The 144,179-nt window shown below is 30.3% G+C and overlaps 3 protein-coding genes across 4 annotated transcripts; 1 reads left to right on the forward strand and 2 right to left on the reverse strand.

Annotated features, from left to right (window-relative positions):
* Positions 1-6,686: 6,686 nt before the first annotated feature.
* LOC142323340 (excitatory amino acid transporter 1-like) lies at positions 6,687-79,533 on the reverse strand. Its single transcript, XM_075362838.1, has 11 exons — positions 79,455-79,533; positions 75,762-75,950; positions 57,727-57,882; positions 55,998-56,306; positions 53,704-53,746; positions 36,927-36,972; positions 35,539-35,722; positions 27,859-28,092; positions 18,837-19,031; positions 10,512-10,646; positions 6,687-7,637 (listed from the first exon to the last, which is right to left on the reverse strand). Exons 2-11 carry the CDS (start codon positions 75,788-75,790, stop codon positions 7,418-7,420), a joined length of 1,551 nt encoding a protein of 516 aa, XP_075218953.1. The 5' UTR covers positions 75,791-75,950; positions 79,455-79,533; the 3' UTR covers positions 6,687-7,417.
* Positions 39,523-62,017, forward strand: LOC142323341 (uncharacterized). Of its 2 annotated transcripts, XM_075362840.1 has the most exons (4): positions 39,523-39,926; positions 41,234-41,395; positions 53,472-53,537; positions 61,551-62,017. In XM_075362840.1, the coding sequence occupies exons 1-3, from the start codon at positions 39,887-39,889 to the stop codon at positions 53,495-53,497; spliced, it is 228 nt and encodes a 75-aa protein (XP_075218955.1). In that variant the 5' UTR covers positions 39,523-39,886; the 3' UTR covers positions 53,498-53,537; positions 61,551-62,017. The 2 variants fall into 2 exon arrangements, with proteins under 2 accessions (XP_075218955.1, XP_075218954.1); XM_075362839.1 differs by lacking the exons at positions 53,472-53,537; positions 61,551-62,017 and adding an exon at positions 43,566-43,888.
* A 5,124-nt stretch (positions 79,534-84,657) lies between the features above and the next one.
* Positions 84,658-111,757, reverse strand: LOC142322604 (uncharacterized). The gene is made up of 4 exons (XM_075361680.1): positions 111,509-111,757; positions 96,880-97,612; positions 92,468-92,555; positions 84,658-84,840 (listed from the first exon to the last, which is right to left on the reverse strand). Exons 1-4 carry the CDS (start codon positions 111,755-111,757, stop codon positions 84,762-84,764), a joined length of 1,149 nt encoding a protein of 382 aa, XP_075217795.1. The 3' UTR covers positions 84,658-84,761.
* Between the last annotated feature and the right edge of the window lie 32,422 nt (positions 111,758-144,179).

Below are 144,179 nucleotides of genomic sequence, written 5' to 3' on the forward strand. Positions count from 1 at the left end.
GTTATCTCCACATCACTGTGTGTTAATAGTTGCCTGTGGCACCAGGAAGTCTGATTCTTTTCTAAGTATGTGCAATATTTGTTACAACACAAGTAAACCACTAGGAGTAAGAGTATTTGTCAGAGTAAGAAACAGCAGCATCCGCACCTGATGATGGTCACAAAAGTGACTGCAAGCATTATGATGATATTTTTTAAATATTTTATTTAAAGAATTTAGTTAAGTTATTAAAAAATTTATTGTTTTTACATATGGTAAATGTTCTTTCAAAGAAACTTACAAAACTAAGTACACAATTTCCTTTCCACTGGAATTCCTGGTGGTAAGTATTTCTAAATTTGCTGTTGCCATTAACATCTCACTGCTGGTAAGTGTTTTAATGGCATCCATCTTAAAAATATTAGAAAACTTCTTTAGTATATACTTGAAAAAAAACATAAATAGAATGTACTATTCAACACCATACCAAAGAAATTTTCTAATTTGTTTAAGACAGGTACTATTAATGTACTTCAACTGTCCACCAGTAACAATGTTGAAGGAGGAATTACATGATTAGTTCTAAAAGGTACTTTGGAAGAATAGTTTAAGCAGTAGATAGTTCAGCAGACTTAGCAAATTGCATTCTGGCAACAGAATATATTATTTAAAAAATGAAAATTTTCCACGTACTGCTTTGTTATATTCTTCCATATTTAGTATTTTTTCAGAGATCTATGTCTCATCAGAACATTTTATGTAGAAATCAAATAAAAAAATATTAAAAATATAGAGAGTGAAATATTATGTTCAAGGAGTTAATGAATGAGTTTTCATCTGATAGATGGTATCAATTTTCTGTAATGAAGTATCCTATTCTAGTTGTTTTATACATCTTTTTATGTTTGCTACCTCAGTTAATCAAATAAAAAAAAGATATTGTATATGTGAAAGTACCAAAATGGGAGAAACAAACAAAGCAGTAAATGAAAAAATGAATTTTTATTGCAATTTATGGCTAATTTGAAACTGGACTGATTTTAATTTTTAACAGTTTAAAATGGTACTATATTTTGTCTTATTGTTACACAAACAAAAAAAAATCTTATTCTAAAAAAATTCCACATACCAAGGGATTCAAACTTCAATAAAATTTCAGAGAAAAATTAAATTATTAGCTAATAGACTAAAAAAAATAATTGTGTATATTATTGACTGTTGCAAAACTCTATCTTTTGTATAAAAGTAATGAAATAAATTACTGTTAATATGAATTGTCTCGTACAACTAATGAAATATTATGTTGAAGGAGTTAATGAACCAGTTTTCATCTGATATAGATGGTATCAATTTTCTGTAATGAAGTATCCTATTTTAGTTGTTTTATACATCTTTTTATGTTTCTTTTATTGTGGTTCACATCTTTTAAAATTGCATCAATACAACCTTTTGTTTTAAAAAAAGTGTTGATGCCATAGATAATTTATATTATACTTTCCTTTTTGTTATCAACAATTTTAAAAATATTAGAAAAATGACCAGCTACTCTAATTTTTAATTGCTTCTGGAATGATAATGTGATTTCTTTCTACCATATGGTATTTAGATTCATTCAGATAGAGATTATTTGGTTTGTTTTAGTAACACTGTTCTGGGAGGTTACAGATATAAGGCAATATATTTATTACATGATCTACATAAAGCATTTACTTTTTATAAAGATTAATTCACCATATAAGCTGGAAGCTTGTGCATGGGAACATGAAATGGGAATTTTTTAGCATATAAAAATCCCATGCCTGACCAGGACGTCCAGATGAAAGGTTGAGATGCTACCACTCCACCACAGAGATCGATATGATAACCTTTATTATCGAATTTTTGTGGATAAATTGCTTTCTTGCAGTGTTGAGGGGGGTTTTGCTTAAATTGGACCATTCTTATATAAACAATTATTAACCAGTTGATAAACATTAATAGTTTTTCATTCAGTAGAAAATTATAATTTTAAATGTGGTTTTAAGTTTGTATTTAGAGGGGTCTAATATTTCAATTTTGTGGCCATTATTTTTTTTTGTTATTATTAATGAAGTCCCTGACATGACCAAACAAATTTTGGATGCTGCTAATCTCCTGATTATATCAGATAATAATGGAAATCTAGGCTCTAATTGTGACATGTTTAAAAAATGTCTAACTTGCTTAATTCTACTTATACTTTATTTAATTAACATGTTTAAAATAATATTTCATAATCTTCATGTTAAGACAAATGTTTCTTCTTTTAATGTATTCTAAAATTTTAATCTTAGCATTATTGAGTGTTGAGGTGGATTCTTAATACTCAAATCTGATTATTGAAAATGTCTCACAAGGTAATTAATTAAATTTTACTGTAAGTTTATTTGTTAAATGGCATCTTCATTTTGACCTGAAAGGAAGAAGGTATTCTAAAATCATGTATGTTTCAGTCAAAGAAATTAAAAAATAAGTAAAATAACAAACAAATGTTCAAAAACCATTCTTGAGAATTCTTTCTATTATTTTGTTTGTAATACTTCTGAATGTTTGAGTTTGATTAACGTTTTGTTTCAATAGTATTTATTTAATTTCTTAATTGTTTATTACCTGGATAACAGGTTTTGGTAATCTACAATTTTCATTGCCGACTTTTGTTTTTTTTGTCTTCATCTCATCTGACTGGTTTGATGCAGCTCTCCATGATTCCCTATCTAGTGCTAGTCGTTTCATTTCAGTATACCCTCTACATCCTACATCCCTAACAATTTGTTTTACATATTCCAAAGTGGCCTGCCTACATAATTTTTTCCTTCTACCTGTCCTTCCAATATTAAAGTGACTATTCCAGAATGCCTTAGTATGTGGCCTATAAGTCTGTCTCTTCTTTTAACTATATTTTTCCAAATGCTTCTTTCTTCATCTATTTGCTGCAATACCTCTTCATTTGTCACTTTATCCACCCATCTGATTTTTAACATTCTCCTATAGCACCACATTTCAAAAGCTTCTAATCTTTTCTTCTCAGATACTCCGATTGTCCAAGTTTCACTTCCATATAAAGCGACACTCCAAACATACACTTTCAAAAATCTTTTCCTGACATTAAAATTAATTTTTGATGTAAACAAATTATATTTCTTACTGAAGGCTCGTTTAGCTTGTGCTATTCGGCATTTTATATCGCTCCTGCTTCGTCCATCTTTAGTAATTCTACTTCCCAAATAACAAAATTCTTCTACCTCCATAATCTTTTCTCCTCCTATTTTCACATTCAGTGGTCCATCTTTGTTATTTCTACTACATTTCATTACTTTTGTTTTGTTCTTGTTTATTTTCATGCGATAGTTCTTGCGTAGGACTTCATCTATGCCGTTCATTGTTTCTTCTAAACCCTTTTTACTCTCGGCTAGAATTACTATATCATCAGCAAATCGTAGCATCTTTATCTTTTCACCTTGTACGGTTACTCCGAATCTAAATTGTTCTTTAACATCATTAACTGCTAGTTCCATGTAAAGATTAAAAAGTAACAGAGATAGGGTACATCCTTGTTAGACTCCCTTTCTTATTACGGCTTCTTTCTTATGTTCTTCAAGTGTTACTGTTGCTGTTTGGTTCCTGTACATGTTAGCAATTGTTCTTCTATCTCTGTATTTGAACCCTAATTTTTTTAAAATGCTGAACATTTTATTCCAGTCTACGTTATCGAATGTCTTTTCTAGGTCTATAAACGCCAAGTATGTTGGTTTGTTTTTCTTTAATCTTCCTTCTACTATTAATCTGAGGCCTAAAATTGCTTCCCTTGTCCCTATACTTTTCCTGAAACCAAATTGGTCTTCTCCTAACACTTCCTCCACCCTCCTCTCAATTCTTTTGTATAGAATTCTAGTTAAGATTTTTGATGCATGACTAGTTAAACTAATTGTTCTGTATTCTTCACATTTATCTGCCCCTGCTTTCTTTGGTATCATTACTATAACACTTTTTTTGAAGTCTGACGGAAATTCCTCTTTTTCATAAATATTACACACCAGTTTGTATAATCTATCAATCACTTCCTCACCTGCACTGCGCAGTAATTCTACAGGTATTCCGTCTATTCCAGGAGCCTTTCTGCCATTTAAATCTTTTAATGCTCTCTTAAATTCAGATCTCAGTATTGTTTCTCCCATTTCATCCTCCTCATCTTCCTCTTCTTCCTCTATAATACCATTTTCTAATTCATTTCCTCCATATAACTCTTCAATATATTCCACCCATCTATCGACTTTACCTTTCGTATTATATATTGGTGTACCATCTTTGTTTAACATATTATTAGATTTTAATTTATGTACCCCAAAATTTTCCTTAACTTTACTGTATGCTCCGTCTATTTTACCAATGTTCATTTCTCTTTCCACTTCTGAACACTTTTCTTTAATCCATTCTCCTTTCGCCAGTTTGCACTTCCTGTTTATAGCATTTCTTAATTGCCGATAGTTCCTTTTACTTTCTTCATCCCTAGCATTCTTATATTTTCTACGTTCATCTATCAGCTGCAATATATCGTCTGAAATCCAAGGTTTTCTACCAGTTCTCTTTATTCCGCCTAAGTTTGCTTCTGCTGATTTAAGAATTTTCTTTTTAATATTCTCCCATTCTTCATCTACATTTTCTACCTTATCTTTTTTACTCAGACCTCTTGCAATGTCCTCCTCAAAAATCTTCTTTACCTAAATAAGCTTCTCTAAATTCCACCGACTCATCTGACACCTTTTCTTTGGTTTTTAAACCCCAATCTACATTTCATTATCACCAAATTATGGTCGCTATCAATGTCTGCTCCAGGGTAAGTTTTGCAGTCAACGAGTTGATTTCTAAATCTTTGCTTAACCATGATATAATCTATCTGATACCTTGCAGTATCGCCTGGCTTTTTCCAAGTGTATATTCTTCTATTATGATTTTTAAATTGGGTGTTGGCAATTACTAAATTATACTTCGTGCAAAACTCTGTAAGTCAGTCCCCCCTTTCATTCCTTTTGCCCAGCCCGTATTCACCCACTATATTTCCTTCCTTGCCTTTTCCAATGCTTGCATTCCAATCTCCAACTATTATTAAATTTTCATCTCCTTTTATGTGTTTAATTGCTTCATCAATCTCTTCGTATACACACTCTACCTCATCATCATCATGGGCGCTTGTAGGCATATAAACGTTAACAATTGTTGTCGGTTTAGGTTTTGATTTTATCCTTATTACAATGATTCTATCACTATGCGTTTTGAAATACTCTACTCTTTTCCCTATCCATTTCCCATATCCATTTCCCTTTTTAAATTTTCTAGCCTACCAACCTTTTTTAAGCTTCTAACATTCCACGCTCCAACTCGTAGAATGTTATTTTTTAATTTTCTGGTGATCCCTTCCTTAGTAGTCCCCACCCGGAGATCCGAACGGGGGACTAGTTTACCTCCGGAATATTTTACCAAGGAAGGCGCCTCCATCATTGCTATATGAAAATGCGGAGAGCCACATTTTCTTGGAAAAAAAGCAGCTGTAGTTTTCCATTGCCGACAACAAGAAATAAAAGAAGAAAGTCAGACAACAGTTATAAAAATAGTAAATGAAACTGAAGACTATAGGCTAAAAGTAATCAACAGTCTATATTCCTTCAGTATGAAATCTTAGTTTCACAGTCGATATGAATATTAACATAATAAATTGTTTAAAATCTGCTTTTGTCAATTTTCTCATAGAAGCAACAGATAAAACTTTCTTTGTTTTGAATATGAATAGAACACACCTCCAAGTGCATGCACAAATTGAGGGAGTTTTATAAGACTACATAACAATTCAGTTGTATATTACAAGCATACATATATTAAAATAACCCTCAGTTGCATGCTGTAATCAGGTAAAAATAACATTCATTTTTATAGATTTTTTAGGGGAGTACTCAGATTTTGTGGCTGAAATCTGACTACATTGTTAGTTAATCAAAGTTAAATTTGTTGCGACAAATTCTTTTTAGCAAAACTTGCAGTGATTATATTGAATATTTGTTCAACTATTCAAGTTTTTTCTTATAGAATGACATCACACTTATCGTTGTCAGAGCTAATGATTATATAATGCACAATTTTAAAAATAAATAAAAATTGAAAAACCATATGATGGCTACTTTTGTAAGTCATTAATTTGATACATAAAGCTGAATTTTATTATAATTTACTATAAATACAAAGGTTTTATTTACTATTTAATGCAAATAATTCGCTAATTTGCAAGATTTAATTCTGGAATTTAGGCCGTATTTGCAGTTACTGTACTGGACTAAGAAAAAACAAAGTGTTATTTTTAAAATAAATATAGTTATATTTTAGATAAACTCACAAAATTGTAAATATGTTTTAACTATAAATAAATCTAACAAATATTTTAAAATTATTTTAATGTATATATACTAAGGTGATAAAATAATATGTATAACTGCAGTATATACATACATCTTCATATTAATAATAAATAGAATTTTATTATAGTTTATAGTAAATGAATATAATAATAATAATAATAATAATAATAATAATAATAATAATAATAATAATAATAATAATAATAATAATAATAATAATAATAATACTAAATAACAATAAGATTAAGCTAAATGTAACACTTAAAAACTTTTTGTTATGCTACAAAATTCATCCCTGTATATAAAGTTTGCATTAGCAATAATTAAGTTATCCTAACAGAATCAGTATGTTCCACATCACTTTGTGAGGCCACATGATTAGTAGTGCTTAACCATTATGTCAAATAAATATTTTTTCTTGTATTAAAGAAAAGAAATAAAACAACGAACATCCTCCTATACAAAAATCTACATCAGTCATTCATAATCTCAAAGTTTTCGAGAACTGAAATCATTATAAATGATAAGAACTATAATTTCATTAATTGAATGTAATAATTGTTTACTCATTATGTATTTAATATAATTTAAGAGGTAGGTACCATACTAGTGTTAAAGTTTTAATTTTAATTATAGCACTGAAGTAAGTACCAATATTTTTTATATTATAAAAAGAAATTTGTAAAGATGTATGTTAAATAGGTACCTATGTAAGTTCAATAATGTAAATACAATTGTAAAATGTATTATGTAATTTTTATAAAGTGTATTCCAAGAACAGTCGTTAAAATTAATTATCATTTTTGTAGAGAATAATATGAAAACTTTCAATTTATTGCTTTCAATAAAACCATTGTTACGACTGTTAAAATGAGGTATTATTATTCATTGACTAAGTGTAAAAATAACATATGAGTAAAATACTAAAAATCTGAGTAGTAATCGTAAATTAATATCAGGTATTTTTAATATTAAAGTCTAAATAAATAAGTTAATTCTTAACTGCTTTCTTTTTTTTAAACAGTAGTTGATTTCCATTCATTACCATTATTTACAGCAGAAGTTGTTGCTTGATTAGAATTAAGTGCTTTGTTTTGGTTTTCATTTGTTTCTTCCATAAATTCATTTTTCTCTTTTATAACAATTTTACCTTTAAGTTCCCCTTTGCTTAGATGATCTACTATTCCAGCTCCTAATGAGTCGCCCAGAACATTTACTGTTGTTCGAAATCTATCCCTGAAAATATATAAAAGTTTTATAAATTTATTCTTAACTGGTGTTTTATATAATATATATTTGATTAAATTTGTTATATAGCAACTGGACAGGAGATAGAGACCTTAGTCACATTATAGGAAGCACCATTTCACACACCAACGATACACTTACTGGCTTTACAAGTCCTAGGATCTTTAGTGTGGACCAAGGAGGTTCTGACTACATCCAAAGAACCCAAAATAGGAAATAAATGTAGATAAGGGGTGGATGGTGAGAAAGGATTCTACCTCAGAAGAGCTGCAACATGGAACTAAATACTTTATCTAGAGGGTAGCTCCCTCAAGCAGTTAATACCAATCACTAACAACTTTATTGGAGATGGGCTGTTTTTACCCAGAGTAGAAGAAGCAGTGTTATTTAACAGATTTCTGTTGATTAGCACACGTTTTGGAAAGTTTGAAAAAAATGTTAATTAAAGAGCGAGTGTAATTTGTTTTGAAATTGTGTGTTTAATAATTTTCTGACAATTTTAGTGAGTTTACAGATCCTGTATAGTTCCAGTATGTTGAGGTTGTGGCTTTTGTGGGCTATTCACTTGATCAAAGTATCTGGTATGTAAGGGTAATATATTTACTGTTGTGAGATGTCTTAAAGTTTAAAATAAACGATTACTTTGCACTATAGATGACTTACATAAATCTAATTATATGTTAAGACCATTTTGGACAGTTACTGAGATGCAGTCATGAGCTGGAATTATCTACACAAAAGAGTCTACACAAAAGTTCTGTTGCAGATATCATATTTGTTAAAATTTAATGACTTAAAACAGTTCAAAAGATGGAACATACTTAAAACTATTAAAACTTCTTATAAATGTATATACAAGGTGTGTTCAAAAAGTAACAAGAATTTTTGTTTTTTGGAAAGAATTTTATTTTTTTGTCTACATTAATGTTATTCCTTTCAAAATAGTCCACATTAGATATTATACACTTATGCCAGCGCTTTTTCCAATCCCAGAAACACTTTGGTAACTCGATCTTTGGAATAGTGTTTAGCTCTTTCAGCTATTCGCTTTTAATCTCATCTATGCTTGTAAACCGACGGTCCTTTAAGGTTCTCTTTATTTTTGGGAGTAGAAAAAAGTCACATGGGGCCATGTCTGGCGAATATGGCGGCTGGAGTATCATTACAATGCTGTTTTTGGATAAAAATTGACGAACAAGCAATGAAGTATGAGCAGATGCATTATGGTGGTGCAAAAGCCATGAATTGTTTCGCCACAAATCCGGGGATTTTTTCGGATTGCTTCACGCAAACGGCGTTGAACTTGTAGGTAATACTCCTTATTGACCGTTTGATCTATTGGCAAGAACTCATGATACACTATACCGTTAAAATTGAAGAACATGGTGAGCATAACCTTCATATCGACCGTACATGTCGAGCTTTTATCGGTCTTAGTGATCCAGAATGCCTCCACTGGGACGATTGGGCCTTAGTTTCGACATCATATCCGCAAACCAATGTTTCATCACCTGTTATGACACGTTTCAGTAGTTCTGCATTATTGTTGACTTCATTTAGCGACTCCTGAGCAACTTTCATTACACGCTGTTTTTCTTCGAAATTCAACAATTTTGGAATGAATTTTGTTGTCACACGTTTCATACCCAAAACATTTCATGGCATGAGCCAATTGATATCCCAACATTATCAGCGACTTCTCTGATTGTGATTCGCCGATCATTCATAATCATTTCTTTTACTTTTTCCACGTTTTCATCGGTTGTTGATGTGCTGGGATGTCCGGGGCGCTCACCATCTTCAACGTCTTCACGACCTTCTTGGAAACGCTTATACCCCTCGTAAACCATCGTTTTACTCATAGCAGACTCACCAAAACCAATATTTAACATTTTTAAAACATTGCTACCTTTTATTCCATTCTTATAGCAAAATTTATTACAAATTCTGTGATCCATTATTTATACAAATAAAGAATCGCCGATCGTACCAAAACACATGTTATCCTTTTGACAGCTGACAACAGACTAAACATGCAATACGTAATAATATAATAATATAAAAATGTACAGATACTTTTCAGACATGTTTACCAATACAACAACAAAAAAATCCCGAGAATCGGACTAATTCAACCCGTGAAATTTTTTAATTCTCGTTACTTTTTGAACACTCCTTGTATAATGAAAATACAGATATATATTTTAATAAAAGTTTAATCCCTCATCACAAATTACAAAAAAAACATCTTCGTATCTCAAATGAATATATGAATTCCTAAAATGAATTAATGAACTAAATGTGGGTTCATGAAATTATTAAGTAAAATTTTCTGTATATAAAGAAAAAAAAATTTAGTTTAGCTAATCTAATCACATTTTTACTGCAGATAAAAATCTGAAAGAAAAGTGTATTTATCACAATATTTCTAAAATTTGGGAAATTTGATACAATAACTTATTCATTTCGAGGAAGAATAATTTAAAATCATTTTGTTTAATAATATTAATCCACAGAAACAAATTCTAAGTTATAGGCCATAATAAATGAACATCCATTTACATTTAGGACAATTTCATTGAATCCATTTTTACATATTTGATCCATTATCCATATTACTTGTATTAGTATTTTGCATGCACCTTGATTTATTCTATTATCAATATTTTTATTTACGTAAATTTCCTTCTGAAACTTTTCACAGCTTTCAGACCATTCAGATTTGACTGAGTTCAAATGAAAAAGGTAAAAAATGATATTAGAACAGGTAAGAAGGATGAAGTTTTTGAAGTATAGTTTTATACTTTAAAGTTTTCTACATAACATTGTAACTCTGTATGTGGTATTTGAATACAAACTTACAGCAACCAGTCAACAGCAATAATGAGTGTAACATCTTCAGCAGGTAATCCAACTGTGTCAAGAACCATTACCATTGTAACTAAGCCAGCTTGTGGTATTCCTGCTGCACCAATGCTTGCCATTGTAGCTGTAACACTACAAATATAAAAATAATGAACTAAATTATTTTTTATATACACGTGAAATCAATCTTATTAAAAAACAGTTTTAAAAATTGTTAACTAAGGATTTACCAGCATATATGTGGTGTCCCTTTATTATAATTTTATAATTTTGACAGATATCCACTTACAACATCATAAGTAGCAGATGTATGCAGTTGAGATAAGTATGATATCTTGAGGACATTTCCAAAAATGAGCAAGTCCCTATGGCATACATTATTGTCATTTAATAGTAACATTTTGGTACTAATCATCAACATTAAGGTAAGTGTGACCACCCTATGCCTGTAATGCTAAATTGGCAATATTTATGTTCCTGTTTCTTCTAAATGGTTTGACTGATTTCCCTGAAATTTTTACCCCTGAATCTATTTAGTTTTATACCAGTTCTCTACCATATTTACTAAGTTTGGAGAAATATTTACACATTTAACATTTTTTGTTAAAGTTCTATGAAAATTTTAATTTTTTAAGTGAAAAACAATTTTTTTTTTTTTAATGAATATATATTTATGAATTGGTACTAGACAAATAAAATAGCCTCTGTAAAGTCCTGGAAATTTTCAGTTACTTTTTGAAAAATTACTTTCCTGTAAAAATTTCAGCTGTGATAGCTTTTGAAAAAAAGGAACATAAGTAAAAAAATCACATTTCTGGTAAATGCAGCTTAAAAGTAAATAAAAGTACTTACTCTGTTAAAAAGGTTTTGGGCCATAATCTGGATCCAACTCTGCCTCTTTTGAGTTGGCTGTTTTTTTCTGTGTTCTCCTTACTATTCTTTTGATATTTATAGGCTCCATCATTGAAACCTCAGCTTTCTTTACTCATGCCGCATCTAGATTCCATAGCACCAAAATGACATTTTTTCACTATATTTCAAATTTAGTTTTTGTAAAACTTTTAGTTGGCCGCAAAATCCATCATTAAACACCAATACTGAATCATAAACCCCTATTTTAAAATATCTAACCTATTAAAAACAGTTTTTGGAATTTTTGACCACACTATATGATTAAAACTCTCATTCAGATTTTGTGTGAGGTGGTGTAAGCATTTCTTTAGCAACTCTGGTTTTGACAGTAAATAAATTGGCTGGTTTATAAATTGGCTTAATTCTTTTCACTCTGAGTGGTATTGTATGCTTATATCTTTCACCTAAAGCAACTGCTTTGTTATACTTGCACCATGAATTGGCAAAAATGTTGTGGTCTCTGTCAGTTGACGTCTCATGGAAATATGATCTCCAAATAGTCTTTCTCATTTCCTCAATGATGTCACCCTCCCTGATAGGTGTGAATGAATTCTACCTATTTTGGAAAAGGTAAACCTGTTCTTACCACCAATGGGCTTTCCATCTGCCAGAGGCTGCCGTTTCATATATTTTTTTTTAATTTGTGCAGCGGAGAGCCCATACGCTTTTGTATGTGCTTGACAGATTCAAGTTTTTCTATGATTACATCATTCTCATAAGAGTTATATCTTCTACCAACTTTTGGAAACCCTTACTAACCTCCATTTCCCAGATACTCAACATACATGACATTTCTTTCTATACTCCTAAAAACTTCAACAGCCCTGACAGTCTCTATGCCTTCACTTGTCCATTCATAATTTTTGATGCAGTTATGTTCCTGTGTATTCAGAGTTACACATTCCTGACAGTAATTGCTCAACAAACTAACATCAAGAATTTTACTAGTATAAAAACTAGTTACACTCACAAATCAATTAAGTGAAGTGTGACCTCTCTTCTGCCACGAGCTGTCAAGAGCCACGCTTAGATTTCTTGAGATATTGTTTACAAATACAGCTTCCTCAGTGGCTCCTATCATACACTATTCTGCACATCACTGAACAGCACTCCCAATCAGTTACAAATTTGTGTAAACATGAAATTTTGTCGGTGGTGAGTCCATCAGGGAACAAAATACCTTACAAGGATTCAGCCCCTTGCCAATAGTTCTCATAGCATACACAAAACGCAAGTTTATATCATATTTACCACTCTTTGTTTTATCTGAATTTATAAATTCATTTGATTAATTACACTTATCACAAAATAATAAAATATTTTGGTCAAACCAAATCCTTTCTAATCAGAATAAATTAAATTTACACAGTCATTTTCACAACAATATTTACAAGTGTTACTCAAATGTTTTTAAAAACTTACTCAATGAATTAACATCAAATATGCAATATCCAACACCTGACCCTTTAAAACGTCTGTAACAATCTAAATTCAGTTTCTTTTTTGAAAAACTACTAGGGCTATTTACATCTGGTGGTAGCTGATTCGGTTAACAGGTAGATCTTTTACAGGAACACTTTGTTTTATTACTAGTTTCCTCTAAACTTATGTTTTTGTAAGCCTTTCAGATCTTGGCATTTTGTACAAACACTTGTTATATAAAACTTCATGATACACAACAACAATTTCATTGAATACAAAGTTGCCACATAAAGGAATGAAAACAAAACAGAAATTTACAACATAACCTTATAAAAATAGCAATGTATAAGTAAATAAACACAGCAACAGATATCATGTATTGTTAACAATGTTTAAAACAAAACTGTAGTGTATAAAAAATAAAAGTATATATATATATATATATATATATATATATATATATATATTATTTGAATAGAATTCTATTTTTTTTTTTAATAAAGGGTTTTTATAAAGTCCATGTAGATTCTTCTTCAACAGTCATGTTATTAATAATTATTACACCAACTTGTTGATACTGTATTACATTCTTAATTCGTAGCAGTATATACTTATACTTAATCTTATTTAACCCTGGAATGCACAGAGGGGTTCTGGAGCACTCCAGTAATTATTTTATTGGGCACTGCTAGCGCTCTTTGCAAGTTTGTCACATAATGCTTTGGTTATTTTCAGTTCATGAGGTTATGTTTGCACTAGTACATTCAGTGTTTTATTATCCCATTATTTTGTTGAATTGTATGTGAGTGAGGTGCTATGGAACCCCATCTGTGTCTTATTAGTTGTAAACATTTAATCATTTTACAACTGGTTTTGTGTTTTTTAGTATTTATTTTGCTTTTTTTTATAATGAATTCATCAAGCAGTATTAATGAATTTTATAAGGAACAATGTTTGATGAAGATGTGAGTGATTGTGACTATAATATTGAAGTGCATACTGAAACCAGTGATGATATAAGTTCGTTAGATATGACTGAAAGAGAAGATGTAAATAATGATAGAAGTGCCTTTATCACTGGAAAGAATAGCCATAGATGGAACAAAGAGCCCGCCACCCATGGATGAACAGCTAAAAGAAATATGTTGATTCAAATTCCGGGAAATAGAGGTGAGGCCAAAAATATAAATACTATTTTAGATGCTTGGAAAATTTCTATAATGAAGCTAAAACAGGAGTTGATACATTTGACCAGCTAAACCATTTATACAGTGTCAGCAAGAAACCCTGAAGATGGTCTCTATGGTACCTATACGATATGGTAGATAAAGCTGGTATCAATGCATATGTTCTGTATAAAAATAAATATCCTGACAAAAAGGTAGTAAGAAAAAACATTTTTGAAGAAACTGGTTTTGCAGTTAGCTATGCCATACACAGAGGAGTGGCTAAAAAACCTATCCCAAAGAGCTATCTGATGGCATAAAAAATGTCCTTGGTTTTGAGGTAGCATCAGTGACCAATAAAAATAAAAAAGAACATCCAAAACAAACAAGATGTAGTGAATGTCCCAGGAGTAATGACAGGAACATTAAACCATTTTGTAACAAATGTAACAATCCAGTTTGTAATGAACGTAAAGTAGATGCCTGCCAATCGTGTTTTGAATAATTTATATTTTTTTATAATTTTTTATATTGTACAGTTTGTTCCAAGTGTTTTTAATTCAGTTCTAAGTAAAGTATATCAATAAAATTAATTTTTATAAGTATATAAGTGTACTTTTTCTTGGAGTGCTGTAGCACCCCATCTGTGAATTCAAGTATGTATTTTTTCCTGTGCATTCTAGTGTTAAAATGCTGTTGATGCATTTTTGAATATTATTTTATTTATAATCATATGGTTTTACCAGCAAACACCTGAACTATCTTTTCCTGCTAATTTGTAACCTTCCTTTTGATACATATGTGAATCTGTTGTACTGTATTTATTTTTGTTGATGTATAATTTTTTTTTTAAGTTGTTCTATTTTCTTCTTATTATTATTTTTTGTCTCAGAGATTCACATCTGGAATTTCAGTATGAGGAGCCATTGGGGCATACCTCATTCAGTGCTATGGTGCATCTAACACAGTACGTACAATCCTGCACATCTCCAGAATTATCAGTTTTTGGGCTTTTGGAATTATGACTTTAGGATCCAGGCCAACCTTTTCTATGTATTTCTTTTAATTTTTGTTAATTAATCCATTTACTGTTATCACAATGGGAATAACTTCTATTGAGTTCAGTCTGTAAATTTCTTTATATTCTATTGCCAGAGGGCTGTATTTGATTATTTTATCTGTTTCAGCTTTATTAATATTGTGATCTGATGGGTGAGTGACATCAATGAGAAGAGCAGTTTTTTCTCTAATGTTGTGTAGAACCATGTCTGGCCTATTTGCAGCAACAAATTTGTCAGTGTGTATGGGGAGATCACAATACAGTCTATAATGCTCATTTTCCAATGTAAGTTTGGCCTTATGTTCATAATAAGGACAATGCTCCCTGTCATCTACAAGTCCTAATTTTAATGGCAATGCCTGATGAACAATGCTTACTGTAAGATTGTGGCAATGCAGATATTCCGTGTTAGCCAAGTTGGAGCACCCACTTATCAATTGATCAATTGTTTCTGATGGTTGATGGCATATTCTGCACTCATCACTGATGTCCTAATTTTCTATGAACTTTTTGTAACTGTTTGTCGCAATGACCTGGTCTTGGATGGCATGGCTAAACCCTTCAGTTTCTCCAAATAGAGACCCATCCTTTACCCAACGTGTAGATGCTTCCTTATCAGCATTTTTGAGAGAATGGGGAAATCTACTGTGGAGTGCCTTAGATTTCCATGCTTGGATCCTATCACTGGTTGTAATGATATTGGAGTAGAAATTGTCATCATTCAGTTTTAGAGGGGAGTAGCAATGACAATGTTTCAGACCTGGAGAGAAAATATCTCTTCATTGATGCAATCTGCCTGTTACAAAGCGACTTCAGATCGAGGAGGCCTCTACCATCTTCTTTACGAGAGATATACAAACATTCTACTGCGGATTTAGGGTGATGCATCCTGTATTTTGTTAATGTTGTGCGTACCAAGATGTTCAAGTTTTCAAGATCTGTCTGGGACCAATGAACGACTCCAAATGAGTATGTGAGAACTGGCACACACCAAGAGTTAATGGCTTTGATTTTGTTTTTTGCGTTGAGTTCTGTCTCCAAGATTTTGCAGAGTCTTTCTCTGAATACTTTCTCTAACTGCTGTTTGCTTAATTTATTGTTTATGATGAGGGTCTGTTTGAAACCAAGATATTTGTAAGTGTCCTCTGCATCTAGTGGCCATATTTCTCCATTTCCTGGCAAACTGTAGATTTTTGGAACATCCTCAATTTCTCCCTTTATAACCTTCAGAGTGGCACATTTCTTGACAGCAACGTGCATCTGGATGTCATTGCTAAATATGGCTGTAATATTCAGCAAACTTGTTAGCTCTATATCATTGCTAGCATAAAATTTGAGATTGTCCATGTACATTAGGTGGTTGATAGTGTATACACTTTTCCCTTTGTCAGTCATTTTGAAACCACATCTTGATTGGTGCAACATACTTGGGAGATTGTTCACAGCTAAGCAGAACCACAGGGGGCTCAAAGTATCGCCCTGAAAAATACAGCACTATTGGGATTGGTTTTGACTTATTTCCTTCTCCAAGAAGTACCAATTCATGAACTCATTAGCTTCTTAAGGAGATCAATAATACTTCGATGAATGCTGTATTTTTAAAAAAATATGTAACAGACAACTATGAGGTACTGAGTCATAGGCCTTCTGATAATCTATTCATGCAACTGACAGATTTCTTTTCCTTCTATTTGCCCCCCTCCCACCATTATCGCATCTATGATCAACTGCTCCTTGCAACCTTTAGCGTTCTTCCGGCAACCCTTTTGTTCCTCAGCAAGAATGTTTTCAGATGTTACATAAGTAGTGATCTTACGAGCCAATATTGAGGAAATAATTTTATACACTGTATTCAAACATGTAATTGACCTGTAGTTTTTTGGATCCTGGGTTTCCTTAGTTTTTGGTTTCAGGTATGTGACATACATACCTATTGTTGTTATTATTATTATTACTCATTTTTAGTACTTTATATTATTTTTTCCATAAAGTTAATTGAATGTTATTATTTATTAAACATTTAACTATATATGATGTATATTTTTGTTTTTACATACTCTTACATATTATACATACTTTACTTTAATTAATTGATTTTTAAAATTTTTTATCATTATATTTGTCACATCTTATTTCATACATACTATTCAAAATATACTTCTCCTAGTTACTGACATGTTAATTTTATAATGCATTTACTAAGTATACATCTTTGTAATAAATGTTAGTATACTGTATTAAAACATTCAAATTATAACAATAAAATTGAAGTTGATCTGATGATTAAAAATGTATCAAGATTGGTGAGAATTCTGTTCTATTATTGTATTGTGTTTTCATTAATATTACTTACTGGAAAAAATACAATACATTTATATATATAATCATGTGTATGATATTTACCTACATTTTATTGATGAATCTGCTACCTTTGCTAAGGAGAGTAATAATTTGTTTTCTAAAAAATAACATCATTTGTTTCTCAACCAGACAACCAAAAAATTTTTTTTTGGCATAAGGAACATAATATTTTAATCCATAAGAAAGCCTAATTGTGCTCATTAATAGATTATCTTATGAACTAAAAGGTCCAACAATAAATTTTTTTTTAATGAATTTCCTTTTAAATAATAAACATTATTTTATCAGTTAAGTCATAAAAACTGTAAATCGTAGTATTTTAATATAATTATTGTTTTATTCTTATAAATATGTCCCATTTATTCTGAAATTACGGATAAGGAGTGCTTTGTGTTCAAATCATGATATTAATTAATAATTGTTACTGTAAGTGTTCAATAAATTTACTTACAATCTTCATATAACTTTATCTGCAATATCTCATATAATACTATTTAGTATTAGAATTAATTATTTGCTACTTCTCTTTATTATTGTTTTTGTATTTTGTTAACAGTGGTTTAATAACGGTTTACCTTGTTTCTTCCACCCAAAGGCAGAATTATTTTTGTTATTTGTGGAACAGAATACCCACCAGATCCTGATATAATCAGTAGAATATTTTTGATAACAGAAGGTTTTGGTGTGAATGAAATATCTATTTATGATAAATGTACAAGTATCTAGTTAATGTATTACAGTATACATAACAGAAAGAAGAGTAAATTTATCAAATATGATTAAAATGAGTAAATTGTAAAATATTTAAGAGTGCGAAACCACTATCTTAATTATAACATTTTCTTAAAGGAATAAAACAATGTTAGTGAAATAATAATACTGGCCTCGCATTTTACATCTCTTATGTTAAAAAATTCCATTTCTATTTTATTATGGAATATTTAGACAAAATCAACTATTAGTGAACTGTTATTTGTCAAGATTAGGAAATAAATTATAAAAACTGTAATTATGTATATTTTTATACATTATTACAGTTTTAAATTTTAGCTTCTACATTTAATAATATAATAAAATAACTGCTCTGAACTTGCTCCTGTGCAAGTTGGGTTATATTATCTCTCAGATAAACTTTTGTTTGGCTAATATCAATATCATTATAATTAGTCGACGCTGCATGCTACTGGAAAGGAAAGGTACCAGTTGTAACCTTATAACATCATACATTATTTTAGTTATCTAGGCTTTTCATAGCAGTTGATTGTAGCAATGCTGAAGGTCGAACTAGCCTTTAATAATTTATATGTACATCTATATATATATATATATATGTATGTATGTATGATGTATGTATATATACATATTTTTATTACGCTTATTTTTTTACATATAATTAATTACCTTACAGCTACTATCTGTCCCAGGGTAAGAGTAATTCCTCGAACTTGTGCTATGAAAATTGCTGCTACAGCTTCATATAGTGCAGTTCCATCCATATTTATTGTTGCCCCAATTGGCATAACAAATCGAGCAACTCTGCTGTCTACATCATTATAATCTTCTAGACAAGCCATAGACACTGGTAATGATGCTGAGCTATAACAATATCATACAAATATAACTTTGCAATAACCAAAATTTATCAGAAAATAAAATACATTCATTTAACACTTAAATTCTAACTTTTTTAAAAAATCAGAATGAGTAAAAAAATTACAGAAAACAGTGTAGTATAGATGCAAAGCTTCTATATAAGTTGCGTAAACAGCACTTAAAATTTGTAAATATTCATATAACCTAAAAAAAAATACAGTGATCATAACTGTTCAGTGCATTTTTGATATTAATTAATAAAAAAAATAACAAAGCAATGCAGTTACATGCATGTTTTATTGTTGAACAGGGCATTTCAAACAGTTTTGTTTACAATACTTATTAACTTCAAAAAAGTTCCATATAAGTACCTTTTTTGTGGCGCACATAATGTCTAGACAATATTCAATTTCATGCCCCACATTATGAAATATATCTGGAGTTATTCCATTAATTTCACCTTTAATTCTTCTTTTTAGTTCATTGTTGTTGACAACTTTCTTGCGTACACCCTGTCTTTAAGAAACCCCAAAAAAAAGAAATCAAGCACCATAATGTCAGGGGATCATCGAGGTGGCAAAGGAATTGGTACACCACAGTCAGTCCTATTTTGAGGAAATTGTCCATGTCCCTAACATGTCCCCTGGGACATGTTTAGTCCCTAACATGTAAACCCCAGTATGGTGGTGTGCCATCTTGTTGGAAGTAAATGTTGGGTTGCTGATGTGCAATTTGTGGTACTACATTCTTCTGTAACACGTCTAGATAACTAGTACTAGTAACTGTTGGCTTGGAAAAGAAGAATGATCCAATCACTTCATAAGTAGTCAATGCACACCAAATGTTAATTTTTGAGCTATCATGTTGTATTCGTCGAACAACATGAGGGTTCTTACTACCACAAAACTGCAATTATGCCAGTAAACATGTCCAGAAACACAGAAGGTAGCTTCATCAGAGAAGATTACTTTTTCTAAAAATGCATTATCTTTCTTCATTTTATCAAGAACTAGCTGACTTGGCAATGCTTCACTATTGCTAGATTTGAGTAAATATATAGATTAAATTAACACAATTGAAAGTTTGATAAAATATTAAAAAACTGATCATTACGGGACTTCACAAAATTTAACCTTCACTTTTAGCCTTTTTCTCTTTTTCTGTTCCCTATTTATTTTCCAACTCCCCCTTTCCCTTTCACCATTTTCCTCTCCTTTCCGTTTCCTTTTTTCCTTTTTCAATTTTCCCTTTCTCCTCTTTCCCCTTGCGTGTCCCCGTTACCTTTTTCCTATTTTCCCGCGTGTCAATCGGTCCAGTAGTTTTTTAGTTTACAGCGGACACACATACGAACATTCCCTTTTATATATATATATAGAAGAAGAAGGTCTGTTTGTATGTATATTTGTTTGTTTGTTTCATAAATTTCTCGACACAGATGGCCACCTAGCGGGTATAGTTTTTGCAAAAATTTTCCTTTTCACGTAACTATATATATTCTGAATATGAGCCAAATAAATGCAATTTTTTCAAACATCCCGACATCTAGCGCCATCTAGCGGGTCTATTTTTTGAAGAGGTATTTTTTTCCATGTAAGTAACACATATTCTGAATATGAGCCAAATCGAATTATAAATACAATTTTTCGAAATATCTCGACCCCAGCGCCAGCTAACGGATCCAAACTAATTCAGAAACCTATGCGGGCGTACGCACAACACGCTAAAGTTTCATCGCAATCGGATGAAAGGTATAGGAACGCATACGGGACAAACAAACAAATATTCATTTATATATATATACTTACGGACCTGGCAATGCTTTGCTATAGCTAAATTTGAATATATATAGCGCGTAAATCGGTCCAGTAATTTTTTAGTCTATAACGGAGACACATACGAACATTGCCTTTTGTATATATTTATATAGAAGTATAAACTCTGTTTATAGATTTGTTTATTTCGTAATTATCTCGACACCGGCGCCACCTAGTGAGTATAGTTTTTTGCAAAAATTTTTCTTTTCACATAAATAATATATATTCTGAATATAAGTCAAATCAGTTCATAAATACAATTTTTTGAAATATCTCGACCCCAGGCGTCACCTAGTGGGTCCAAACTAATTCAGAAACCTTCGCGGGCGTGCGCACAATTCAGCAAAGTTTCATCACAATCGGATGAATGGTATAGGAACACATACGGGACAAACAGACAAATGTTTGTTTGCATTCATTAATATATATATATATATATATATATATATATATATATATATATATAAAATGTCCATGGCAAAATTGTAACTGCATTGTTTATTGTTATTTTCAATTGTATGCACCGACTGAATTTTGTATATATGACTTTTAGGCGGTTATGTAGAACCTTAATGATTTTCGATTGTGGTATTCCAGTTTTAACTTTGCATGATTTACCCAGGCTTCTCTTACTTGATCGACAACTTCTTCAGAGACTGGAGGTCTGCCAGCACCTTTTTTGAGTACTGCACTTTGTATTCTTAAACTGCTGATATAAATGTTTAATCATGGCCAATGTTTAGGATCATGGCCATGATCCAATGTTGGTAGATATTTTAAACAAAAATGTCTACCAACAGTAATAACAGATCCAATTTCATGAAATCATAGTACACACATTGCTTTCTTCTGCACGGTAGCGCTCAACTGATGATCCCCTATCATTGCATTGCACTGGCGTGTTTATTCAAGGTCATGAGTATTTCTAATATGTACAATGATATTTGAAAAAATCAACACATGCTACATTGCTTTATCAATTTTTTAATAACCACTAAAATGCGCTGAATAATATAATTTACTCTGAAATTTTATATTTTAATGATTTTGTAAATTTATAATTTAAAATTGTAAAGATTAGTTAATATCAGCATAATTTTGTAATAATTTAGAAAGAGAAAAGAAAAAATGAATCTCAACATCCTCACAACCTCACTGAAAATCAGTGACAAGTGAATTCAGTGAAGGCTTTTCTGTATTTCCTATAAGAGGTGTGTGAATAAAATCACCTTTATAAAGATAGGTTATTTCTTGAGGAGAACATAGCTGCCAGTTTTCAATTTTCCTACTCTTTTTAATATCTGCATCCAATTTTAATGTGTATGTAACCACTCAGGAATAATTTATCTAAACAAGTCCATTTCTTTTGTTAGATTCCAAATTAGAAATAACTATGCCAAACCTTTATATCAGCTTTATATATTAATGAGAAATTATTTACAGATGAGTCAAAAAGGGCTTCATTTTTTATATAAATGTAGATAAGTAAATATCATGTTACACCCTCTCCTACACACACACACTCACACAACATAATCAACCTTACAATTTATATATTTCCTAATCAAAACTGGACACATATACAAACATATTAGATACAAAATGAAAATTTAACCCACAGAACATAAGCTATGGCTTTAAAAACTTGAAACATATTCCATATTCATTTTGGCAAAAGGATTTTTGACTTATTCGCTCAGTGTACAGTTCAACAATAAAAATTTGAGGAACAAAAAGAAATGAAGATCTTTAACATCTTATGTAGGAAACATATTTTTGAATTTTGAACCAGGTGTTACCTCCTGGTTTTATTGTAGATAAACTGTAAACAGAGGAATAACAGTTAATTCATTTAGCTGTCATGCATTATTACAACTTGAGTTTTAGTAGTCATTTTATAGAAAACTGATGGATTTGAGAATCGTCAAGTTATAAATCGAGTAAGTTATATATCCATGAAAATATGCAAGAAGCTACAAGTAATCATTATTATTGATTTTTGTAATAATAAATTAGAAATTTAAGAGTATAAAGTAAATTATGTTGGTATTTAGTTTGATATTTAGTATGTATTTTCCTTAATGTTTTACCAAAAACTGGACCACAAACACTGAGTTTTTATGGTCGTGAATAACGGAAGATATTCAAAATAAATCTAGACAGGAAATTCAACCTTTACAGTAATCTTATCAATTTTTTTTTTAATAAATTTTATTTTAAAAAGTGACAAATATCATCTGATTTTGTGTGTATTAGCAAAAGCATAATGCAAAAATATTTAAATCAACTTTAAAACCTTCAGTATGAATTTTTCTTAACATTGATTAACATTTTAAGTCAAAAGTCAACTTTCAACTTAAAGTGTTATTGATGTTTAAGTGCATATTTTAAGGAAAGTATTATTGGTAAGGTAGTAATAATCTTTCTGAAAAGAAGTTAATTAATGTTACTTTATTGGGATAAAAGAAAAGTAATGCAACAATTTCTATGGCAAACAACTTTTTTTATTTAAAATTAGGAGGTACCAATTTTAAGGTGGATTTTTGCAAAACTGTCATGATGAATTTTAACAAAAATCTCATAGGAAAAAATACTGGAAATATTTTTTTGAAATTTAACTAAAAGTATTTTTCTGAATATAATAAAAAGTTAAAATTAATATTTTGATTTGATTTGATCCAACGCAATTATTTCTAGAAACTATACGAAGTTCTAATATACTACAAAATAATAGTATTTCTTTTCAAATTGTTAAAAAATATACAGAATGAAATGTTATTAGTAAAAGTGGCTAACTTAATCTCTTCCAAATGGTTACATAATTACTTTTATAATATTGTGTACTTAAAGAAACTAATAACAATCCAATTATTCAAGTCATTATGCACATGCTTCTTGTATGGTCTTCAAACAAATGAATTTACAGAGATCTGAATGGTTAATCTACTTAGTTTTTTTTATTTTTAAACCGTTAAAATTTTAGCAATTTAATTAGAAAAATATATTAATTATTCTGCAACATAAAATTAAAAACAAACAAGTGAAAATTAACACAAGTAAATATTTTATAGTGTTTCATTTTAATCGCCCCAGGCAATTTTCTCGTAAACTACGCACAATACAAAAAAATAACTTAACAAAAATTACTCAGATTGGAGGGGGACACCTCATGGTGACCTTGGATTTGATCTTGACAACAGTCAAGCCTTGAAATAATTATTTCAAGGTTAACACGATTTTTTCAAATACAGAAACCTATTTTTGACGCTACCAATGAAAAGAGCAGAAAATCTCGCATTGAAATATGTGGTCACACATATAACCTTCGAACCTTTTCGAAGCTCATACGGCTAATCATCAGAGATAGTGTTATATGGGTGCTAGATGTTTTCGCCGATATTTACAGTCATTGGTTTCTAAGTTGTGAGAAGAGGATTGCTATCTGGTACTGTCTTGAATCAGCAAATTGTGTTAATTAGATACCGTATGTGATTAATTCCGAAACCATGAACTTCAGAAACTGAAACGTAATCATAAAACATCATGACTAAATTCAAGTATGACGACGTGACATTTTTTCGCTTTTTCCATTGGTGCTATCGAAAAAGGTAATTCCATTTGAAAAATCTCAATGACCTTGGGACTACATCCAAAGGTGACCTCAAGGTCACCATCGGATATCCCTCTCCCATCCACATACGAGGGACGATCAGAAAGTAAGTTACACTCCGTTTATGAAACAAACACATATTTATAAGACAATTTTTTTTTATTTAACAACTACATGTTTTTGTCTATTTTTCTACATAATCACTAAGTTTTTCTTAACACTTTTCATACCTTGTGACAAGTTTTTCAATTCCACTCTCATAAAAATTTCGTCCAATTTCCTTCAACCATTTAAGAACCGCTTCCTTATGTTCATCATTATTAGCGAAACGCTCCCCTCCAGGTCTCGCTTGAGAGGACCAAACAGGTGGTAGTCACAGGGTGCTAGGTCAGGGCTGTAAGGCGGATGAGACCAAACTTACCATTTGAATTTTTGCAGTAATCCCTTCGTCACAAGAGGCTGAGTGAGGATTAGCGTTGTCGTGAAGAAAAACGACCACATCGCTCCATCTTCCGGGTCTTCGATCTTTAATGGCTTACGAAATTTTTTTAAAGTCTCACAGTAAGATTTGGCAGTGATTGTTGCTCCTTGGGGCATAAATTCAGTGTAAACAACTCCTTCAGATTCGAAAAAGACTGTTAGTATAACCTGTCAAACATGTGGGGATGTTTTCACTTTTTTTGGCTGCGGCGAATTTTTATTTCTCTATTCATGTGATGCTCGTTTAGTCTCAGGAGTCTAATGAAGCACCCAGCTCTCATTCCCTATGATGATTTGTTTAAAAAATTGTGGACTAGTCCTGGAATAACGCTGAAGAAAAGAAAGATCAGACGCAGAAAGTTGATATTTGTGGTTGACAGTCAACAGATGTGGTGCCCATCGTGCACACATCTTACGGTAATCAAGCTGATCGTGAATAATCGCAAACACACTACCATAACTGATGTTAATTTCACTTGCAATATCTCTAATTTTAATGAGCCGGTTACTCAAGATCATTTCTTTCATGCGTTCCGTGTTACCCGTCGTGTTTGCAGTTGAAAGACGCCCAGCACACAGTTCGTCACTCACATTTTTTTCTTTCTTTTTCCTGTTTAGCCTCCGGTAACTACCGTTTAGATAATTCTTCAGAGGATGACTGAGGATGATATGTATGAGTGTAAATGAAGTGTAGTCTTGTACATTCTCAGTTCGACCATTCCTGAGATGTGTGGTTAATTGAAACCCAACCACCAAAGAACACCGGTATCCACGATCTAGTATTCAAATCCGTGTAAAAATAACTGGCTTTACTAGGACTTGAACGCTGTAACTCTCGACTTCCAAATCAGCTGATTTGGAAAGACGCGTTAACCACAAGACCAACCCGGTGGGTTAACGTCACTCACATTTGTTCTTCCGTTTCTGAACGTTTGGCACCATTTTGTGATCATCAGGCGTGACATTGCATTCTCACCGTATACCTCAACAATTTTGCGAAGAATTTCACAACAATTGTAATTTTTTGCCCACAAAAATCGGACTACTGAACTCACTTCTATGCTGGACGAAACCTGTAGAGAACACGCCATATAAAAAAGATACTACACACGTATTGAATGTCGTACAGAATTGCTGCTGGGGAAGCGTGAAGACAACAACGCAACCAGTGCTGCCACCACAAGACATTAATATATCTCTTTCAGTTCATGAACATTTTTAATCTACCTCTCGTAACTTCTGTAAAGTCATTTCTATGTTCTTTTCCATAGTTTGCAAGATAAATGGCCTGGAACGTAAATATTTCAAGAATATTGTCTGACCTTCAAAAACGTGTGACTCGTATAACACTATCTCTGTACAGCACTATCTCTGATGGTTAGCTAGCTGTATGACCTTCAAATATTCTAAGGTTATATGTGTGACCACTTATTCCAATATAAAATTTTCTGCTCTTTTCATTGATGGGGTCAAAAATAAGTCATTCGATTTGAAAAAAATCGTGTTAATCTTAAAATAACAGCCAAGATCAAATACTAGGTCACCATGAGGTGGTCTCCGATCTGAGAGACTTGTTTCTGTCACTTTTTTTTATTGTACATAGTTTACAAGAAAATTGCCTGGGGCAACTAAAATGAAATGCCCTGATATATATATATATATAAAAAATGTAACACATAGGACATATTATCTGCTAACATATATATATCTTAATGGTTATTTATCATTAAGTAATTAAATTTCACTCAAGGTAATTATTATGATTTTTTAAAGATAACAAGAAAAATATTCTAAAAACCTTTTTTTAGTGTGTATTTATGCTAATTTATGATATTTTATGCAGGTAAAATAGACAGATAGATTTATGTAAAGACAGATTTACTTGAAGTACCAACTACAAATTAAAAAAAATATGAGTATATACTTCCTGTTTAGGAAATGGATATTGTTATTACATAATGATTTAAATCATTTAGGCTTTAAATCATATGAACAACAAAATTTTAAAAATTGTTGTGTATGTTCATTTTACTAATTAGAAATATTTCAAGGTGTGAAGTTTTTAATAGGAAATTTCATTTATTTGTTATAATCATTGTATATATATTTTCTAGCTCTCTTTTATAATTGAAACATGAATTTCTTTGTTCACAAAATTAAAAAAAAGCTTTTTCTTTCATGCTCTTATATAATTTGACGTTATTAAGCACAATGTAAATACTGTATATGCATTGTTAATATTAAGATAAACCTTTAATAAAAGTATTAAAATTGTGGTTAAATTAAGCTCTTTTTAGATTTTAATTGTTTTGTGGAAAAATAAATTACAGGATAAATAAAAATAATTAAGATAGCACTTAATTCTTGGAAGTATAAGCATTTATGTATAAAATATAACATTGTATAAGTATTTGATTATAAAAAATAGCTGAGCTAAAACAAAGTTTTTTACACTTAGCAAAAAATGTGGATCTAATTCTGAATAAGGGTGAATAAACTTAATATGTGGCTAGACACAAAGACATTAAAAGAAATTTAGATACTTATAATGATAACATAAAAAATGAAAAAAGCAGGTTACTGGAGGTCCATACATTAATTGAATGCAAATTGCATTTTGTAGGGCTGAAGTTAATGGAGGAATTACCAAGTGAAATGGGTACCTGTGATAGAAATTTTTTTTATGAAAAGGCTAAAACAGCTTTTTATTGAGAAATTTTTTATCTTCCTGAATAATTCCTTCCATTTGACAGTAATAAGTTATGTAGTCATATATTTAGGAAATTAGAGGATTAATTTAAGTTTAACTTTTGAACAATTTGCTCATTACTAAGTTATCAGGTATGATACAAACAAGACTTATGTATAGATGATATGGGCAATTTGTGTACTATCAAATTCTCAAATTTATAGTAGCAGTTCTTACCTTGAAGCAGTACCAAATGCAGTTATAACTGCCTGACTCATATTTAGTATGAACCGAAATGGTAATCTGTGGGTGGCTACTACAAACATTATAGGTAGTACAATAAAACCATGAATAAACAATCCTATCATTACCGTCATAAAATATAAACCAAGCTGGCCTACCAATATACCAAAACTTTCCATTTCTAATATTTTTGAAGAGACCAGAAACATCACACCAACTGGAGAAAACCTGAAACATCATAAGTAGTTATGAATCACATCTAAAATAATAACATAAGTAAATCTATAACTACAAGAATACATGTTTTTTGTCATCTGTCATTTATCTACTAAGTCAATAAAGAATTATATAAAAAAAATTAATAAATAATATCAAAAAGATTAATGTTTCAGCTTATTATTTACTTATTTCAATGTTTTAACTTTATATAACATGTCTTTTATTAATACACCTATAATCTAAAATTTATCTTTAAAATCTATTATCACCAACCTTATAACTATTATCACTTATTAATATTACTTAGTGGCTACAATTCAACTATTACCAATGGAAATTGCTTTCCTGATATTAACTGCAGCCTGGGCTCAGGAAAGAATCATGTTAGGAATTCCATGTCACTACCTAACTATGGAAAATATTAAAAAGTATAAAAAAACTATACTGAAAACAATAAAGTCTTTATTTACAAAGAATAAACATATTTCATTAAAATTTACAATCCAATAAATGCCCATATAAACTTACTGACTGATTGAAACAATGAGAGAAGACATATGGATGAATACTCTATCTATATTACCCTTCTATAAGGTTTAAAAATGTTTTTTAAAGCAGATTTAATCTAACCCAATCTGTAAATAAGCTTAGAAAATTACATAATAACAAAATAAATTTTTGATAAAATTAGTTAATTATTACTAATTACTGTGTTTTTCTTATGATTTCAAGATTGTTAAAAAATTCTATTTAGGAATGACAAAAAACATTTCAGCAAGATTTATGTATGTTAATGTTACTGAAGTTTTTTTTTATTATTTAAAAGTGAAAATAAATATTTCATGAAATAATATCAGGAAATCTATTTCTAATAATAAATTTAACAAAAGTGGTGAATATAAATTAATAAGAGAGAATAATTGTAAAAAAAATTACACAGGAATGACAGATAGAAATTAAAAAAAAATAATCATTCAGGAATACTTACAAGCAAATAAATACCAAAATAAAACCTATTTATAGTGATCACATTAAGGAAAATATACGTACATTTTCAAATATTGAAATAATGTTGAAATTAGAAATCAATAATAACAAATTTAAATCCCTTACTCTTGAAAAAGATATAAAAAAAAGACATAATAAAGACAATAATGAAAATACAATTAATGAACAAGAGAAATTCAAAAACATTGATTGGCTTGAACGAATAATACATTTATCTTCATTTAATTTAAAATCATTTAAATATTTGTATTTACATTTAAATATGGTTTAAAAAATTAGTTTAATTGTCTACCAATAGATTTTTAATATACCAATAGATCATGGTGTCTAAGGTGGGAGGTGGTTATTGACCTATATCTGTGATTGATTCTATTGGAAAGGTCTTTGAGGCTCTCCTGACTAGGAGACTTGGCCTGGAATTGGAGCAGCTTGGTGGACTGTCCAAGAGACAATATGGTTTCAGGAAGGGGCAGTCCACTATGGAAGCAATAGGTAGAGTTTTGGAGATTGCTAAAGTGGCTGCATCAGGATTAGACACATTCGGGAGATATCGGTGTAGATTATGGTAGATATTGAAAATGCTTTCAATACTATTGGTTGAATTCTATTTTGGACTCACTGGTGGATAGGAAGATTTCTCCCTACCCGATCAGAATGATTCAAGAGTACTTGACAGGTAGGGAGATGCTGATCACCTGCAAAGAGGATGAGGAGGTGCTCATGAACATGGAGAAAGGGATGCCCCAGGGGTCAATTCTCCCAGGTGTCTGATGTGTGGCATGGAGGGACACTGAACTGCTGCTACTGTATGTCCTAGAAGGGACAGCAAGAAGACTGATGTTGCGAGCCGGGGGAGGACTGGCCGTACTGCAGCCCGTAGATGAGGATACTACAAGTTAATCTCAATCATTCGGCATTGGCCCATGATCTGATGGGCAGGTATGTTACAGAGATGAACGCGGACATCGCGCTCATTTCTGAGCCTTATGCTTCTCGCACACGCACCGGATGGGAGGTGTCGGAAGACGGGAGAACATCCATGTGGTCGTGCATGCGTACACCCCTGTGTGACGTTCATCGGAGAAGGGGTTTTGTGAGAGCGAGGGTTAGTGGAATCTAAGCGTGCCTGTCTTCCACGAAAATACAAAAGGAAGGGGCATCCTCCGACTTATTGGTGGTCCCCTGAGATTACTAAATCAAGACGGGAGTGCCTTGCGGTTAGAAGGATGATGACTAGGGCGCATCTCCACTCCCTGAGACTAATATATACGGACCCGTACAGGGAATGTAAGAGGAAGCTCTCCAGGCAGATTCAGGATGCGAAGAAAAATTGTTGGAAGCAATTGATCGCCGAAGTGGATGCGAACCCGTTGGGGCGGCCATAAGACATACCTGTGAAGAGAGCAGTAGGACCACGAGCCCCAATTACACGGGAAGAGCAGGAGGTAAGAAACATTATAGAGGGCCTCTTTTCCCATGGGGAAGAATTGGTGGACAATAACAATAATAACAGCTGTGAAGTGGAGCTCCCGCTCCTCTTCACCCAAGAAGAGCTTGGCGCTGCAGCATCGAAAATACCGCCGGGCAAGGCACCGAGTCCGGATTTGCTGTCAGGTGTGGTGATTAGGCTGGTGATAAGGACTGATCCGGCGACGATATTGGAGGTTTTAAAAACCTGTTTGGTAGAGGGCATTTTCCCGGCTAGATGGGACGTCAGTGACTGGTACTGGTCCCCAAACATCGGAGGGATCCAGCTCTTCCATGCTCCGGCCGTTGGTGATGATAGACGTCTTAGACAAGGTGCTAGAGCGCATTTTACAACAGAATAACAGGAGCAGTGGAGGAGGAGGGCCGGTGTCAATATAAATTCCCTGTCAATATGAATTTCGCAAAGGTAGGTCTGTCTTGGATGCCGTGGCCGATGTTTGCGAGGCGGTGAGGAGGGTGGTAAGTGTCCTGGAAGAAGGATATGCGTCCTAGTAACGCTAGACGTTAAGAACACATTTAATTGCACAACCTATGCTGCTATAATTGACTCATTGGAGAGATAAAGAGTTCCGCGGTATTTACGGGAGATGGTGCGCTCGTATTTTGTTGGGCGCAGATTGGAGTGCCATGTACAGGATAGATTGGTGGAAGGGACAGGGTGGTTCCCCAGGGATCGGTCCTTCGACCGACCCTTTGGAACCTTGCCTATGACGATGTATTTCGGGTGGTTCTACCGCCACAGGTTAAAATAATGGGCTATGCTGAAGACTTGGCCCTGGTCGTCCAAGCGGGAACACGACGTGAGGCCATGGAAAAGATTGCCAACTCCTACGGCGATAAGGGAATGGATGGCTGGAGGAGGGTTGACGCTGGCCCCAGAAAAGACAGAGGCGGTGGTGATCTCCGCCGCCAAACGAAAGCGGACGATCACGCTTGTGATAGAAGGTAGAAGGATTGCCTCCAAGCCGGCAATCAAATACCTTGGAGTCTGGAGAGACTCCAGGTTCAGATTCGGTGTACACACTATAGAAGCTTGGACTGAGAAGATGATAAGATTGATCGCCTGCCTACTTCCAAACACTGGCTGGCCGACCAGCAGCGGAGGAAGCTACTGGCCGGGGTGGCGTACTCCACCCTGCTGTATGGTGTGGAGACGTTTCACAGGATGAAATTGGCATACCGAACAGTATCTAAAGAGGCTGCAGAGGTTTTAGTGGGTCACCTCCCAATTGACCTTACGATATCGTTGCGGAGGAGATTGAGGAAACAGGGGATTTTTCCACCTCTGGATAAAAACTGCTAGCAGGACATAGAAGAAGAACTAATCTTTTTCTAGACATAGAAGAAGAGCTAATGGATGACTGGCAGGGGCGATGGAACCGGTCCACGTAGGGATGATGGACGCACCGACTCATCGGAGACGTCAAGGTTTGGTACAGGAGATCGCATGGCTCGCTGGATTACAGTCTCACTCAGTTTCTGGCGGGCCATGGCGGATTTAGGGCATACCTGTTCCGATTCGGTCTAGACCACACCAACCTCTGTCCGGAGTGTGTAGAGAAGGAAAGCCCCCTGCACGCCTACTTCAGATGTCCACGTTTCAGGGAAGAGCGAAAGGAGTTATTAGATACCCTGGGCTATGGAAATATGTTTCAGGTGGAAGACACTCAGCGAATATTAATGATCGGAGGGGAAGAGTGGACTGCGGTGGATCGATATGCTAGGAAGGTGACAGACAAGCTCCATCTATGAGAGGAGTTCCGGCAGAGAAGAAGACATCGGGGGTGCCGGGCCGGACAGGTCAGTCGCTTTGTGCCTGTGGGGCTCCTGCAAGTGTGCGGAGGTCGCCTTGTTGCGTTAAGGTCATGGACACTCTGTTGCCAGTGCCTGAGCATGTTGTCATCATCACTGAAACAACGACTGATGGCTGTTATGGGTAAGTATGCGAGTTGAGTGTGTGTTTTGCTAGGCATGTGTGAGTTTGTGTGCGTGGCAAGTGCATGTGTGGTTGACGGGCGTCTCTTTCGAGAGTGCCTTTTGAGCTTGGTGTTTCTCTCCACTTGAGTTCATGTGATGTCTGTGTCTGTGTGTTGGCAGGGTCTGTACTCGTGTGTGTGGGCATGTGGTGTGTGTGTTTGAAGAGGTCTCATGTGCCTGTGGGAGTGTTTGTGCTTGGTTGGAACTTTGATTGATATCCTTTTGTGATGTACTGTGTTTTGTGATGCGCGTGATGATATGGCTTTGCTGTTTCCTTGTAGTGACTAATTGTGTGTGGGGGTGCTAACCCCCTTGAAGTAATGCACTACTAGCTGTTCCAGTGGAGAGGGTTGCCAGGGGTGGAGGTTTAGTCAGTAGTGTGCAGGTATACAAGGCACTTAATAACATCCTGCGGAACCTGTTAGCGAGCTCGACACTGCTTAGGCGCCCGTAAATGAGGTTCCTCCACCTCTAAAAAAAAGAAAAAAAGGGGCCAATTCTTGGAATGTGGCATATGACGGCTTCCTGGGTATTGAGGTTATGGCAGGGGTGCAGTTACTTGCCTATGTGAATGACCTCGCCATTGTGGTGACGAGAAGGAATGCTAGTGAAGTTAAGCTCCGGGCCAACCGAGCCTTGGTGGTGGTGGACTGGGTAAAGGCTAGAGGGCTCAAGGTTGCACCTCATAGTACTAAAATGATCCAGAGGACAGGAAGAAGGAGGATCCCGAGGATCTTTGTTGGATTGGAAGGAATGGAAGTGACCCCCTCGGAGAGAACGAGGTATCCTGGTGTCTGGATGGATCGTACAAGGGAGTTCAAGGTGCATTTTGATGAGATATGCAAGAAAGCGGAGAAGGTGTCATTGGTAGTCTCTAGGTTGATGAGGAACGTTGGTGGCCAGGAGAAGACTGATAACGTCCACACTGGTCTCAGTCATCTTATATGCAGCTCCAGGTATAGTTTCAAGATTTGAAGGTTAAGCATGATTGAACTAAGATACACAGCACTTATAAGACTAGCATTGCGTGTGGCCATGGCATACCGATCGGTGTTGCTTGAGGCTGTCCTTGTGTTATTCGGTATGGCTTCAATTTATATGCTGGCAGAGGAGCGAGCAGATGGATACCGGAGTATGAAGGTCTCCATGAAGGATGCCAGGAGCAGGATGTTTGATCAATGGCAGGAGAGGTGGGGCGTGGCCACCACTGGCAGGTGGACGCATCAGCTAATACTGTCTGTCAGGACCTGGCTTAACAGGATTCACGGGGAGGTGGATTTTTGGATGACCACTGGGTCATGCCTGTAAGCCACTGGGCTTACAGGGCATGGGTCGTTCAATGTCTAACTCCATGTTACAGGGAGGTGGGAGACACCGACATGTGTGTACTGTCATGAAAGAGATGATGTAGAAAACACATTTTTAATATGTCCAAGATGGGCTACAGAGTAGCTGTTTGATGGACTGGTTTCCTCAGAGGAGGTCATGAAATATATGTTGGCTTCGCGTGAAAAATGGAACATTTGTGTGGCACGGTTTAAAGATGTACTTTCTAGGAAGCTTGCAGAAGAGAAGAGGTAGTTGGGTGGTTTTCGGGCAGAGAGTCACAGTGGAAGGCCAGCCTTTGTGGGTGGGCAGTGGGGGTCCAACTGAACCGCCACTGCTGGGTGCCTCCAGGGGATTCTGGAAGCCGTTGCTTGACGTTGGCACTGATGTGCCCGTGGACATGCGCGATGATGATGCAACACCCTTTAGGTGGCTGTATCACCGCATTTTGTGTTGGGGAGGGTTTTTAGTGTTGGGGGTGTTTTTAGGGTCCCTCTCTCGGCAGGAAACCCTACACACCCAACAGTACAGGCTGCTGGGTGTCTAGTTGCAGATTTTCCCTCCTTTCATGAAAAAAAAAAAAAATATATATATATATATATATTAATAGTTGAAAAATAATTTATTTTACTGCAATGATTATTGTTATGTTGATTATAATAGTTAAATTACTTCTTAAAGAACTGAAATTATACATATGTATAAAATATCAGATTATGATAATGGTTTACATAAATAATCACTGTACTATACAACAGCTTAAAGGAAATATTCAAGCTGAAATTTGGGGAAAAAGCACTGAAACATAAGGAAAAGTCCATTCAGATTGTTCTCTAAAGAGTTCAAATTTATTATTATACTCAATTGTACAATTTACAACATATTATTTTAAAGCTGAGGTAAAAATTTCTGAAACAGTAAAATTTTTTGTCATTGTCAAAATCTGTCTGCTTTTTTAAAAGTTTTTCTGTATATTTCCTTTTTGCAAAAACAACTTATGAAGAGGCTTGTGGATCACTTTGTAAATTATGGTACTTTCATTTCTTTACTTTTCTGCTTCTTTTAACCTGTTAAGGTTTCTGTCTGAATGGCTTATAAATTAATTTTTTTCTCGTTAAATGAAATTGCATAGGTTTCAATAAACCTAGTTAAAACAATTTTTTTATAAAAGTAAGAAAATACAGAAATTTAGTTTTTACACACACACACACACACACACACACACACACACACACACACACACACACACACACACACACACACACACACACACACACACACATATATATATATATATATATATATATATATATATTTAAATTTGTTTACTAAGAACACATACGTATATAAATTAAATTATTGTCTTAACATACATTTTCATAGGAATTACCTACATGTTTCGCCACATAAATTTGTTCACCTTTAAACTCAATACTCAATACAGATATTAAAGAGTTAATGTGGAAAAAATTGTAACAAAAATTATATGATTTTACTGTAGAATATTTGTTTCTTAATATTATGAATTATTGAGGCTGAAAGACAGAAAAATGGAAATCATCTATTTACTTACTTTTAAGTACATACAAACAGACCAAAGAGATGTATAAATATTTTTACATAATAATAAATATAATACTTGTAATTATTACAAACCATATGACCCAGTTGGTGATAATCATCATGGCATCTCCAAGTGCCTTGAATATGTGAAGTAATGGAGCACCCTGTTTTCCCATTCGCCCAATTGCAATACCCATTGTAACAGCAAATACTACTAAGCCCAAGACATTTGATCCTTCTGTATATTCATGTGTTATTTCCCACTGCAGTAAGTTACCTTTAATTAAATAAATTATTATTATTAATTATATTACATTGCAGAAAAAAAGAAAAGAAATATCACAGTAAATAAGTTCAAAGAATTCTTGAAACATGCCCATTTAGTCTCTGGTGATTCTAAAATGTAATATATTTAAAATTAAAAAAATAAAAATTGATGAACTTATATGTTGGCATATTATTCATAATTTACAAAGGCTAATATATAATATATCAGGTAAAACAATTCAATTCTGAAAATAAAACAGTTCAGCTAGAGTGAAAAACAGTCCAGCTGAGATTGTATGATATTAAAGAATCAGTGCTGAACTCAACCAAACTGTTCTGTCCATGTAACGCCATCATTTGATCATTTAAAAAAAAATTCCATCAACGTCATAGCAAAGCTCCTTCTACTCACTTATTTTTTCTTTGTGTAATTTAGTATTTCATCCTACTGCCAAATTCAAGTGGGGTTAAGTGGTTGAAGAATAGGGATTGAGTAAGAAGGTGGCACATAGATTATTTTGCATGGACTACCAGTCAAGCAAAGCTCAGTGAGAAAAGAATTCAAAGAGAAATTAACACGGTTTTCCTTTGCTCTTTAATCTTGATTACTTTAAGCTTAAACACATGATACTATGTCCAGGAAAGTCCAGATATTTTATTATAGTTCATACAGTGATTATTACTGGCAGTATACATAATCATTATACAATTTAATTACAGGTAATATTAATAACAAGAGCAGACCCTGCTGAGGCATGTTCATAATATTTGATAAAAAATATTGCTGCTCTAAAAATAACAGGAAACTTATATTAGTTAAAAATATAACACTGGTTCTAGAAGTGTGGGTGGTACATGTTGAACGGAAAACTATTATTGAGGTACTTGCACAATATTTTAAAAGTAAATTTTTTTTTAATAAAATTTTTCTTGATTTCTTCCCTGAGATGGGTTTCTGTGTTTGCCACAGATAAAACCTAGATCATGAAACTTTCAGTCACTGTTATGTGAAGAATATACAAGTCTTTATAGTTGTGGTATTCTCAATACCTTTCACCTATTTCTAGAATTGTGTGGAGTGTAGAATTGTCAAACTTTATAAACCTTTCAGCCAGATATTCACTAGAGCTTAAGGACTTTAAAATATGGTCATCCAATCTACAGACTAAAAAAAATTTAAATTGGCTTAGTTAATAAAAGAATATCAAACTTACGGGTGTAGTTTTTTCCCGCCTTTGGTGGTACCAAAACTGTGCGATACTGTAACAACAGAAATGTAAATGTATCAATAAAAAATATATAAAATTATTTTAAAATAACCCAATCTTAAAACAAAAAAATGATATTTTCTGGTAAAAATTACTGCATACTAAATCCTACACTACATTTCTAATTTTATTCTATGCAATTTACATTCTTATACAAGTCTAATTAACCTGTCCTTTCATAATTCCATAAATATCTGTTGATTATTTTTTTACTGTTATCAAACAACTTTTCTAGGTTGTAAGTGGGTTAAGATTTTAAAATTAAAAAACATTTTAGTTAATTCTATGGATGGGTTTTCAGAACTTGGGTTCGGTGACCACAATGGTCTACAAAAAAAAGTCCTCTACTTTTCTTTTTACTATAAAAAAATTGAGGTTTTTTAATAAAGTTATTCTTTCTTTTAGTGAGGGAATCATTGTTTTTTTTAAATAAAACATTTAATTTTGACCTTTGTAAGAAAATTTGTTCTACAATACTAGATTTTGCCAATCATTACACCTCCCACTTTCCATGATGACTTCAGAAATAGTTTATAATTTACACTTAAAAGTAAAAAATGATAAATAAGATTATCATCATTTTTTTTCTCTGCATTTGGCAGATCCTCTTTAGTGACTACCCCATGATTCCCTGATCTGCAACTCCAAAAAATAATTTGATAAATTTAAATAGTAAAAAATATATACATCAATGTGAGTAACATATCTTTGGCAGCATATTCAAACTGCTGTAATAGATACGATTCTCAAACATGGGATGATTACACATTGTTCTTGGTATTCTTATACCTGTTTTTACATATCTGTCTTCTGATCTTATGTTCTAGACCTATCTTTGTCTACTGGACCAAAAGTAAATGAAGAAATAGAAACCCTTGTGGAAAACCTTGTTAGTTTCTTAACAAGGGGGGTTTATAATAATAAACCCTTGTTAGTCTTTGTCAAAATCTAGATGTCCAGTGTAGTCCATTTATATAAATAAACCAATCTATTCATGTACTCTGTCTAAATATCAACAGACCTCTCTCTATTCAACCCTTTGTACTTCCAGAATCTTTTCTCTGACAATTACAAAAAAAAAAACTATGTTTTACAGTCTGAAAGGTATGATCTTTTCAGATGAACTTATTTTGGATTCAGTTTGTTTTTTCTGTATTTATTATGAAGAAAAATAATTTTTTTTTGAAGAGTTGCAGTATTTTGAATAGTAATAATTTAATTCATTGGCTAACTAACACAAGAAACAAAACTAGGTTATATTGTGCTGTTCCTTTTTTATTTAAAGTTTTAACTTGATAAGAGATGTTTAAATTTAAAAAAACAAACAAAACAGAGTAGCAAATTAATACATTAAAAAGTTTATCAAATAGTTATCACTCCACCGATCTCCATGGTGGAGTGGTAGTGGTAGTGTCTTGACCTTTCATCTGGAGGTCACAGGTTTGAATTCTGACCAGGCGTGGCATTTTTCACACACTATAAAAATTTCCATTATATTCCCTTGTACAAGTTTTGAGTCTGGAGGATTAATTTATCAAGCAAAAAAAAAAAAAAAAAATCCATCATAAAACCAAAATGTATTCAATTTAATTACAAGATGAATCTGAAAGAGGAAACATATTGAAAAATTATGAATGGAAGAGTTTAAAATGAGGTAAAATAACACAATTTCTTAACCGATCCATGTATGGCCTTGATTACATTTATCTATAGATTGTATTTTTTTCTATCACTTGCCTTTCTTCAAATCTTTTATTTTCAATAATTTATTACCAGGATATATAGATGTACAATCATCAGATTATAAAGTTTTGTAGTTGATTTGACAATGTTTTCGTTTATTTAAAGTATTTTATCAAATTTTATGAAGCTCCCAACTTTCCAACTTTGTTATTTTATTAGATTGGAAGCATAATGAACTATTGGAATAATAGCAAGTAACTATAAAATTGATGCTGTAAGCCTGGTAAGGGATAGGAATAAGTGTTTTGCTCAAAATCAATTGCTTTTTAAGAGGAAACCAGACTTTTTTAAAAGAATTAAATAAAAAGTATTTTTAAGTTTCTTTTACAAATATAGGTATGAAAAGGGTTTTATTTTTATAAATTTGTTAAAATCAGTCAGGAGAAAAAAACGTCAGTCAACACAAGAAAAAAATGTTTTTTAAAAAGATTTACATTTATGGATTTATAATGAAAAAATAGTAATAATAAAAAAAGACTAAAAATTTTAACACGTAACGAAATTGATTTTAAATTTGTAATTTATTGTTTAACAATAAAAATTCATTTGAGGCAACTATATCAGGCTATTACTTTATTGATAAAGAAAATAAAATTTATATTTTCAGAATAATATTTTATTAGGATAGCAATTTTCAGGATTAGTGAAAAGCTATCACTAGAATAAGATGTTATGGTTTAATGAAAAGAAGGAACAGGGAAACAATAATGATAAAATAGTGGGTTTTACTTCCTGTAGAATAGATAACTAAATTGTTAAAATATTTAAATGATATAAAGAATTATAGTAGTATTATGCATACAGGCTTTTTGATAATAAATGCCAACTCTCAAAAATAATTTATCCTCACTATTACAAAAGTTGTTTAAATTTTATAAATAGAAAACAGGTCGCGGTTGTATAGTATGAGAACTTCTTAGTTTTGTATTTCACGCAAATTCTGTGTTATAAACAAACAACATAATGCAATAACCAATGATGACTACATACAGTTTTGTATTCCATTTATAGAACATAGTAACAAATTAAGCATATGCATATGTTTGAGAACTTGTGTATGTATGATTCAGAGATTTGTTTATTCATGGTCTTTTTTTACAGAAGTGGATTAGTTAAATGACTGCTTCCAAAATTACTTGTATCTTTGATTTAAATAAAAGAAAATGATTCTGTATATCATTTTATTTATGATAATTCGTTCAGGTAAATATTTATTATTATTCATTTACTTAAAATTTCAATTTATTTCACTAAATTCCACATGTTAAATTTTGTTTCAGCTTTACTTATATTCATGCTCTAGACCAATATATATTTTATACTTACATATAAATTTAAAAATAATATATAGCTTTATAGTTAAATTATATGTTAATAAATGCTAATTTATATTATTTATAATATATAGAACAAAAAAAGTAATTAAAAATTGAAATTATAAAAACTAAGACTTTTAAGAAATAAAATCAATTATAAATAATAAAATAAAAATAAAAAAAAGTAATAAATCCAAAAATTACTGTTTGCAAATAATTAAAAAAATATTAAACGCCAGGCCAAAACGTTTTCTCTATGAACAGTAATTAAAAATAAACTGTAATTACAAAAATATTGCAGTTTTTTCTTCCTGTTAATATCTGCAATAGTGATCTCAGAAAATTATGTGCACTTTTCTCTGATTATTTATTCTCCTATGTAAATTTCATATTATAATAATTTTTAGTTATGAAAGTAGTTGAAAATTGTTGAACAATGTTTTTATTAAAATTTATAAAAAACAGAAGTATAATTAAGAATGACATTTTTATGTGATGGGGGAGGGGTACATAAAGAATATGAATTTTTAGTCGCACAAAAAAATAATTAAATTAACCTTTAAAGAGGTTGCAGCTACTTGTGCCTCTTATGTTTTAGAATGACTATGAAATTTAATTTTAATAAGTGATAATTTACAATGAGGTATTTCCACATTAGGGATATAATAATAAAAACAAAGATTTTCTCATTACTTAAGCATTTACTAAGGGTTAATGATTAATGATACTTGGCAGCCAATTTTGAAATAGTTATTGTATAATTTTAATAAAAAAAAAAGAAGACTTTAAAGCTGTCCTCCATTATAGCTTTGGTTGTTAGCTTGAAATTAAAGAACAACTATGTAGAAGCTTTTGTTCAAATGATAAACTGAATTATAAATTCTGGTAAGTTCCATCATTACTTTTTTAATTTATAAATTGTTTAAGTTGGCATTACATGCAAATTATTGTTTGATTAAAATATGGATAGCTGTGTTGTACTGCTTTTATTTGTTCTCAGTAGATTGTCAACATTATTAATATGCTAATAGGTAGATGGCAGTAGTTAAAGCATATGATTTTTTATCTGTTAATTAAAAGTTCAATGTATAAATTAATACAAAAATGAAAGCTGCACAAATTAACAAAAAAATATTTTATTTAATTCCTAGGTCTATTAAAATTGTATTAAAACAATTTTCTTTTTAATTTCAGCAATCTGTAAGCAAATAAGTCATAAATCTCTTCAATGCTACCATTGTGGTAGTGAAACAGACACTGGTCTTGACTTTCCATGCGAAGAATTTACACCTGGATTTTTATTTGAAGGATCATGTTTTAAAGACAGTTACTGTGTGAAGACAATTACTCGTAATGGTATACATTTATTTATATATACATTTATGCTTATGATAAATTAATTTATTTGTGATAATTAATATTTCATCATGTTTAACATAAAACAGCAAAATACAAATAAAGAACTTTGCTAAATGATTATTGAAATAGAATGGAAACAAGATTAACTTAAAAAACCCATTCACAAACATTGTTTTCCTTAAAATCACAAACTTGATGGTCATTTTAGTTGCTAAACAGTCATCAATAGATACTGAAGATAAAGTGTATATTAAAAGAGAAGTAAATAAATTTAAAAAGAAGCAATATAAAAACATAATATTAGTTAAGTAAACAGTATTTATGAAACATTATAAAATGAGTATTTTTAGAATATGAGTAAAAATAAAAAAAGTTATTCTTCTTTTTTTAATCCCAACAGAAATAATAAATTTAGCCTAAAAATACTGAAACAATTTTAAACTTCATTAATTCATATTGCCCCCTGTACTCGATGCATGCCTCTTATTAAGGCTTTCTTTCTTTTTCCTGTTAAGCCTTCGGTAACTACCGTTTAGATAATTCTTCAGAGGATGAATGAGGATGATATGTATGAGTGTAAATGAAGTGTAGTCTTGTACATTCTCAGTTCGACCATTCCTGAGATGTGTGGTTAATTGAAATCCAACCACCAAAGAACATCGGTATCCACGATCTAGTATTCAAGTCCGTGTAAAAATAACTGGCTTTACTAGGACTTGAACGCTGTAACTCTCGACTTCCAAATCAGCTGATTTGGGAAGACGCGTTAACCACTAGACCAACCCAGTGGCTCTTATTAAGGCTGGGCAGATAAAACTTATCTCAAGAAAGATTAAAATAGCATAAAGCTTGAACTAGTCAAAGAGCCATTCCTCTCAATGAATGAAATTTAAGGGAAGGGATAAGCTTTCATTGCCTTAATACTCCTGTGATTAAAAAAAGCTTTCACAAAAAGATTTTATAAATTTAAAATTTCAAACAACAGTAATCTTATATCTAAAAATATGAAAAAAAAAACAAAAAAAAACAGTCACCCTATTATCGCTCAACAAGGAAGTTTCTGCATAAAGAATTTCTCACATTTAGTTTCTGCATAAAGTATTTCTCACGTCTAATTTTTGTTTATTATGTAGATTTTTAGAACTATCATTTCTAAAAACCTAATTTATTAATCAGTTTATATGAAGTGATGGGACTAGTCAACTTCTTTGTTATTCTATATTTATTATAAGCCAAATGCTATTTTATACTAGTTTGTCTTTTTTTTTTTAGTTTTCCCTACCTCTTCTAAACTATAATTATTGTCTTTAGAAATCAATTTATAAAATCCTGCACTTTCAATAGGTCTAGTTTTATAATTAGCATTTCTGAGGATAGAGGCCGAGTTTCTAGACATAGCTAGAGCAATGTCTACTGATGATAGTTGATTAGCAATTGAAATGTCCATTTGGTTTCAGATTTTAAGTAAATAATTTATAAAATATTTTGGATTTATATACATTTGTAATTTTGTAGATTATTATTATTATTATAATTAAAACTATCAATCAATGTTAAATGTGTTTTCACACCAGTACAATGAATGACTCTAGTCTTATGTTCAATATCTTAAAATGGTTCTTATATGGAAACAAACTCCTAATATTTTATTAATAATGCAGTTTAAATATTTTATAAAATTGAGGAAATACTGCACAGATGTAAGAGCATTTTTAACACTGAAGTAAGTAACTGTTTAATTAATTGGTAGTTTTATCAGTAAATTATTTAAATAATTATTAAACTTAGCAGTTGGTAACTTTTCAGTAAGATTAAGGTTTGATAGTTAATATGAAGTAATTAATTTGTCTAGAGCAAAATGAGATGAGATAATGAGTTGTAACTACATCTTTTACAACACCTGAATGTCTCAAAGAATATTAGTCGTTTTTTTTTTTTTTTTTATAAAAAACAATTTTTGTTTAAGAATAGCATTCTATTGAATGTTAAATTCCACTTTCTGTTTGGCGTAGTTGTTAACTATATTTATATATTATATATTTCATTGTTATGGATAAAAAAAGCTGAATGTAATATATCCTCCATAATGCCATATAGTTATCTATACTTATGTTTTATTCCATCATCTTATGTTGTTATTAAATGTAAATAATAATTCTATGTTTAGGTCATACCGTTCGGGGATGTGCTTTAAGAAGAACAGCGTACAATTACTACGTTCATAGACCAGGGTGTTATTATTCAACTAACCGCAAATTTACAGACATTGAAATAACCTGTTTCTGTGACACGCATTTATGCAATCAAGCTTCTGCTTTAATATCCCATAAAATACTTTTATTTACATATATTTTATTTTTTATTATAAATTATTATTTACATTATTATAATTAATAATTGTTCAGCTTCAAACTTCATCAGAACTAATACATTTTTGATAACATGCAAGTTTAGATAACTCATTGAAATAAATGTGTGTAACTACATGAATGCTTGTAGCATTTTGTATACTTTTTTTATGGTACATGTAAATATCCACATTATTAGGGAGAGTACCTGTAGATACTTAAGTTGTTTAGTCATTGCGGGGATGTTCATAAATTATGTCACATTATTTAAATTACATTACATTACTTAATTCCCCTGCCACCATGTTGGACAAAACCCAGCCTCACATTATGTCATGACTTCTCCAAAATCTTAAAATGAAAACTAATAAAGTAACAAATTAAATGATCTGATTATGTTATATTATCCTCAACTGATTGTAAACTCAGATACCACACTATAATGCAATAGCATACTTGATGGTTCCACAATATTTGCAGTGTTTTCAGAGAGAAGTATTCAGGAAATTAAAGGGTAAAGAATACTTATTTCAAACCTTCCATTTTAAAAAAAAATTTTTTAAAGTTTGTTTCTTAAAAAGATAAAATGCCATCAACAGAAGCCATATTTAATTAACTGCCACCTGTACAACATCAACTTTACACAATCCAGATTACAGTTTCATTGCATGCTGTTGGTGTATATATTAGTGGCTAACAGCCATACTACTGCGCCTTTTACATTCAGACTACTCCAAAAAAAAAAAAAATAAAAAAAAATAAAAACAAATGTGTAATGTATAAAGGATTTTTTTTTGCAGAATGTATTAAAAATATAATTAAAATATCCTGTTTTCAAGCAAAAAACAAAAACCATTACTATAGTAGCAGTGATTAATATAATAGATATTATTCCTAATATTACAGATTACTACTAATAGACATTACTAAAATAATCATTAACAATAAAAAAAAATCAGCAAAAATAATTTACTTGCACTACTCCTAGATTTTAAATACAGTATAAACCAAAATTGATAATGGTTATGTCCATAATTTTCATTGTCATTATTAATTGGAATGAACAGTCAGAGTGACATTGATAAACATGCAAAATAAGATCCTGTTTCACCTTTCAGTCTTATTTTTCTTCAAATTATTCTAATATAATTGTTCATATATTTGTCAAACCTTTCCACCTCATAGTTATACTGTCATAAACTTCATAACAATTTTTCTTCCTAATTATGTAACATAAAATTTATGGATGGCCCTATGAATTATAATTATTGTTATGTTGCCTACTTAGTTGTAGATCAGTATTAAAAAAAATATTTAATATAACGATGCACTTTTGTATTATTTTGTAGAGGAATATTATGTAAATTTGATTGTCCAGTTAATAAAAAAGTTCTAATATGTATTAATATAATGAATAGTGTGTGTGTGTGTGTGTGTGTGTGTGTGTGTGTGTGTGTGTGTGTGTGTGTGTGTATGTGCATGCATGTGTGCATCATATGTGGTGTAGATTGTTGGGTATATAGGGAGAACTTATTAAGTTACTATTAGCTCTCCTCCGCCAGCTTGTTCCACCAGAAAAGTCTGCAATTCTTTAATCCTACTTCAATAGCTGAAAGCTTTCAGCTATTGAAGTAGGATTAACTTTTTTTAATAGATCCATGCCCAATAAAACCTTTTAAAGCGTAATGTATGCTATGCTATTCACATTAGTCTTCTTAGTAATTCCCATTGATCTATACCCATCTATTCCAGGAAAAAAATATCTACCAAAAGCAACCGGTATTAAGTGATATCTGATTTCATCTATGTTATTTTAATCCTAAAACCATCAATTATTTTGCTCATAAGAAATTTCAGCATAGCAGACACGTATAATCAAGGGATAAAGAATGAACTGAGAATTAATTCCAGTTAACTTGAAACTTACAAAAAATTTAGTAGTACATAGAATCCCTTTATACTCTTTATTTTCTGTTTAGCCTCTGGAACCACCATAAGGTATTACTTCAGAGGATGAGTAAGGATGATATATGAATGTAAATGAAGTGCAGTCTTGTACAGTCTCAGGTCGGCCATTCCTGAGATGTGTGGTTAATTGAAACCCAACCACCAGAGAAGACCGCTATCCATGGTCTAGTGTTCAAATCCATATAAAAGTAACTGAATTTACTAGGATATGAACCTTAGAACTCTCAACTTCAAAATCAGCTGATTTGTGATGACAAATTTACCCACTAGACCAACCCGGTGGGTACATAGAATCCATGTTAAATACAATTTCAATTATCTAGGTAAAAATTAAAACCTGATTACTTTATATTCAGCTATCATTCAGTTGATAACTTATTATAGCCGAGCAGTTATAGCAAGGTGCTTGCAGAGAGGAGTAGATGTACAGCTGTAAGTAGAGGAGAAAGCACCTTGCTAGAACAGCTCTGCTATACTTATATCAAATAATGTAAGGGTTGAAAATTTAATAGAAGGGAGTAATTGGTTATGGAAAATTTTTGTGTAAGATACAAAGTAGCTGAAATCAGTTTTCATTTCTAACCTTTGCATTTATGTTTTATAAAGTAACTGAAAATAATTTGTTTGTTGACATTACAGTAATGTCAAGGAAACCTAAAAATTCTTACCTGATATCAATAATTCTTTGGCTTTAAAACCATGGGGATGTTGTTAAGTTATAAACACTTGGCAAAAAATAAAGGTGGAAAAGGTTTTAATTGATAACTAGTTCATTAAAAGAGAATATAACATGTAAGAGTGAATATTTAAACAATTGATTTCAAATTTGTAGTCAAGATTTTTTGGAACAGTTGGGCAAGGAAGAGGTATGGTTGCTTACAGCCTGTGTTTTCTATATAGCCAGATATTACTGGCATATTCATGCACTAGTGGATAAAAATATATTTCAGAAGTCACATAACAGAGCCAGTAATGAAAGAAGTACAATTTTAATATATATATTAACTCAGGGATTATTTGTTTTTACTGTATTTGTTATTATTCAAGATAATTTATTCAGAAATAAAAGCTTTTGGAATGTACTTTTAATTCTTTCTTCCATTACATTTTATAATATTCTTGAATTAATATTAATTTAACCACCCAAATAATCTTAAATTTATCAAATCTGGTTCACTATGCAAGCTTCTTTTTATTAAATGATGTTTAATTTTTTATTAAATTCACAGATGTTTACACTTCTGTGAATTTCACTAATTACATACTCGGCAAGAATCCTTTAGTTACATTAGGAAGTAGATATTTTTTATGTGATAATGTAAAATATAAATTTACAAACTCCTATTGTTTATATAAAATGAATTTCTAATCTTGCTTGTGATATTTTAATAACAGTAAGATTTGTATCCCTTCAAATATGTCATTAATTATAAAAATTTGAGGAAGAGGTAATTTATAAATTAGAATTAGAACTATCATTCCTTTAAAAATTCAAGTTACATTACAAGAAATAAAATGAGATACTCTGCATAAAAATTCCTTTTTAATATTACTGTAAATGCACAATTATGAAAATTATGTAAACTATAATAAAAGATATAATAGATTTTTAATTTCATAGTCAAAATACAAGAATTAACACAAATCAATATGCCATCAAATCTCTAAAACTGACAAACAAAAATTAGTAAATTTGTCGCTTTCAAAACTTGGAATGAAAAAATTTATAATTCATGAGAGCTGATTATTTTATATCAAGAAAAAGGCCTCCCTTTTAAACTTGTATCAGGAAAAGAGATTTCAATGACAGAAAAAACGGAGAGTAAAACTTCAGTTACTTGTTTACACAAATTGCATAAAATTTTCTATTTCTCTAATAAGAAATAAAGACTTTTTAAATGAAGTATTAATATTATATATTTTTATACTCTTAATTAACTTAATTGTGACCCAAAGGATTTGACCCATTAAGATACAAATAAGTAAACAAAAATAGTTTATTTTATCTTGTTTGAGTTAGGGATTTCCATCTATACATGCTGAAATAACAATCTTAAATCCTATTTAACTGTTAATAATTGAATAATATTTATAAACCTCTTTTAACTAAACCGTTTTACTTGCACAATTGACAATCCAAAATTTCAAGTAAAATAGGGTTCAGTGGAGTAATTCCAGCTAGACATGATAAACTAGAATAAAACAAAGTAATTAATAAAATAAATTTAAATACAACAGAATAAATAATCTTAAAAATAAGAAGAATAAACTTAAATTAGGGTATTTGTTTCATAAATAAAAGGTAAGTGAATACTTTGTATCACTTTTACTGTTTACACATCAATAAATCTGGAAAAATGTATTCTGGAATAGGTTAATTGAGTTGATTTCATATTGTTTAGAATCAGCAGATGAAATAACCTGGGTAAATACAACATCTAAAAGAGGTTAAAAACAGGAAAAGAGGTTTAGATTATGTGAATTTTCCTAAAACTGGGTTCACAGAAAAACAATATTATTATCTGCAATAGATTATCAAAGGAATATATTAGTAGTTAGTTACTAAAATGAGAAAAAACAATACAAATAGATTGAGATTACCAGATGTAAACTTAGTACATACTGTTTTTACACAAGCAAGAATAAAAAAAAATCACTAAAAGATTTTGAAGAAAATAAAGTACTGTGTCAGAATATTCAATATATTTATAATAAATAGGGTTTACAAATTTTATTTTACTTATTTTAATGGTAACCTTACCTAACGTTGTGGCTTTTATCAAACATGAGTTAAAACAGAAATAAATAAATTTAATATTGTAGATTATATTAGCTGATTATTATTGTACAAAGTCACATGAAAATAGCTGTGTAGTTATCTATTCTAAATATACTTCAGAAGTAAAATGTATTAACTTTAAAAGTAAGAAATGAAATCAAACTTGCGGGAACTTGTTCTCACAATTGTTGTTTAACAATAATAATATGGAATTATTAGGGGTAGAAAATTCTTCAGTTAGAAATTGAAATAAATAAATTTTCTGAAAATGTTTCATGTTTAGAGAGTTTAAGGGAAAATAAAATTATAGTTTTAGGGTACCATCATAGATAATAACAAATTTAAATTAACAGTAAGATCTATGAAGAAAATAATAAATTTTCCGATCATGGATATAAAGTAATAAAATTTTTAATAAAGCTGAGTAAGTGATGAAATATTAAGATTTCTCAGAAATCTAGCATAATTAAAAATTGAACTTAACAGAAATTTATTTATAAATCAAATCAATGTGGCATTAGGACAAATGAATTCAAAAATAAAAACCCATCAAGAAATGAATGCATATCCAAAGATTTACTGGTTTTAAGAGAAAGACTTAGGGAAAAGAATGACTGGTGAAAAGAAACAAGATCAAATCAGGATAAACAAATATATAACAAAAAAAAAGAAGAAATTCTTCTTAAGTCATTAGATAGCTAATCATTGTCTGACAATTATGAAAAGGAATTATAAATGGCTAAAAACCAGAAAGTTTTTGAAAAAACGTTTTTCCTGTCTGGTATGTAGAAATGATCCCAACCATTTGCATTTGGTGAGGTGTAAAACTTATTTATTTGCAATTTTGTTTTTCTGTTTGTGATTTGAGTATGCTTTATCATAATTTATTTGAACCTGTTCAGAACAAAAAAAAATTGCTAGGAGCTGATTAATAGTATTTGAAAATAATTCTTTTTAATAACAGGTTATTATACTGGTTACTAGGGAACATTTATTATGATAAAAATCAGGCATCTGTTAATAATAATTTAAATAAAGTTAATGAATTTCTTTTTCTTAGGGGACTATTGATTTTAATTACTATTTTCTTCAAATTATTTAAAAATAAGAAATAATGATTAAGGAAAGAAATACTGACCAAGGGTAAGTGCAAGTTCCATATTTTATAATATTTGGTTCCCAAAATAATTTTAAATTTTTAATTGGACATATCTAATTCACATAAAATTAAATTGGCTGAAATTAAGGAGCATAGGTTGAACTAATAATTTATTTTATTTTGAGTTTAAAAACAATTTTTATTATGTATACAAAAATATATATTGTTTTCTTAACATATGAAAAATCCAAATAATTATGTGAAATTAACAAGAATGATGATAGGTGTTTTTTTTTTTGTCTTCAGTCATTTCACTGGTTTGATGCAGCTCTCCAAGATTCCCTATCTAGTGCTAGTCGTTTCATTTCAGTATACCCTCTACATCCTACATCCCTAACAATTTGTTTTACATATTCCAAACGTGGCCTGCCTACACAGTTTTTTCCTTCTACCTGTCCTTCCAATAGTAAAGCTATTCCAGGATGCCTTAGTATGTGGCCTATAAGTCTGTCTCTTCTTTTAACTATATTTTTCCAAATGCTTCTTTCTTCATCTATTTGCTGCAATACCTCTTCATTTGTCACTTTATCCACCCATCTGATTTTTAACATTCTCCTATAGCACCACATTTCAAAAGCTTCTAATCTTTTCTTCTCAGATACTCCAATTGTCCAAGTTTCACTTCCATATGAAGCGACACTCCAAACATATACTTTCAAAAATCTTTTCCTGACATTTAAATTAATTTTTGATGTAAACAAATTATATTTCTTACTGAAGGCTCGTTTCGCTTGTGCTATTCGGCATTTTATATCGCTCCTGCTTCGTCCATCTTTAGTAATTTTACTTCCCAAATAACAAAATTCTTCTACCTCCATAATCTTTTCTCCTCCTATTTTCACATTCAGTGGTCCATCTTTGTTATTTCTACTACATTTCATTACTTTTGTTTTGTTCTTGTTTATTTTCATGCGATAGTTCTTGCGTAGGACTTCATCTATTCCGTTCATTGTTTCTTCTAAATCCTTTTTACTCTCGACTAGAATTACTATATCATCAGCAAATCATAGCATCTTTATCTTTTCACCTTGTACTGTTACTCCAAATCATTAACTGCTAGTTCCATGTAAAGATTAAAAAGTAACGGAAATAGGGAACATCCTTGTCGGACTCCCTTTCTGATTACGGCTTCTTTCTTATGTTCTTCAATTATTACTGTTGCTGTTTGGTTCCTGTACATGTTAGCAATTGTTCTTCTATTTCTGTATTTGAACCCTAATTTTTTTAAAATGCTGAACATTTTATTCCAGTCACGTTATCGAATGCCTTTTCTAGGTCTATAAATGCCAAGTATGTTGGATTGTTTTTCTTTAATCTTCCTTCTACTATTAATCTGAGGCATAAAATTGCTTCCCTTGTCCCTATACTTTTCCTGAAACCAAATTGGTCTTCTCCTAACACTTCTTCCACTCTCCTCTCAATTCTTCTGTATAGAATTCTAGTTAAGATTTTTGATGCATGACTAGTTAAACTAATTGTATTCTTCACATTTATCTGCCCCTGCTTTCTTTGGTATCATTACTATAACACTTTTTTAAGTCTGATGGAAATTTCCCTTTTTCATAAATATTACACACCAGCTTGTATAATCTATCAATCGCTTCCTCACCTGCACTGCGCAGTAATTCTACAGGTATTCCATCTATTCCAGGAGCCTTTCTGCCATTTAAATCTTTTAATGCTCTCTTAAATTCAGATCTCAGTATTGTTTTCCCATTTCATCCTCCTCAACTTCCTCTTCTTCCTCTATAACACCATTTTCTGATTCATTTCCTCCGTATAACTCTTCAATATATTCCACCTATCTATCGACTTTACCTTTCGTATTATAAATTGGTGTACCATCTTTATTTAACACATTATAAGATTTTAATTTATGTACCCCAAAATTTTCTTTAACTTTCCTGTTTGCTCCGTCTATTTTACCAATGTTCATTTCTCTTTCCACTTCTGAACACTTTTCTTTAATCCATTCTCCTTTCGCCAGTTTGCACTTCCTGTTTATAGCATTTCTTAATTGCCGATAGTTCCTTTTACTTTCTTCATCCCTAGCATTCTTATATTTTCTACGTTCATCCATCAGCTGCAATATATCGTCTGAAACCCAAGGTTTTCTACCGGTTCTCTTTATTCCGCCTAAGTTTGCTTCTGCTGATTTAAGAATTTCCTTTTTAACATTCTCCCATTCTTCTTCTACATTTTCTACCTTATCTTTTTTACTCGGACCTCTTGCGATGTCCTCCTCAAAAATCTTCTTTACCTCCTCTTCCTCAAGCTTCTCTAAATTCCACCGATTCATCTGACACCTTTTCTTCAGGTTTTTAAACCCCAATTTACATTTCATTATCACCAAATTATGGTCGCTATCAATGTCTGCTCCAGGGTAAGTTTTGCAGTCAACGAGTTGATTTCTAAGTCTTTGCTTAACCATGATATAATCTATCTGATACCTTGCAGTATCGCCTGGCTTTTTCCAAGTGTATATTCTTCTATTATGATTTTTAAATTGGGTTTTGGCAATTACTAAATTATACTTCGTGCAAAACTCTATAAGTCGGTCCCCTCTTTCATCCCTTTTGCCCAGCCCGTATTCACTCACTATATTTCCTTCCTTGCCTTTTCCAATGCTTGCATTCCAATCTCCAACTATTACTAAATTTTCATCTCCTTTTATGTGTTTAATTGCTTCATCAATCTCTTCGTATACACACTCTACCTCATCATCATCATGGGCGCTTGTAGGCATATAGACGTTAACAATTGTTGTTGGTTTTGGTTTTGATTTTATCCTTATTACAATGATTCTATCGCTATGCGTTTTGAAATACTCTACTCTCTTCCCTATCTTCTTGTTCATTATGAAACCTACTCCTGCCTGCCCATTATTTGAAGCTGAGTTAATTATTCTAAAATCACCTGACCAAAAGTCGCCTTCCTCTTCCCACCGAACCTCACTAATTCCTACTACATCCACATTTATCCTATGCATTTCCCTTTTTAAATTTTCTAGCCTACCAACCTTTTTTAAACTTCTAACATTCCACGCTCCGACTCGTAGAATGTAATTTTTAATTTTCTGGTGACCCTTTCCTTAGTAGTCCCCACCTGGTTATCCGAACGGGGGACTAGTTTACCTCCGGAATATTTGACCAAGGAAGGCACCTCCATTATTGCTATATGAAAATGCAGAGAGCCACATTTTCTTGGAAAAAAAGCAGCTGTAGTTTTCCATTGCTGTGTTTTTAGTAACAACCTTAATTTTAGTGGGAAGGAATAATTATCTTATAGTTATTTTTTAATGTAATCACTACTTATTTGTTAATACTGATTTTTTATTAGATATTTTTATCAGATATCATACCAGTTTAGGGGTTCCTAAAAAACTGCAAAATATGGCCTAATAATTAAAATGTCATATATATTTTTCTTTATTTTGATTATATTAATATGAATACCACTGTATTTTATTACATAATGTTATTCAAATTATTGAAGGAGTAAAATCAAGGTATAGTTAACACATTTTTATGTCAGTAATATATACTTATTTTAAAGAACATATTTTCTGAGGCAATTTCATCACCACTTCTTTTATAAAAAATATTCAATTTTTAAAATTATATCAAAGTACTAATATAACAGTTTAAAGCTGAAAAATCTACATTACATTGTTAAATGTTTAAAATTGTTAATTTTAAATAAAACTCTAAAATGAAAAATTCTATGTTACACTGTTAGATGTAATTTCTGCTTATCAAATAAATGTTTTCATTTGTTATCTTGATTTATGCAATTTTTAAAATTTAGTATTTTTTACAGCAGAAATTAAAATCAAGGACTTGTGAAAATATCTTCTTCCATGCAAAATAAGATTGTACATCTAAGGTAAGGATATCTTTCTTGAAATACAGTGTATAGGTTAATCATTAATTTGGACAACATTATTATTATTATTACTATTATCTAATCTTGAATATATTCTCTTTAGAATATTACCTTATATATAAATATGTTATGTTTTTTAACATTGCCAAGTACTATTCATTCTTACCTGAGAAATGCAAGCTTGAATCAGATTAGGTGGAAACATATTCCTGTAATAAAAATAATAATTATTCACAATTAATTACAAGCATTTATGTATTTTACATATCTTAAATTTTACGAAAAGCTTCCAGTAATTTTTTTTACATTGATAACAGCCTTCATTTTTCATTTCATAGTTATTTGACTGGTTTGACCTTAATATTTGTACAGTGAAAAAGAACATTTTAAAATTTATTAGCATAATAAAAACAAAATTAAAATACGTAAATTTATTTTAGATGACTTTCAAAATACCTAACATAGTACTGATAGAATACTCAGAATTATACGCACTTCCAACAGGAAGTGCATGCAATTCTGTAATTACATAGTTGCATGTAATTCATAGTTACATGCACTGTTTTAGGTTTTTCATGAATTGGTTCAGACTCCTAATCAGATAATATTTTATCTATGTTGTGGTTTTTTAATTTAATATGTTGTTATTTTTGAATTTAGAGTGTTTGCATATTTTATATTTTTCAATATTTTGAGATCATGCTTAAATCCAAAGATGCAATTATAATAAAATATGTAAAAATTGATTGTGTTATTCTGTGATATGTTTGTTTTCTTTGTATGTGTGGATGAATGTGTCTGCAGCGTGCCTAATGCAGATTTTAATGCAGTAACTGCAGATTAATTTGTATACACTTGGGTTACTGTATTTGCCAGTCGATTAATTATATGACCTTTACTATTATAGTTTTGAAAGTAACATAGCATCCTTTACATGAAATTGTAGGTAATTTATTATAATTGTTTGTTGATGTTTGCTAATGCATATATTTTGTGTTTTATATAACATGTCTATTAATGTTGGTTAGCCAACATTAATAGACATGTTATATAACATTAAATACAATAAATATTTTATTGTAATGAAATTTTCATCGTAGTTTTCAACTGACAAATGTATTAAGTAATGTAAGAATTATAAAAAAGCTGTAAGTTTTTGTTGTTTAATTAGGTTTGAAAAGACATTCAGTAAACACAGTTCCATTGATTTTTATAGTAAATCATTTGTAATTTAAATTTAATATAAAAATATTTTTTCTTTCTTGAAAAAAAAATCCTTTTCTTAAATTTTACTGTAATACAGATTTTTCATATTTTTTAAAATTAATTTTGAAAGGAATTGTAGGGTCGAGGTTTGGACGCTATGGTACAGATGTGTCTACTGAGAATCAAGTTTCATTGAGTTAATGTGTACATTTCCTATTTTAATTAAGATTAACATTTTTTTGGACATTTAGCTAATTTTCAGATATATAGTTTTTAATTTTTGTTATTTTTAAGTAAATTTTAAATGGAGTATTCAAACTGAAGTTTTCTTGAAGGAGAAATGTCTTAATTTCAATCTCCCAACTTCAGGGATAAAGGAGGCTTTGGCCGCACAACTAGAAGTCGCCCATGAATTTGATGTAGTGAGGCTGAGGGAGGAAATTAATTCACTTAAGAAAGTTGTGGAGATCTTAATGAATGATGGTATGAAAAGTTAGCTACAAAAAACAAAAATGATGGTACCCATCATTTTTGTTCATGTCTGTACCAGACATGAACAGATGTTAGATGGTCTGACAGAAGATCAAGTGTGCAATTAATGGCTGATGCAAAGATTAATGGTACTGAAAAGACTGTGATATTCTATTTGAAGGAAAAGACCTGAACTTTGACCCTAGAAGTGGATCATCCATCATGAAAACATCCCAAGACATGGTAAGCTCATCATGTCTCAGTTTCTGGCAAAAAACTGAATCAAGTCATCCTACTTCATCCAACTTAACCTACTTTAATGGGTGCTTGGTGAGAACCTTTGGCTATTTGCTTTTAAAAAGGTTTACCTTGGAGTTATTATTCTTCTGTTCAAATTCTTTCTTTTCCTGGTAAAAAAATTTGGAACTTATTGAGCATCAAGCTTTACAAACTGATTATGTTTATGGGAGCAAATTAGAAAAAAAATGAACTATTCTTATAAAATAAAAAAAATATATATAACTACATACACATTTATTGATTATTTAATAACTGCAGTGTATATCTAGTTAAGGATTTTGTTTTTTTTTTGTAAATGGTTTTTGAAGAAAATCTTTTTATACTTCAGTTGATAACTATTTATTATAGGTCATATTTTGTATTTCATGGGAGTTCACAAAAAGTCCTTGTCCTGGAGATGGGATGCATTTACAGTTTTCTTTGCCTGACATGGTGACTCTGAAATAATGAAAAAAAGATTAGTTCATATGATAAATAAATTACCTAGCAAGATCAAGTAATGTATCAACAGTTGTGACATTCCTTAATGAGCCAGAACGAGTTATATCTGAAGTATTTCCTCTTCCAGGATGTATAAGTAATACAATAACAATTCCTTCAATCACAGCAACAGTAGTTGTAACCATATAGTAGCAAATTGCTTGTGTACCAATTTTACGTGAGAGACTCAAATCTAGTGAACCAATTGCTGATACAATAGATGAAACTAGTAATGGTATTATTAATGCCTTTAACATCCTCAAGAATATATCACCAATAAATTGGACGTACATTACTTCCCGGTTGCTCCATCTAAAATAAAGAATATGTTTAATTTTAATAATATAATAAATAGACTAAAAACAAATTTTATAAAAGTGGACATTTAACTATGATAAATTGTGGTTATATCTTAAATTAAAATAAATTATTTTATTTGTTTAGTTTTAAGAATATTTTTATCCAAATTTGTTCAAAACAGAGTTATGTTCATGATTTAATCATGAACATAGCTACTTTGAACATACTAAATTTATATCATAAAAATTTTTAAATGTACAACCAACATACAATCCTACAGTAAAATAATTATTGTAACTATATGTTTGTCAGAGATAAAATAAAATAGAGACTAACATATACTGTAAAGAAATACAACCAGATACAAATATAAATAATAATTCATATCAATATTATTAACAAATCGGCAGCTTTCTGTAGTGTGATACATAGGAAATCTAATTACTCTGATAATGAAAACTTATTAAATTATCTTAACAGAATTAGATTTATTTACAAAATAAAACTGTTACTAAGTATAGCAAATAAATAAAATTACAAAAAAATAAAGTTAAAAAATATTAATTAACGCATTAAAAACCATTCAACACTAATTTAGAATAGCAGCTCTAAAATGATCTGTAACTACATTTCTACATAGGTATTTAGGAAGCATATTATTTTTTTTTATTTTTAAAATATTTGCAATTATCTTTCAAACTGAGATCTATTTAACAAATATGTTTATTTACTATTCTGTCCAGAGATGCAAAATGAAATAATACATTCATGAAACCTGCCTTTACGTATAATTCTTGGAAAAAGAATCATCTTAATTTTTAAGAATGAAAGAAGTACAAATAAAACAGGATATTTTTTATAACGCTATATTGATAGTCAAATCTTTCACACTAATCAAGTCAATTACTGTAACTGTGCCAGAAAATAATAAATGGAAGTGGGAGTTAGAGAATAATCTGACTCTGACATACTATACCTCTTTTTAAAAACAATATATCATGCATGCAGCAGGCAAAGCTCTTGCACAAAGTTATCAGCCAGATTTTTTATATACACACAATAGCTTTTTTGCACCTTTCTTATACCAAATCATAAAATGCAAGTACTTATTTAAAAAGTTGCATTTAACAATATGTTATTTTTTTCTCATATAATTTTTATACATGTATTGAGTTTAATGTCACAATATAAATTGAGAAAACATCAGTGTTTTGTCTTATTTGGTTATTAAAACAAGTATTTATTTTTTCTAAAAAAATAATCACATAATTGTGTAATCAGAATTGATGACACAAAAAATAATTATAAAGTATAATGATTGTGACTGAAAAACAAAACACACATATCATTTTTATACAAAATTATACTACAAATTAATTTGAGTATTCATATGAAGAAATTGTTACACTTCATTAATATGAATTCCACTTACTTTTTTTCTCTAGATAATCTTAGGAAAAACCCTAGAAAGACACCACCTAGAACACCAGATACTGTAAGGAGTGTTAAAAGGTTATGCCGCCAACAACTGGTGGTTGATTTGTGTTTTACATCTTGTAACAAACGGTCATCTTGTTGGCTAGAAGATCTGTAAAATTCAGTTCATATTTCATTAAACATGTCAACAACAAATTATTTAAATAAATATTAAATAAAATATATTACAGTACCAAATCAATTAAATATAAAAGAGAATAAAAAAATCCCTTTGCCGGAAGGCGGAGGTAGATTTCACTGGTGCTAAGTAGGGGATATAACCCACAGGGTTGGTCTAGTGGTGAGCGCATCTTCCCAAATCAGCTGATTTAGAAGCTGAGTTCCAGCGTTCAAGTCCTAGTAAAGGCTACAAAAGTTACTTTACTACGTAAAGTTACTTTTATACGGATTTTAATACTAGATCGTGGATACCGGTGTTCTTTGATGGTTGGGTTTCAATTAACCACACATCTCAGGAATGGTTGAACTGAGACTGTACAAGACTACACTTCATTTACACTCATACATATCATCCTCATTCATCCTCTGAAGTAATATCTGAACAGTAATTCCCGGAGGCCAAACAGTAAAAAAATAAAAGTAGGGGATAAAAAAGATTTCCACCTTAAAGTTAAGAAAAATTTCAAATTTACTCAATACAACAATGGTTGCATATGAAAAAACATTTCACATGCTTAGCATACGACAAGCCCCATATTCTTCCAATTCCAGCAACATTTTGGTCATCCCTTGTCATAAGGGTTGGTCATATCAAAAACTATTTTTCAGACAAAAGTTTTAGGTAATGTTTAAAGGACTAACGACCACTTTAAACTGATTTGATACTGTACCTATTAAGGGAGTATGATTTCTTTGTTTTCAAATCCCCATTTTTTCCATCCCCTGAGCCAATGTTTGGTGATATCAAAAAACTTTACTTAGATAGGTTTTAGGCCCTTATCCAAAGAATAATAGGAACTTTAAACGAATCTGATATTTTACTTAATAAGAAAGTTATAGAGATATTTCATTTTTTCAAAAAAGTCCCCCATTTCCAGCCCCACGATCCGATTTTGTCTATTAACAAACTCAACTGAGATTTTGGGTCGATATATTGTATTTATCAATTTGAAAGTGACTGGCACAAAATTACGGCATTATAATATATATTTCATTTTCTTCATCCTCATCCTCATTCAACCATGTTTGACCATTCATGTTCAACCAGCTCATATTCATTTTTTCATTTATGTTCCACCAGCTCATGTTCGACCATTCCTGAGATGTGTGGTTAATTGCATATATATATAAACTTTGACGGACTGGTTTTGGGGTTTGAGGGATGTGAAACATGAAGATTTGTCGAAATTTTCCAGCAGTTGAATCTTGGTATCCATTACGATAGGTGGCTTTCTTATGAAATCTACCTAAAATAGGAATCTTTTTTTTCTTTATACACTAACCACAGAATGTCACAACAGAATTTGGAATTGTCAGTGTGGTGAGTTAGTTGGTACTAAATTTTTGTGCACAGTAATCATGGTATCAAAAAAAAAATAATCAGCATTAAGATGTCTAAGTGAACCTGTTTACTGTGTCTGAAGGCCATAACAATAAATCCTTCCTTTAAAGATGAGTCTGATGAAGCACAACAGAGACAGTGTATTGCTGTATTTAGCCAGCCATCAGGAACCTAAGGAAAAGTTTACTTTGATGACAAATAGATGCATATACAGTTCATTTTTCATTTGCATTCATCTTATATATTACCAAGCCTCACCTTCTCACAAAGATTGTGAATGGCCCAGCATTAATTGTTATATTTCTTGAAACACAAAGAATGTATTTATCTTACTAAAACATTGTCACAAACACCTTTTAAAATCTTTCTGGGGCTGTTTAACACCTTCCAGAAATTTTCAAAAAAATTGATGCTAATTCTTGGCCCCTTTCTTCATCTGTTTTAAAATCATGAGGAAACACATTTTCAATAATAATTTTAAAAAATCTGTCATTTCTTCCAACATCATTACTTCTAGAAAATGTCATAACTTGAATAATAACAGAATATACTAGTAACACCACCAAGTGATACATCAAACCACTATTACAAGCTAAGATGTCTTTTAATTCCATAATATTCTGGATATTATCTCCTTAAATCTTTATGTGCATTTTAACTATATTGAGCCTATATCTTTTAGGTGTTAGTTTTTTCATATTAATATACTGTATTTCAATAAATATTTATCATCTTTACAAATTTATACCGGAGATAATATAGAAAGAATGGTTTGTAAAAATAATAATAAAAGAGCGATATAAAAAAATCAAAATAAAAAATATTAATAAATCATATTCTAATTGTAAAATACAATAAATTAGATAAGAGGCTAGTAAAAATTATTTTTTATAATATAAGCAAATTTTATCCATACTATCAAGTACTAATCATCATCACAACCTGTTTCACTATATTATCATAGCATCATAATCATGAATAATATGCAAACCTTTTCTTGTAACTATGACAGAAGATGTCTAAAGCAATTTCTGTTCTATAATTAAATGAAATTACTTAGATCATAATTAGTTACCCACATAAGTTGTTTAAATACATTCATGGAAGAACTACATTTCTGATAAATAAAAATTTTAATGAATTTAACAATTTAAAAAAAAAATTGTTCTGTTCTTCTACCTTTTTTAAATTTTGTTATTTTAAAGAATCAGTTTAATTAAGGTTTAATTTGAGGTGTAATTTGAGAACCAGTTTAAGTCTTCATAAACGATCTAATATTCATAATAAAAAATCTTCCACTTTTGTATATTTCTGTCAGTTTAGAGTGATCCATATTTGCGTGCGTGTTTGTATGAAGCAAGTGAGCAAGTGGAAGAGGGATCAATGACGGATGGGAAGTACCCATTGAGAGCTAATTTATTCTCACTAGGTGGCCTTGTGGGAAAGGGGAAAGTGGTAGCATTGTTGGCAGTACAGACTACCTATTTCCAGTAGTTGTTTTAAAGTCATTTAATATATGTATTAATTATGAAATATCATTATTGTATTAAGAATTAATTATATTTTTTCTTCACATAAATGTAAAACTACAAAACATTATTCAGATAAATTAATAACTTTATTATGATTTTAACAAAAAAATAAAAAAATAAAATATTATTTACAATACTTTGATTACTAAACCCATCCTAAATCTGATAAAATATATGTGCATACTAATATTGAATTATATAATATTAGCACTGACTAATGCATGTACAACATGTAAATGTACTTTGCAAGCGCCATACATTTTTACAAATTCTGTATAGAAGTACATGAATATTATAATTTTTAAAAATAAATAAACTATACATATGTATGTGAAAATTTAACAAAATATTATATTATCCAAAAATATGGGATTGTTCAAAACTTGTAAGACTAAAAATGATACAAGACTAAAACATGTGTAACACATATAACATAAAAATATACATAATTCATAAGAGATTAACTAATTCAACTGAGATAAATCTAGAATATAAAGAATAAGATTTCTTAAGTACTATAAAAATATTAAAACCAATTTGGAGAATTCTTTCAAACCATCCTGTAATAAAGATAATTAATGTTTATTATCTTCATTACTAGTTTTTCACAAAATAGTTGTTTTTATTTATTAATATAGATTTAACCACTTCTCTTTATTTATAATTTTGTACTTCATAAGCCTGGTCTAAACAAAGTTTTGTCATAATTTCTCTTGATCCTTTCAGGCAAATGCTGGAGCACTGTTATGTATGGAATAGCAAACATACCATTCATGATGAGATCTGTATAATATATGATTGTATCATGATCTGAGTTAAGTACTTATTTCCCTTATTTAATTATAACTTTGTATCAGAGAACATTGCTTCATAAGTTATGAATCCATACAAACAACGTGACATTTATAATAAATATTTTCATCTTTTTTCTCAAGTGGTTACAACCATTTCAAAAAAGTGTTTAATGTATAATATTTTGTAATTTGTTTTATATTATGATTAACAATGAAGTAAGTACAATTTTAAGAGATATAGAACTCTACAAAAAAAATGACTACTCATGTTTATTGATTTCTGATAGCACCAGATAAGAACTAAAAAGGTTTTATTTTAAAAATCTTATTACTCTTAACAGATCTGATCTATAAATTACAAATTATCACATGCAGTTTAAATTGTTTTATATATTCACAATGTAATGCTTACAATTTAATTGATGTATTGAGAAGTAGCTTTTTTTACTGCATTAAATCAACATAAATAACAATAAAATATATTTCTGTATGCAAAATAAATGAATAAAAAAAGTTTAAAAAAAAATTGTAATTTATTTCATTATACTGATTTTCCTTTGCAATTATAAAAAATACAAATATTACTGTATGAAAATGTACCACTCTTGGGTTTTGGAAAAAAGATTATAATTTTAATAATTATTTGATGTTTTATTTTAAATATATATAAACCAGAAAAATAATAAGGTAATAAATGTTTATTTAATGTTTTCTTGCTGTTTTTGGAATTTATGCCTTTAATGAGGAGGTAATTTCACTGACTGAGTTCTTAAGAGCACTAAGCAAAATTAATGCAGACCAAATTTTAAAAATTTGTGTTCTTGGTGAGAGTGCCTACAGGAGAAAAAATGTTTTTTTTTTAACGTGTCATCAAACCCATGACTCCTATAGTAAACAGAAATGCTAACCTCTAGGCTGGTCATCATTATAGTTTTACTTTAAAGAAATATGGATAAACTGGCAACTACAGCTAGTAGACGTAGTTTAGTACTGTGCACTATACCAGTGAGGAAAAAAAAATTATTCAGTTAAACACTTTTTTCTTTTTAAATATCACATAATTTATGATTAAGAATCATTACAGTTGATGTTTATGTGGATACAGGAGCTATTAAGGAAATGTGAAAATGTATGCTTAGTATATGTGTTGTTTACCTGTGGAGATAATTAAAAGGACAGCTGACAAACAACCATCCATTATTTGAATAAACTGAACAATTATAACACAAGTGATATGCTTTAGATCCTATCAAACTTTATTGTATAATAATATGCAGTAAAGTTTGCGATATCACAACAACAGAGATATGCACGTACTCAAGGAGCAGCCCACTTTGAACATATGTAGTAAAAGAGTTACTTTATACATATATATATATATATATATCTTTGTTTATAAAAAGTAAATTTAAACATTAAAGTATGTTGAATTTACTGTTACTTCTGCTGTATCAAGGCTTATGCAATTAATTAGAAGAGGGTTGTCTTTAAAGAATGTTCCATATTATCCTATATTTTAAGAACTGTTAATTGTAAATAAAATTATTTTTATTTATATAAGGAAAGAGTGAAGATGTTATATAAAGTAAGTTGTATTCATGAAGGAATACTTGTTATTGGAATGTGTTTGGCATTGCACACATAGGTTAGAAATGTAAATAATTCTTCACTTGTTCTGTGTACTATAATTATCTTTGACAGATTTGGGTTTGATATTTTTGGCCTAGACTCTTCTTTGGCTAAAAAAAAATCAATTACCAAATTTCATTAAAATTTTCCCAGTCTTTTTGTGTGATATAACAATAAACAAACAGATGAATAGTTGATTCAGACACAAAATTAGTTAAATATTCATTGTCACACATGAGATGAGTAATAAATGCAAAAAAATAAATAAAAATAATAACCAATGTACAAAAATAAAGAGATTAATTTATATAGATTATAACTTATCACACATACATACATTTTTACAATAAACACACTAGCATGTACATGCATGTCTATTTAAAAAGTAATCATTTCAAAAATTGTTAGTAAAAATTCAATTTATGGATAATTTTATATTATTTGCCACATTAAAATATAATTTACTGCAATTGTGCATGTATCAGCAAAGTTTACTTAATTAACAACCGTAACTGTCTTTAACTGACGGCAGTATAAATGTAGTAAACAGAATATTATTTAAAATCTTTTAATAAGAAAAGTAAAATTATTTATTATTATAGAGTATTAAATAACACTTCAATATTTTTTTCTTCAGAGATAAAAACTGAATTTACTGATGCGTCATTTTGTGGGCCTAAAGGAATATAATCCACAAAATGACAAAGAAGTTACTTTTTCTTCCATTTATTGTTAAAAACTAGATCAATTTAATAAGCATGATAGAGAAATATGCATGATATGTTAAAGAGAAAAAAACAGAGAAAATAGAAAGGAAGAGAGTGAGTATGTGTATGCTTGTTTGCATGGATGCTGCAGGCACTGGAGGAAGTTAATTAATACCACTAAAGTGGAAGTGAAGTGTAGTAAGGAGGATGCAATAAACGGATGCAAATCAAGTTGGGGAAAGAATATAAAGCATTATATGGTATTACCATTTCATTTATTAGTAATCATTCATGCACTTATGTGTGCACATGCACACACACACACACACACACACACACACACACACACACACACACACACACACACACACACACACAAATTATAAAAAAATAAAATAAAAATTAACAAACTATTCTTCACAAAAGCTGCAACACAAAGTATGAAAGGTTTTTCACTTTTAGTCAAACATACTGACTCTTATATGTTGAAAGTGGTAAGACTCTTTTGTATATTTATTTAATAATGTTTTACATCATTATTGTATGTGCAAATCCTATAGAATTAGAAAAAAAACCAAGAAAAACTAGAAATAAGTTTTTACTGTTTGCAATTGTTCAGTTATCTAATGTCTTTCCTAGAACTATTTGTATGTATGATGATATTCATTTCCTTAATAAAATATGTATGATAAGGTCTTTTGAAAATACTTTAGACTATATTATTTATCGTTAGTACACCAGCTCTTTGTATTTTAATAATTAAGATGTTACATTTCTTTTTAATGTCAGAAATTTTATTGAAAAAGTAATATACTTTTTAAGTACAACGTAAAATATACTATCAGTTTCAAGCGTTACTAAATATGGAACAGCAACAAAACCTACTGATTTAAAAATTTGTACCTATGATTTATTTATCTACTTAAAATGTGGATCTGGCTAGTACTTTTTTCAGATTTAATAGCTCATATTAAATTACAGCAAAACAAGTAGATGTCATAGAACATTTTAACTAATTTGATAATAAAAAGACTAACTGCTGCTAATTATTCTAGCACTGACTCTCAAAATAGAGAAAAAACTTATAACTAGTAAATTTGTCTATTTTTTTTAACTTATGTACACATTCATGATTCAATGACGAAAGATTTCAAGTGTGGATTTTGAGGAGCATCATCCAATTTATTTTTTGGTTTTTGTGTTTCCTGTCTTCAGATTATGAATATTGCTAGATAGTAAAATGCAGTTCTCACAACCCAATAGTTTTACTACAGCCTGGAAATTACCAAGAGAAGTATCATGAACTATAAAAAGATATAATGAATAATTTTTTTTTTGATTCCTAAAACTGTATTAAACACTTTGTAGCATTTAATAAGAAGGGAAGACTGCTGTGTAGAAAGTTAAACTTAGTGTTAAGGAACAAATTAATGAAATGTTTTATTTAGTTGCCTTTTTTGAAACATCAGTGAGAAAGGGAGACAGAAAACGAACTGAGGCTTTTGAGATGTGGGTGTGGTGTAGAATGACAAATGTCAGATGGCAAGACCATGAAACAAATGTGGATGTATTAAGGAGATTAAGAGAGAACAGAAAAATTAAAAATGTGATTGAATATAGAAAAAGGAACTGGGTAGGACGTTGTATGAGAAGAAGGTGTTTATAAATGGATACAATAGAAAACTTAGTGAATGGAAGAAAAGGAAGGGGAAGGAAGAGTGAAGTCAGATGATGAATGAAATTATGGAAAAGGGAAAATATGCTGAAACAAAGAGGTTAGCAAAGGATAGAGCAAGGTGGAGAGCAGCAACTATGGCAGGACCTGCCCTTTGTAGACAGCTTTGCATTTTTCACTAACCTACTATACCAAATTTTTTTAAACTTACTTGTTTTTTATTGGATATTTATCAATATCTCCTCTATAAAATTATAAAAATCTGTTCACATTTAAATAATTTCTACTAAATTTTGAAATGAAAGTGATTTTTGAAAGAAAACTTCACTAGTTATACTTCAATTAAAAAAAACAATACAATATTAAAAATTTTTATTTAAATTATGAAGTTCAAATATTTAAATGATTTTTCAGTCATAGGTTGATGACATACTTTTCATTTAAGTATAAATGGTATTAGTCATGTTTGCTTCTATGAAGTGTTGCATACAGTACAGTGCCACGTGGTAAACAGAATGAAGTAAGATTAAATATATCATGTACTTGGGTTGTTGATATTAAATAGTAGTTTGTCTGGTTCAGTGAAAAAGGTAACAGGGCATTTTTTCACTTTTCACTTTCCTGCCAGGGATGAATGTCATTCTTAGGAAGAGTATGTAATTTTCTTTTGAAAACTTGTGTCTCATGGTAGGTCATCTGAAGGAATTAGGTAATGGTATCCAAATACAATTTCATTCAATTTCAATTTCAAAGACAATTCAAATTTCATTCAATTTCAATTTCATTCGACATTTTATAAAATATGAAATTAGTAGAGGTATTAATCAGTTGACTATGTTTACTGCAAGCACAGCCTGAATCTATTGAACTGTAATGTACATTATTGGATAGTATTGTATAGTGTGATAGCATGTCCTCAAACAAAAGATCTTATTAAACTCATTTCTTAATCATCGAAATTAAGCAATATTTCATACACCAGTATATTTCTTTAATTTAGGTGACTGCATGTTGTTGGCATATTAATGGCAAAGTACATGATATCCAATTTGTAAAATTTATTTCGATGCTATTTATTATATTCAATTTCACTTGTTTAATACCAACAGTTGGCATCATCAGGTAATATGAATCATGAAGTTATCTTCCAGGAGCTGGAAAGTGTGCAAGAATCTTTTAAAATGATAATATTATGTTTCTGAAACCACAAAATTCATATAAGTAATTTGAAAAAATGAAATCTCTAAGAAAAGATAGTCCAAACTTATCCTAAGGGAATAACCTACTCCTACTGTAAATATTAAAACTATATGAATGATGGTAATTAATCAGTAGAACTGAATAGATATCACCTAACATTGTAAAGAGGGATTCTGGACTTTTATGGTTTGAACACATTTACAGGACAATTTGAATATTTACATTACTTAAAAGATGTTCAGTTCTGTGGGTAAAGGATGATGCTGTATGCCTACTCTTTAATTTTATTGCAGTCTGTACCCTTATGGTCAACTCAGATTTTAATACAAGAATGAAAAAGTGGGTTTGTGGTAGTTCAAAGAAGTTTCAAGGGTAACCAAAAGGAAAAAATACCAGTGGCTCAAGAAATCATGTTCAGTAAACTAGCTTCATGGATTACTGAAGTTTAACAATTCTGGGTCTAGTTTCATCAGATCAATTGGCATTTATTAGTGGCTAATGATCATGTCATTTGATAAACCTTGTATATATGTATACATATATTTGAATCTTATACTATATGCTATAATTCCCAAATTTTGCATATACATTCAAAGTAGTTTTTTTAACTAATATTTTGAATTAAGGTTTTTTGAAATTGGGTTTTATCATTTCTGTTAAGCTTGTTTTATATGATTTTTATTTTGTTGAAAAGCATAAGATATGGCAAAAGTTTAAAGTTATTTAATATTAACTAACTCATTTTGAAAGTAAAGAATTTGTCTTACATGTTTATAGTGCTATCAATAACTTCATAAAGGTGCTGCTAATCAGCTTTGAAAGATTCATTAGAAGGAAAAGTTCAAGTATTTTGAAAGTGAGTTTTTTGGTATTGATAATTTAATCTAATTTTTGGTATATTTCATTAAACCTAGTTATTATTTTATCTTCATATTGTATTTATTAACCAATCTTATTTTATTCTTCATTTATTATTTACAATTTTTTTACAAAATTCACAGGCACAGTTTTTGAAATTTATAAATGGTATATATAGGTATATCTGTTTTTTGAATTTTTGACAATCCAGTTAATTAGGAGTACATTATACTTCAAATCCCTTTAATAAAAAATAGATATAAATAATTGTGAATGATATTTCATGGTATATTTATTATAATTTATCATGGGTTTTATTTTCTACTTTTTTCATGCTTTTTGTTATAGTCATATTTAAACATTTTATAGGACCTTTTATTTTTTCAGAGGCATAATTTATTTTTTCTGGTAGTAAGTACTAAATATAATGACAATTATAAATCTATGATTATTTTCATTTTGTACTTTTTTTTTTACAAAATTTATTTTTTAATTCTTTTTAATTTTGATTATTATTATTAATGTTCTATTTTATGCCTACATTTTCTATATCTATTTCTACATTTTAGTTAGTTTTATGTGATCCTTTTATTTCAGTCTCATTGGAGTTACCTATAATATTTAAGTCAGTATCATTAACCTTTTTTCTTTTGATTGTCTTAATATATCTGGTTAACTGTAATATGTTTTATTTTTGTTTGATAAGGAAATTAAATTTAAATTTAATTTCTTAAAATGAATTAAACTTGTTAATTTCTATACTTGTAATAAACTTCTTTAATTATGTATTTATGAATAATGTTGCCTAATTTTTTTTAAATTTGTAAATAATATGTAAAATATAAAAATTTATAGGATTTTTCCTTTAAAAACCAAAATTGGACATCTCCTGGTCCACAAAACATTGATCTATTTTCAAAAGAAAATCGTTTAATTACTGGGAAACACTCAACAGCTATCAGAAGCTAATATTAAGAGGCCTGAGATCTTTGATGTGCAGAAATAAAGTTTGGTTTGGGGAAATTTTAACTATGTTGGTATGAATTATGGATACTAACTATGGGCAAGAAGATGAAGAACTGGAATGCTGGGGGTTCTTATCGCAGACTCAGTCTGCTTTGATTTTGTTGTTTTATGCTGTGGACGAATTATTGCAGAAGACTGGATAGGATACTTGTTATTGTGTTTAGTATACAAACTAGGGTGGCAGTAACTCTATCTACTAAGTAACCCTTACGTAGCATTTTCTTTCAAGCTATTATCTGGGGTGCGACTTGTGGTGTGCATCCAACTTGCTTAGGAAGAAAATTAACCGCACTGTTAACACAGACTCTGATGAGGAGGTGTTCTTATTGCCGACTCATTCTGCTTTGATTATGTTGTCAGATGCTGTGGACAAATTATTGCAGAAGATTGCTGAGTATCCTAATACCCAGATGGATATTAAGGTGTTGTCCAGACTTGTGCACAAGAGATATGATTTGACCACTGAGTTCATTGAGGAGTTGGCTCCTGCACTTACTGAAGACACAGGCACCCATACCGGTGGGGTTTCTGTAGAAGGGGAGGATGGGAGTTCTCATACCCAGTCTGATACATTTAGTGGAAGTGAGACTAAGGAGGTCAGAACTCAGACTGATAGTTATAGGCACATGGATGTGTCGAGTGAAGAGGTAAGGCAAAGGTTGGAGGAGGGTGTTGACAAGAAGACATACCTGGTCTTATCTCTATGAGCTGGGCTGAGGACCTTTTTTGCAATGTGGAGGTGAAATGAGGGCTCTCCGGCCCTGGACAACCGGTGGTCATGATTTTAGACCTCAAAGGGAACAAGAATAGTCCATTTTCCTGGTGAGAGTGCAATGGTGACACTCCCATATGTCATATGCTCAATGATGGGAGAATAGTCGTAGTTAGCATCCTTAGGAATGCCCCAGGAGCGAAGGTCTTGTTCAGAGAGTCACAGGAGGGCATGGACGTGGGTGAGACCTTTGTACTGGTTATTAACTCTGACATGGAGGACGCTGTAGTTACTAGGCATCTTATGGAGGAAATTAGAAAGATTGAGAGGGATGTCAATAGGCAACCTATGGTTGCGGCTGGGGAGCCGATTTCTGTTTGCGTAGTACTTGGGAAACTAAGACAAGGCGTCTTCTAGAATATAATTCCAGAAGAGACGACAGGAAGAGGCTTATCCACTTCGTGAAGGAGGTCAAGGCATCACAAACAGCGGAGGGTAGGAAGTCAGAACAAATGTCAGAACCGGATGTACCCACTAAGTTGGTTGTGATCAAGAAACAAGGGCTTTCCTACATGCAGCTGCTTAGGGAAGTTAAGACATGGACTGACTGGCAAGGTGGTGAGTGGCGCTGTCTGATATTCATTTTAGTTTTAAAAAGCTTAAGATAACATTTATACAAATGAAAGTGAGAAAGTCAATATAGTTTCAGGCCCAGAGAACACAAAGATGGAATAAATAAAGTACTTTGGATCATGAACAACTGAATAGTTGAAAATGTTGATGAACAGATATTGACGTCTGAATATTTATAGTTCTAATAGTTATTTTTTTTTTAAGGAACTCTTAGTTGAAGGCATTGTTGAAACTAGAAAAGGAGTTGACTGAACCATAGAATGTCTCACGATTACATGTTCTCTTTCATCTAAATAAAAAAATAATCATCTTTAAATGAATAATCATAGAAAAAAAGGTCCAAGAACTGATGAAAAACTGATCCTCAAGAAAAAAGAATTTTGACCATGGAAATCAAGCTGTAGCTTAATCTTATACCTAACACAATGAGGATAACTAAGAAAAGAAACAAATGACTGGAACATCTTTTATATACCTTTCTGCTGTATGAACAATTAATCATCCGACATTTCTAGATAAATAGCACAAACTACTTGTGGGTTTCTGCCTAGAGAATGTTAAGTATAAGCTTCAGAACAGTAGGTTTGATGACACTCCAAGGGAAGAAGAGTCAATGGAGATATTCTGATTAGTACTCAAGGATAAAGCTTTATGAGGTGAAAAGGAATTTAACAGAAGCTACAAATAGCCCAGAAGTATGTTACAAGGAAAATCACTTGGATCTAAATCCAAGGAAGACATGTTAGGGCGTTTCAGTTTTGTAATTGAGAAATCAAATAATGTCTTAAATTTATTTACTTCAACAATGCATCACTCCAGTGTACCTGGGTATAAATCTCAGGGTACGGCCTATACCCTGACATTTGAACAACATTTTCAAAAGTTGAAAGGTAAAATTTATGCAAGAAATGACATTATTTGCCTTAAGCTCATTTTTTACGGGAAATTTATTTGCATCACCATGGTAAGCAAAGGCAGAGGCTCAAGAACATTAGCTCTAGTTGTTGTCAAACTCAGAGAGAAACTTATAAATGAGTACTGACAATTATATAATACCCGGAAAGCCTTCACTTGATTAAGAACAGGCATTTCCAAATGTGGAACCATGTGGTGAACCGGAGATATTTGACAATGAGAGCTGTGACTGTGGAGAGATCTAGACTTAAAGCAGTTATTCATTTAGTTAAGTACAGAAGGAGCTTGCTTGAAAAAAGATGTAATTTTAGCAAATGATGAGGCAGTAAAAACTGCAGAATTCAGGAATTGGTAGATATAAATTGTTTATTTTCCAAGATACAGAATGTAAAGTAATTATCTGTAATACTATTGTTTCAGTAACTCATAATGGCTATTGTATTAAGAGGGATATGTGAAATAAATTCTCACTTTATTTTACTAAAAGATAGCAAACTACAGCAGGATCCTGATTGCTTTGAATGATTTTGGCTGATTACTTTCTAGAGAGATAAGTTACAGGTAAGTTATTCTGGGAAAATTATTAATAATTTAACATGAAAATGTATCAAACAACATTAAAATAAGCTTAATTAATAAACTTAACTATGGCTAAATAAAAAATTTATTTATTTTCTTTTTTTAAAAGCAAAATTCCATTTCCTATTACAATATTTGTTTTTATTTCAGGCAAAATTGAATTATATGAATAAATTATAAGAACCACAAGAAATATATACACTCACATACAAGCCTTGAAACTTTATGCAGTGAATAATAATTAAAAAAAAAAAAAAAAACTTCTCATGGTAGGGTCCATATAACATCAATAGCATGTTTAAAAGGATTTAAATAATTGTTTGTTTATACAAATTGACTGTTAAGTTACAATATGATCTCATTTTTTTGACTTGGAATTAAATTTTTGATTCCATATAGATAAAATTCTAGAACCACATAAATCTTTGTGTTTCATCTTAAGGAATTCAAAAGAATTTGAAATCACTGAATTTCTTAAGAAGCTCTATTATGCTTCTGTAAAAAGCAAACTTGAATGGTAGTCCTAAAAAATCTCTCAAATTGGAAAAAATGAAAGAACTCAACAGGGATTTTTAAGATACACTAAAATAAGATGTAATATTTGTATTTATACTCAATTTCTAAACAATATTGTTCTTATTATTTTCCAATATCAGCACTAAAAGAGATTTTTAAATCGTTTCACTACAGTCTAAAAGAACAATTTCTTGATTCTTTTCTTAAACTAATTTAATTATTTCTAGAGTAAAGACGGTTAACAATTGAGTGATAACTATCTAGTTATCACTCAATTTAAACTACGATGAAATATTTTAACATCCTTCATACTGATTTTGATTTTTCGTTATGAACTTGAATACCTTTATTAGAAATAAAAAAAAAATGATTCATTAGAAAAAATAATAATTTTTGCCATTGTCACAATATCTGCTTTAAGTAATTATCACATTTAAAAAAAAAAATTATCTATTACGTTACTTTTATTCTGTTTTTTATTCATTATTTAAATTTATTTATGTCTGACTTGAATGCACTATATTTTACTTTTTAATTAACTTAGTTTTTAAGTTCAGTTTTTTTTTTGTGAATGTAAAAGCATTATGAAAACTATTTTGCCCCGGTTTTACATAAAGAAATAAATAATTACAGTATTGTAATTTTTGAATTTTATGACTTTCCGCAGTGACTACTATATTTTATAAACAAAACACATATAACTTTTAAAAATAACTTTCAGAAGAAAAATAACCTTCAAAATACAATTCAACTTATTTCAAATTCCAAAAGTCATAGTTCTTGACAAATGATTTGCTCAGATTATTATACAATTCACATGACTGCCTGGGAATTTTTACAATCCAGGTTTGATGTATCATTAACTCAGTGTATAGGTGAGTTTTTCTTGAATGATACTTGTTTTTATAATATTCACACATTATTTTTTTATATTAATAGATCCTTTGGCATCTTTTACTAATTAAACCTTGTGGAAAAAATAATCCCAGTTGTCTGTTATCTTCTTAACTGTTTCTGATGATCTCTCCCAAAATAATACTAGTAAGATTTGTCTGGGTTCACATTTTATCTCAGTGATAGAGTGATTGCATTACACAACAAATTCAACTTCTAATAAATATTTTTGATTATATACTCTTATTTAGTGTAATAAAATATGGCCAAATTAAATACTACATTAATTTATATGTTATCTTAAGTGAAGTAAATTAAGAGTAGTATGTGTGTGATTCCTTGAGTGGTTATTTCAGAGGATACTGTATATGCATGTACAAATATTTGTAATTCTGTAGCCTGCTATTGTAACAATGTTTTTAAAATTATACTTCTTTAATAACTATAACAGCAAAATAGAGTTATTCCAACTACCTTAGAAGGCTATTTATAATTACTTATGTGTCTTAGATGCCACAAATTTAATAATAATACGTGACTTGAGGCAAAACACAAAAATGGCATGGTTATTCCCAAGAATAATTAGTAGCTATCCTGTCACAGGCCAGTGACAAGAGACATGCTGAATATTCTACAAAGGATATAGTGAGTAGAATCTTGGAGGCTGGAGCACCCCCTCAGTAGGGATGAATTTGAAAAGAATGAGTTAGTTTGTAAGCTATCAGAATTGTCAACAACGACAGCTGGGCCAATCCAAGATTCTAAACCTCAAGTGGTTCTTAAAATAACTAATTTACTTGCTACCTTTCAGCCTGAGATGGCAGTTTAACCAGTACCGTTGGCTGCAATGAGAAAACCAAGCTCCCTGCTTTGGGTTACTCTTTTCCAGTTTCTTTTTGGGATATTGGCTGGGTCTCTCCATAAGGAAGTTTATGTAACTTCTGGACTGCAGTGATGGGAGAATGATTAAATCATTAACCGTATGTTGAACTTGTTATGCCAGATATGTACATCTTTAAAAAGAAAATAATTGTAAAACTGGAATTCCTGCTCTCTAATCACTTCTAATATTTGTCAAACAATTTATTAGAGAAATGCTGTGTACTGTAAAGTGAAGCATTTATACAACAAAGGGGATATGTTTCTTTATCATTTTTACTGCAATAAAGTAAAACATGCTATGGTTTGGTCCATGGAGATCAGCAATAAATGGTATTTAAAATTTTTAACCTTTTAATGACAAACCAAACCACAATAATTTAATAAATATAGAGTATTTAAAACTTAATTCTAAATGTTTACAGCTGTACTTATGACTATCTTGAGTGAGTGGTGCTGGTGTTTTCAGTCAGGCATCAGCTAATACTATTTTCTTTGACATAAAGTCAAAGACAGTTTTGACTGTGTTCTAAATATATATCTGCTTAATTAAAGAAAATAAAACATCCAGTAATAACATTAGCTGATGTTAAGTTAGTTAAGGGCAGCAGCACCAGTGACTGAAGTTAACTACAAAAGCAACTAAAAATATTGTGAAGTGAGCTTGAAAAAACTTCTGTTGTTATTAGGTTTGTTTTGGTTTTTAATTAAAAAAATTTAGTTTTAAATACAGTAAAATAATTTATTCTAAATTTAAAGAATTGTTATTTAAAAAACATTTTCTCATTCCAGAAGCATCAGTACTTTCTTTTCAGAATTAAAAAAAGCAAAAGTTGTTTTTTAACTATTTTTGGATGGCTATTTCTTAGCCATTTTCCATTCACATTTTCAGTTCATAGATTTTATATTATTGAAAGTTCCTTATCATAGATTTTCGTTATCAGCAAATGCAGTTAAGAGTGGGTGTATGAATTGAATTTTTGAATTGCTTTTGTGAATATTGTATTTTGTCAGTGCTGTGTGTATTTCATGACGTCATTTAACATGGATATGTATCTAAATAATATAAATGTAAGTCATATTATTCTGCTGTATTCATTTGGTGGCATATGTCAGTATTTTTTAAGCATGTCCTGTGAAGTTTCCTTAATACTAGAGTCAATGTATACAATACATCATTTCTTGTAAGAAGGTGTGCATTAATTTGTTGCTTTAGATTATTTGTCTCAACTTTCTCATGGCTGTGATGGTTGAAAAACATCTGAGGTACTTATAAGAAGTACTAGACAGAGTGATTTCTCTGAGAGTGATGATGTTCACTATACAGCCATTTCCTATAGTGAACAGAGTGAAGGTGTTATTTCTAGAGCTTTTACATTTGCATTGTCGTGTTCTTGGCATGCATATATGTGGGAGTATGTTTGGTTCAGAGAAGATGGCAATAGGAAACTACTTCACTACTTACTTTTCTTAGAATACCTGGCATGAGGTACTTATTATCTTGAAAATAATAACTCATTCTCAAGTATTTAAAAAAAAATATTATAAATATTCAAATCTAATCATAAGTTTTGTAATGTAACTATGAGCAAAAGATTGCTCAGTTTTTAGTCCTGGAATGGGTTATTTTTCATTTTTTCCCAGTTTCTGTACCCTTGCATATTGATGTAATATTGACTTTCACCTGATATATAATAAGATATGAACTAATGAAAATTACAAAAAATTAAGTGATAAACTCTAACATGAACACACACACACACACACACACACACACACACATATATATATATATATATATAATATTTATATGATACTAAATATGTGTCAATAAAATACAACACTTTATTTTATATTACATATTATTTACATATTTTTTAATTTTATTTATAATAGAATTACAGATTTGTGCGTACTTACATTTCATTAATTGGTGATTTTTTGATCATTTTTATCACATGAAATAGCGTGGATTCGCAATTATTCACTCTAAAAATCTGGTTCAGTTGAATTAAATTCAAGCAGTTTAAAGTTAGTCTTTAAATCTATAACCTTGCATAGGTTTCTTATAATTATATCATTACATTACATGATATTAAAAATTTATTCCTGAAAACATAATTTTATCATGGTAAAAATGTTGAGATTGTATTTTTTTATCATATAGTAGAATTAATTATTAATTAAAGTTACCATAATATTTCATTGAAGAGCGCAATTCAATGCAGTTTATTTTGATATATATCGCTTTTCTTAACTAATTTCTTTCTATGATAGTTTCTTTCTATACAAGTAATCAGAATATTTCATTATCAGGTCTGTGAGTATAATTTAAAAAAATATACTTTTCATAATATACAATAGCAAACAAATTAATCTGAACAAAGGGAATTTTTGATCTGTTGTAAGGAATTTTCATTCTGTAGCAGACACTGTTATTTGGTGTTTCAGATTATGTTATTGGTTCATATACAAACAAAATTAGTGATTTTTGTGCTTTTATAATTTATTGTTAGTTGGTTTTTGGTGACCTTGCAAGTTTCTGTTATAAGTTTGTTATTCGTTTCTAGTTAGTACAATGGATATAACCCCCATGAAAGCAGTAAAAAATTGTTGCTCTGTCCCAACACACACAAATAACTCAAAGACACATTGACAGTGAGTGTAGTGTGGAGTTAGGTACTGTAAATGAAATCGTGAAAAGGTTTAAGGAAACAGGTTCTATCTCTCCAAAGAGAAAAGGAAAATGTGTACAGAAAAAGAAAACGAAGCCTACACAGGAACAATAACTATTAAGAAAAATCAAAATTATTCCACAATTCTCAGCTTTTGACCTTAATAGGTACTTCAGAGTCAGTAGGACTAATGTTTCTGATAGACAGTTTGTAGAAGATTGTTGGCAGTGGGAAGGATTGCTCGGAAACCTAAAAAGAAGCAATTACTGACACAGGTTATGAAGACAAAACTTCAATGGGCAAAGGAACATAAAGAATGAAATATTGAGATGTGGGAAAAAGTTATTTTTTCAGATGAGACTATTTTTTTGTCCAAGGGAAGAGAGTAGCCTGCATTCATAAGTCAGCAGATGAAAAGGCTATTACACCAGCCCACCTGCAATAAGCTCCCAGTCAAAAATATGTTTTGAGGATGTTTTACACATGAAGGGCCAGGAGCACTTATGCCTGTGAATGGAATGATGAAATCAGACCAATACATTAACATATGCCAAAGAAAAATAGTCCAACTTATGCAGAAGAACCCAGAACTCATTTTCCAACAGGACCTTGCACGATGTCACACGTCAAAGAAAGCAAAAGAATTCTTCAAAAATCAAAAAATTCAAGTGCTCTCGTGGCCAGGAAACTCCCCCGTCCTGAATCCCATTGAAAATTTGTAAGCCATACTAAAAAGAAGACTTGGGAAAATGAATTGTAGCACAAAAAGTGACCTAATTAGTTCAGCAATACAGGTATGGTTTCGAAATGAAGAAATTAAAAATCATTGTTCTACCTTAGTGGAATCAATGGCCAAAGAGGATTAATGAGGTAATAAAAAATAAAGGAGGACACATGATCTATTAAATTTGAATAAGTTTGACTATTAAACATTTTTTCTTTTAAAGATAAAATTTTCTGATAATGATTAATTTGTTCACCACTGTATATTCCTTATACATATACATATATACATATATAAAAATAGCAGTTCATTAAATCCCCATTTTTATAGCCTTTGTCAGTAAAAATACGATTATTTTTTTATAGTACCCAGAATATATACAAAATATATTTATCTGCCACATGTTGCAGCAGAAACTAACTTAAAAAAAAAGAAAATTGTGCACTATTCTGTTTTAATTTTCTTGCAGGGCTAATTAAAGTTGTTATTATGAATTATATCTACCATTCCTCATTTCTTATATAACATTTTAGCCTCAGTAAAATGAGTAGAAATTCACTGCATTATGTCCAACTTAATTACTGTTTCTGTTGTGGTAAAACTTTTTGTATTAACTATATTCAAATAAAAATCAATCTGATTTACAATTATAAGGTCGATTCATTATCTCTGACTATTTTTAGATAATATTAAATCTGAGAAATATACACTCCAATTATTGACTGTCAGATGAAGAAATATAAGGGCCTAGTTTGTGTAATTCCATAATTAATACAAATTAGACAAACAATGCATATTAATTTACATAATTAGTACAAAAATTTATGAAACAGTACAGATTATTAAACCTAGCTTTTTTGTCTAAAGGATTAATTATAGGACATAGATATTGAAGTTTTTCTACGTAAAATAATATATATCTGTATATACTCCCATGAAATTATAATTTATAGAAGATATATATTCACAATCTTTACTCCTGTACATAATTTTACCTTAAATAAAATAATTAAGATCCTTTAATCAAAACTATTTTTTGCTTTTCTGATATACATTTTATATAAAATTAGATATACTTAAAATTAAATACACATTTATTTGAATACAATTTAAGAATTTCACCCCCTCAGAAAAAAATCTGAAATTCTGAAAACTGTTAAATTCCTTTTTTACTAAATTATTATTTTTTTTATGATAATAATTAATGCCATTAAATATTATTCATACTAAGTAATGCTACTTTTTTTATTAAACATTAAAAAATATTATGTTTTTTGGCTAATAGATATGACAAATCAGAAAAATTCTTTATAAATCATTAAATTATTAATCTAGATAAATATTTTTCTATTAATATTTTTTTAATGCTTATTTATTTTCAGTTTTTATTGATATATTTATTTTATTAATCAAGTTATTAATTAATGCTGCTATAATTAAGTGTTTAACATCAATATAATATTTAAATTTTATGTTACTTGTGAAAATAAGTTGAAGATCTTGGTAAAAGAACTTTATTTATTTTTAACAATTTACTAAACTAACTTTATTTTAAACAATTTTTTTATCTTAAAAAAATTTTATTTTCCTTTTTTGTAACAAAATACCAAAATAAATTTGTATTATTCATTGCAAGATATTGCATTACTTTTTATTAAATGTATAGAAAAGATTAAGTCTAGATGATTATGTAAAAAATGGTGATGGATAAATATAAGTCTTTTTCCAAAATAACTAAATTTTGATAAATTTTGCTTTTTATTTTAACTAAAAATAAACTTGAATTTACCTGATAAAAACTAATCAAATTTATTTATTTTTTTCAATAATAAATTAGAAAAAAGTTCTGAAGAATTTTATTTTCCAACTAACTTAATTCTTTTTGGAAATGGTTTCTTAGATAAGAATGAATAAAAATGAATATACATAATCATAAGTTAATAATACATCAGGTGATATAATCTGAATATTTTAGAACTAGCTATTTATTCTTAATAAAGAATATTGTTACATTTGGGTCCAAATGTATTAATTGTTGAAACAAAATCATTGCATCATCAGACAGACTACAAAGAAAGCTATGTTCTTATACCAGTTCCTTCAATTTTTTAATGTAACAATAATTATTGTAAAAGTTTAATTATATATGCACACATATATAAAATCATATATATAAAACTATTGCTAAATTTATCTAAAAAGAATTATTAATACCGTAATGAATATGAGTTGTTCTAAATAAAAATATCAAAGCCAATAAAACAGAAAAGCACTCTCTCATCACATGCTCCTGGTAACAACTGAAGTGAGTGATCCCCCTACATGCACAGCAATCATTCCAATAAATGTAAATTGATCTCTCTATCTACACCCTTTAGTAAATGAGTAGGCGTATAACAATTCATACATATACTTTGGTTTTAAAAAACATCGAATACAAGTCCATATATGTACGTAACATATTGCATTATTTTTAAAAGTTATGAAAACGTTTAAATTGTTATAGTTTGATTAGAAGTGGTAGGAATCATTCTATTTGTACAAAGATTTCATGAACCTCAGAAAGTTCTGCTTTAATTAATTCATTAATTAAAAACCTGCTGGTCAGGTGAATGACTAGCAACAACTCTCATCAGATGTAGACAGATCTTCAGTAATGTTGAAGAATCAAATTTATCCAGTTTAAAATATGTCTATTGGTAACTGAACCTGAATGAGTCTATGTCAGTGGTCTACTCCAGTAGTTGGGGTTCAATTAATGACTCTCTTTCATAACTGGTTTAACTGAGGCTGAAGAAATTTACTTAATAAATTCTAATTGAGACTAAAGACTGTTTTGAGTTAGTATAATCTTAAATAAACTAAAATTTCCCAGGAATGGTCTTATTACCCTCATGAAGGTGTTTGGGTAAATGGTTTGTAGCTCAGGTAGATTTCTTCATATGATGTATAATTCAGGAGTTGGATCAGGGTTTTGGGAAGGAAGCCTGAGCCTGTTCTTAGATAAGTGAGTCTAGAGGAAAAGCTATGTGTTACAATATGTATGTGTATACATATCATATAAAACTGATCATCTTACACCATTATGAAATAATAGATTAGGAATTGTGGATGGAATGAGTACCCACTACCCAGAGGTGTTTTGAATCACTTCTTTAGGTTGATTTCTTTGTTACATTTGGTAGTCCCTCTTGGTTAGATTGTTGCTTTATCATTAACTATCAGTTTTGTTTATCCCTGATTTTTTCTTCCCAAAGGTTTTCCATAGGTTCCCAAAAATCTCTGTCTTTTTTATGAAGCCCACATCAATTTTTGTATACTGATGACAACATAATAATAGGAAGAAGTAGTACTAATTTTCTGGGTATAACAACCTATCTTGGGACCTGCATAACAACTAGGTCTGTGTAACAATAAAGTTTTTTATCTTAATGATAGAAGCCTCTTCTAAGAATTCTAGATTTTGCTTCAAAAAGACGTACCTGAGACTGTATGTTATGGATTAATCTATCATCCATCATCCATCACCCATCATCCATCTTGCATATTGTATAAATATCTGGGATTCTGTACATGAAGTGCCTGTGGATAGGCTATACATTTTAACTAAAAAGAGTCAAATATATTTATGAAAAACTGAGAAAATATTTGTATGAAATTTTTTCGCATCTGTTGATATTGTAACAGGACCAGTATAATAGACCAGGGTAACTGATTTCTTCCAATTAAGAAGAAAGAAAGAGGAAATAATAATGAAAAGAAGAATCCAGAAGGAAATAAAAGGGATCCTTTGCAATACAAACATCTCCAAAAGCTGTTGTTCAACCAGAAGGGTTACCAGACCGGAATAAGAATTTATAAGAAAACATAAGGGCGCGGACAATGAAAATTATTACGCTTCAATAATTAAAGGGATGAGGTGGGTACTGGTTCTGTTGGCCAGGGGATATAAATACTGCCAGTGGAGAGAGTCAGTAGTTCTGCAAGGCTGTGTTCACTGCAGTCATGATAACAGTGAATAGTTTTGCAAACCTGAGTTCAACGTGGCTGCAGTAACGGCAAAATCAGCTGGTAATGAGTGAAGAGTACGTCATGAGTTTTCCAGTATGGATAGTGGGTGAATGCAGGAAGTTGTTTGGTGAATTGTTGGTAAACAGTAGTGAAAGTGACAGTATTATACTCATTCATAAACTGTAAGGTAGTGTTTTTATAAACAATAAAAGTAGTAATGTTTGCAAAGATTGAATTATATAAACTTTAGATTTTTCTAGTGTTGTATTATTGTTAATGCAATATTGCACAGGCAGGCAACATTTGGAATATGTAAAACAAATTGTTAGGGATATAGGATGTAGGGGGTATACTGAAATGAAATAACTAGCGCTAGGTAGGGAATCTTGAAGAGCTGCATCAAACCAGTCAAATGACTGAAGACAAGAAAAATGCAATATTAGGTTCTAGCAGTCATTAAAACATTTTTAGTAAATTGGAGTGTATTCTGGTTTTGGTAACTCTTATTAAACAAATCTTGTTGTTTTTATTTTAATTACTATTCTGTATGTTATATATATATATATTATCATTATTATTATTTACTTTGTTTATACGTCTTTAAGGTATTAAATTGTATTTGTTAGAAATTTTTATGTTTGAGAGCCTGTCAATATCCTGCCAAACCAAGAATATGCGACAATATTTAGTCAGTCTACTCACTTCATGTTTATAAAATAATTAGTTTTTTGAGAAACTGAAATGTTGGTAACTATTATAAAAGAAATTAATGATAATTAAACAATCATGCACTTATAAGTTGATGTATTAATACATTTTCATAGACTGGCAGTTTCAAGGAATTCATAAAAAAAAATCTTGTTTTGTGTTTTTAATTAACTACATTAAATGATGACAAATTGGGACATTCCAAAGATTGGAACATAGCGTTTCAAATTGTAACATGTTTGACAACTAGATAACAGACCACTAGACACGAGCAAGAAAGTTTTTGTTAAAGCCTTGACTGTTCTGTCTAGTCTTCAGTTTTAGTTTTGTATCTTATTTCCTTATGAAATTTTTAAAATTCATTCTAAAATTTCATTAATTATTCTAAAATTTTTCTAGTTATTTATATTTTGGATTTTAAGATATTATTGTTTAATTTTTGTTTGAACATTTATATTTGTTCTTAAATATTAATTTTAAACAATAAGTATTTCTGTTAAATCACATATTTTTGTTGTAAATTTGATTTAGATGTGTTCTGTTAAGTGTAATAACAACTCCATATATAAAAAATATTTTATAGCCTGTTACTATTAAGTAATAGTTCTATTACTTGTATAGAACCCTGCACTGTTTTAATAATAAATAGTAGATAATAACAATAATATATATTTCTTCAGAAAAAATCTTGATGTTATACATAATGGTTTTAAAAAATTATTTAATACATAATAGTTCAGAATAACTATAACATTGATACTAATGATTCACAGACTAGCATTAAATGAATAATATCTTTTAAAGCTGCTAAAAACTTTTCACTAATAATTTAAAAAATGATTACATTATTAAGCTGAAGAGAAAAGTAAAAAAAGTGATTTACTCCTCTTGTTTATAATATTCAATAATCAAATGATTGTAAAAAAACCTGTTATGATTTTATATAAAAAAATAGTTGGTTGTATCTACAAGCTGCTTCTGAGAATAGCTTAGTCATTCCCACAAATAAAAAACATCCCACATCAGACAATAGGGAAAGTCAGGAATGAAATGATTTCCTATCAGCTTCTTCACTGAGTTGAAAACAATTTTTCCATCAGTATTCTTAGCTCAGAATGAAGGTCATATTAAGACTCATTGTCAAATCAAAAGAATTGCTTGCATAGTAAAAATGATATTTTCAGAGAAAGCTATTTCTCTTTTTCTCAAATTGGTCAATTCCTTTAATTGGTGACATTTACATCTCAGATGATTTAATTGTTTTAAGCTATAAAAAGACTAAAAGATGTAGCATAGCTTTGTAGTTAGTGACTGTCCTACTTCCTTTGATCATCTATCATTTGGGGTGGCATCAGCATAAACAGATAAATTCAAAGCTTATCCATTTTCTGCACATAATGATTTTTGTGCCATATTTCTCTTTTTCAAAAGAGTATGTTATCTAAAATATTAAACATTCTGTTAATGGAATCACTGTTTCATCAGCACAAATATTTAAATATTGTATATCACAAATTAAAATTATATGATATAGGCTGAATTTTATAAAGTCTCTCAATCCTGCATCCTGCTTATTGTCTGAAAAATACCACCTACATAAAAATTTTTCAAGTATGTTACTGTAATTAGTTAATCCGCTGTTACATCAGTTATAAATAATCCATTAGAATATAATGAAAATAGACACTTACCATCTGGGATGATTACTATAAAATATTTTCTTTGATCCCACATCCTTAGAAATTAAAATTATATGTGTTAAGATTATCATTAATTATTGATCCCCAAATCAAAAATGACATGTTTTCTCAGAAGACCTTGTAACTACCCAAAATTGTCATCAGTAAATATATTTCTAAGTGTAATCAAAATCTACTGATACACAAATAATTTTTTTCTTGGAAATGGGATATTTACGTTCAATATAATAATCTGATTTGAAAAATAAGTGAAGTAGTAACATTAATTTGATGTATTTTTCTTTTCGTATTACCAACTTTATGTTTATTACTATAACTAATCACCATCATCATGTCATCAAGTACTTTCAATAGCAGTAAACTCAATTTTTTATTTATTTATTTTTTTCATTAGAGATGAAGATATTTTAGCTCTGATGCTGGAAGATGTGAAGGTCCATTATCCTGATGATACTCCTAGGTTGCCACTGTCCACAGAATTGTAAGAGAATAGAGAACACAAAAATAATAAACAGAGCGCTTTTTTTATCTACAAGTATATAAGGTCTACCTAAGGCAATATAAGACTGTGTGCACTGGAATAAAAGGCAGGTCAGTAGATTCATATACTCATTTCCTCTCATACATATTATCTTCAGACCATCTCATGATACTACAATGTGATATTTAGCAACTCTGGATTCCTGCCTACTTACAATCAATGTCTTTTTTTAAATATTTGAGTTGTAGTTCTTCGTTGCTCATATTGTCAAATATTGTTTAATTATTTCTTGATTCTTGAACGATTAAGTAAACTTAACAAATAAAAACAATTTGGTTAACTGTTAAAGAGTTAATTTTGTCTAAAAAGAGAAAATTGTATCAACTATTTTTATTAATATACACTATATAAAATTACACAAAAACAAAATTAATAAAATATAGTTATACAACATTATTTTTAAAAAAATTGTTATTTATAGAGGCATAAACATATGGATTGTTCATATTAAATAAATACATTGTATGATAATAATAAGATATACAAATATACACATCAGTTAGAAATAATTACTAACTGTATAATATGACATAATAAAATATTATTTAATTATTGAGAGTATTAAAATCCCAACCAGTTGAATAAAATGCATTTTGGACGTAGCCTTGGTCGATAAAACAACTGACACCATGAACTACACCTGTGAAATAAAAAGATACAAATTAATTTTTTACAAAGGATTGGCAAAGTTGGCAGACATTAAAGCAAACTGGCATAAGCTACATCTTTTATATAAAAAAGAAGTCTGCTTGAGTCAATCACAGATGTAAGAATAAGAAAGATTTAAAAAAAAAATATTTGACTGGAGTGTAGTACTTTTTGGGGCAAAACATGGACAGTAGGAAAAAACAGAAATGGAAAGAGATCTTTGAAATGTGGTGGTACAGGAGAATTTTGAAAATTAGATAGGTTGCTAAAGGACAAAATAAAGAGGTTATTGACTAGGAAAGGAGAGAAATTTGTGACACAATCTTGAAAAGAAATGAACTATGTTAATAAGCCATATTTTAAGTGATCAAGATTTAATTAATTTTGAAATAAAGGGATGCATAGAAGGTAAATGCTACAGAGGAAAACAAAGAATGGAAAAGACATAAGTGAGGATAATGATGTATTTATGTTGAGGTTAAAAGATTATCCTAGAACGGTAATGTGTTATTAACATTCATTTTATCTACACCCTAAAAAAAGCTTTAAATATATAAAGACACATGTTGACTGACATAAATTTTAAGGGAGGCCTTAAGTGCAAAAACAGTGCAAAACCTTTCTCTTTCCCAATTATGTGAAACTAGTGGGAAAATTCACGATTTTGAGATATGATTATTCTGGAGGGCACAGACCCCAAGGATGTATTTTGGGAAAAAGAAGAAGGCATCAGTGGAAAAACGTCTAAAGAAAATTTTTGTTGACAAATTTTGCTATTCTTTGGAAATGTTAAATCTGGCTGCACCTTTATCTCCCTTGAGGCTTAGTCCCAAAACCAATTTTTTGTAAAAAATTATGTACTACATAGTAACAGAACACATTATAAATCACTTTTATTTATGCTTCCAGGTGAAAAAGAGAGATAAAATTACTCATGTATGGTTATAATCATGTGGGGGAGGTCATAATTTTGTTACATAATTAGATGTAGCTCTCTGATTGTAAAATTGGAGACAACTTCTACATCTAAGGAGACCTGAGAGTAAAAAAACAATAGAGATCTTTTTTGTCATTTATGATCTAAAACTGATGGGATAGTTTATGAATTCAGGGTAAAATCTCTACAATGGGCACAGGCTTTGATGTACAGAAGGAGGCATCAGGGCTAAAAATAGCAAGTGACATTATAAACATTTTTGTATTATGTTATTTTCTTTGGAAGTAGATTTTAAACGTTAACAAAACTGAAATCATTTTAAATAACAGCACAAGTAATACCCTTATTATTTACTGACTAGATTTCAACATCAGTATGACCAAAGTACTAATTTTACTGTTAATTTAGCATCAATTTTTGTATTTAATTATATAAAATTAAAAAAATTAAAAATCATTAAGTTGTTTACACTTAGTGAAAAGAACTGAAACTGCTTACATCATCTTTTGAATATTATATTTGATTTTTTCATAACTTTCTTATGTTGCTCTGACCTAGAGTATGTATGTTCTTTTATCAGAATATATTCATCTACAATTTTTGAAAATTTAATTCATTAGTGGAAGACTTCTTACTGAAATATTTCATAGTTTTTGTCATAATAACAACTTTACAAATCACAAATTAATGAAGGCAGGTATATAAGAAAAATATATTTATAATACAGAATATCACAGCAGAAAACTAATTATATACTAGGTTGCATTCACAGAGAAATGCAGATGTATCCGATCCACTTAGATTGTCTCTGTGCAACAGATGAATATAAGCTATATTTTGTAAATTCCTACTATTTGGTTTGATAGGCCTCTGTAAAATATATAATCTGTTTTCAAATTAAGGATTTCTTTTGGGACCTACAAATAGCATCATATTTTGATTAAATCTGAGTATATTTTGCATAATATAAAATTACATTTTCTTATAGTGATGACTTAGTTTTTAAGATGATGAAAATAATAATAATAATAATAATAATAATAATAATAATAATAATAATAATAATGCCCTGAGGTAGGTAATCCCCACGTCCGGCACACAACATCTACGTTCCACGTCCAGGGCGGCAACAGTTGTACTTATGTACAATACATATAGCTGGCTAACGGGGCTCTGAGTAAATTCCTCGGATGTATTACTTTATTGACCTGTCTCCATCTTCAGGTCAACAGACGGATTGGATTTTTCGGCTACCTCAGGATATGAACAATTTATTGATTAGGAAGTGGACACATACCATACTTAGAGCTGGCGATGTGGCGGCCAGGGTCAATGTTATTGCAGGTGTAACAGAGACCCTTCCGTTGTCCACATGCCTCCTGCGATGGCAAGCATGTAGCAATGGTGCCCATGTATGTCGGTGCATGGGAGCTCTGAAAGCTTCGGTGAGTAGGAGCCTGGAGTCAGTGCAGAGACTGCGCATCCGCTCTCTGCCAGGACATATGCCGGTTCCACCGGAGTACCGGATCGGACCTCCAAGGTTAGTAGCCCTGGAGTGGGGGTGTACCCCGGCGGCTAGCCTTGCTACAGAAGGGATATATGTTCATGAATATTCTTGAACAAACTAACGTGGTAGAGGGTGCACGTAAACACCCTCGTTTAGAAACCTCCGATTCGCCACAAGCGAAGAGGAAAGATAAGATAAAGAAAGATGCTGATAGAATCAGTAAAGACTTAAAGAAAAGTTTATTTGGCTATAGCGTACCTAAGCCAAGATTTTAATTATTACAAAGGAGAATGGAAACTTCCAAAAAGTTAGTCCATTCTTAATCGCTAGAGAGATTACAAATTGTGCTGGTGGTCCCATTAAAGAAATCCTAAAGACTTTTAATGGATTGCACGTCGAAACTATCAACGACGTGCAAAGCCAGAAAGTCCAGGCGTTGAAGAAGATCGGTGAATTTGCGGTTTCTGTCCAACCGCATAGCACTTAACTCATCCAGAGGAGTTGTTGTTTGTCGCGATCTTCTAAATTGTACAGAAGAAGAAATTGTACAAGAAATGTCGAGTCAGGGAGTGACTCAGTGTCGCAGACTAACCATGCGAAGTAATGGCGAAGTTGTTCCTTTGGCCTCGCATGTTTTAACATTTAATAGGCCGAATCTTCCTGAAAAGGTATGAGCTGGCATCCATCGGCTTGATGTACGAGCATTTATTCCGCAGCCGATGAGATATTTTAAGTGTCAACGATTCGGACACAACAGCTAGATGTGAAGCGCAGGAAATATGTATATGTGGAGAGAAAACACATGAGGGGGACCCATGTAAAGACCCTCCCTCCAACCTGCGTTAACTGTAAAGGGCATCACAATTGTCGTTCAAGAAACTGCCCTACATATAAATTAGAAACAGCGATTCAGGAAGTTAAAACGCTTCAGAAGGTCAGTTTCCTGAAGCGAAGAAGATTGTTAATCAGCGTACACCACGACCATCGACTTCTTATGCAGAAGCAGCGGCTGCCCCTTCCACATCTAAAATTAATGTGGAGCAGTTGCTTAACACGATGGCACCAAGTCTTGCGACGATGATTGAAAGAATCATTGATTCAAAGATTGAGTCGACTCATCAGAGAAAACAAAGTAAAGATGAGAAGGCTCATCCCCGGACTGACGCCGTTGACATGAGAGACACACCACCGCCGTTTAAAAAACCAACTAAATCTGCGATTGTAAAGTCACCAACTTGAGTAAAAATTAAAAATCTTGATTTGTCTGATGGAGAAACAGATCACTCCGTCATGTAGTCACAAACCAAGAGAAATTGCGACAAGAAAATCTGACTTTACTGAAATGGAGGTGCAAGTTATTATAGAAAAAGCACCAAATGCAGATGAATTAAAAACTGCAACAATGGACCTGTACCAATTAAAAAACCTGTACCAATAGAGCCTCCCAAAGCGCAAAGACCAGCTTCGGTGAGAGCATCTATTTCAGCCGGACCCAGTACTGCAGTAGACATAGAGTCCGGCTCATCCGCCGCGGAGACATCATCGCACATTAATTTAGATTCTTTAGCAAAGATGCTAACAGTGCCGGCGAAAGTCTCATCAACTGACGTCAGCCGAAGAACGTCACTGGCATCGGAAAGAGAGGAAGACGATGCCATGTCTGAGGCCTCAGATACGCTGTCATCAGAGGTTGAGGACGTCAGAAGAATGGAGAAACGGTGCAAGAAAGGATGGCCGAAAGGAAAGCCTAGAAAGTAATATTCTGGATTCGAAGTTATAGAAGAACGTAAATTTTTGAACATTTTTAATTCATAAGAATGTGAATCATTGAACCTTTTTTTTTCTTTTTTTTGAAGTGGGATGGGGCTAATGATCAAAGTAGTCGATGCCCCTAAAAACCTCAAAAAATAAAAATAAAAAAAAAAATAATAATAATGGTCAACAGAATGTATGGAGAATTCTGAAGTTTTTTGATTAAAAATAGATATAATTTTTTAAACTTTAAAACAAGAAAGAGATAAATAATTATAAGTTTTATTACATGCAAAAAGAATTCTTTTGGAATTAAACAGGGGGATTTCTTCTGTTTCACTAGATATTTTATAATTAAAGGTTTTGATAACCTGAATTTTATCTGCAGAGAATTCTTTGAAATATACAGTGGCAAAATCACTAGACTCTGTGCTTTCCATTATTGTATTACATAATATTTTAATGTTTGTATTGTATTTGTATCATGCAATATTACACACGCATCATTATTACAACTTGCAATCCTGCAAACAACAAAAATGATATCCCTAAAGAACAAATAGCCATCATCCTAAAAATTGAAAGTAGACACAAAACAAATTTTGTAAGCACAGAGAAATGAAAAACAATGGCATCATTAAAACAGAAGAATACTGCAACAAAATACATGATTTCATCAGAGGACAGTATTAAATGATTAAAACACGATCCAAATGACCAGGGATGCACTCATAAATTTTCCAGTACCAGAATGTTTGATTTTGTATTACAGCAAACTGCAAGAATATGGTCTATAGTCACAGGTGGTTGGCTAAATGACAGTATTATGAAAAATAAACATTCATTTTGATGTCTACATTACATAAAGCAAAACTTATATTTTCAATGTCAAATTTTTAACTTTATTCATGAATTTTTAGCAAATTATTTTGTTGTTTGCCTCTCTTTTTCTGTTTAGCCTCTGGAAACACCATTAGGAATTACTTCAGAGGATGAATGAGGATGATATGTATGAATGTAAATGAAGTGTACAGTTTCAGGTCGACCATTCCTGAGATGTATGGTTAATTGAAACCCAGCCACCAAAGAACACCAATATCCATGATCTAGTATTCAAATCCATATAAAAGTGACAAGTTCACCACTGGACCAAGCTGGTGGGTTTGTTACTGTTTGCCTACAGATATCCAAAAGCAAGGACCATTTCCTATAGTCTAATTTTTATAATTTAGGTTATTTTTTTTGTTAAAAAAAAATTAGCCAGACCTTAAGTTAAAATAAATGTTAGTGAAAACACTTTTTTTTTATTCCTCCCAAAAGCAATACTGGAATCGCTGTTCTGGCAAGTTCCAACACCAGTGCACCCTAAAAAGCACCATAAAACAAGAAACTCAAAAAGTCTAGATATAGTATCACTGAAAAATAGAAGCCATCTAAAATAAATTAAACCTTTAGTTTTATCCTTTAAATTCTTCCCATTATTCATAAAGTAGATATACCAATTCATTCCATAATAAATAATAGAAATGCTCCAGCACACACCTGTACTGACCTACATCTTCATAAAATCATTGGCCCATATGTACACCTTAATGATGACAGCACTAAAAACAACACAGATCATGTAACAGAATAAAAAAGTATTTGTATTACTCATAATGCCACCCTTGCCTCTTTTGACATAAAAATCATTATTAAAAATTTCAATTTCTGAAGGAGTCACAGTGTTAAACAACTCAAACAGAACAATGTGAAATTATGAAATTAAATACCCTTAGCATAAACATAAACATAAACAAAAATCACCTTTGACAACAAATTCTACACACAATCTAACCAAACACATATGGGCTTACCCATCTCAGGTATATTAGTTAAAATACTTTTTGTACTTTTAATACATTAATAAAACAAAAACCATTCATGAACAACAAAAGATAACAAAATAATCTAACGTCATAAATACTTATAACATAATCTTTCTGTTAACTAGAAACACCAGACAATGCAAAAACTCATCATACATATAAAAAAATTGAAAAAAATATTTCATAGTTTAATATGAAAAAAAATCAAAGCATTAATTTCTTGAACCTCACAATCACAAAATACATTTGAAATCTACAGAAAAGCTACCTACCATTACTGATACATTCAAATATAACTCTCTAATTATTCTGTACAACATAAAGTTTCAGGTTTCAAGACTATTCTACTCAGACTGTACAAATTCAATTTAAAAAAAAAAAAATATATGAGGATGAACTAAAAATAATAAAATATTTAACTGAAGCAAATGGGTATAACAAAACACTGATAGTAAACTAATAAACAATTTTGGAACAAAAAAAAATAACAAGAAAAATGAAAATAGCAAAATTCATTACATTCACCCATCTTAACTACCAAACAGAAAAACTGGTCATAAATTCAAATTAGCAAGCTACAATATGGCGTACAGAATCACACAAAATAATATAACTTTAAACAAAATTTACATTTTGCTTGTATGATATTAGAACAAAATGTCTCAGATATGATATTATCAAGCAAAAACATACACAATTCTGAACGCTCAGATTATAGTAATTCATTTATGACAAGTATGTTACAGATTTCTCTAACACCATAAAGAACGTATAGGCACTATACTTTACTGATTCCACTTTCACAAACCCCCTCATAGAAACAAACCACATGCACAAACATCAATAAAATGTATACATAAACAGCAGAGATTACAAACCAATTGCACTTGAGCAACATAAACGATACAAAGCCAAAAAAAAAAAAAAAACATTCTAGATGAACTAATACAGTTTAAAATATACACTTTTTAAACAAATCATGAATAAAAAAAATCTTTCAAAATGCAGTTGAAACACCAGCGCCATATCCAAAACCATGATATTCAGTATTAATAGTGGCAGTTTTTGAAGAAGCATACCTTAGACTAAAAAGTAGTTCAGACACTAGTGGAGTTTGTATAACTTTCATCTTAAAATAAAGTTAATTGTAATTGATTTTAGAAACTGTTAAATATTTTATATTCTACTTACTTGAAATCAGTATTGATTTATTGGCAGTACTAATTATTCTGAAACTGGTGCTAGCACAGGTAATTTTAAATATTATTTTTCTACTTTATATACTTAACCGTATTTAAATTTCCGTTAAAAATGAAATGTATTAAATCAGTATATACCTTATCAAGAAATATGGTTCCTTTAACTACATAACTAAAAACTAAATTTGCAGAAATATTTCATAAATAATAAATCCAACAATTTTCAGTTGTAATGAAAAAATAATTTAAGTGAATTACATACATTACACCAGATACAATTATTGTTAATGTGTGTATATGCATACACACATAAAATAAGAAGTATAGGCCATACTAATGCAAAGTATTTTTCTTACCATGTTGGATATATATAATACACTGTTGTTGTGGTAGTTGTTGTTTGTGGTGCTGGAGCTGGTGCAGGCGCAGGTGCAGGTGCTGGTGCTTAAACAGAACATAATATAATTATTAAAGAAGAAATCTATGTATAATAAGTAATGGATTTGTAAACCGAAGAAGTATTTTATAACACAGTAATAATTACGAGTAATATGATATTATAGACATAATTAGTGTAATTAATAATTATGTATTTTTATATGTTTGTTTAATTTTTTCCTTATTTACAGCAAATTAAAGCCAAATTGGATCTTAAAATTCTTTCTCACTTCTTTATTGAACTAATTAACCTCTATTATAATGTATTGTAATAGAAAAATTGACCTTGATTTCCACATATTTTTATTTATGCACTGATGTAGAGTGAAATATTAATAAAACACTTCATATTAATTAAACAATTTTGTATTGTTAACAATGTTTTCATTATGAACAAAAAACAGTTCTGATGTACATGTGCCAGCTAGCAGAGAAAATGATTATGCCTTTTGCATTATTCAAGAAATATTCAAGGCAGGTTGTCAGAGCCATCTTTTAACAATAAAATCTAATTTATGAACTGGTTTTCACTTTCTCATGAATATTATATCTTTAAATAAGATATTGTCAAATAATAAGAATTTTTTAATAAAATATTACTTAAATTGTCTTAATTACTTACTCTTTTTAAGTTATTCTAATAACAATATGAGTAATGAAGAACATATTTTCAAGAAGATTATTTTTTTTCTACTCTGTCAGAGTAGATTGTTATAAAAAAGAAATAAATGATTAAATAAAAAATGTTGCAATGTAAAAAACAAAATTTCACTATCACAATAGCATATGTACTCTTAAGTCTTCATCATAGCCAAATAATATGATTACAAACAATTGAATTATTTTGAGAGGATAATTCATAAATATATTTATATGCATTTTCAAGACATTACAAAAACACATAAAACAACCAGTGCAAAATGTGTAGTACATACATTTAATAATAAATTAAAAATATGATGTAATGTTTTTGTTTAGTATAATCTATAAAAGTAATATTTATAAAATAAAAATAGTAGTAAGACAGGACATTTAAATAAATTACAGTTATACTGGAAATTCATTTTTTTGTCTTGTATAGGATCATATAATCAGTATATATACAAATAAACTAAATTTTAAACAAAATTTGTCATTTCTTTTAAGTACTTCATTTGTTAATACTAATAATTTATTAAAAATATTAGTTGCCCTAAGTGCACTTGTTGCAATTCAGAACGAAAACATTAAGGATGTCCTAATTTCAAACATCCTGTCTATTTTATACGTTTTAAATCAACGAGAACAGCGATGCGTATTTGTATGGACTCCAGGGCATGCTGGTATTACAGGTAATGAGAGCGCAGATGAAGCTACCAGAAAGGCAACAGTCTGCGATGATTTGGATGCATTTCCTGTAAGAGTGGCAGATGTTAAAAACTGTCTAACTAACGTAGTTAAAAACAAGTGGAATACTGAATGGAGGAGTTAAAATACAAGATTAAACTCTGTTAAAACTTCTCCATATAAATGGAAAAGCGACTTTAAGTTGACTCGCCGAGAACAAGTAGCTGTGACCAGACTTAGAATCGATCACACGCGATTAACAAATGCATATTTGTTAACCGGCGAAGAGAGACCAATGTGCGGTGTTTGTAATAAAACACTGACAGTCAAGCATCTAATAGAAGAGTGTACCATATATGAGGACCTCAGAAAGAGGTTCTGTCTTAGAAAAGATATTACTGCTGATCTGGATAATGAAAATGAAGAAAAGATAGTTGCATTTTTACACGCCAGTGGACTCCTTAAAAGTCTATAAAAATGAAAATAAAGCTGTGATAAAAGAATCTCTAAGCGGTAGTTTTATATAGATTTATATATAAGAGAGTCTCGAAGCGTGGACGTATAGTAACGGGAGGTAGCCCTCTTGCCTAGGCCATCCTGGCTTGTCTGCATTCAAGAGTAGTGAGTCGGGGTGTGTCCAATGATGGCATGGGGGACTCTCAAGGGTAAACTGAGGGCGCGAGGCTATGGGTAAGTGCAATGGATGCCTGTAACCTCTTTATTAACTGCTACGGCACCCTGGCGTGACTGATTTACTGCTCAACGGCGGTTCTGGTCGCCCCGAGGGTGCTTAAGCAAACTATAAACAAGACTCGTAGAAGAAAGAAAGAAAGAAATGGTATTGATAAGTTGAAATTTTAATTTCATGGTCTTTTGAGAACCTTATCTCAAATTTTAATATTGGGGCCCTTTACACCCCGTAAGTGTTGTGTTTGTCCTTGTCTTTTGTGCCTTAATGTTTCGTGTAGTTTGTGCTTTTAAATAAAATGTAAGGGCCCTTTACACCCTTACATATGACGATCCTGATGGTGATACTAATTTCTTTCTAAGAACTTGACGAGGGCTAATGACCTTAGTAGTTGATGCCTGTAAAAATTCAAGAAAAAAAAAATAACAATTGTTAAAATTTGGTAGATCCTGGTAATATAAGTTGTAATTTTGTTTGATTAATTTGAACATAATGTGAGGAACATTTTTTTGTATGTGAGTCTATTGCCAAAACAAATTTATAAAATATGCTTTTGAATGTTATTTGATGCACATTGCATTAGGGTTAAGAGTTGCTTAGGATGTGTGAGAGGTATAGTAAACAATGTAGTAGTCATAGGAGCAATGTTTCCCCTTGCTTTTTATGCAATTTTGTCTTAAATTAACTCTAACTACTTTTCTCTTATTGTTTTTGTCTGTGATACACCTATAACTTATATTCAGTCTGTTAATATTATTAGAATAGTTAATATTTTGTTTAATATAATTACTACTAATTTTTCTTGTCAGATAATTCTACTACATCAAATGTCAAGAAAATATGAATTTATACTACATTTTCATATTTTAGGCTGTGTTAGTCTTTTGGAATCTTAGAGGTAAAATATATTTCCTAAGGAATTTTTAAATGACCCTAACAATTATTAAACACCAAAATAACATTCAAGGTCTTAAGAGTTTTACAATATGAAATTGATAATTTAGTCAAAGTTTTTTCATTAAAGATGATTGAATTTTACTGAGTATATTCCCAATACCATTATTAATTATGAGTTCATGGCATACATTTTAAAATGCTTTTATGATAAAATAAAATGTAGACTTTAATACAAAATGACATTCCAAAATTATTGGAAAATTAAAACCAAGAAATCCTGAGAGACAAATCTCATTTTGCCAAAAAAATTAAACTTAGTTTAAATGCTGCAAGTACTACATATGTGAGATATATATTTATTTGGTGGCAGAATCTAGTCTGCTAATTGTATTATTCAGAATATATTTGCAATAAGATATTGAATACTTTTTCCTTCAGTTTAAAACTGGTTTAATATTATCAAAATATAGTGTCAAGTTATGATAGGAAGGATATATTAAATTTTAATAATTAAAAAAATAATGATAATCACATTACAATAAAGAGAGATCACTAGTTAATTTTATCTGTGAGCTGTTTAACATAGTAAATGATGACAGCTGTTCACTTGCAGGTTTAAAAGTTGCTTGTCCAAGATGACTGACAACACTGGGCTCCTACTGCATAACTATAAAATCCATTATAATAATAAATTTGAAAACTAATAAAGAATCTGCTCATTATAACTTCACTTAAATACTTAATTTACATGAATTTATTACAAAATCAATAATGGTTTCAGTATGAGTTGTAATTACAGATTATTATGTTTTTATAAAAAGAATAAAGAATGGAAAAGCATAAAATTAATTAAAAATTTGGCAGATCTATTTAAGATATTATTAAAAACAATGTTTCATAATCTGAAACAATCTGGTTATTAATTTTAATCTCACAGTTAGGCTAAATAAGGCTTTCAGCTTCAATGCTTTACAAACAAACTCAATTTTTTTATTTATTGAAAAAATCTTTTGCACATACAAAATTTGGTAGGTAATCTACAAACATAAAATTGGAGAAAATAAATCCATAAGAATAATTTATGAAAATCTGAAAGCTCTTTTCCAAGATACTTACCCTCAAACTTGACCATATATAATTTAAAATTAATACATTCTTTTTCTTCTGACCACCTATTTCTCTTGACTTGAATTAGCAGAGAACAATAATATCTTTGTAAATAAATGGAAATATTAAGCTTCTGCATTAGAATGATTAAGACATAAAAAAGTATATAAATCTTGCGTGACTAATAAACATTGGATTACATTTAATGTAATGCATGCAATACATCAAGCTGACTGACTGTTCAAATAATGATTTTCTTTCTATAATTTGTAACTAAATTTAAATAAATCAATTCATAAGTGAGAATATTACCTGGAGCAGGTGCAGGAGCTCCTGGAGCAGCACCAGGTGCACCAGAGGGACCGCCTGGAGCAGCACCAGGTGCACCAGAGGGACCGCCTGGAGGAGCACCAGGAGTGCCAGGTGTACCAGGGGCACCTCCTGGAGGAGCCCCAGGGGCGCTAGGTGCACCTCCTGGAGGAGCACCAGGAGTGCCAGGTGTACCAGGGGCACCTCCTGGAGGAGCACCAGGAGAGCCAGGTGTACCAGGGGCACCTCCTGGAGGAGCACCAGGAGTGCCAGGTGTACCAGGGGCACCTCCTGGAGGAGCACCAGGGGCACCAGGGACACCAGGTGCACCTCCTGTAGGAGCACCAGGGGCACCAGGGATACCAGGTGCACCTCCTGGAGGAGCACCAGGTGCTGGAGTTGGAGTCATGGTCCTGTTTGGTTGTGGTTGAGGTGCAGGTGTTGCTGGTTGTTGAGGCTGGGGATTAGCCAGAGAAGAATTGAGAATAACAAATCCACCTGGACATCCTTGACATGGCAGCATTACTCCACAATTAGGCAAACAAGGATATTGGATTTGTAGTGACTGACTATTCCAAGGGTACAATAGGTTTCTGACTCCAATATTATTTAAATCTCCTCCCACTACACCACCCCTTCCTCCTGCACCAGCTAAACCACCAAATAGACCATCAGCACCAAATCCAAAAATTCCACCTGTAAATCCCAATCCACCTCCTCCATAAATCTGACTTGTCTGAAACAAATATAAATAAAAAAATTCTTCATTAGTAATTTTGACTTGTTAAAAATATGGTGCATATGACATAAAGGGTTATCATATCATAAAATCAGTAATCCATTTCAGAACTTACATTTTTTCTGTTTAAACAGTTTTCCATTGGACAGAGAATATACTAGTACAAAAGAATGATGTTACAATATAATTTTAGTACATTCTGGTATATTGATGTAAAAGAGGATACTAGTTTTATTTTAAATATTTTAAAAATTATCTTGACCTAAATTTTATTTAAAAGACCATAAAATGAAAATAATAAAAATTACTTCTAAAATTCAATATTATATTCTTTAAACACAACTGGAAATAATTAAAAGAAAATTATTTTGTTAGTAGTACAATTTTTACATCTGTACAAATATTTCCCTTATATATGTCTGCATTATTTAGCATAATTAGTAAATAAATATCTCTTAAAGATGTTTTATTTTACTTTAAATTTTAATAATGTTACTTTAAACTTTTATTTTATTTTAAAAATAAAGTAAACTTATTTTACTAGTTGAAATCATTACAGAAATGTGAATTAGAGTTTGTTTCTGACAAAATCAACAAAATCTTTTTTGTTTGATCTAGGTAATACAAGAAGGCAATCCAAAAACTGTATAGTTCTTGTGAGTTTGAATTTTACTTATATTTTCTTTGATAACTTCTTAGAGGCCTAGCAATTTTATTTCAATAGCTCAAGTTTCTGCCTAATATCAAATTTATAATGTCATTTGTTTGTGACTCATACATAAATATTACCCACAAATATTTTAAATTAAATAATAAATGTGAAGAATTGTGAAATGAAGAAGGAATTATGAAGTGTGAATTTCATAAATAAAAAATCTTTATTAATATATAGTACATCAAAACTTATGTTTCTACTTCAAACATAAATAAATATTTTCAGCCTTTAGTCGCTAAATTATTACTCTTTGTTATGTAATTATACTAATGAAATTCCATATTGATGTTAAATATTAAAATGTTCCTGGTTTGCTGACAGATGAATTATTGGATAAATAAATGCAATATCTGATCCTATTCATAGACAAAAACCATTCACAATTTTAATTAACAGATAACTACCAGATAAGTAGTATAACATGTACATCAATCATATAATAAACTTTTCTTTAGAAAACTTAATACAAAAATAAAGATGCTTTCAATAACTATACTTTAAATAAAAACTGGTTTATAAATGTTTAGAAAATTCTAAAAAAATTCTGTTTTTAGAATGCCATTTAATATGTTTCAGATGGTGTGTTAAATAAAAAAGTGGTGTAAATCCATTAAATGCAATAGAGAATACTGAAATTCATTTCACAGAAGACTGAAATTATGTTCTGTTTCTTCTCCATGACAAGTTTTCAAAGAGAATTGCAGACTTTTAAAATGATTATCTGCACCAAATTTATTAAATCAGTTTTTTTTTAATCCTCATCATAATGTTTCCAATTGCTGTTGTGGCCGTTAGATGTTTCTAATTCCTGAGTTTAGAGAAATTCTGTTTTTAATAAATTTACCTAAGTGTGTCATGTACATTGTTTAGTTTTATTTAGAGCAACACAAATGAATTTTTTCATATAAAAAAAAATAAATAAAAAATTGGACATTGTAAACCACAAGTCTACTTTTTTAATCCATCCCAATAATATAATTATGAAAACAATTTACTTACTAGTCATAAGTTTTATTAAAGTTTTTAACAGTATTATTAAAGGATGAACTTATGTTTGATATAGTAAGGTTAAATGAATAGTATATATTTTCAGGCCATTGGCATTTTTAAATAATACTAGCACCAGCACCAGTCTCTTACAAAGATTCTAGTGGGTGAATAAGTGATTCTAGTAATATTTAAAGTTACTGCCATTGTATAAACTAATAAACTACAGATAATGTTTTAACAAATCCTGTATATAAAGTTATAGTGAAAGAAAAAGCAGTTACTATAACTTTTATAATTACATAATAATTCAGCATAAAACTGTTAACCAAACTTACCACAATAAATGTATAAAACATAACTATGAGAACTGTGGAATACCACACCAGTGAAACCATGATTACAAATGAAAGCTGCCGGTTGTATGCAGTCTCTTAAATAACACTATGAAAACAATTAGCTTTTGTTTATACACATTAACACAAAATATTGTTGTGGGTTTTAAATCACTGGATTGTTACCTTCTATGTAACATAATTATTAGTTCTGTTGTTCTCAAAACTATTTATGTGTAATTAACGTAAATAAACAAATTTATACAACTTATTTCAAAGTTTTTTATAGTTACAACTGTCATTTTAATTGATTAATTCCTGGGTAGAGGTACGTTAATATATATTAACAGTTTGAATTAAAAGTTTATTTATGGACGTATCGTAGAAAATTTTGTGTATCTAAGTAACTAAAAACCAACTTATATGATTGTTATCAATACACACACCCACTAATGTACTTGTACACATCTATTTTAAAATATCATAAAATTATCATATTCAGTTTGAATCTAAATTTCTGTATATTTAAGAAATATTAAAATTGTTAAAACTTTCCTTTTTTCAGTTTATCAAACAGTTTGTCTTAAGGAAAGGATGAAAAGTACTAAAAAAAAGAAACACAAATATTGTAATGTAATTTTATTACCTGAACATTTTTGATAAATAATTTCCTTTTTCAGGAGTAAATCTGGTTCTAATCAAGATGATTAAACTATCCTGATTTACCATGATCACAGGCAGCCCCAGTGTGAGTTGATTTTCTCCTTAATTCACCCTTTACCATTCTTGTCTTTCATCCCTTCTTTGGATGGATGATGTGATTTGACTTCTTTGGATGTGATTTACCTTAGCTATTACTCTGATTTCATCTGTCAGTATTCTGGAACATTCAAGTAGGTGGCCAGTCCTAATGAGAGTTTAAGTGGTTTAGACATTTTTTAAGCTAAACTTTTCCTTTCAAATTGGATTTTTTAAAAGGATATTGTTTCATTTTGTAATTAATAGTTATTTTTATCATATGTTTTTTGTAAACACAGTTACAAATTCTCTTTTATTTTGCTGGATTTTGTACAGTTTCATTCTTTAATTAATTTTTTTTTAATTTTTTAGTATCTCTTTTATAATTATTATTATTCTTTTTTAAAGAGTTTCTTTTGTAATTATATTATCTTCACTAATTTCCTGCATCTACAGATGATGACTGATTGGTTGATACTCAAGATGTGCATCTAGTTTAAAATTTTGTTGTTGTAATTGGTTGATAAATTATTATCTTGTTTACTTTTAAGATGACAATACTCATAACTTACATCTGTTGTTGGTAAGTTGTTTTTCTTTTTCTATGCTTTATTTATAAAATTATTTATTTTGTACATTCTACAACTTTATTTTCAAATTTCTTAACCATTCATCACACTTCTTACATTCTTTTTAAGGAATATTAAATCCCTTTAAAACTCTTCTATCTTTTCAAAATTTGGAAAGTAGCATTTTTACAAAATATTAATCAGCCAATCAAGTTTATATTTTTTATTTTCCATTTATCTTACTTTTGGATCTACCAGGAGTATTCCGGCATTAAGCCCATATATGTGTAGATGCAATAAAATTTGATAAATTTGACATACATAAATCATATTTACTCATAATGATGTTTCATTTTTCATCTTTTTCAAGCTTACACGTATTCATTTCTTATGAATAGTGGTGTAACAAGTTTACACCAATTACACTGATAAACATAATTCTTGTTTCCTAATAGGCGATACATGATTTTAATCTGTTTTTTGATGCTGAAAATGAATATGAACTCAGAATCTTTCTGTCACCCACCATTTTTGAAAAATTTTTAAATTTTAATTAAAGAATTTAAAAAATTTTTCAACGTATAGTTAGGATTTTAAGCTCCTATATTGTATTTTGTTAGCTCATTTTTTATTGTTTAACATTGCTAACATAATTTGTAAGCTATAAATAATCAATACTAGACAAAGAATTAAATCATATCATAGTCACATATTATGTCATCATATCTAATTCTGAAGAGTGAGCCTTCATGGACAAGATTAATTGTACCTGTGCAGGTCAAAAGACGTAGCTGAAAACACAGCTATGATGTTTGTATTAAGCATTGGATTTAGAAATGAATTAATTTTTTCAGTCTTACTGCAGTCTTAAGTTTGTTAACAGTACAGTGTCATAATGCCTCGAATTGTGTAAATGATGTGGGTCCCTTTTGTTATGTATGTGGTGCGTTTACTGTAAAATCAAATAGAAAAAACATTACACCTTTAATTAAAAAAGTATATCATTTGTACTTTCAATGTAAAATTGGTGATCAGTTTAAGAGGTGGGCTCCTCATATAGTATGCACTAATTTTTCTGTATATTTAAGAGGATGGCTGAAAGGGACACATAAGGTTTTGCCATTTGGTGTACCTATGGTTTGGCGTGAACCAAAGGATCATGTAACCAACTGTTATGTTCGTTTAACAAGTGTGTATGGAATTTCTAAAAAATCTAAATATACTGTAAAATATCCTTCATTGCAATTTGCAGTCAGGCCTGTACCTCACAGTGAAATTATTTCAGTTCCTGAGCCACCTGTGAATGTATGTTTTGAAAGCAGCGATGAAGAATTAGGCACTACTGAAGAAGACAATGATTTTGATTTTGAATTATCTTCCAATTAGCCACATCTTATATCACAAGGTGAAGTAAAGGACTTGGTTAGGGATTTAAATTTATAAAAAAATCAAGCTGAACTGTTAGGATCAAGACTGCAAGGTTGGATTTTACTTCAAAAAATACAAAAATTTTGGGCTTTCGAAGCCGACAAAAAGAACTTGTTCAGTACTTCATTGGTGAAAATAATTTGGTTTATTGCACAAATATTGATGAGCTTATGTTGCACTTAGGACAAGTTCATAAACCTGAGGACTGGCGCCTTTTCATAGATTCATCCAAGTATAGTTTAAAGGTGGTTCTACTACTCTAAGGTAACAAATATCCTTCGATACCAATCGCTTATGGTATTGATTTGAAAGAGACATATGATCTGATGAAAGACGTTCCTGAAAAAATAAATTATAAAAAACATAGCTGGAACATATGTGGTGATTTGAAAGTTATAGCTATTTTGTTAGGCGTGCAGTTAGACTATACTGAGTACATTTGTTTTCTTTGCGAATGGGACAGCCGAGCTAGGGAAGAACATTATGTTACCAAAGAGTGGAAGAAATGAGACAACTTAACTCCAAATGGGAAAAATATTATTCATGAGCCCTTAGTTGAACCCAAAAAAATATTTTTACCCTCTCGCCACATGAAGGTAGGAATAATGAAAAATTCTATAAAAGCAATGAAGAAGGACACTCCCAGATCTTTGTATATCAGGCAGAAATTTCCAAATGTAAGTGAAGGAAAAATTAAAGAAGGAATATTTGTTAGTCCTCAAATATGAGAGTTGGTCAAAGATGATGTATTTAACTCGATCTTAAATAATATAGAAAGTGCAGCTTGGGCTTCATTTAAAGATGTTTGCAAAAACTTTCTCAGCAAACAAAAATCTGACAATTACCACAATATTGCTAATCAATTTTTTACTTCAATCAGAGCTATGGGATGTAGTATGTCTTTGAAAATACATTTCTTCCACTCACATCTGGATTTTTTCCTGTACAACCTTTTAAGTGTAAGTGTTGAACACTGTGAATGTTTCCACCAAGACATTTTGGTGATGGATAGCTGCTATAAAGGAAAATGGAATACTAACATGCTAGCTGATTTACTGTTGGACATTAATTCAGGATGTGTCTGAGGCAATTTATAAAAGAAAAGTAACAGTGAAACCATTCTAACATAGGTATGTTGTGCAAAATTATATATTTTACAGATTTTCAAAATATTTTCTCTTAATTTTGTTTGAAGCATAATTTATTTAAAACTAAGGGTGATAGAAAAATTGTATTTACAGATCTGTAATGTATGCAAAAAAGCAATTCAAGAAATGATATCACACTTTGAGAAACATTAAAAATTTTTTTTTGTCTATCAGTATTATTAGGCTGATTGTAACACAAATTATAGGATATTATACTGCTATAGATCCACTGGAATGTAAAAATGTACAATATAAGAATAATACAAATGTTGCTAGTTTATTTCATAAAAAATTATTTAAAGTTAACCTTATTTGAATATAAAAATAATGAAATTCTTATATTAAACAGTACAATAAGATATTATTAAATAAATTTCTGATTTATCTAATAAAGAAGAGAAATTTAGATTTTAAATGCTCTTGAAGGTTGAGTGAAGTAATTTAAAAATTAGTAGTGGATTAAGACATGATGGTTTGCATAGGTTATCAAACTATAAGTGTTTAACTCTTACAAGATGATGTGTTATAAAATTAATCTAAAGATTTCTAAATTTCTCTTCAGCTGTGAATTTTCCATAAATATTTAGCAAGATAAGTCTAATCAGTAACCCAGCGGGTTGGTGTAGTGGTGAACGCTTCTTCTCAAATCATCTGATTTGGAAGTTGAGAGTTCCAGTGTTTAAGTCCTAGTAAAGTCAGTTATTTTTACACGGATTTGAGTACTAGATCATGGATACCAGTGTTATTTGGTGGTTGGGTGTTGGTTGGTGGTTAAGTATAAAACTTAAGGTAAAGGAACGGTAACATTAAAATTCATATATCATGTGTTGTTAACACTTCTGTAAATTTAAAAAAAAAATATTTTTGTAAATAAATATATTTGAAAAAATAAACAGAGAAAAATCTTATTCATTATCATTTAAAATTATACGAATAAAATTTTGTTGAAAATTAATTCTGAATCATATAAATAATTTGAGATTAACAAATTGTGTTAGCTACAGTGTAATAATAAATTAATTAACAGTAGTAACAAATTAAATAATATTAACAGATAAATTTGGACTACTGAATAATTCAAGTAAATGAAAGGTATAGGTGATATAATGAAACAATGCTAACAAAAGTCTTTTGCGTTGTGTTCAATGAGTAATTAAGTTTTATTTAAAAACAATCATTTTTTATTATCTTTCTAATGATAATGGTAATGTAATTCATACATCTTATTCTCTTTAGTATAATAATTTAAAAAAAAAAAATATGTAGCTGTATTTAACAGTGTGGATAAATGGAAATAAACAAAATGTGTGTTTGAACTAACTCAGCTGTATTCAATTTTTTCAGTATTTCATAAAATTTTTAAAGCAATCTTATTTATTAGATAGTTATGAAATGTGATCAAAAAGTATCTGGCCTTGGCTTACAAAAACAAAAATACTTAACCTATTTAGTTCAATGAGTGTTCCCTTCAAAGTAACCCCCATTAAATATAATACACTTATCCCAGTAATGTTTCCATTGCTAAAACACTTCTTAATGTAGCTTTTAGTGAGCACCATAAATCCTTTTGTGGGATTTCTTCTGATCTCTTCTATGTCCACAAATTTATTTAAGCTGAGTTTTAAGCTTAGGTAAGAACCAAAAATCACAGGGAGACACGTCTGGTGAGTAAGGAGCTTGCTTAAGTTGTTCGATCCTTTGTTTTGCCAAGAATTTCTGGCAAAACAAACAAACTCATGCATTGTGATGCATGAGTTAGAGCACTGTTGTAATGAATTTTCCAATCTCCATTTTTCCAAAGCTGTGGTTCTTGCATCAAACAACATCTCTTAGCCAATGAAAAACAGTTATGTAGTACCTTCTTACAGACAGTTTGTCCTTGAGGAGAATACTTATGAATTATGCCTTGATAATCAAAAAAGGCTATCAGCATGATTTCATGCTGTTGAGAAAATTCATTACAATGCTCCAGCCCATGAATCACAACTTATCCAGAGATTCTTAGTAAAACACAAGTTGAACAACTTCAGCAGTCTCCTTACTCACCAGGCAGGGGTCCCTGTGATTTCTGGCTCTTTCCCAAGGTTAAAATTCCACTTAAAGTAAAGAGATTTGAAGGCAGAGAAATCAAAAGAAATGTGAAAAGAGGACTTATGGTGCTCACTAAAAATGAACTTGAAAAGTGTTTCTAATAGTCAGAACATTGCTGGGATAAGTGTTTTACATCAGAAGGGGCCTGCTTTGAAGGGGGAAAACCATCTAATTAAATACGTTAAGTATTTTTGTTTCTACGAGTCAAGGTTGGATACTTTTTGATCACATCTCTTTTAAGTATGTATAAGAATATCTGTCCATAGTATCACAGTGATTAATCAAAAGAAAAGGAGATACTTATAAAATTCTGGGCTTACCTTAACATAAGAACTGATGTAGTGAAAAATCCTTTATTTATTAGATGGTTCTCCTCATAATCAAAAGAACTGCATGTAAAACATTGTTTACAGTTTTAGAGCATATTTATGGTGAACTTATGCCAAGAAACTTAACAGGAAATCTGGAAAAAATTAATGGTAGAAGTATGAGAAAAAAAGAATAATGAAAATCAAAAGTTGTGAAAAATATATATTTATAAACAAAAAAAAGCTAAATAAAAACTCATAAAGAAATTGTATTGCTTGTCATGAAATTTATTATTAAAAATGATAATTTCTTTTTTCAGATTCTGAAAATGTTTTTTAATTAAAGTGGGAAAGTAAATTTGTCTATCATCATTTTGTGTTGTCAATTTTTTAAAACAGTGAAATTATTTTGATGTATCTTGAAGTAGTTTTTTTTGTAATTATTTTTGTACTATTCTTTTACTTATAAATTTATTACCACAAAATTTTACCAATATTTATTATGCTATTTGCCATAAAATTTGAAAAATCACATCTTCCATGAAATGAGACTAATGATCTCAGATTGATAGACCTAATCTAGTGTAAAATAATATAATCAAAAATGTTAAATGCAAAATGTATTATTTGTCTGTGTAAAAATTTTACATTCATTCAGAAAATTTTATCTGTTATTCCTTCTTAATGTTACCATATCTACAGTTAGGAAATGTTTGTTTGGTTCTGTTTTGGCCCATCTGAATTTTTTCTTATGAAGAATTATCCAGAAATAATTCCTTTACTATTTTCTTCTATGCATAGAAGAAACAGTACTATTTGTACTGTCTATTTCTGCATTTGTGCCTCTAATGCTATCAGTATAAGCATTTTCATTTAAATTATTACCAGTTGAAGATTAAATGAGAAACAAACCAAATTGTTTTTCTCATTCAGTAACGTAGTATTAATATAAATCTACACCACTGTGAAGGTTAAAAAATAATGTAAACCAACACCACGGTGTAGGTTTACAATGACTGTTCAAAATACTACTACATGTTTCACAGAGTGGCATATCTAATATATCAGTTTAGTTAAGTGATGCCATTTTCATTATTACTTTCTGTTTTTAAATAGGATTCCTATAATTTGTGACTGTTCACAATTCATAGGCTAAACTACATCCCTTAATATACATAGTTAGTTCATCATTCTTTATATAAATATTCATTAAACTGGTTCTTGAGTGAATATGTTTTTCATAATCTTTCCTTTTGTTTTTACATATGATAATTTTCAGAAGATATTTTTCCCTAAATATTATTGTTTATTTTATTGTTTGGAACTATTAGATCAATTTCATTTTTTTTAAATTTTGTTTTTTCTCTTTTTTGAACACAGGTTCCTCCAAACCAGTTAACTATACAAATGGAGAAAGGTATCAAAAGATTTACATTTTAACTACAAAAGAAATACATTTAGATTTGGATTTGATATGAATATCAAAGGTATAGTATAACAATCAATGCCAGCCAGCCAGTGTATATACTTATCAATCACAGGATGTGTAAATCTGATGTTCTTTCTGTCATTTAAATTTAAATAAGCTCAACCCAACATTTTCCTTATTTGTGGTGAACAGTATAATTTTTATCATCTGCAAACAAAATTTTCTACACTGCAACATTCTGTGTAGTAGATCTTATTTTCAGTTTATTTAACTTATAATGGAGGTTTATAATGAACAGATAAAATTATGTGATATTAGGTAAAAAGTTTTGTAGTTTAATGCAATGAAACCTGAATAGAGTGAAAAATATTGTGTAAAAAAGTAGCATAGAATTTTGTATAAAATCAAATATTTAATGTTAAAGCCATGTCTGTGTTTTTGATCCAGAAAATAGACTGACAATAGTTTGAAAAACCCATTACCGTTTTCATGCTATATGGTATCAAAGAAATTAGTTTAATTTGTTTCTCAGTTACTGTAATTAAATCTAAATATTTAAGATACTATTTAAAAAATAAATCTGAAAATTAATTTAATGTTTATTCACAAACCTACATAAAAGGTAAAACTAACTTTAAAAATAAAGTTAGTATTTTTAGTATAAATTCATTCCTTACTATATAGATCATGAAAATTAATTTACGTATGATTATGATGACATAATTAATTTTCATTTCTATTTGATGATTACTAATATATGCTGAAAATTAGTTTAACAACTTCCTGTTATGGTTACAGACATTGCAAGTAACAATGCATAATTAATAACAATCCTAGCTGGCCTTCAGATGGTCATTTGCTTTTACTGTAATATAAATATACAATTTTTAAACAAATTATAGTCACTATTCTGCTTTACATACGAAAATATGAGTTATTTACTTTCAACCAAGTCAGTATGTAATGCAATGTCATTTACCTAGTGATAGTACTTAACTGTTTATGGTATCATCAGACTTAAAAAACTTGGTAAAAAAATTTGATCACTTCTCCGAAACTGTAGTCAACACTGTTAAATTCAGTGTCTACAAATTATCTGTTATTCCTCTCTTTTATACATATGTCTAAACTAGGGTCTGCAGAAATAATCCACCAGGTTGGCCTAGTGGTAAACATGTCTTACCAAATCAGCTGATTTGGAAGTCGAGAGTTCCAGTGTTCAAGTCTCAGTAAAATCTGTTATTTTAACACGGACTTGAATACTAGATCGTGGATACCGGTGTTCTTGTTTCAATTAACCACACACCTCAGGAATGGTCGAACTGAGACTGTACAAGACTACACTTCATTTATACTCATACATATCATCCTCATTCATCCTCTGCAGTATTACCTGAAAGGTAATTACCGGAGGCTAAACAGGAAAAAGAAGGGTCTGCAGAAATGAAATGTTTAAATATAGTTTAAAAACATGCTTCATGACTTGACACATGTATCATCATGGTTATAAAAAATATAATTTTTAAAAGATAACATAATTATTATTTAAATATGAAATTGAATAACCTATCATTATTAAACTGAATTACTTTATTAATTTATTTTTATGAATTTTATTTTTAATATAAAGAATTTTTCCCAACTATTCATGTCTTTTCCTCTATTTGTATTTAATATTGTACAAGTTTTTAATTTCATTGTCAATGACATGTTATTTATTAACTGTTTATCCATTGTAGATAAATTTCATTTATTATTTTCCCAAGCTTTGTAATGCTGTCATTACCTTTTTATAAAATTAACAGTTTGACCTAGATGTATGTAATTGTAGTTGCTTGTGATTGAATTTTTATAACAGTATGTATTTTTTCAGAGTATATTAAAATATTTTCTAACGTTACTATTAATTTTAAATATCTGTTTTAAAAATATTTATGAATTGAATTAAATGTTAAGTAATTCTTACTTTGATCCTTTCTATTTTTAAATTTATATTTTTATTAGTGTTTACATTATTAAATTCTATATTCTTTGTTTTAACTGTTTCACTCATGTGAAAACCATTATTTAATGTAAACTGATCTAAAAACTATTTAAATCCACTTTTAAAAAATATTCAAAAATTCAATTACTGAAATAAATGCATAATTAAATTTTGTTTGTGAAATTGCTTATGGTTTTTTTAATTTCTGAAACATGCATCTAATAATGAATATTTATTTTCAGTTGTGATAGAATTTTTATTGATTATTATGTATTTTTAAAAGGGAAACAAAAATAAAAGTGATATAAATGTTAAAATTAATTTTATTATCTTTTATAATTTTAAGTCTAGATAATTAATATAATTTTCATTTTTTTGTATAATTTTAAATTATAATTTTTTGTGTATAATGGGCATTGACTACTATGGTCATTAGTCCTAGTTGCAAGCTAAAACTTTCCCACCCTGATTAAAAATAGCAATCAGTCAAAAGACCAGTCTTGTCAAACAGATCATCCTGAATACACTTCTTGTTATAGAACATTAGAAACCCAAAAGAACACAGGATGACAAGCATTTAAAGGGCCCTTGTCAATTAAAAACATACAAACCATTTCTAAAGAAATGGGTAAAAATGATCAAAACAGGTGTAAATGGTACACAATTATTAAAAACACATCCTTAAAATAAATTCATCATTAGCTTAAAAAAACTTAAAACACACAAAAATGTATCAATAATAATCAATCAGTCGCATTGACATTAAACGTATTACATGTTAAAATCATAGTCGCTCTATTTATTTATTTATGGTACATGGATGTGCTATGTCCAAAATATCAAAATTAAACAATTAAACAATTATAGAAGAAAAGCATATATAATATTTACATAGGTATAATTACAAATTTCAGTGTAACTACAAATTGACATCTAATTTTTTTCAGACATCTGACTCCACATGGGGTAGCACAATAAACATCCTGTGGATCTCTCTTTTATGCTTGCTGTGGATTGTACTTATTTAGGTGTTCTACAGTTTGGAGTTGTTCACCACACTTACAACCAGCCATAGGTGACATACCCCATTTGTTCATAAAGTAATTACACCTACCATGCACATTTCTTTTGTGATTACATCTGCACCACAGCTGTCTCGGTAGACTAAAGCCTGGCAATTGTGCATGGACCACCTCTATCCATTGAGAGAGATAGTTTTCATCTCATGAGATCTGACATTGTTGTTTGACACTAAAATCCTCCTCTATAATCTTTTTGGTCATTTCCCATGCAGGTTTTTGAGATTTCAAGTGCTGATTAGTTAATCTACTGACAGCCATGCTCATTGGTGTCACTGATATGGTGATCTTTTTCTAGAGTAATACATGGTCATTCTGGTGCCTGAGATGTGGTGGAGTGTATTAGCTAGTATTAGGAGCCATCCAGTTGAGGTAGAGGAGACTGCACTAGTAATTTTTTTCATGATTTTATTCAACTTGAATAAAACTGATCACCTTACCAGTATGATACCTATTCAAACATGCAGGTGCACACTACTCAGCCACTGATAGATCAAGGCTAATAACTATGTTTGAAGTATGCTTTCATTTGCTCCCCAGGTGCTTCCAGCCAGCTTATAAATTATGTTACCACAAGTTCTCAATTTTTCAGCAGTATGCATAATGTGTTGCTTGTGTAAGTCAAGGTTCTGTCAAACGTCACTCTGAGGTACTTCCAGGGTGAGGAAGATTATATCCACAGATGAGAACTTTAGCAACTTTCTGGCATCTCTATTGCTTAAATGAAAACAGCTTATCTCAGTTTTGGTTGTGTTAGATTTCATACCTGTTATTGAAGTACATACCAAGTAATTTCAGATCCTCCTCAGTCACTATCTTATACTCCCTGAACATTTAAGACAGTGCAGCAAGAGCAATATCATCTGTTATATGAATTTCATGGATCTAGTACGTAGTAGATCATTTATGTATAGATTGAATAACAAAGCTGCAAGGACAGATCCTTGAGGTAAGCCATTGTTTAATATTGTTGGCCTACTCTGAGCCTCACTGAGATCTGCTGGCATTTCATTGATGATATTATTAAAGGTTCTGCACTTGATTACACCTATTAGTTTATTTCATAGTATGTGCATCCAAACAGTATCAAATGCTGAAGATAAGTCTACAAATGCCGCCCCTGTTTTTAATTTTCTCTGGCATCCTTCTTTAATGCTAGGAGTAAGTGCAAATACTTGATCTGCACAATTTCTAGTTTCTCTAAAGTCAGTCTGCACAGCTAGCAGGGCATTTTCAATTACTGTTTTTATCCTATTGTACAATAGCCTCTCTAACAATTTATAACATACACTCAGCAATAATATAGGATGATAGTTAGCAACATCTGTCATTGATTTACCTGGTTTTAATGTTATTATCTTACTATTTTTCATCAAGGACGGTAATTTCACAGAGACAGTATGCTACTATGAAAAGCCTTCAGCCACTCTCTAATATTTCGACCACAGTTCTTCAAGAATTCAGGTGTAGATTTCATCTGCACAAGCAGCTTTACATGTTTTGACCAATGCAATTGCCTGATCAAACTGCTTGTCTTAAAAAGGGTACTGAGAATTGCATTCTCTGAGAAGCACTTGACCTATTTATAGTTAGTTCCACTTTGATTTTCCTTGAATTAAGTCACATTGAAAAGCCTAGTAGCAATTAGTAGCAATATTATTTGGATTGATGGTTGCAGTAGTTACCCTAACAGACCATTAATTTAAAAAAACTCAATTACTTTCCTCTCTCAATCACTCTCAATCACTCTCTCTCTCTCTCTCTCTCTATTATAAGATAAATTAATAATCAAACTTCCAGTTAACTTTAGCTTCATTCTGAAGTCTACAATGTTCACTCTTCTATTATATGTTTCACGGTGAGTTATATGTCATAGTTTCCATATACTGATATTTTTGGTTTTATTTCATACTGATTTTTTTTCTTCTTCTATTAGCATATATGATGACGTGAGTCTAGTATGGCCCATCACTCAACGTCTTCTAACAGTGCAACGAGTTCTCGCCACATCAGAGAATTTCTTGTTTTAATGGAACATGGGGTATTCTTGATAGCATTAAGCTTCGTTATAAGCATATCTCATATTCTAATCCATTCCTTTCTTATGACTTGCATGACATAGCTTTAACATTATCTAGTTTAACTGGAGTAGTATAGACTTTATCACTGTTTACTCCTTGCTCAGCTGCTTCATTCCCTGGAATACTGGTGTGACCAGGTGTCCATATGGAGATGCACTATTTTCCATTTTCTTTTTGATTCTTAAGTGTTGTTAAGACATCTTGTACATCATGTATGAAACTGTTCCTTAAGGCAATAATTGCACTCAAGGAATCAGAGGAGAGAAGCATATAATGTGCAACAAACTGAAGAGCTTGCTGAATAGGGTATAACTCTGTATAGACACTGATTATTTCAGATAGTCCCCAAAAATGAGATTCAAATATAATGTTATAGAGCTTCTGACACCAAACTCAGTCATTGACCTATTGTTAAATATATAGGTGTAGTATTTATATTCAGATACCATTTGTTAAAAAGCATTCTGGTTATAGACAATCAGTATTCACTGTTCTATTTTGTTTTTTGAGTCTGTGTGACCTTCTACTGTTGGCATTAGTCATGGTGGGACTTCTCTTTTGGAAACTGACAGGATGTCTAGTAAATCAATACCATAGTTTCCACAGATTACCAATCTTCTCATTCCAGATCTGGAAAAAGTAGGTCTTTTTCAATACTGTTCAGCTATAGTGTGTCTATGAAAAAAATGAAGTACATGTCTTGGGAGGGCAAAGACATGAGCTGCATATCTTGATAATAAAATTTTCTTTCTATAATTCAGCGGCATAACTCCAGCTTCTGACAAAATACTGTTAATCAGGGTTGTACAGAAGGCTCCTGTACCAAACCTGATTTCTGTATTATGCACTACATAAAGTTTGTTTGGCAGAGCCAATTGATCCTTAATCTATTCTAGACTGGACCAATGCTTTATAAAGTCTCAATAATACTTCTTTATCAGAGCCCCAATTCAAGTCTGACAGATACTTGATAACATCTAGGGTTTTTTAACACTTCGTTACTAGTTCCATTATGTATGCCCTCCATGAAAGATATATATCCACAGTGAGACCTAAGAAACATATTGTTTATTTGTATTCAATAATGTTACCATCTATTGTTAAAACTGGGCTTCTGCCAGCCTATCTCTTCCTGCTAAAATGAACACAACATACTTTCTCAATTGAAAACTGTAATCCAGTTATATTTGCTGCTTCCAGAAGCTTGTTAATAGCCATATGTAGCTTATATTTAACAATTACAATTTGACTGCTGTTCTAGAAAATCGCTAGGTCATCCACATATAAACTTCTTCCTATATCAGGTGGTATAGTGGTAATTAGCTTGCTCAGTGCAATTGTGAACAAGGTTCCACTAAGCGGCAATCCAAGAGGTACATAATTTTCCAACTTCCTAAGCGATGAACATTGTTTTGCAATTCTAATACAAAAGAATCTTCCTTCCAAATATGTTTAATAATATTTGGAAATATTCCTCTTATTCCTCAATCATGTAACTGGTTTAAAATGCAAACCATGTCAAAAGTTTTTTTAAGCGAACAAAAACAGCAGTGCAGTGTTTATTTGTCCAGAAGCTACTTAATATTGCATTTTCAATATTATTCATCTGGTCTGTGAAAGAATGAAACTTTCTATACCCTGTCTGATGAGGTGAAATCCATTCTTCTTTTTCAAGCAACCACATGAGTCGATAATTTATCATACATTCTAAAATCTTTTCTAAGGCACAAGTTAGCAAGATAGGACGGTAGCTTCATGTGTCCAAGGAATTTTTACCTTTTTTGACAATAGAAGCTATAATCGCTTTTTTCCATGTTTATGGCTAAATGCCAGAAATCCAAATTTCATTAAAGAACTGTAGTATTTTCTTCTTTGCCGTGACATCTAGCATTGTAATCATATAGTACCAGATGTTGTTTGGACCAATGGGAGTGTTTGTTGTGTTACTCAAAGTGTAATTGAACTCTTCTTCATTGTAATTCAAATAATTCTGAGTGTAAAATAATATATCCTTTTCAGTTACAGCTTTATGCTTTATGAAATCATTGAAATATTTTTTTCATTGTACTGACAGCTTCATAATGACTCACAAACTTTTCAGCTGAGTCCAGAGGTGAGTCAAGAGGCTTTTCTCCATTCTTCATACAAGTAACTTGATGTTAGGATAATCCACCGCATACCACTTTTACTTTGTTACATATGTCTGTTGAAGTAGTTAATCCTGTTATTGAGGAATCAAACCTCTGCCAGGTGTTTCTTTTTTTCAGTCAAGATTATTTTTTGGCAATAGCCTGAATTTTAAAAATTTAATTAGATTTTCTTGCATTAAGCTTTATTTAAACATGTTTGTGCCTTTTCTTCTTCTTCTTCATAGCTTCATGCACAGCATCAGTCCACCAAGGAACAGGCGGTTGTTACATCATCCCTGAGGTTTTAGGGATGTGCCTGTATGCTGCAGCAGCAATGACACTTGTCACCTGTTCGACATCACTGTTGATGTCTCCAGTTAAGTTCTGGATATCTACATCATTAATGAAGGTAGCCTAGTTAGCATTGCCAAGAATCCATCTCTTGTGTATGGAATACAATTTGATGGGTGTATTTAATGACACCACAATTAGAAAATGATCACTTCCATGTAAATCTTCAACAATGTTCCAATCCAATTTATGCATTATAACAGTGCTGACAAAAGCTAAAACAGTGCAGGATGAAAAACCATCCCTGCCATTAAAAAAGGTTTCTGTACTAGCATTCAATAATACTAGATCTGAGTTAGTTAGGAAGCCACATTGATTTGCCTCTGGGGTCTACATGCTCAGTCCCCCAAAGGTGATTATGATCATTGAAATCTTCTACTAAGATGAAAGGAGCAGGCAGATGTCCTATAAGATTATGCATATCTTCTTCTTTCCAATTAAACTTAGGCAAGTATACATTATAAAAAGTGATTTTGAGTGGACGGTGTATGCATGTAGCTTTTGTATGTAAATCAGTGGATAAGTGAACTTCAAATGCACAGTGACCTGCTGAAATGATGGCAACCCCAATGCTTGATCTCTGATTAGAAGTTTGATCAAGCCTAACCATTCTGTACCCCTTCAATCTCAATTAATAGTATTCATAAAGTGCGTCTCTTGTAAGCAAATACACAAAGGATTTAATTTTGTAATCAGTAACCACATCTCACTCACATTCGGCATTTGGTTGGAGATGGTCACACATCTTCATTACCACTGATGGTGATGGAGAGGTTTTGCTTACTCAGGAGCAACCGAAGTAGCATGTCGTTACCAGTTCGGATGTTTGTGAAGATGTAACTGCATGGATGTGGGTTGAATTTTTATCAGGGTATTATTATTTAACAAATTTTTTTGAGGTTTTAGAGGCATCGGCTACTGTGATGATTAGTTCCTTTCCTAATAAGAAAAAAAAAAAGATAAAAGAAAATATTTCCTTCACTTCCCTGATAAATCACTAGCAACACAGTTAGCAGACTAGTTTTGTCAAAACAGATCATCTAAAAATTGACTTATCAAAGTGTTATTAAAACCTGAAAAAGAAACACAAAATGACAAGGGTGTAAAGGGCCCTTACCACTTAAAAACAAAAAAACATTTTTAGCAAAATGTTGTTTATTCTATCCAAATAACTTCAAACTCATATAGTAATTAAAAACTCATCCCTTCATTAAATTTGTCGTAATCTCATAACACTCTTCATATTCTTATTCCCTATCACCTAGGTTTGCCCTTAGGCCATCCTTTCTTTCTTATTTTTTTCATCTTTCTGAAGGTATCAATGTCGAATTCTATGGTATCGGAAGCCTCGGAGATGGAATCTTCTGATCTTCCTCAGTAAATTACGGAGGATGTCTTGCTGCTGGTGACTGATACCAGCTCTGATGGTGTGGTCAGTAGTGCATCTGAGTTAAGACTTGATACATTCCCCATTAATGCATATCATGTGGCTGAATTGCTCTCCCTCTCATTTAAAGGCCTCCGTGCCTTGGGAGACTTCATTGCTGTATGTTCTCTTTTTCTAACAGCTTAATTTCTGGATTCACAGATGCCATAATGGCCATTTTCTCAATTTGTATTTTTGCATGTATTGCTTTTGATTCGTGTTACTTCAATATTTATTCTCATTTTCATTCTTTTTCCCACTGGTTGAAGACTCATTGCTAGGTTGACAGAATATTTTTCTTTGGAAGAATCTTCTATCTTTGTCGTCAGTTTAGGACTACTTTTCCTGAATGGCTTACTCTTCAATTTGTCATTGATGATACGTTCGACCATCTTAGCCAATGTGGTGTCAATTCTGAGAGTATGTCCTCTGATTTAAAAAGGAAGCTGCAGGAGCGGACGTAACTTGTGTATGGAGCAATCATTGGCGTTCTGCCAAGCACAATTTTCCTTTCCTCAAAGTAGCTGACTTTCTGTATTGTCTTGATCTCTTGTACGGCTACTTCTTTTTTGTAAATAGGGCAATTCCAATATTTTGCAGAGTGGTGCCCATAAGAGTTGACATAGACAGGAGGATCTCTGTGCAGGTCATCAGGATGCAAGGTTCACCACATACACAAATTTGCTTCCTCGTACAACGTGCCACTGTTTGTCCGGATCTCTGACATTCAAAGCAACGTAAAGGAATCGGGATAAACGGACGTACATCCAAGCTGTGAAATCCAGCTTTTATCATCTCTGGACACTTCACCTTACTGATATATCGATCACGATAATAAACATAGTATAAATACATTTGATAAAGGTAATAAAATGAGTAGGAAAACATGGAAAATAGGAAAACAGAAAGGAAAAGAATAGAGGCCTTTAAAATTAAGAGTTTACAGAAGGATGTTAAAAATTGGATGGCTTTATAAAATATGAAATGAAGAGATTGATCTTAAAATGAATAGGAAAGGAGAGAAGTTTATTGTAGAATCATGTCAAGAGGTAAAGTAGGTTGGTGGACCATATACTAATACATCCAGTTTTAGTTAATTTAGTAGAGGGTAAAATCTGCAGAGAAAGAAAAATTGATTAAAATTTATAATATATATATATATATATATATATTCAGCAGGAAATATCAAACATAGATGTTTTGAGGTTTATAATAAATGGCAGGATTAAGAATAAAATCTAAATTATTTCTAACCTGTTTGTTTATTGTCATACTAACCTTGACAGTAGTTAATTAACTCACCATAGTACTATTGTTCCATTTATTGCACTGTCAAATCATCAGACTTTGACCTTCTTGTATTATTCAGGTATAATATGTTGAATTGAAATATTGAACGCAAGGTCAAACAAGTTATTTTAATAATCACTGTTGTTTTATGAAGAAAAATTAAACATATAATTTTTCTTTTCATATAAATATATATATATATATATATATATATATAAAACGTTTTTCATGTTTTTATGAAAAATTATAGTTTGCTTTGGTTGCTTTTTATTTGCTAGAACTAGAAAGTTTATTTTTTTAAAACAATACTCAGAAATTATAACAAATATTTTGTCACTGGAGTTAATTACTTTTCTTATTGGCAGAATTTGTAATAAATCAGATATCAAGATTATATTTTATTTCTACCCATTTTCAGTGGATCATTTACAAGGGTGACTTTAGTAACAGTTTTTGCTATTGTTTTATGCATGTAATCTAAATTATGAACTTTCACAAAATAAATGAAATTCTTTATTTTATCTCAGAAAAAAATCAAATGAAAGGATCTAAACTTCATGATGGCCAAGAAATGAGATCCATCTGTACCATTACACTAAAATATTTCATTGAATACATTTCTAACTTGCAAGGCTAATTTCCAAAGCTAAGCTTTTTATAATGTGGTGTTGATCTATTCTATTGATATATGATCTTATCATTACAGTTTCCTAGAAAAAGTAGTTGAAGCATGTTTATACAACTGGTAGCTACGATGAATTTTTTCTGGAAGAAATTCTGAATGCTATGGATTTTAAGTTAGGAGAGAAATTTATTTTGAAAAAATAAATAAGAGTAAAACAAAGGTAATGAAATGTAAAATAAAAGACAATAATGAGTAATTAAACATTTGGTAGGGAATTGCAATATAAAATAAGTTATACAATTTTGTTATTAAGTTGTAAAATATAAAGGGTGGGCTAAATAAGGTGGATATCAAAAAACAGATTGGCATAAGCTAAGATTGTGTTCATCCAAAAACAAAGTCTGAAGCATCAAAAGAATCATGATAGTAGAACTAAGAATCAGAAAGAAATATTTAAAGATATTAATGTGCAGTGAACCTTTTCATGAGCAAAACATAGAAAGGAAAAGAATCCTACTATTGAACTGTTATGTCACTAGGTAAGGAGAAAAATGTATGGCAGAATCTTGCAAAGAGATGAACTAGATTGGTAGGTCATTTATTAAGACATTTGGGTTAGTTAATTTGATCACAGAGTATGTATAGAACGTAAAATCTACAGAGGAAAACAAGGATTAGAATATAGAAACTAAATTAACTATTTGCCGTTCTCCGTGGTGAAGTGGTAATATTCACCACGATCTTCCATCCAGAGATTCCACGTTTGAACCTTGGGGTTCAATATTTATTGAATTTTATATTTGATTGGTCAAATATGACATTTTTCATACACTACAAAATTTCTATTTCTTATTCCCATGGCACAAGCTTTGAGCTTTTGTGGTGAATTAATCATAAAAATAAATAAAGTATTAACTTAAAACATAGTATGGAATAAATATGTTGAAGTTAAAAAGAGTACCACAGAACAGAAAGAAATGAAGAACAACAACAAATGGATAACTGTTTAATGTGCTTCCCAGCTGGACAATTTAAATAACTATAGTATTTCTCTTGTCTATAGCATAAAGAGTCTTGTTAGATGAAAAATTCTCTTGAGATGATTAGATTGATTTTGTTTGCAATACAATTAAACCATAATGTTTTGCTTTGATGTGGCTACAGAATAAAAAAACATTGGACCGATTTCCACGTGTGGAAAAAGGGAGAAAGGGAAAAATCTAAAAAGGTAAAAGGGAAGAAAGGGAAAATGTAAAAAAGAAAAAAAGGGGAAAACAGGGAAAAGGAAAAACGGGAAAAAGAAATGGAAATGGAAAAGATGAATATTTAACATTATTCAACTATTGATTAACATGTCTGAAGTAAAGATTACCCAGAAATACATATTCAAAACAGAATCAAAAATCCACATACATTATGAAAATGGCATTAAGTAAGAGCAGTATTGGTTGGTAGGTAATCTTTGTGTCTAAATATTTACCAATGAGCTCTCTTTATTATGCAGTAAGAATTCGCATCTCTGGCTTGTAAATCATTGTCAAGCTTGTTTATCAGTCATTGAACAAACAAATAGAGGTAATGTGGTGAATATTCTATGAATTATTATCATGATGAATTGTTCATTTCAAGGCCATTTTGCAGGTAAGATTCTGACACATCTAGCTTTCTTCAAATATTCTTCGGCATGCTGCCCAGACACTTAGCAAATAATTGTGAACATCTTCCTCTAGAAAAATGTTGATATTTCAGCTTCTTTTTTCGTTTTATTTGTTATGTTTGTATGATTGGGCACATACATATCTATGATGAAAACTTACCGATTTCTGTGGCTTTTCAATAAATCTGTCTTGTGTCAGTGAATCAGTGATCTATCAGTTTGCTTTTACTGAAAAGTATTTTGTAGAACATTACTGATGTAACTTATGGTTATACCATTTTTCAATCAGGTGTTTACAATTTTAGGTCTTGGGATACCTTTCAATAGGTATAATTTAGTTACACCATTGTGTGGCTGTTAGTACTGAAATTTGGAATTACATGATTGAATACGTCTGGCTGCATTCTAGAGAGTCAACCTTTGCCTTTTTCTTTAATTTTAATTATGTATTTTTGTAATTACATATTTTTATTGCAGTCTTATGTATCTATGTTTCTTGACGATACCTGGATCGCTTAGCCTCTTCATGTATTGTCTGCAAAATATTTTCTCATGCTATTCGTTATTAAATAAACCTTCCAATATTTTCCCAAATATATTCTTTCTTAAATTTAACTGTCACAGAGGATTCTTGTTCTTGATCATTCTCAAATTTTTCCAAGTATTTTAAGACCTCTGACAAAATTCGGATATATGTTGGTTTTCTTCTATTTTGACGACTTGGCGGGTCAAGTATCATTATTGCTTCGAATACGGTATTGAGAAAATCTTATTACTACGATTTTGTCTGTCGCAGATTATTACTGCAACCTCGTTCGTCCTGCTCTTTGTGCTACATATAATCTACCTACATCAGATCCTGGAGAGACCATTCCATATCTTTCTAGTTTACGTCTTTAATTTTGTGGGTTACCGAACGATTTAGAAGGTATATTGTATTACTGTGATCACTGAACTTCCCAAGAAAATTATTTTATTCTTTGATATGAGCTTTTTTCTGAGAGTATTTCAAATTCTTCTGGCGCATTCTTTAGTAAGTTTCTCTCTCACTTTTGTGACGCATACGTTTGGTTCTTCTTCTACGTCTCAAATATTCGAAATATTTATTTATATTTTAATTATTTAATATTTATTATACAGTTTTAATGATATTTTATTTGTTTTTATTATCAAAGAATGAGTAATGAAATATATCATTTATAATTAATGATGAAAAAATTGACAACAGCATGACGAAATGTGATAATACTTAAAAGTTATGAAAGACTCAATTTCAAATTACATGGATTTTACTCTTTCAAAGAACCTTTCAGGATTAATTACGCAGCTTCTTATTTAGCTGAATTACTGGTGGAAGTTTTGATAATGGTACTAGACTCTAACGCTAATATACATCAAACAACATTCAAACAAAATTGCCAACATTTTCAGGAAATAATTTATTGTGTCGTTTTCAAAATTAGAATCAAAATAAAACGATACGTTAAGGAAACTAATGGAATACGCATTTACAAAAAAAAAAAAAAAAACACAGGAATATAAAAATTAAATTTCAGTTATTACACTAAATACTACATCGGACAGACTGGGCCTACATTTGCATACAAAGAACACTTTAGATACTATACATAAAACATAATTAACTATTGTAAATCACAAAACGTATGCAAATACATTCACCACAAAATGGAACACTTTAGACATAAAAACCAAGATCTCAACACATTTGAGAAATATAAAATTTAAAAACTAAATTTGAGAAAAAAAATTATACGAACACAAAATAAATTTAATATATTATCTGACTACATACTAATTGATTCCTTAATTTTTTAACTAGCGCCATTAATAATAGTGTCCTCCCATAACTCCATTTAAGAAGGTTCCGCATAATTAGTCCCGTAACGTTTAAGAATAACAACGATTTTTTCGAGTAATTTAAATAGCTCATAAATTTTTAAAATTAAAAAAGTCTACCAGATCCTTGACGAAAATAATAATCAAAGCCTATTGAATTGCAATGCTGAATAGTAATTAAATTTGTCGGTCAGAGTAGTTCAATTAAAAAATATAATAAGTTAATAAAAAAATAAAATATTAATTTTCAATGATAACCAAACTGAGTTTAAGTGATGTAAATAGTAAATTGTAGCAAATTTAAAGTTGAAAGGAAGTTCTTTATTGACGTCATAATAATAATAATAATACATACTCTCAGTATGTTATTTTAAAGCATGATGGTACGTTGACACTATTGTTATACCAAGGTAACATTAAGATAAAGTGAATAATGTTTTTATAAATATAAATTTAACTTCACAGCTGAATACGAATGCAATAAATTCTCACCGTTCCAATCGAAAAAAATTCTTAAATATATAGAAAAATAAAAACTGCATGGTTATTTGCCCATAAAATAAATAAATTTAAAAAAAACTCGAAACCAGTTTTAAGTAAATACAACGTTTTTAGAAGCATAATTTATAGATTACCCGATCTGTGTGTTGAAATAACGTAAATGTGCGTTAACTGAAGAATACATACATAAAAAAAAATTAAGTGTAACACACTTAATAAACATAAAAGAATTTAACAAAATGTCCATTAATTTACTTTTATACAAAATAAACAAAATCAAAAAAAAAAAAAAAACGAAGGCAAAACAATAAAAAAGATTAACAAAAAAAGTAGACAGAATAATTGAAAAAAATAAATAGTTTCTTAAACAAGCAAGCTATCGCACAATAACAAAAATAAAACACAGCGACCTAGTACTATAATTATAAGCTGCTCCGCATGTACTAAGTTATAATGTACAGTAACAAGGCGTGTATATTCATACTATGAACACATTACACTCTACGGTATCATAGAATCGAAATTCATTAATAACTTTATAGAAACAAATAAACTAAACTAAGAATAACTTTTTTTTTATCCTCTGGAGACTGCAAGGTATTTTTAAGTATTCAATACAATTTGTATGTATTTTAGAGTTCATATATTGGTCGTTGACATACTTGTATATTATATTTTAATTTCTAACTATAACTATCAGAAGTACCTATTAGTAGGAAAAGAAATGAAGTTTTCTTACATGCAAATATATTTTTTAATTATAATATTGTAACCTCTATTTAACGATTTTTGTGTTATTGTAAATCTGTTACTTTACTTCTATTAGCCAAATTATAATTAAATAAAAATTTAATACCGGAAAGAATAATTACAATATTGTTTATAAAATATTGGAATACTTTATAATATGTGCTTTTTCTTCCAATTAAGATTCTATTGTCTAATGATTGAAATAGTATTTGAAATTAAAAGTTGTAAACGGTTTTGAGAATTTTATTTTTTACAATTTATTTTCAATAACTGTTTAGCGTAGCTCGTTCTTTATATCTTAAATCAAAGTACAGTAAATTTATTGTAATAGTGACAGCAAATATTATAAGTTTTCTTTACATTTCATACTTTGTCTACCTGTTCAGGGAAAAAATATTTTTAATCATTTACTAGTTCAGGGTACATTTTAGCAGTTTACAAATTAAAAAAACTAAAATTTCTACAAAAATCTTTTATTAAACGGTCCCGTCTGTTGTACTTGTATAAAGAAAATATATTTTTTGTATTATTTAAATTAATTAGAGAATTACAAACCGACTTGCTTTATTAAAGAAACATTTAGTTATTAAAATAGTTATATAATTTTCTTCGTACACAAAATAATATGACGATGTCGTCGTCTTATGTTATCAGTTAATAAATTAAAAACAATTAGGATTCTGTAGGATAGAAAAGTGGAAAGTGCTCTACTAATAGTAAAGACATAAGGTCCCGATTCGGCTAATTAATCACAAGTATCAGTTTACAGTGGCAGCTTGGAATGATAGCCACGAGCATGGTGGTATCGTATGGTTTTGGCCGCCGATACTGGAACTGCTGGCACAGAGCACGCTGAACGCCGTACGCCGCCTCTACTGATGTGGCGTTCGTTGAACACTGCTTGCTATTATTGATCGAAAGCTAGCCGACGACCATTGACAGCGTCTGAATATAGACTCATACACAACACAACACAATATAGCGCACACACATGCACATACGCACGCATGAACAGACAAACCACAAAATTTCAATGTTTTATCTGACTAAATACGGTAGAAATATGCTTTTGGTATAATTCTTTTTTTCATTAAGCATCAAAACATGAGCTAATAGAGTAAAATCATATTTAATAATACAACATACGTTCAACGTATACGAGTAATATATATACAATGGGCCTTCCTTACAGAAATAAGAATTTGGGAACTGCCTCAGAAAATAGCTTAAAAGCGGTAGCTTACCAAAAATTTAATTTGCAGATCTACATTTTACAGTAAACTAATGTATAATCTGTTTACTTTTTGTCAACAATAATTTGACTTTCATTATAACTTCTCCATTTCCTTCTATTCAGCGCGAATCTCTTAATCTCATAACTCCTAAATCTTTTATCCGTAATCATCTGTTTTATATAATAAAATCATTATCTTCTCTGCCAATTTTTAACTGGAGTACATCCTTAGAAATTTAATTAACCAATACAAAATATATGCACAACTCATTAGCTTTTGTCCTCTTTTTTTATAAGATTCTTTCACAATGTCTCTCCACTGTCTTAAAATTTCTTCATTACTTTTATAAACCCACTTCATTTTTAGCACTCTCCTGTAACACCAAATTTCTAATCCTTTATTGTTTTTTCCAGACTTCTAAATTGTTCGTAATAAGCTGCCATAAAACGGTAATCCATACAAATATTATAAAGAATTAGTTTTAATTCCTAAAATTATGTTTGCTACCAGCAAATATTTTCACGCATAAAAGGTTTTTTTTCAGTCTACTTTTGATTTTTTTATTACCTCGTCCACCTTTAATTTTATTATATACGTAGATTAAAAAAACAAAAAAAATCTGCAACTTGTTGTATATTACTATATGTTCTATCTTAATGTTTAACTCATTATTTTTCTTTCTTTATAAAAAATTTATAGTATTTTGTAACGTTTTAATTTCATACTTGATTTCTTTTCGAATATTTATTATTTATTTTAACTAATATCTAGTTTCAAATAAAAAATAGTATCATTACCTAATCCTACGATTTTATGTTCATTGTTTTTCCTTGGAATGTTAATTAAAAATTAAATCTGTTTGCACATTTAATTGCTAAGCTTTGTATTATGATAAGATAATGATTGCTTCGTATAATTCAGATATTTAATTCCAAAGATTTAGAAAAACTTGTGGAAAAAAATTATTTTAATACTCATATAAAGTAAATAATACTCATTTTAAAGCGCAGTTCACGTTCGGTAATAATTTTTTCATATTAATTTTCAGTATTTTTTTTTCTTTCTTTAAGACGAATACTTTTTCGCTTTTCGAATTTTTTTGCAAACGGGTTTTCTTTCGTACGAGTTATGAATTTTCTTTACATTAAAAAAAGTTATAAATCAATAATTATCTTAATTAAATTATATTTATTTTTTTCTTTAAAATTGCCCAAACTTATATCTACTAAATCTAAATTTTTGTATCCTACTTTACAAGGTTTACTCACTTTCAATAATTTTACATTTTCCTTTTAATTCCTTTACCGTTTCTTCCTACCGTTTTCTTCCATACATGGATTGAAACTTAAAAGGGAGATATCACTTCCTTTGCCTTTAGAAAAGGCAGGTTGCCTTTTCTGTAATGATATACTTTTCTATTATTATAATATGCGTATATTATCAAACAGTATATATTGACAAACACAAGTAAAAAAATGCTATAACTATGGTGACATATATATATAATAGGCTGGTTAAATGATTATTGATAAATAGGGTTTAGCATTAATACAATGTTGCCAAACTGTATGTCACAATCCTAATTAGTTAATGGTAATTTTTTAAACTGTTAAGCTATTAATTACATTACATTTTTGTTTAGATTTATTATTCCATTATTTCTCGTTTGATAATGTAATCATTAAATATATTTTTAAAAATTCCGATAAACACGTAACTTTAACTATTTAAAGAAAAACGCAGGAAAATTCGGGGTTTTACAACCTTTTTGCTATATTATATTTACGAGATGTACAACTTTAAAAATAATAATTTTGCAATATGTATAGTTAATACATATTAAAATATTGATTTTTATCTTTTACTCTTATAACAGTTTAGATAATTTCAGTGCTTTCACAGATTATATTTAAAAAAATATGTTCCATCTTCAGTAATCATAATGAAATTGCTTTTTTAACAGTTATGAAAATTAAAAAAAAAAAAAAAAATAGATTTAAAAAATGTACATGCGTTACAATTAGATTCATATTTATGAAAAAAAATCGGAACGAGATTTAAAAAAGTTTCGATTAAATTTTCAAGGATTTTTCGTACGAAGGATACAACCAAATGTACGTAGTTGGCTGCGTAAACCGCAGTCTAACCCTAAAAACGTTAAAAATGTAACCCAGTAACCATCTGACCATTAGAACAACAAATATTTTCCATTTAGAAACGTAATAACTTAATATTTTAAGTAACTTTTACAAATTTTGTAATTCCTGAAACTAAACAAATATTTAATTAGCTTTTTTTTTAAGAACGAATTTTTTAATTTGATACATATATATATAATTTTAAATATAAATATTTATAAAATTACGCTTATATATTTTTTTTTATCAGGAAAATAATAAATCCCTTCTATAATTTTACATATACAGGCGTATTTAATTTTATATTCTTATTTATACAGCAAAAACAGGCTGATGCCCAGTAAAATTTACTCTAACGATGATTATGATTACATTGATAAACATAATTTTTGTTTGCTAACATGCGATACATGATTTTAATCTGCTTTCTGATGCTGAAAACGAATATTAACTCAAAATCGTTCTATCATCCACCATTTTTGAAAATTTTGAAATTTTAATTAAAGGATTTTTTTATTTTTCAATGTATAGTTAGCATTTTAAGCTCCTACATTGTACTTTGTTAGCTCATTTTTTATTGTTTAACATAATTTGTAAGGTATAAGTAAACAATACCATACAAAGAATTATATCATATCATAGTCACATATTATGATATCATATCTAATACTGAGAGTGAGCAATCAAAGACAAGATTAATCACGTCTGTGCAGGTCAAAACATGTAACTGAAAACACAGCTGTGTTGTTTCTATTAAGCACTGGATTTAGGAATGAATTAATTTATTCAGCCTTATTGCCGTCTTAAGTTTGTTAATAGTGCAATGTCATAATGCCTCGAAATTGTGTAAATGATGTGGGTCCCTTTTGTTATGTATGTGATAAGTTTACCGTTAAATCAAATAAAAAAAAAAATTACACCTTTAATTAAAAAATCATATCATTTGTACTTTCAGAGTAAAATTGGTGGGCTCCTCATATAGTATTCACTAATTACTCTGTATATTTAAGAGGATGGCTGAAAGGGACACATAAGGTTTTGCCATTTGGTGTACCTATGGTTTGGCGTGAACCAAAGGATCATGTAACCAACTGTTACGTTCGTTTAACAAGTGTGTATGGAATTTCTAAAAAATCTAAATATACTGTAAAATATCCTTCATTGCAATTTGCAATCAGGCCTGTACCTCACAGTGAAATTATTTCAGTTCCTGAGCCACCTGTGAATGTATGTTTTGAAAGCAGCGATGAAGAATCAGGCACTACTGAAGAAGACAATGATTTTGATTTTGAATTATCTTCCAATTAGCTACATCTTATATCACAAGGTGAAGTAAAGGACTTGGTTAGGGATTTAAATTTATTAAAAAAATCAAGCTGAACTGTTAGGATCAAGACTGCAAGGTTGGATTTTACTTCAAAAAATACAAAAATTTTGGGCTTTCGAAGCCGACAAAAAGAACTTGTTCAGTACTTCATTGGTGAAAATAATTTGGTTTATTGCACAAATATTGATGAGCTTATGTTGCACTTAGGACAAGTTCATAAACCTGAGGACTGGCGCCTTTTCATAGATTCGTCCAAGTATAGTTCAAAAGTGGTTCTACTACACTAAGGTAACAAATGTCCTTTGATACCAATCGCTTATGGTATTGATTTGAAAGAGGCATATGATGTGATGAAGACGTTCTCGAAAAAATAAATTATAAAAAACATAGCTGGAACATATGTGGTGATTTGAAAGTTATAACTATTTTGTTAGGCGTGCAGTTAGGTACATGTGTTTTCTTTGCGAATGGGACAGCTGAGTTAGGGATAAACGTTATGTTACCAAAGAGGGGAAGAAACGAGACAACTTAACTCCAAATGGGAAAAGTATTCATGAGCCCTTAATTGAACCCAAAAAAATATCTTTACCCCTTCTCCATATCAAGCTAGGACTGATGAAAAATTTTGTAATAGCAATGACGAAGGATAGTCCCGGATCTTTGTACATCAGGCTGAAATTTCCGAATGTAAGTGAAGGAAAAATTAAAGAAGGAATATTTGTTGGTCCTCAAATAAGAGAGTTGGTCAAAGATGATGCATTTAACTCGATGTTAAATAATGTAGAAAGTGCAGCTTGGGCTTCATTTAAAGACGTTTGCAAGTTTTTCGGCAAACAAAAATCCGACAATTACCACGATATTGTTAATCAATTTCTTACTTTATACAGAGCTATGGGATGTAATATGTCTTTGAAAATACATTTCCTCCACTCACATCTGGATTTTTTTCCTGTACAACCTTGTAAGTGTAAGTGTTGAACACTGTGAATGTTTCCACCAAGACATTGTGGTGATGGAAAGCCGCTATAAAGGGAAATGGAATACTAACATGCTAGCCGATTACTGTTGGACCTTAATTCGGGATGTGCCTGAGGCTATTTATAAAAGAAAAGCATCAGCAAAATCATTCTAACATAGGTATGGCCGTGAAAAATGATAAATTTGACCAATTTTCTCTATATTTTCCCTTAATTTTTTTTTGAAGCGTAATTTATTTAAAACTACGGGTGATAGAAAAATTGTGTTTACAGATCTGAAATGTACGCAAAAAAGCATTCAAGAAGTAGTATCACACTTATAGTAACATTAAAAACATTTTTTTTGGTCTATCAGTGTTATTTGTAGCGTGCGAATAATACATACCTGACTGGGATTCGAACCCAGGACCTTCGGATGAAAGGCAGAAATCCTACCAATCCGCCATAGAGAATAAATTATTACTATAGGTACGTAAGTACCCATTTTTCTTATTGTCTATAGTATTTGATAAAATCAATTTTTTATCTGTTTAGAAAATAAACTTCCTAAAATATAAATGTAAAATAAATCTATTCCCAAATAATGAACCGATTTTATTACAAACTTTAGCAAATAGTAAGATTCCGTAACTAAATACCATAAACTAGAGTTGATACATAAAACTGCTGTGTTACAACCTTTTACCTTTGTACTGTATATATGTATGTTTTTCTTTATATATGTTCAAGCAAAAATATAATATTAAAATTAATATTTAACAGAAATAATTAATTATAAAGGAATTTCAATTATTTTATGTAATATTGCTATAAAATTATCAAAACATATATATCAAGTGAGCAAATAATAGCAATTCCTAATATTTTTAACAGTTGTTAGTGACTATACCTTCTGCATTACTGGCCTACACCGTTAAAACGTAGAGAATGAAAGTTTTTAAATAAATTTATCTTTCAGTTAATTTCATTCTTTTATTTTGAACTACACTTAAAGTTTACACATAAGAAAAATATTATTTTATGTTATTAAACCGTTTACTACTATTAAAAGTACTTAGATGGGATTAATAGTGAGGAAGATTTTTTTTGTCGAAATACCTAACAAAAACCCTGAAATTTTATTTGGATGAAGCCAAAAAAATCAAATTTTTTAAATAAATTTTGATTACAAATTTAAAAAAAATTAAATGTCAAAAGTAACTTGCAAAAAAGTATTTGCAAACGAATACTTAATAACATTAAAAGAAAATCAACTTTAATTTGATTACACGTTTTTTCTTTAGTTGTAAAAGTTTAACAACTCTGATTCAGGTATTTTATTTCATTAATGTGTATAATGCACAATAATGTGTATTTCATGCATCTGTCATAATAATTAGAGTATTTTGATTTATCAGCTAATATAATTAATCATTACATTCGTAAACTTGATGTAATTTGTCAATAAACTCACAAATCAGGGATTGTTTTGTTAATTATTGAAACCTCCATTACTAATGGCATTATTTATAGATATTTTCGTTTGTTTTATACTCAAAAATTAATCCAAAATTAATATAATATATATATATATATATATATATATAATTAATAAACACTTTGGTTTTTGCCGTTCAAATCATACGAGAATAAAAAAAATTGGTACTTTTATCGGAATACCGGCGCCACCACTTGTTTCCTTCAAATCGGTGACTTTTTCGAACGGATCTATTTATTCTTTGTTAATTTACACGCTACTGCATTATTTCAACTTAAAAACCACGGAAAATTTACCTACTGCTACATGGCAGTAGGTAGTGTTCTTTATTGCATCGAGTATTTTTTGGAATGGGTTCTCGTCTCCTATCGTGTGATCCTATATGAATTAGGCGAAGTAGGATTCTACCTGGTGCCTACAAGTGTTCCATCCCCAAAAGCGTTCAATGGTTTGAGCACGAGCACTGCTACGGTGATCAACGAAACGATACCGATGACTAACAGTATAATGGCGGAACCCTTCCCATTTCCAGTGCATCAATTAGGTACGAAAGCCAGGAATCCGAATAGAATATGCTTCCTTCATTAACGTCGTCTTTGTAGGACTCGCAGGGTTTGAATCGATCTGTCAGCAACTTTAACAAAGAAACACTCTCTGTTTTCACGACAAATACTGCCGAAAAACAACAACAAATGTCGTAAATTCCAAACTATTCCAAACATACATGTTAAATTCCAAACATTCATGTTAAAAATCGGTAGCAAAATTAAACTACTTTCACGATAAAAGCACAAAACCGATTCTACAAAATCGGCAGGGATTACACTAGATACAGATACCGAGTTGAATTTACGTCACTGTGATAAAGACACTTATTCTTATCTTATCCTTTCCGTTCCAATCATTTAATTTTTAAACAGCATTCCTATATTGTTAAAAATAAATAAATTTGGTATTTAAATAAATAATCAATGGCGCCGGTATTCGATAAAAGTACCAAAGATTATATCAACATCCGTACTGTGATTTCACTGATGAGTAATCAGAATTACGTGCTTCTAGGATAATTATAATTATATGTTCCATTTTTATATTCCATTTCGTTCAGTTACGATCTTTAATAAAATGTTAAAATTACATTATAAATAAATAAAAAGTATTTATTGTTCAGTAAAATCTGAAGATGGTATATATATATAATGAAATGCGTAATTTTAATCATATTTCGATGAAATCGTATGAAGGATGGTATTAAAAATTTTCTTTTTCTCTCAAACAATAATTTTTAACTTGGTATTTGGCTCACAGTCAACTACTTCAGAATATAATGTATACATTAAGTCTTAGTGAGTAGATTAGTATTGGTAGTTACAAAAAAATAAAAAGCAATATATTATTAAAAAATTTTAATTTACTTATAAAATTTCAAAATCTTACGAAATACCAATAAATATATCTAATATGATATAATAACAGGGGAAAATAATAGAAAAAAAAACAAGAAGAAAAAGGAAGAGGAGGAGGATACGTACAGATTACAAATAGCGTCAGGTACAAAAGAAAAAAGTACAAATAAAGGAAAAAGAAATGGTTTTGTCATTTTGAAACATTGGGGGAATGATAAGAAGTCTCGTATTTGTACAAAATCTGATTGAAACCGCCGTGTAATCTTCAGTTACACCTGAGCAAGACTCCTGGGTCATACAACGTGAGCAGACTCCACCTAAACAAAACCTTACAAATAACACTTACTACAGTATAAAAAGATAACTGCAACATGTCCAAGGAAATAAATTAAACTGGACCGAAATTTTATATAATACATTACACGCGCGCGCGCGCACACACAAACACACACACACACACACACACACACATACACAGACGTGCTCAAACACCCACCCAATTTCCTCTCTCTCTCACTCACATGTGTATGTGTGTACGCAACACACACACACACACACCCGCACACACACAAGCGCGTCCTCTAAGTCTCACAAGCACATCTACAATAAGATATTTTCAAAACATTATTACATTCCATTTAAATATATTTTAAGGAGATTATAAACGTAGTGTATTTTTATAGACTTTATGGAAGTCCTTTCTAAGTTTTATGATTTTCGGAATTTGCTAGTGATGTGTAGCCTACACGTGATTTCAACCATTTTCTGAAATCTAAGTCTGAAGCTGATATAAACTCCCAAAAAAAGGGAAATACTTTTTTCTAAATTGAGTTTAAGTATAGGGTGTGCCATTTGAAGTGCGCTATTTTTATTTTACTATATCTCCCAAAATATTACACATATCGACATAAAACAAAAATTAAATTAAAGTCTGTCGTATCAAGTAATAACAAAAAATCAGATCACTTCCAAATGTATTCCACCAGTCACATGAAGAATATCTAGTCGATAGGCAATTTCTTGCCATATTTGTTGAAGAATTTCTGTTGTGGTGTTTGAAATGGCATTCCTAACACTATCACGCAACTCCTGGATGTTTTCTACTTTGACAAAAGTAGAGTAGTACTCGCTCTGTCTTTGAGATAACCCAGAAGTAGTCCAGAGAGGTTATGTCTGGTGATCTGGGTGACCAGGGAATTGAACCACCTCTTCCAATTCACCTACCAGGAATCTTGACATGTTGGAGCAGTTTGGGCTCCCACAAACTGAGCACAGGCATCCTAACATCTACTTCCAGAAAGATAGGGTTCCCCGTACTGGCTCTTTGAGGAAAGGGAAACGCTGGATGAGATGTTTCCTGGTAGGTGGATTGGAAGCGGTGGTTCAATTACCTGCCCATCCAGATTACCAGAGATAACCCCTCCCGACTACTTCGTCAGGGGTTATGTCAAAGACAGGGTGTATACGACAAAAGTATATAAAACATCTAAGAGCTGCGTGAGAGTGTTCGGAATTCCATTTTAACCATCACACCAGAAATACTTCGACGAATATGGCAATAAATTGCTTATCGCCTGGATATTCTTCGTGTGACTGGTGGGACACATTTGGAAGTGATGTGATTTTTTGTTATAACTTGATAACACAGACTTTAATTTAACTTTTGTTTCATATCGATGTGTGTAATATTTTAGGAGATATACTTAAATAAAAATAGCACTTCTCAAATAAGATACCCTACTTCGGAAGATCATATTTGAAAATCTTGGAACTCCAACATTCTTTAGGTACTTTTTTAATTTTAAATATTTTCTTTTTACGAAAAAAGTTAATAAAAACAACTATATTTATATTAAAATCAGTGAATCTATTTAACGTGTTCATCTGAGATATTTAACTCTCTTGGGCAGAATTACCGTTAAAATGAAAAATCTATTAATTTATAAATATTACGTCATTTTTTGAATCGTTCCCTCACTAAACAAAAATGTTTATAGTTAAATATTACAAAAAAATTAACAATTATTACTTACATTATTACTGCCTGGTGGATTAATTCACCACAGAGGTGCTTGCGAAGGTCTTACGGTACTTGTGAATATGAAAACTAAAATTTGTAGTGTATGAAAAATGCCATGCCTGGCCGGAATTTGAAACCGGGACCTCCGGTCATAAGACCAAAACATTACCACGAGATCGGCTTTTTTCAACCGTTTTTGGGAAGTTAAGCTTCGAGATTTTGTAACATTTACCTACAGATCGTGTAAGAGAAATTATGTTTGGATTTGGTTTAAACTGGCTTATTTTCTTCTTTTTTTTAGGGAACATACCAATGTTGGTGGTACAAGTTATTATAAATATTTTATAAAATTAATTTAGAGTTCATGAAAGATTGGTGTGTTTGTAATAGCAAACGGTGTATCATTTTATACAATTCCATTAAAATATATATGTATTAGTTTCTGTAAAATCTATTTAGATACAATTATGCCAGCCGTGTGAATTGTTCTGAATGTAATTTTCAGTTAGATTTATTTTAAAAGAAAACGGAATTAAAAATACACTACAGTATTTTTAATCAATCCCTTTCTTAATTAATATTAGTCACTTATGTTTTACTGCAGGGCAAGAGTCTTTCCCAGTCTCTTCCATCATCTTCTGTCTCTTCCAGATGAAGTAAAATTTCATTATTTCTATTCTGTTGTCGTATTTTATTTCTACAATTCCGTCTGCGACGCTTTTATTTTTGGTTGCTTTGCTCCAGAGACACCCACACAGTGCATAATTTACAATTCTTGCCTGATCTGCTCTCTGCGTGACCGGTTTTACACAGTTTTAAAAATTTAGTAAAAGGTAGTATTTGAAAAGTCTAAATTTTAACAGTTGACTTGATTATATGATGGGTACCTCAAGAATAAAAGCTTTATTAAAATAAACGTTTATGAAAAAAGCAAACTTACATAATTTATATATGTCCTACATAGTATGTTCCATAATTCTATCCAAATAAAATTATGTGTTCACCGATTTTTTAAATTTCAACAAATCAATAATTATTTACTAGAAAAAAGAAAAGTATTACTAAACAGTAACCGAAATAAATCGGGAAACAAGAAAAATCTTAAAAATTATTTACAAACCTTTTTTTTACCAACAATCAGATGGTCTTTCGATTGTTAAACAATAATAATAATAATAATAAGTAGATATTTAGGAAACAATAAAAAAATAAATAAATAAAAAAATCTTGGTTTTCCTAATTTTACAAAATTGTGTCTGGTAATTCTGTTCAAAATGATAATAACCCTTCACAACTCAGTTTTATATAAATGTATAATTTTTTATTTTGTGTTTATTGATATTTTTTTCTTTTTTTTCCTAATGTGTACGTTGCAATCTGTTCAAGCAGTGAACAGAAGCAACCTCCCATGGCCTAATGAAATTAGGATGATATGTATGACATGTAAATGAGATTTAGTTTTGTATAGGTTCAGGTCGAACACGTCTGAAACGTGTGGTTAATTGAACCCTAACCACCAAATTATCCATTGTCTAGTATTCGAATCCGTATAAAAGCAACTAGCTTTTACTAGGATTCGAACCTCAGAACCTTTGACTTCGAAAATCAGCTATTAACTGATTTGCGACAACGAGTTAACCAGTAGATCAGCCCGGTGGGCTCTATTGATATCTGTTTTTTCGTTTATTTTTTTAATTTGTCTATTTGCAATTTACATTAATTTCTCTAATACTGATTATTGATTAAGTATTGAAATGTTAGAATAAAAAGAAAGAAAAAAAGAGTTCATAGCGTTTTTTGAATTTGAAGTTAAATAATATTTCATAAAAGCACTATTAAAATCTGGGAGGGCAAGATGTCGAATTAGGGGAACAGGAATAATTAAAATATAAATAAAAACTAAACCTGAGTTAGACAACATCTTACCGTTTGGAAAGAATCGTATCTCTGATATACCTGTTCAAACTGCTTGTAGTATTTTAAAGTTACCTCTATATAAACTTCCCTTATGTTATATTATAAATGCAAAGCCTTTTTATAAAAAAAGGAAGAAGTGAAAATTACGTAAAATTATTGTTAAAAAACACACGTTACGACGTTTTCAGATTCTTTTACGGTCATCTTCAGTGACTGAAAACTCAGTGAAGCGAGTTTTGTTAAAATCTATGTAAAATAAATTTAGTTCGATCCGTTATTAAAAATAAATAATAATAAAAAAAATAGTTATATATTAAATTAACCTGAAATTATCTCTAACGTCAGAAAATTATGTATCTCGGCAAATCCATCACGCTTAACATCTCTGAAAAAATAATTAATGAAGAAACGAGTACGCAAACTGGAATTCGCATACCAACTCACCGGAAATATCTACATTAAAAAATGCATCTCCATCAACGGTAAGATCCTCCTCTTCCGACCCGAATGATTGCATGCAGTAGAATGGGTGCGATCAACAACAAAACGCAACACTCAAGTACTTGAACGCAAAGAAAAACAGATACACAGTTAAATCCTAGGCCCAAGAAAAAGGAATGATAATTACAAACTTCAAACCAACAAGGAATTCTACACACACTGAAAAACAAACCGATATAATCTGAAAACACAAGATCCAATTTTATGGCTACGTTTCTCGTGCGAATGACATAAAGACCCGCAAAACGCATCTTCACATGAATCAAAACTCTAAAGAACAACAGAAAAATTAAAAACCTTACGTAAAGTTGTTCACGCGGTCCATAAGTGGGTTAAATAGAGAGAGAGAAATAATTAACTTATTATTGAACGAACATCATACACAAATATATTATTTGATCAAATATTAAAGTGATTTCCGAATCACTTAAAAACATTAACAAATCCACCTGTAACTCTGCTCACAAAGGAGCCGTATAATTATATCGTAAAAGATATTGAAAAAATTTCATTTTATATAAAATTGATTGACACTAATAAACGGCAAACAACGCAATTCACGTGAGTGAATTATATATTAAATTAAGTATTAAAAATATTAAATATTATATATATATATATTAAATTATTAAGTGCGTGAATATCGAGTATGATACAAACAATAAATGCAAAAGCGTCTTAATTTATTTTAGACCCGATTAAACTTTGAAAATGATTCACTATATTTGCTTATGAGAAGTCGTTTTGTCATCGCTAGTAAGAAATAACTGAAAACAACATTAAATAAGAGTACTATCAACTAGGGTATTATTACGTCATGCACACGGTGAAAACAAACCCAGAGATGATATGTCGTTTTTATGAGACATTTTACTATTCTTAAAAACAAAAAAATAAAAAAAGCTAAATATAAAACCTTTAAATAATGCTCTAAATGTACTGATCATTTTAAGAAGTTATTTTTGTTAGATAATTTAATTCATCAGAGAATCTTGAAGAATTTAAACGAGAATATGTTAAAGAAATTTGAGGCGCGTTTCATATACAAGCATAGTTGGAATTTGAACCCGGAAACAAATCCGGATGAAAAATGTAGACGTCACCATTCTGATCAAGGGGTTGGTAAAAGGTAATCATTTTTGTATTGCGTTATTACAAAATTTTCTTGACAAAACGCCATGAGCTAGAAAATTTAAACACAATTCTTACACAAGATTGTGTATAAGAGTGAGATTAAACCTAACGAGAATGTTTTATGTTAATACACCTAGCTTTAAATCTTTGTTAAGTTAAATTACATTACAATTAAACCTCTTTTGCAGGTCGTCACTTTAATCGGGATTGGTAAAAATAGAAAATTCTAAAAATATTAAAAATCTATAACTACTGTTAATTAAACACGAAGCATAAAAAATCTCATCATGGTAATACAAACACGTTTAGCACGATTATATGGAAAAAGGCAGGACGATATTGTTATGCCTTTATCCGCCGAAAAACGTATTATATACATTTTTCGATGGTATGATTTCCTGTTTTTACCGTAGCGTTTCCCTTTATAAAATGTAAACGCATTCCAACTAGACATTTGATTAACGAATTGTATGTTTTATTTTGTTAAACTACCATAAAAATCGTTACAGTGGCTTGAACAACGGAAAAAAATTAAATCGAGATAAAAGACAGGCAGACGGACAGGTAGGCAGTTGAAAACCGTAAATCAAGTCCACGCACCCACCTCGCATACAAATTCACCACTTATAGAACCATCCGTATATACAAATACCAGCATTTCTGGCTTGTAAATTTTACATTGGATTGTTTCATATTAACGTTAAATATGCCTTTTGCCAAAAAGTTTATTTCGGTTACTTATAACAGTCGCTTTAAAGAAAAAATCGGAAATACATTTTCCCACAAAAAACAAATGTATATATTCTGTAATCAGTTATAAATCGATGCATTTTACTATTTAAAAAATGAAAATTTGGTAAACTGAATTTTTAAGTTATTAACTGAAGAAAACTATCTTTAGTATATTAATACTATACACACTATATTAAATCGGCTGACAGCGCAGCAGAAGGGAGACAAGTTTATTTTAACATTCATATAGATATATCACATCAGATAAGAAATTAAATCGAAATCATACTTTTAAGATAATTAAAAATAACTGTGCTTATTTAGTAGTTATTTATGGACTACCATATTAACATTAAAAATGTATTTTAAAACAAACAAATTTTGAAATCTAATATTTTTGCACGAGGACATAAAATAACTGGGTGCCAAATTAACCAGTTGGAATGCTTATTTTACAATTTTTCTACCCGATATACTGACGAACGGACAAATATGTGTTGTTAAAGGAAACTCAGTAAACTGTAAAAAAAAAAATTGTAAGAATAAAATGTCAAGAAGACTCAATTAGTTCTCTCTTATATGGCAATATTCTGTAATTCGGATTTGATTCGTTGTCCATCAGTAAATGAATAATCCAAATCATACTGAAGAAATATAATAGAGATCTAGGCGTCAATTAATGCAAATATCGGTTCCTTGGTCATCGGAAATGTTTATCGCAGAATAATAATTAAAACATTAGCTACATTATTTTATAGAATTAATGTTTACAAAATAATAAATAAATAATGTTAATAAAATAGAATTAATATTTTATAGAATTATCTGTAAACGTGTTTGGCGGTAACCAATGTAGAACTATTCGCGACTAAATTAACTCCGATAAATAACCGATTCCTTTCCATTTAATATTATTTATAATTATTAAATCAGAAATTCAAATATTATTACAGGATGCATACAAACCCAGGGCGTTTCGGTTATAATGAGCCGTACCAAGCCCTGGATAAAGGCGTGAAGAGCTTTGTTGCTTGATTGATATTTTATAATTTATAACAGAAACGTTTTTGAAGAATTGTAACAAATCATAAATATTACTAAAAGATCTATTTATCTCTTTGAAATTAATTATTAATTAATATTTATGTTAAAATTTCAAATAAGTATTTTATTGCATAAGTTATGGTAACGGGAAAGTACAGCAAATTGTTTATAGGTAGACAATAAATTTCCGATGTCATTATTACGAGAGATTCACTTTAATTGGGCTATAAATATTAATATTTTCTTTTTGAATATTTGAAGGATGTAGGTTAAAACAAAAGTTTTAAAATCTTAATAAATATTTTTATCGGAAGTCTTTGTTTTTATAAATAAATTCAATTATTTCATTCAAAAGAAAGTTAGGATTAAGTAGAACAGCGTTGATCTGTTAAGATGTTAGTAGTTTACAGATTAAAAGACAAAATTTCAGGTCTCCGGGGTGCAATTTGACAGAAGAGCCGATGCATTCAATATGTTAATTAAGTTGCTGGTAGTTCCGTGTAGGGGAAATATGTCATTAATTATGCCGCAGTTGGCACCACTTGATTAATTGCCGAACCTACCCGTACATCCACCTCGTGGCTCCCGGCTCCCGGCTCCCGGCACCCGCACCGCAAAACGTTTCACACAAACATACACAGTCGTAAGGGAGGGGGATGCAAAAAAAATCGATTACAGCAACTAACACTTAAATAAGATAAATGGCAGTCAGTATACTCATTACATGCCGTGGAATTTACTGTTTTTCATTATGGAACAGTGAAGGGCAGTTCTGTTGAAACATTCTACATTTACTGACTTTTAAACCAAGAATATTTTGTATAAAAACTCATAACTCGTCCTATATACCTACAGCATGGATCATGTATAAATAAATACTTTATTGACTTATTAAAATCCTCGACCTAGCGTCAGTTATACACACACTTGGTACGGATCTTTAGTGTTGCTATTATTATTATTAATTTTATTAAAATCATAATTTGTTTATTCACTTTTCTTACACCATTATGACTGCTTTCAAATACCAGCCAAATAAAAAACCTAAATTCTAGTTAAGCTTTTCTTTACTAAATTATTTATATGGTACGACCCCCGTTATTACGCGGTTCAAAGTAACTCAGATACGGTTATAACACCGATAGAAGGATGTACCCGCAAAAAAGAGCTGTTATCATATAAAAAAAAATCTCTACTTTTTATAAACGCATTTTAATTTCGTATATGTATGTATCTAGTATAGAATTTTTTTATTCAGTTTTAGTAAGATTATTGTACATAAGATTAATATGTTATTATTATTTTAATAATACTGTTTTTATTCCTTTTCTTACATATTAATAGCGGCTCACACCCACGTACAGTGTTTATTCGTCGGGAACAAATGATAAGTTAACACACGTCTTGCGATTAGGCATTAATAAAACAATTAATAAATATTTACTTGAAGTTAGAATATAATTGTTACTGGCTTAATTTTCTAGAAATTATTTTTGTTAAAAAAGATAACTAATCAGTTTAATATATGCGCTAGAAGTTCTGTATAATGTTTTCAAAATGTTATTTTTACTTTAAAGTTTGTTAAACATGTTACTTTGTAACCACGCACGAAAATTGCTAACTTCGTTTACGTGTCCGTTTTTTTCTGCCGTATATTATTAAATTACTTTACTTAATATCAGTTTGTTTCTATCTACCGAGTAAATGGCATAATGTTGGTTGAATTTCGGTAGGTGTTAAGTAGCTAGGGTAGCTGGGGTTTGTAGAATTAGGGAATATGGTACGATTAACGGGGAGGTGGAGCGAGGAACACGAATCATGACCCTAAACAACTTCTCTTACCCGATAAACCGGCGGCTCGACAATGTTTGCATCTTAATAACCGACCATCTTTATAGATTTTTATCGGAAAATTTCTCAGTACCTAAAATTAGTTCATTAGTATTTTTTAACGGTTGTTTAAACTCTTATATTACAATAGTAGTTGTTACGAAAAATAAAGCTTGTCTTTGAAGACTTTTATATTACTAACCAACAGATGGAAAAAAATTACACTGAATTACTTCTAAGAGTTTCAATTTATTTGAATAAAACTTGTAAAAATTATATCAGATTACGCATGAAACGCATTTTTGCCTCTTTTTTATAGCAAAATTTCAACGTTCCGTAATTTTATTAATAGATTACATAATTTATTAATTAAATTGTAGAATGTTGAAATTCATTTATATATACAGAGTGTCCCATGAAGAAACGAAGAAACTATCAGGAAATGTTCTACTGGTGAAAATAATGAAAAAAATTCATATAAACATCGGTCTGGAAATGCTGTGTTTTCGAGTTACGGCTAGCAAAACTTTTCGTTCGGATTTCAGCTCTTCTAATAAAAAGAAGCCCTATTGTAGTTTTTCGGACTCAAATTAAGGTGTAAAGTTGGTTGTTTCTTACGTAATTTGAGCTTTGAAATACGATAAAATAAGTCCCAGAACTGTAATTCCATTCGTTTTTATGATATCCGACGTAAAACACAATTTTTGTGTCAAAAAACAAGCTTTTTTTAGGTTTGTAGTACAATAGTTTTGTTAAATGACTAGTAAATGTGAAAGATTTAACAAAACTTGTAGATAATTTAATTCTTATAAAATTAATGTAAATAACAGCCAATAAAAAGAAAATAAAAACTTTTAAAAATCGGTTTTTTATTGCAGCAAAACAGACGGAAAATCTTATTATTCTCTACCTAATAAACATTATTCATAATATAGCAAAAAGAAAAATAAATAAAATACATGAAATGATAAATGGTAACAAAACAACAAACTTCAGTTAAAGTAATTGTCCGAAATTCCCTCCTTCACAATGCATACAAAATATTATAAAATATAATATTATAAATTATTTCCCGGTATAAAATATTTACAGTGGCTTTCCGTATCATCTCAGGATCGTTTTGTATAAATTCAAAAACATTTCGTAATTTAATGAGTATTTCTTTTTTAGTATTAACTTGTTGTCGGTATACTATCTTTCTCACACGGCCACAAATGAAGTAATCTACTCGTAGTAATAAGAAGTAATCTAGTCGTTAAATCATACTATCGTGGTGGCTAATCAATTGGTCTACCACGTCTAATCCAGTTTAAGAAATTAGTATTCAAATGATTTCTAGTCACTAAAGAAAAATGTGGCGTTGCCCCATCGTGCTGGAAAATCATTTGCAATCTTGTTTGTAAAGGTACAGCCTCCAAAAATCTAGGCAAATTATTTTTCGGGAAATGAACGTATTAATCTCCTGTAATGTTTTCATTGAAAACAAATAGTTCTAGAATTTTGTCATAATGCCATACCAAATATTAATATGAAATCTACGTTGATAACTATTTTCCACAGTACTATGTGGATTGTCTTCCCTCCATAAATGACTGTTTTTAGAACTGAATACTCCGTTTCTCGTAAAAGCGGCTTCATCAGTAAATAAAATTGAATTTGCCTTATCAACGTTGTCTAGAAGCCAATAACACAAGTTTAATCGCTGGGTATAACCTGTTGGCCGCATATTTTGAACCTTCTATAAGCGGAAAGAATAACGATTTTTTTCCCATACGATGCGTCAAACAATTTTTTTGACAAACCAGTGCGACATGACATTCACCTTGTACTAATGCCTGGGCTACGTTGAATATGCTGAATCACGCGATGTTTATCATTAATAAGATGATTTACTTGGCGTTCAACAGAAAAAGAAATCGTTGGAAATAACCCTTTCGTTAGTAAATACTGACACACCGAAGGATGTTTAAAAAGGATGCTTTAAAAAGAATGTTTATTAGGTACAGAAAGAATAATACGATTTTCTGTCTATTTTTCGCCTGTATAGCTTCAATAAAAAACGATTTTTAAAAGTTTTTATTTACTTTTTATTGGCTGTATTTACATTAATTTTATCAGAATTAAATTCTCCACAGGTTTTGTTAATTTGGGTCCCAAAAATTACAGTAGGGCTTTATTTTTCTTAGAAGAACTGAAATCCGGGCGAAATCTTTCGCTAGCCGTAACTCGAAAAAAAGCGTTTCCTAACCTATGTTTACCTGTAAAATTTCGTTATTTTCACCAGTAGAACATGTCCTGAAAGTTTCTCCGTTTCTTCGTGAGGCATTCTGTATAAAATAATGTTTATATTAACAAAATTAATGTTTAAATATATTTAAGAGAGTAAGAGTTTCATTTAAGGCTGCTTAAGAATACAAAAACCGAATGATTTGTTTCAGTATATCGTCATTTATAAAAAAAAAATCGCAATTAGGCTGCAAGAAAATATGTTTTTTTTTTTTTCACTGAACTGTGTTTTTTAACTTCTAATGTATTACGGTACAAACATTATTTCATTATTTAAATTAATAATGGGATGGAAAATGGCTTTATAAAGGAAAACTATAATTTCCATTGAATTGTATTATTTATAATACAATTTGTTTTTTTCAAAAACAACAGTTTTTTTCAAAACGGATTTGATCCGTTTTTATATTAAAGGGAATTGCTTTTTCTGTGAAGAATGACAGTATTAGCAGCAATAATGGTATTAATTTTGTGTTTTGTAATATTATACTTTTGTTTATTATTATACTAACATTACTAAGTAGTGTTCTTGTTTTCATTGGATAGCATTATTTTATCTTATTTTAATACTCCAAATTTCCAGCTGACGATTTTTAAATTAAGCTGTAGAATGTGTGCTTATAATAAATTGTGAACTATATATTGCAATTAACTTTAGTAAATAATCTATTGAAAAAAAAAATTGTAAATAAAAGCACTATTATTATCATTATTATTTTAATAATTATTATTATTGGGATTAAATAGAAATATTAATCCCTGAATACCACCTTTTAAACCTTATGTTGATTTTCGTACAATATACCACAGGTGAAATGTTGAGCCCTTTTAATTTAAACGAAACATGTTTAAGTCATTTATTATTTTATTATGGTATAAACAGTGATTTTTTTTATTTATAAAAGTTGATTTTTAAAACTGGAAAAATCTTTGTGTGAATTTAGAATAGTACTTTTTTTAACACCGTAATAAAACAATAAACGCCTGCATTTTTTTGCAGACACGTAAGTCAATTAATTTAAAGTTGAATTTTATGTAACAGTTCTTTCTAATGTAACATGT

The sequence above is a fragment of the Lycorma delicatula genome, chromosome 4, assembly GCF_047948215.1.
Source record: "Lycorma delicatula isolate Av1 chromosome 4, ASM4794821v1, whole genome shotgun sequence".
NCBI classification, from domain to species: domain Eukaryota; kingdom Metazoa; phylum Arthropoda; class Insecta; order Hemiptera; family Fulgoridae; genus Lycorma; species Lycorma delicatula.

Coding starts and splice junctions, on each gene's coding strand:
- LOC142323341 (XM_075362839.1), top strand. CDS start 39,887: ATGATTCTGTATATCATTTTATTTATGATAATTCGTTCAG. Junction 39,927..41,233: donor ATTTATGATAATTCGTTCAG/GTAAATATTTAT, acceptor TTTTAATTTCAG/CAATCTGTAAGCAAATAAGT. Junction 41,396..43,565: donor GAAGACAATTACTCGTAATG/GTATACATTTAT, acceptor TTCTATGTTTAG/GTCATACCGTTCGGGGATGT.
- LOC142323340 (XM_075362838.1), bottom strand. CDS start 75,790: ATGATCAAAAAATCACCAATTAATGAAAT. Junction 57,883..75,761: donor AAATCACCAATTAATGAAAT/GTAAGTACGCAC, acceptor TGAATTTTACAG/ATCTTCTAGCCAACAAGATG. Junction 10,647..18,836: donor GGACAGATAGTAGCTGTAAG/GTAATTAATTAT, acceptor TTATATTTGTAG/TGTTACAGCTACAATGGCAA.
- LOC142322604 (XM_075361680.1), bottom strand. CDS start 111,757: ATGACAGATGTTGCTAACTATCATCCTATATTATTGCTGAGTGTATGT. Junction 92,556..96,879: donor AGCTCCTGCACCTGCTCCAG/GTAATATTCTCA, acceptor GTTCTGTTTAAG/CACCAGCACCTGCACCTGCG. Junction 84,841..92,467: donor TATTATATATATCCAACATG/GTAAGAAAAATA, acceptor TTTATTTCACAG/GTGTAGTTCATGGTGTCAGT.